The 144,179-nt window shown below is 43.0% G+C and overlaps 1 protein-coding gene across 6 annotated transcripts; it reads right to left on the bottom strand.

Moving 5' to 3' along the window:
• Window positions 1-61,191: 61,191 nt before the first annotated feature.
• Window positions 61,192-141,081, bottom strand: TRABD2A (TraB domain containing 2A). Of its 6 annotated transcripts, XR_010069185.1 has the most exons (8): window positions 140,824-141,081; window positions 132,988-133,548; window positions 87,008-87,154; window positions 84,637-84,811; window positions 71,188-71,278; window positions 67,830-68,087; window positions 63,621-64,221; window positions 61,192-63,079 (listed from the first exon to the last, which is right to left on the bottom strand). XR_010069185.1 is itself a non-coding variant. In XM_063321162.1 (7 exons), the coding sequence occupies exons 1-7, from the start codon at window positions 140,923-140,925 to the stop codon at window positions 64,041-64,043; spliced, it is 1,515 nt and encodes a 504-aa protein (XP_063177232.1). In that variant the 5' UTR covers window positions 140,926-141,081; the 3' UTR covers window positions 63,522-64,040. The 6 variants fall into 6 exon arrangements, 5 of the variants coding, with proteins under 5 accessions (XP_063177232.1, XP_063177233.1, XP_063177234.1 ...); XM_063321162.1 differs by lacking the exon at window positions 61,192-63,079 and having other exon boundaries at window positions 63,522-64,221; XM_063321163.1 differs by lacking the exon at window positions 61,192-63,079 and having other exon boundaries at window positions 63,522-64,221; window positions 67,830-68,084.
• Window positions 141,082-144,179: the final 3,098 nt, after the last annotated feature.

Raw genomic sequence — 144,179 nt, 5'->3', positions numbered from 1 at the left:
CTGCTTTCATCCCCTTCTCCCTTCAAATCTAGTTTAAAGCTCTTTCCATGAGCCCTGCCAACTCCTGAGCCAAGAACCATTCCACCTTTTGAGACAGGTGTACCCCATTGGTCACCAGGAGGCTTGGTGTTGTGTAGATTTACCCATGATCAAAAAAACCAAAGTCCTGCTGCTGCCACCAGGCTCGGAGAAAGGTGTTGATCTGCTGGCTCCTCCTGTTTCTTGCCTTGTCATCCCCTGTAACTGGAGGGACAGAGGAGAATACTCCTTTTGCTCCTGGTCCCTTAACCAGTCGTCCTGAGGCCTGTGAGTCTCTTTCGATTGACCTTGGGCTTCTTGTTGACACTTCATAGCTGCCTGCCTGAACAATCAGTAATAGATAGTAATCTGAGGACTGTACCAGGGAAGGAAGCTTTCCCTTTATATCTTTAACCCGGGCTCCGGGGAGGCAGCAGACTTCCCTAAGAAGTTCTGCATATTGGGCCTTCTGCTCCCTTCAGAAGGGAGTCACCTACAACAAAGACTCATCTTTTTTTCTTTACTGAAGAGGTTTTGCTGCAGTGTGTAATTCAGCTTAACCTCAGTGACACCTCTGCGTTAATTGAGTCATCTTCCTTGTCACGGTTTGGTTCTGCATGTGGTGCATTGGACTTATTTTTCAAGAGTACCTGGGAAAGTGTGAGTTTCTGGGGAGACATACCTGCTGTGCCAGGCAGGAACTTGTTCCCATTGACCCTTATCCTCTAAGTTACCGCATTTGGCCAGGCAGAGATAGGACAGATAATCCCGTGTTTCATGTGCCCTGTCTGCCTGGTGGGCCTGTCTCGGGCAAGGTAGGGTGTGACTCCAGCAGCCTCTCTCTCTCTCTTGCACTCCCTGGTAGTTCTCAATTTGCTTACCTCTTCCCAGAGCTCCATCACTAAATGGAGGAGTTCCTCTGCCTGGGCACACCTCCCACAGGTGTCTTCACTGCTGCCATCTGATACTGTGTAGGAACAGGGCACAGCCTGCAGCCTGACACCTGGGTGGCAGCATGTTCCCGTGAGAGACCTCCATCTGGGAAGCTGCATCAGTCCTTGCTGGGTGCATTCTTTGAAGATGTGTCCACTGCATACTATCCCTCTAGCAAATCTCTCTGCAAAATTCCTGCTGCTGCTGAATTTAAAATGAATGTGCTCTAGGATTAAGTGACCTGGCATAGAGCAGCACAGACAGATGTAACATCGTCAGAAAAGACTGCCAGAGTTTCAGGTTCTCAGCAAAGGATGTTTCAAAGGCGAGTAGTGTTTCTGGTAATGAGGAGGACAGCTAGTGACTTAGGTCGTTCTAATTATCTTAAAGTGTCATCAGTGTAAATTGGAATGCTGATGCCAAAAACTGCTAGACCACACATTTGGGAAAGCGCCATTAAGCACATTATATTCAAAGAGGAAATGGAAACAGTGGCTCCAGACAGATCAGACAGATGAAAGACCTGATCTCAGAGACTGGTGCAGCACAATGACCTAGAAGGGTGAAACTGTGGAGGTGCTGACTACCACGTGTGCCACAGGACCATGCTTCAGCACGTTCTTCCCCCTGGCTAGAAGTCTTTGCCATGAAGAAAAGCAGCAGATTGCAACCAAGTCTCCAGAAACAGACTTGACTAATGTAATGGTAATAACAAATAGCAGAGTTTTCAGTGGGTACACTGTGTGAATTTTAGATTTTAATTCCAAATTCCTTTTGGAAAAAGGACTACACAGCAAATCTGTGCCGGTATCTTCTTTCATATCTCTAAGTAGCTCCCATAAGATGAGAGAGATCAAGTTCGGCATGAAATTCCTGTACCATCTAGAAAAGCTATCCTGAGGACAAGATCTTGTACCCAACTTCAGATGATATGCTGCATTGGCTCACAGAGCAGAAACCTGACTGTTTAGAAAACTACTGTAGACGTTCTCATCTCTTCTGACGTAATCACAAAACCAGCAATAGCTTTTCTGAGGGTTTCCAAAGAGCTTTAAAAATGAGATTTAAAAGTGCTGCAACAGAATCAGAAGTGGACCACTTATCCCTTAGTTGTAGCTATGCTTTTGTAGCGGTTGTCATTATAGGATAAGAATAACATGCTTTTTATTCAAAAAGCAGTTTAATCTTTTGTTCTTTAGGTCTTTGTGAGAGGATGTTAATGGAAAGAAGCATCCAGATTTACACCATGGAGAACTAAGATTGCCAGGTGAAAACCTGGACTTTTGGAAAACTCAGGGTTGGTGACAAGCATCTGCAAAGTACTGACAATTCCTGTGAACATGGCACAGAATTAGGTAGTGAGAGACAAGAAGACCTATTTGTAAGGTGAAATGTTTTTTCCACAGTTCCTGGGGCATGTTAGGGTCTGTAGTTCATCTGCACATAAAGAAAGACTAACTGATCTTCCAAGACTGGATGAGACAAAATATCAACCATGCATCTGTCTATGCTTTTCTTCCACTGCTGTTAAAAGATGGAAGCTGTTGGAACTGTGGATGATTAGAAAGCAACAACTTTTTTTGGTCATTTTAGACATGTTTTGATGTAAAAATACTGTACAGTAGCTTTTGTCATTACTTTTATTATTAATTCTAAATGTGAGCTCCCTTGCCATGGACACATCAAAAGACTCTGGCTTTCATCTCATTGGCCAACAGTCACAAAATAGTTCTAGCTTTTTGTAGGTCAGTGTACATATGTTTTCTGACACATATTAGTAGAGTCTTCTGCTATTCCTAGATGACTAGGGATTTTCTCTCAGACAGACTGTATAGTTCCTCTAAGTTGAGATAAGTTTTTCCAGATGGCACAACTGAAGTCTGTCTGATAGATGTGAAAAGTGAAATGGGGGATTTGGCCACTCGTTGAACCAGCTGTTCAGGGTTCAGTGTTCATCATGGGGATCATCTTGTCATAGTATTTACCACTTTTAAAGGACAGAGGGCAAATAAGTAATTACTCCTTCCTGGAAGTACAACATATTACCTCTCTCATAGTAAGAACTCCCTAGCATGCTCCTAAACTTCTCTTCAGCATCAGAAGGAAATCTCACTCAGAGCTCTCTATTATCTTGAGTTCAGAGCTAAGGTTATGGCAGGTACCTTTACTTGGGAGTACTACTCTGTTGCACGTTGAGCATCTTAAGAACAGGGATAATCTACTCAATATTTAGCAGTGATTCATTTTGCTCACACAACACTGCAACCATCAAGGCAACGACAAACTCCCGGGTTGTCATAGGAGATTATTCATAACCAAACTGAACACCAATATCACTGATTATCTGTAAATCTTCTAAGGAGTAAGGGTGAAAGTCTTCTGATAGAAAGATCTGTTTAGAAATTAATCATCTCTAGACCTTTTCTGAGTTTATGGAGTAGTCTCAGAAGTAAGGCTAACGAATTCTAGTGGTGGCTATGATTGTTTTTTTTTTAATTATTATTACCTGGGCAGGGAATACTTCTCCTCACAACATGCACTGAAGTAGAATACATTATTTATTCTCCAGATGCAGTGTAGGATTTGGTGCTGGCTTGTGTGCCGCTCTGTTTGTACTTTGCATGGAGAAGGTAACTGGCCCATGGTGAAGTTCTAATGGGGATGGCCTCCCCTTGCCCCTTGATGGATGAGCAAGAGCTGCCTTATACGGACTGACTGACAAAAAAAAAAAAAAAAAAAAAAGAAAAAAGAAAAAAGCTTTCTATACTATGATAGACTTTACTAGTGAACTCCAGCTGAGAAACATGTACAGAGACACAGGTGCTGATTCCCTCTGTACTCGTGGGGAGTGTAATTTCCAGGTAAAGAAAGACCGAAATGGGGCACTGTGCTGTCTATACTCAAGGCAGGATTAGACCTTACTGCAATGAAAACCCTACAAGTGGCAAGTTACTTTTGTTTACTGACTGAAGGAACAATAAAGCAGTGGGTGATCTGCACAGTGAGAAACACTTAAGCTGTCAATACCAGCCTGTTTATTCTTGTACTTTTCTAAGAAATATTAACAGCACATCTTCTCTACGATTCTTAGCAATTGCATGGCTGTAATGAAATCCTGCTGATTTTGCTGCTTACAAGCAGCATTGCTAAAATATGTTTGAGATCAAGGAGGACTAGCTACCAAAGTACAACCATATCTTGAGTGAAAACTTGGTCTTTACTTTCCCTTCTCAAGGGCAACAGAAGGTTGATTTCAAATAGGGAGCTTCCTGTCAGGTGTCTACAATTGCACCTCAGTATCAAAATACAGGTTGTTTTTGTTTTGAATGATCTTCAGAACCTTTGCTTTCCACAGATCTAAACTAATGGTTCAAGTACTTGGACATCCAAAAAATGTGTTACGTCTAATGTACAGTTTTGTCTAGAAAGACTCATATTGCGTTTGCAACAATTTATGGACCCCATGCATGTGCACGTTAGTAAAATTAACTTGGAACATTTGGTGAGTCTTTGCAAATCACAATTGAAAAGATTAGTGTAATACGCAAGCAGTAGACTGAAATCTTCCTGTACTTGCTATGGAGACTGGATGAAAGAGCTTTGGGTGTATACTGGACGTTGAAGTTGCTAAGACACTAAGTTTGAATGACTACCATCAGCAGAAAGCTTTGTGTAATAGCAGAGTCACGTGTAAGCATCTTCCCCTTTCAATTTTGGTTTTCTTCTGTTTCAGAGTCATAGTTAAGGAGACATGACTTAAAGAAAACACCATAAACTTGAGGGAAATTCAGATTTTCACTATAGTGTAGTAAATTTTTCAAAAAATAAGGATTTAATTACAATTATAAACACTGTGATGAAGGGCAGCTGGAAATCATCAAATCTAAACAGATTTGATCAGATCTAAACAGATCAAATAAACAATCGAAACCAGATTTGAAGTTCCAAACCAGAGTTTACAGACTTATCTCCAGAATGTGATACCTATATCAGCTGCCAGCCAGTGCAAAACGAGCTACCTGAGCGCCATATTTTCATGAGTTCATGCAGATTGTTAATATATCCACTTCCAGCCCAACCACGGTGACTAGTAGCTAGCAGAATCCTCCTTTCCAACACAGAAGGAGAACCAAGATGGAATACCAAGTTATCTTTTTTCTTTTTTTGTGTGTGTGTGTGTGTATGGTTGGACTCGATGATCTCAAAGGTCCTTTACAACCATGATGATTCTATGATTCTATGATTCTGTGACCTTCCTCCGAGCTTCATTCTGCCTCTAGATGCCTGCTCAGTATCTGTGTGCAGAATGCCTGCATGCAGCAGTGACTTGCTTCACTTATGGTTGTCAAAAGCTATGTTGCTGCAGGAAGGAACAATCTCTGCTGATATAGCTCTGTATCTCTCATTTATATCTCATACAATAACACAAAAAATAATCTCTACTGCTCAAATAAATTTTCAGTATGAGGTATCATAGCAACAATATACATCTTCTGTTCCATTAGGGAAGATATTGTTCTTTTTTGGCAAACGGCTTTTACTACACATTGCTCTAGCACTTATTTTAATTTATTTTCCAAAGGAAAAATTTATCACTCAGCTCACCTAAAATTGCATAAATCTCACAGCGAAATGTTTTACCTGCTTTGATTTACAATGATGTATTGAACAGGCCTGATGTTTTCCAGCATCCAGTCTCACTGAATTCGGTGGTAATTGTTCCACTGACTTGCCTGAATCCAGCACTGAGACTTTTACCATCGTACCATAAAATGCACAGTGCCTGCTCTGGCCCGAAGGGTCCGTACGCTCTTCCTGTGCACTTGCTGGATCCACCAAAGAGTAGTTTCTGGAAAACAGAAGAGATGGAAAGAGCGCAGCTAGAGAAGTGGGTTAAACCTAAGTTACTCACGTTTTTCATGCACTTCCCTTTTGTAAGAACAATTTTCTCAAATGCAATGAGGCTTTTCTGACCAAGGAAATTGATGAAATCTTGAAAGCAGGTGCTTAACAAATTGAATTTACCATGTATTGAAAGTCTGTCTTGATGCTTTTCTAAGTTGTGATCTGTTGCTTACTACACATTCCCCATTGTGCCTGCAAGAGCAGCAGGTCAACAAGAAATCAATCCACCGGTTTATCCCGCCCACCTATTTTCACAGTTCTGTCTGGCCAGGTACGCTGTTTACAGCACTGGCCAGCGGGGGGCCCTTTGAAAGGGATGGTCAACAGTATAATTTGTCACAGTAGTGCGCTTGTAATGATCGTTCTTAATGCCAATTACTGCTTAGAGGTCTTACTTCTTAAAGTATTTGAATTCTTAGTCCCAAATGTTTATGCTGTGTTGAAGTTGTTTATATTTAGGAAAAGAACACTTTTCTTAAAAAAAAAAAACCAAACAACACCTATTTTGATTAATGGTGTATTTGCAAGTCAAAACACCTTTCTGAACACGCTCAAAAGTGAAAATGAGAATTTGGTGCTCTGTGGTGTTTTATTGAACACTTCCATGTGATAACCATGAATTGTGATCAGGGTTTGGGTTTTGTTTATTTTTCCTTTTTAGCATCTGAAGTACAGAAAATTTTCATGCGTATTAGGAGCTTTTGCTTTTTATTTGTTATATATATATTTTTATTATTTTATTAGGTAAGACTGGCATCACCACAAGTATAATTTTGTTAGAAGTGAGTTTACGAAGAGTGAAAAAATTTTCTCTCTTTTCAACCAACTATCTTACCATTTTCACAAACGGAGTGATACGTGTTTTATTGCCTGATGGATTTAGAACAGAAATTTAAAGAATTAGAAATCTTGTAGAAACTGGCAAATAAATGATAAAAATATGATTTACAGGTCAGGTTATTCAGAATGATACAGGGATTATTAACATATATGTATTTCTAAACTCATGGGTTGTCATGACTGAAGACACAGAAGCACTCAGAAAAAGACAGTCAAAATTAGTCTCTTATGCGCTTGGGCTGTCTACAGTCAATCTGAAGAGCTTTCAAATTAAATAGAACTGTTACAGCAAGAATGTATATGTCATCATTGATTCCCATATGTGGAAGCAAAGATAAAAAGAGATCAAATGATTTACCCAGGGGATCTGTGGCACAATCAAGAATTGTACAAAATCACTGCAGTTCTACCCGAAAACCTTAAGCATAAACTAACATTTTTTCCCTCGTTTATTCATCCATTAGTTTTTAATGAAAGGCTTAAACTTCCTTATCCTCAGTATTTCTAAGCATATAATATTATTTTAGTTCAGCTGCTATAAATGTCCTTCTTAAGCAGATTTTAGAGGATTACTGGGGTTCCCCCTGGGAAAAATACGTAAGACTGAATAAATATAATACTGAGAACTTGGATAGAATAGCTTCTTAGTATGCCTTTAAAGTGTTCCTTTGTGAAATCAGAAAGTATAAACCATTAGCTCAGTAAAATTCATTGATTTGGACAAAACCATGGAGAACATACATGTTAGTATATAACATCCAGTGTATGAATAATAAGTACTTCATTAAAACATGTCTTGATAGGAAATGGGTTGAAGAGAACATCCAAGAATACGGTGTTACGTGTGAGAGACCAGATTTAATGAGTAGTACAGCCATTCCTCCTTATTATTTCTGCTTAACAAACTGTGATTGTTAAATCAAATTTATCCTTTAAGCTACAAAGTATAATTCATTTAACATAATTAGTTTAAAAATTGATTTAAGAGAAGCATACAAACCTGAAACATTAAACTGGCATTCCCATGCATTCTGAGGATTTCTGGATCAACAGTCAGAGGGAGGTTTCGATGTATTCTTTGAAATACTGGAAAGAGCCAGCTACCTGAGCAAAACACAGGCCTGTTGCAGAAATAGATATATACATAGCACATACATATTAAAATACTTTCTTGTAACTAAAATAGGTAAAAATCAAGTATCAAGATATACATATAACACACTATCAATATAACCCAAGGGTTGCCTTTAAAATAGCTGAAGATATACATAGTTCACCATAAGAAAACGGCTGTACGAAGACACTTGCACATGTATGGCAAACATTTTCATAGGCATTGACAGATCCATATCAGCTTTTGACAGCCTTAAATTAACATAAGCAGTGTTTAAAATTTTCACATCAGGTTCACTCTGATCTGGAATGTTGCTCTATAAAACCATCAATGAAATATCGTACCTGCTGCATACTCTTTTGAGTTTTCTATAGCAGGTAGTCTCAGAATGCAGCCTGAAATGAAGGGTTTTGTTCCCATTTACCACCACAGCTGTCATTCTGGAATACTCTGCCTTGAATATGGAGAACAATATGAAGTTTGCCACTTTGTCATACATACCAGCTGTTCTGAAGACAGTATAGAGGTACCATAAAAGATTTAGAAATGTCAGTATCCGTTTCAAGTTTTAATACTAAAAATTAAATCCCATAGTGCAACTGAGCCAAATGAACCACCTGCTGTCACTGAAAGGGAGGGGACTTATTTAGTCCTTTCTGATCTCTGACATGAAGAAAGAATAAAGTAAAGAAACTAGGTCAGTTCAGCTATTTGCAGATAATACTTTATAAAGAATCAAAGAATCTACAAGCGGGATTTATGATAGAAGTTTACTAAATAATGCCAAACTTGAGAAAAGAGAGCTTCCTTGCAACTCTGCCTGCTTATCAGAAAGCTTCGCATGTGAGAATGGAGGGACACCACCAATATCATTCACCAGAGAAAATAACAGTTTTCTCCATAAATATCTACAAAGAATTGAACTGAAATTTGGCATATTGCTTAGATGCATGGAGTGAGCTTGATCCTAGCTGAATACTTTTGTTTCTATATATCACATAAAACAGACATGAAAATGCACAATCTTTCACATTCATTGAGAACAAATATAATACCTGAGACTAAATGAATTCTTCTAGTCAGATTTTTCAGTCAAGTGAAAAATTCTCATCCTTTCTTTGAATTATATTTGCCTGATTCTGTATATTGGTCATCATCTTTCAATATGTCTGCAAAAAAAAAAAATCTCTTTAAGACTGTACAAAGACATAGCCGATCCCAGCTATCAGTACCTTGTCCTCCTGATGCAATTTCAACTACAGTATTGACAAATTTCTGCTAAACATTAAAACACCGAAGAAATAATATTATATATTTCCAAATCTCCTGTTTTCTAGAATCTAGGACAGATTGGAGTTTCTTGTCAGGTACATAGATGTGGAAGTGCTTTCATATCATAACCAGTTCCTTTCAGTTGTTAAAGTGTAAACCAGTACTCATAGTACTAGAAAAATTCCATGTCAAGCAGTAAAAATTATGTAAATATTGAATTTTCAATGTCACACATAAGCAGCAGCATAGCTGGTTTGACTATGGTTATTACTGCAGGTGCATATGTATACTGTATACCTTTTCTTTGCCCATGTGGATGAACAACTAATTTTGACCATCTACTTGCACAAAAGCACAGTTACCCATGTAAACAAAATCAATGCATGTGCAATACAAACAATTATTCTCACATTTTTCACTTGCAACCTCAAACTCTGGTCGTTAGTATGATCATCAACATTCTTGACCTATTCTTATCTTAATTTCCAGTGATGACTTTTTTTAAAAAGGGGTTCAAATTCTATAGAGAAATACTAGTTTCTTAGCGAAAGATAAATACAATTTAGTAGACATACAAACCTTCTAAAACTAATGTTACATCATCAATATTTGATTACATACATGTACGTGAACACACTCTATCAAAGATATCAAAAAGGATATTCACTTAGCTTGCCAAATTAAAAGCAGAAATATTTTCAAGGGAACAAGAAACATGAAAAATGTGCTCTGAATGTGACATGGTAAACAGATAATAAAGAAGTTAATCTGAAAAATTTAATGAAGTTAATAAAGCAGTCAACAATGTTAATAAAGAAGTGAATATGCGAAGGCTAAAAGAATGTTATATCCCCTAAATTTGATAGAACTGATCTGTTTTCAAAACCAATGCTAGAAGCAGAATGAAAACCAAGCCAAGAAAATTTTATATGGTTTGTAGTGAATGAATATAGATATGCTTTGCAGTTTGTCATTAAGGGCTTCCCAGAAGTTAATTCTGTGTTACCTCGTGGTTTTGCTTGTTCAGCCTTATTTTTCTGGCATTAGTAGCTTTTCCATTTTTCAGGATCTGGAAATTAACAAAAGAAACCCCAGATAACAGAGTTGACAGTCTCAAGGATGTAGGATCTCGTGGAAATCCTTGGATAATGCCTAGGAACAAAAGCTGTCCTTTTTCTCTAAAATAGTTTAGAAGTCAGGACTACAAAAACCCAAAGTAACACGGTTGTCTAGTTGTATTTCGAAAGGGACAGATTAAAAGGAAACAAACAAACAAACAAACAAGCTAATTTTTAAGATTTGAACCGAGAAGACAATTCATTCTGCACAAATAATATCATTAGAAGAATCAAATATTCATGCGTACAGATTCCCTAATGTAGTAAAAACATTGTCAAAGACATCATAATGTTGATATCAGAATAAAATCAGTCATCTGTAAACAAGCATTTACTATTTGATGGTGAATGAACAAATCTTTTGCAACTCATATTGGGCTACAGTTTGCAAATCAAAAAGGACTTTTCTTAGGAAGGATACTTGAAAGTACTTGCTTTCATTTCAGCAAATACATAGGAATCTTAATCTTCAGCCTTGCAAAAGAATTCAGAACAACATGCCCAGTTTTGCTTTGTATTTCTCAGTGTATTGGGAAGGCAGCTAATATAAAATATATAAGACGGGATAGTAATAGAAATTTAAGTGTCATACTCAGGTATCTATCCAATAAAGTATTTACTTTATGGAAAAAAAACAATTTCAGTATAATGGAAACACAGAAAAATTGCAAGTCTTTTGATAAATACAAGATTATATAAAAGGTATAAAACCCAACAAAGTGGATTTGGAGAAAGCATTTTCATATTTCAACAGAAATCCATAAAACCTATTTGAATAAAAGGTCAATCTTACCAGATAAATATCTGCATTGCTCTAAATATTTGCAACGATTTCTGTTATAGCAAATTCCTTTATGTCACATCCCATCCTTCTATTATTATCACAAGTTGACAAGTTTGTTTCCTGTGTTTGACACAATTCAAAGTAAAATCTATTAATCATAGCTAGTCAAGATTTTTTCACAAGTAAAAAATAATTAATTAAAATTATAGTTAATTATAATTAAAAGTATAATTAATCTACAACATACAAAAATTGAGGGGAGTATCCAGAACAGTGATACTTCACTTTTGTGCCATAAGACTATGAGTTCAACATAGTGACTCATGGGAGATTCAGGGCTCTTCGAATTTCAGAAAAATTTCCACAACTAGAGAGAATGCAGATGCAGAGAGGATTCAGTACTATATTTGGTATTTTAAAAGTTGTTATTATATATTATGCAAGTTTTATTATATATTATGCAAAAAGTTATATAAGACATATATTTGTTAACTTGTCATTTTGAAAGGATTATTTCCTTCCTTGTTAAAGAAGAGCTTGCAAATCTTTATTTCAGTATGCTAACCTTTATCTCAGTACACAACAAAGTATAAAACTGTGTCAAAGAAAATACAGCAGTACCTAAAAATGTAGTCTGCAGTGAATTTTATACTTGACGAAGGGGAAAATATCCTTTCACGCATTCATCAAGGCAACATAGTGAATAAAAAAAAAGAAAGCATAAAACATTATTTGTTTTAGGAAAAATGCCACATTCTGCAAACTAATCATGAACTGATTAATACCACCTGGAGGGATAATTTTGAAATATGTTAAATGAGAGGTGATTGATAGAGAAATTAGGAACAAGAGTATGCTAAAAAGAGGTATGCAGAAAGAAGAATTTTCAGGAATACTTATAAACAGAAAGACATAACAGCCTTTGGCCATGTAAGATGTTACGAGATGAATGGAAGATTAGAGAAAGAAAGGTTGTCAGGTATCCTATGAATACTACAACATTTTTCAGAATGGAAAAATGAAGAATGAATGGGGTGAAGGCTTTGCAATGTCTGTTTTTAAACACATAGCAAGTGTCACTCAGGGAAGGAACCATCTTGGATTCTTCAGAAATTATTAAAAATGTTCTCAGTGGAATTGCTGAAATCTCATATGGAAAAAGAATTTCATCCTGGGCGATCAGCAACTTACATGTACTATGCACTCCAGTTGACAAAACTCAATGAGCATCAATGTTAGCAGGTACGAAGACTATGAAAACTGAGATGAGTAATACACCACCAATTCTAAAGCAGAATGTAGGTGAGGTATTAGTAAGACTGAAAAACTGTAATAAGCTTGCACAAATGAGTGCAAACTTCAGTGACTTTTTTGGTACCAGAAATAAATTTTGCAGATCTGTTCATTGACTCCTACAATACATGGAGCAGATGCCTGGTTAGCCTTGGGGTAAAAAACTTCAGGGACACAAATAAGCAGAGGGCATCTCATTGCAAATGCAATGAAGGTATGAAGTCAGGTATTTGTGGGTTGATGCTGTTGCAAAGGTTGAGGGTCATGTTTTGCAAAGACATGAGGATTCTGCTATATGGTGGCTCTTTCAGTGAAAGCAAGGAGCTAATCAGCTGGGTGATGGCTATCACACTCAGTGTACAAGGTAATAGCAGACATCAAAGAGGACAACAGTATGGACTATGACTGAAAACTGAGCTATGAAAGCTCCTTTCTATAAGAAGGAAAAGACATTGCATTTTGTGTTAGAAGATAAAAAGTGGCAATTTGCTTTTCATCTTGGAGAAGGGATGGACAGATTATAATCTGAAGAAATACTGTCTCTTAATGTGAGAAATTTTGCATTTTAATACACTTATTTTTGGATAGGAGACTTCGAGAAGGGCACCTATAAGGCAGCAAAGAGTCTTGAACAGTTCTGTGTATGAGGATTATATGTCTACATTGACTGGAGCCTTTAGGTAAGAAAGCCCTTAATTTTCCTGAGGATGAAGATGTTTAAAAAGATCAAAAACTTTGAGTGATATTAGGAGTGTTTTAAAGCCACCCAATCTTTGCTCATTAATTACCACTTTGAGATCAGTAGTGATTGCAGCCCCCAAACTTCACTTACTATGTCCTTCATATCACTGGGTGCTTCACTTTAAAGAGTAGGTGGAATTCAGCTCACCCAATTTTAGCCTTCAGAGTAAGGTGCCTTCTGTTAGCCTGCTATCTTGAATCCTTTCCACTTGATAGAGAGAGAAGGGCAACTCACCAAGGTCATCATATGATAATAAAACAGGAAGAATATCTAAACCAGATGCAATCAACATGTAAAACAGATGGAATAACTTTGTGTCTACAAAGTACCTGTCTTTCCCCTTCCCCTCCGTCTCTCTCCTCTTAGGATGGATGCTAGAGACAGAGCTCAGAGACTAGACCACTAACTTTATGCCACAGTTAAGTGAAATAATCCTGCCTATCAGTAACTAACACTCGTTCTAGCCTTAGTTTGCCATGACAAATCATGTTTATAAGACAAAAAAGTCTTTGGCTTATGCAAAGGCGTTTCAGCTTCAGCTGGCAGCTAGTTGGCATGCAGATTCTCAGTCACGTTGTGTAACATGCAGCCTGCAGAATCCTTCTGTTCTGAGAAATTGCAGAAGAGACAGCCATGGACACCACAACGCAAGTGCTGTACCTGCTAAGTGAAGGCATTCCATGGCATCTCTCCAACTTGACAAGAAAGGTTTCAGTAAACTGTCACTGCCATTAAAATGACACCACATGTTCCAAACAAGAGATGCAAAATTCCTCTCCTTCTACATTTAACGTAAAATGTAGTAAATTCCATGAGTTTGTTTTCATGCAGTTCTAAAAAACATATAATGACCAAAGCATGTATCATACCTTGTCCTTTAAGGCAGAAGGAGGTGTATCTGATGATGTCTTGATGCGCTTTGGCTGAAAACACTAACATTCAGAAAAATTCCTCGGAATTGCAATTACGTTTTGTCTTGAAAAAGCTGAAGCTGAGTTCAGCTCTAGCAAAATTGCTTAAATGGGCCATTGAACTCTGGGACCCCTCCATCTGTACCTGAGTGCTGGTCACTTGTTTGTCACCTGGGTTCTGAGACAATTTTTCATGATTCTCAATTATCTATATAATCTATGTAACACATTTTTCAAAATGGACTTTTCAAGATTTTTTTCTTAGGTGGAGTGAATGCAAATGATCATGTAAGCATTCATTAAATCTGACAACAGCAACTGTCTCAAGAAAGCATTAAAAATAATGTAGAAAGAAAACAAATTTTTGCTTCCAGCTTCTAAAGCCTTCAGTGCACAGTGAGATAAGCAATGGGAAACGGTTTGAAAAAAGGATTTAAGCTGAAACCAAGAGTTTTTTGTATCTGTTTTCTCTCTTAAAACACATATTTTACTTTGGCAAGCTCTCAGTACATCATCGAACAAATATATTTTTGCAGCAATGAAAATTAATAAGAGGGAAATACCTGCCAGTTTGGGATGAAGCTTAGTAGAATAACATTTCTTTTACAAGAAAACTCCTGCTGGCTTTAGTAGAAATTGGTATAAATAGTGACATTGCAAAATCAGTGAAGGAATATTAATGGTATGCTTTCAACAATCAGATTGAAAATAGATTAATTATGCAACCATATATATCCATGTGTCCACTCACAATCTGTGAGCTTAAACTTTGAATATGTAGTTATTCACAGAGATGACTTTATCCTAACATGTTTCTTTCCTTTGTACTGTGTATTTAAAAGTTAGTTTCAAGTCGTAACAAGTTTTGTGTGGACCTCCTTAAAGAACTCCTTTAGGAAACATCCTAAATATGTAAGGCAGGCAGAACACCTGTTTTTTATAACTCTCTTTTCCTATGTGCTCCAATAGCATCAGACATACATGAATAACTGCATGAAAAAAAAAACAAATGCCAAAATTATTTTTCTCTATTTTTTTGCCAAGGATATTTTCTTCAAAAAATGTAGCTGTCTTTTCTGCGAATGCTCACCCAATGGCTACATTTTGCAGGTTCATTGCCTAGCTGAAATAAAAGAAAAAACTCTGACTATATATTAAAATTTTAAAATTTCTGCTTTTTTACTGAAGTGCTGTGAAGTTAACAGACGAGATCTAGCAATGTTCCTGAATGGAGTAGATTTATCTTCAATAGGTTTTAGTGTTTAGTCAGATTAAACTGCTAATTCTGAGGAAAAAGAGCTGTACCGTAGTAGCAAATCCACTGCTTCCTGTACAATGCCTGACAAAATCAGATGCGTCCTATTTTTTCATCATGATAGAACTAATAAAGATTCAAGAATAAAAAGAAAAATCAGTCATATACTGCACTAATCTGAAATGTTGTCATATCTAGAAACAACCTGTCTCAGTGTATCCACCAGGAGAAGAAAGTGCTCTTTGCAAGCTAGTAATTCTATTCTAGTAATATCTTTACACTATAAAGGCTTCAAGAACTTGAGGTCAGATTCTAGAAGCTGGAACTGTTCCTTAACACAGGGTTGAGTTACAAAAGATCAGTCTTTCCAAGCAGTTTCACTTACACAGTTCCCACTGCATTCACAAGACAAGAGTGTAAATGGCACTGGTGGTGTGCAAAAAGCCCAATTTTTCCTCTGTGCAGGAAGTGCAGGCAGGAACCATTACGCAGATCTGTGTTCCTCCTTAACAGCTATGAATCTATGAGCTAGTCTGGCTCTACCTTTCACCCAGCTTGAATTGACTCATAGAGAGCCCATGTCCTCACTGTTTAAGAACTCCTATTTCATTATTTCTGTCACAGAAAATTTTTGGAGTTTTGGAGTAGGTAGAATTCAAGAGGAGCCATAGCTCTGCAACAAGGAACTTTACCACAATTAATTTATGAAACATGGTCAGTCTTAAGTCTCAGGAAGCTTTTGTTACATTTTCCAATTTTTCTTCCTCACATTGCTGCATATGAAATCACTCCAAATCATAGTGTCCCCAAGTTTCTGGATGAACATGAATTTCAAAGTACATATGAAAGTACCATTTTTAGTGCCATGAATTTGTAATCCATGCCATGTCAATAATCCAGCATGTCTAGGTCATATTTATGACACAAATATAAGAAACATATTTTTTTGGCTTTTAAGCTAAAATCCCTTTGAAATTTCTCAGAGTGAACACACACATTTTATTACATTAATTTGGGATCATGCTAAGATAGATTAAGGGACAAAACAATATTTAGAAGACACTTACTGCATAAAAATCTGTATATAAGTGTCTGACCCTGCTCTGAGCAGGGAGGCTGGACTCGTTAATCTTTATGGGTCACTTTCAACGTTGGTGATTCTATGATAAGAAATAGATCTCTCTCCCTGGAATTACAAAGGACTCCTTGAAAGAGTGAGCTGAATATAGATGCTTCAAATAATATTACTGGAAGGGATAACCTGATCCATCAATTTAAGGAAGACAGGAATTATACTGTCATCTGATTGACACCCAAAACCAGCTTACTGCCAGAGAAAGTTTTGTGTGTGTGGAGAGTATACTAGAGCATACCTCATCAAACAAGGGCAAAATCACTTTTATAGACTGAGTTTGGGAGGACAGGAAAGTCTGGGAGGAAGGGAAGAGGGGAGAAGTGCTTCCCAGACTCTTCCATATTGCTTGTGTGGAAGCAGAGGAGGGGTGTCAGGCCGTTCTATCAAAGCATGAGAGAAGAGCCTTTCACCCAGGTAGAGGAAACACAGAGAAACGGCCTTTAGGAAACCATCTACAGACAGAGCTGAGTCTTTGAAACTGTTCATTCAATGAAATGAGGCTGCGTCAGTGTAAAAAAATTAATCTTCCTTAAAACAATGGATTGGCAATCACAAAAAGATCTTTCCATCTAACTTCTAGTTTCTTTTGTTACTTAATTTAATGAATATAGGTCTACAAATCCTGTTCTTTTGAATTTTAGTCTTTGCCTCAGTCATAGCATATAAATCACATGGTGTCTTCAAGCTGTGGCCCATCCGGTTTAACAGGTGTTACCCTCGAGTAAAGAGAATAATCAGTGAAAATAAAATTAAGAGAAAACAAATAAAAATTCAGGAAAGTGTATGACTTTCAATAGGCAAAATAAAAGAGCTATAAAACAAGCTGCGTTATAAATAACATCCCAGTTCAAAAAGGCATTCAAATATATTCTTTAATTAACTGCTAAAATAAAGATATCATTTAAATATAGCTATAAACACATTCTTAAGTTCCACTCACACGTGATAATATAAGCATACTTTCCTGGACTCAAGGAAGATAATGGCCAATAGCTTAAAGACCTGTACAACTTAGAGAGTACCATATCTTGGAAAAATAATAACTGTGGTCCTACATATCAATATTTTTACTCTAAACTCTAGGGAACCTTTTTCCCCTATTCAGAAATGCCACTGTGAACCTCAAATACCAAATCTCCGACAGTTGTCCTTGATCTGAGCCTGTTGCAGTGTACCTTAACCCAAGCCAGTAGGCCCCTGGAGGCAGAACTCCATTATGCGCTTCCAACTTTCTGCCGCAGCATTTCAAGGCAGAGCATTAAGCTGGACAGGAGTTGGCGTTACACAGAAAGGCCTCAATAAACATCGCATAGAGAGTCTGACCGAGAAATAATACCAAATGCTGTTCCACATTAACATTGTTTTCAAAAGTTTTACTAAACTGTTGGAAGAAGAACAGGTTAGTTTTAGATGAGCTCATTAAATTAATATTAATTATAGAAGAATCCTGGAGTCATTCACTAGACTGTCTGGAATCATTATTCTTACTTGATTTCATATGTTAAATCACCGTTTAAACTAAACATCTCACAGATCCTCACAACTTCACACTAATGACTTGCTCACTTTTTCTCTAGAAGAGCAGTATATTAGACGCCAAATTCATGTAATATGATCTCTAGGGAGGCAAGACGACAAGAAAATTAACTTATTTTAATATGGGGACAGCTCCAAGTTTACATATACTTGTTTTGTTTCGATGGGAATAAATCACTACCCCACCAGAGAGAAACAAAGGGAACTATTGGGGAAAACAGGAGCAGAAAAACCCGGTCCCTTGTAGAGAGTTCTTGTGTGACCTCAGGGAAGGTTAATTTTGCCAAATGTTCCTTGATATTGGCTTAAATTCATCCATCTCAGAGTAAAAATGACCTGATTTTAAAGGTGATGAATATTAATCATCACGGCTATAGATGGTGTGAGGAATTTGCAGAATTTCTGTCAGTAGAGATTGCCAATAACAGCTTAAGGAGATGGCTGTAGGGAGAGATCTAGGCATCTCCAGCTTTACTTGGAACAGATGTGCACTCAAAGTCCAAGAACATTCTCTAAGATTTATTTAAGTATCTTGACCGTAAAAAGTAAGTTACATGTATATATATGTGCTTTGGAAATGAGGGCAATTTTATCTCTCACCTAAAGTAACGCTCAATGCAGAATTCGCACTTGGAGTAAAGCATGAACGTTTTTATAACTTTAATGATTTTTATTAATTTCTGATGATATATTTACAAACAGAATGAACGCTTTCATGAGGTATAGAACAAAGAAGTTTGATCTACATTTCAGGGTAAATTCAAAAGAACCATACTAATCACAGCTTTTGAGAAACACTTTTACCTTTTTTCTAAAATATTCTGCTTTGTAAGTGTGGAATTTTTAGTTCAATTTAATAAGATACTATTTTAGGGCGTTTTAAGTATGGTTAATACAAAATGCTATTTTGTTAAAATACATATTAAACTAACCTGCTTAAAATACTTCAAAGACAACTGATACATGGGATCTGCCTCTGTCAGACTTGCAATTACAAAGCAGACGAGATCCTTGAGCAGCAGCTGCGCGTTTCTCATGAGCAGCACTTATTTCCTGTTAAATTGCTTCTGCCTCTTGGAGCCTGATGTAACCTGAAAGAAGCACATTTTTCACAGCATTTTTGAGGTGCTTCTTCAACTAGGAACTGAACGGGCACAACGGAGAAAACTTTCTTCTCTCAAGGCTCCAGTGGCTACAGGGACAGCTCTTCTGGGTGTATCTCTCTGGTTACATGTAAATGTTATCTCACATTGAAGGAGATCTGACTCCACGTCAAATGCTGTCTAGATCTTCTGTTTCCCGCAGGCAGAAGCTCAAGACCAATGGATATTCCAGTCTTGGATACTGTGCACTTCTTCTTTGCAAACTAACAATATAAACTGAAAAACAAGAGGACTCTGTAGCATTTTATGAAGTTAATCCCAAGAAAAAGGAGTAGTTGGCATTTATTCTACAGGTTCTATCCCAGCAGACCATGAAAACTGAGTTTGACTTTCTGATCAAAAATTCTGACTATAATACCAGGAAATACATAATATGATCAGAATTTTAAAAGTAATCACTCGATGACTGCTACTCAAGGAAAGCAACTTCGCAGCTCTGTTTTCTGAGCGGTGCGAAGATCTCAAATTTCTTTTTAACTGCTGAGGGGCAGCATAAATTCTCAAAATGTCAATTAAATTATGCCAGATTATACCAATTGAGGAATACCTTCTAGGGAGAATTCTACGCAAAACTCTCTGCATATATGAGTCAGTTTGAGAGACGGAAATGTACTTAGCTCCTTGGCATTCCCTTCGTTATGCGAAGGTCACACACAAGCTGTCTACCTTTCTTGTTTGAAATGACTTAATAGTGGAGACCTGAGTCTGTTGTAAGAGTTCAATAGCAAACAGGAAGCTGTATATCATAAATACCACAAAAATGTCGTGTTTGATCTTATTTTAACAAAAGTCCCTTTTGACCAATAAGGTAAAGCTAATGATGAATAAGCATGGCAAGAATAAAACTTGGCCTAGTAAAGCCACATTGCCATTAATACAAATAACCAAATAATGTGAAACTGCAATTCAGATATACTCAAACCGGCTCTATGGCAAGTTTTTGTTTTTGAACAGGCTTTAGAAATTTAACAGTTTTTCTCTGTTCTGAGGGGGAACTGTGTTACTCCATATCATAAGCTACTGTAGCCACTGATAAACAATGGTTTTAATAACAAATTGATCAGCATAATATTTAAAACCTTAAAGTGAAGATTTGAAAACTTTAATAAAATATCCTGTAAGGAAGCATGGTGAATTCATGTCAATTTTCAAAAAGAGTTTTATTTTAATTATTGGTATTAACAGGTCACATTTTCAAAAGCTGGATGATACTTCCTCTGTAGAATTAATTCTATCCAGGAGAACCACGAAACTAAAAACCATCACATCAGTCATTTACTCTGATTTCTGACCAGGAACTGCAAGCATGTCTCCTGCATTTGATTCCTGCAGTGGGGTGATGATTTCTTCACTGTCCAGAGTGTTTCCCTGAGAAACAGAAAAAGTAGTAATAGAATTTTTAAAAGAAATAATGTGTTTTCTGAATTTTTTAAAACCACCTTCTCCTACTAACAAAATTTCCTGTGCTTATTCCCTATCCATATGAAATTTCATATGGAATATAATTCCTAAAGGGAAAACAGAACAAACCAGATATTTTCGAGTCATGGGTTTGTCTAAATTTTTCTCACATAAAATATTTGCTGTGCTTTTTAAACTTCAAAGGTTTTTGCCTGCTTTTTTGAAACAGCTTCCTTTAATTGTGCCTTTTGTTTCAGTCTGGTACATCTGAAAAGAATAATACAGCTAAGATGAACAAAAATTTCTGTAGGCCTTGTGGAATTACGTGTAAGAGAAACTCTCATCTGCAACATATTATTAAAAATTGAAATACAAGAGCAATATTATAAATTTATGGACAAAAAATCTCATGGAGACAGGAAAAAAACTCAGGAGAACAGGTAAACACAAATGAATCAAATGCACAGAAAGCTGGAATTACTAAGATTAATTATGTTTAAGCCATTTTTAGATTCTTTGGGTTTTATCCAACAGTTTGCCTTCACAGAAAATGTAAGAATCATCACTAAAGTCAGGGAACCTAGAATATTGCCACAATACTCAAAATTACAATTATTAAAATTAATGGTTTTTAGCAGAAGAGTACATGAATTGCATCACTGCTCTGTTAAACCTCCTTAGATGGTAATGTCTTTTTCTGCCTCCATAAAATCTACAGTTTTTGTCGTACATTTTGGGATCTTCAGCCTTCTTTATATTGCCAACACTTTCGAATTTGCAGACTCAGGTCATCCAAATCACGTAACAGATCCAATCTGAAAAGAGAACTGATTTCAGAGGAGTTCCACCGGACTATGGTTTCCAAAGCTAACACGCTGTGCTAGCGGACACGCTAAATGATGCTGTTCATTCTTCATAGGGACATAAAAGAAATGGGAATCTGAACACTCCTTTTGGAATTATTTGTGCTTATGAACATGTTAGCCTAAGACAAATTTTGTGCTCTTCTGCACATCTGCAGAACTCCTAACATAACGTATTTTTCCATTAATTTAAGAAACTATCTAGATGGAACCTGGTAGAAAGGGGGAAGATAGTGCTTCAGAGCTCTTCGGTTGAAAATAGAGAAGGCTTCTGTCTGAGACTGTATTATTAAGACCTGATAGCAGGCTGAGGAACATGAGGTAGCTGGGTAGGACTGCTTAGTGGTGTACTGGCTCTGGCTGGGATGGAGTTCATTTTCTTTATAGCAGCCTATACGGTGCTGTTTTGGATTTGTGACTAAATCAGTGTCGATAATACACCAGAGTTTTGTCTACGGTTGTGAAATGATTGTACAGTGTCAATGTTGTTTTCGTGTGGTTTTGGTGGGTTTTTTCTTGTTTTGTTTTGTTTTTTTGTGTTCTTTGTTTTGTGTTGTGTTGGTTTGATTGGGTTTTTTTTCCCTACTCTGCCCCCACAGTGAGCAGCCTGTGGGCACTGGGAATGGACACAGCCAGCACAGCTGACCCCATCTGACCAAAGGGACATCCCATGCCATATGACCTCATGCTCAGAAATGAAAGCTGGGGGGGAGAATAAGAACAGGGAGGAATGTTTGTGGTTATGGTGTTTGTCTTCCCAAGTAACCAACGGACCTTCTGAGGCCCTTCTTTCTAGGAAGTGCCTAAATATCTGCCTGCCAGTGGGAAGTAGTGAATTCCTTGTTTTGCTTTGGGTGTGTGCACAGCTTTGCTTCTCCCATTAGACAGTTTTTATCTCAACACACAAGTTTTCAGCTTTTGCTTTTTCAGTTCGCTCCCCCATCCTACTGAAAGGTGGGAAGTGAGTGAGCGGCTGTGTGGGGCTTACTTACTGGCTGGGGTCAGCCTACAACTGTGGATATAATACTTCATTTTAAATGGATGCTAACGTTTTTAAAGAAGTAAATCATGTGTAAGATAAATTGAGTAGATGTGCAAGATTAAATTTTTGTCTCCTTTGTTCAACTTCTCTGACCATCTGACAGAAAAAAATCCATAGCTGTCATCCATATAGACATGGACCTGCATGCATTTGAAACCCTTTCTACCTTTTTCAGGTGCAAAATCTGGGTTATTGATGATGTATCTCTGCAGCTTTTGACAACATTTGAGGCTTTACATTTTCTTTATCATATTCCAAAAGCTTTCCAAGAAAATCGGCATATCCAAAAAGATGGATAAGACAATTAAGAGATGAAATTAAAAAAACAGTGGTATAAAATTAGAAAACAATGTTTTAACTAACACAAAATGAGTTATCGTTTAAAGGAATTTAGCTGAAAAGTCTAACATAACAGAAAACACACAAATTAAACACAAAACTATAGTAAATAAATTTAAGCATTAACTTAAGAATTATATTAGTTGAATTCAGGAATTTAACTGCAAGGTGCCTGCATTTATTCTTCTATTTCATAGCCAGATATCTACATATGAAAGAGACTGTGTTGCAGAGACGAAATTAAAGTCAGCGTCAAGAGAGAAAGAGCCTTGGAATAGGGCACGTGAGTACTTTTCACTCCATCTTCTCTGAGATTAAAAGCTGTCTATCACCTGAAATTCTAGGCAAAGCAGATAGGTGTAAGAGCAGCCCCAGGACAAGGCAAATACATGGTGAGGTCTGCACTGACCCAATGGAGAGATACAGGTCAATTCCTTAGCCTTCTTCCTTATATCCAAAACTCTATCACTCTGTTTCCTAACACAGAATCTCATTGGCTGAAAGATGTAAAAAATCAGACAGAAAAGAAGAAATGTGGACAGAAGGTCTGAAATAAAAATAGATGTGAAGCATGAAGGGAAACAGAGACAATTTAATTATACTGTAATATGACATAGTACTTTCAAGATTATATTCTCCCCCTCATGGTAAAATGTAAGTTGCTACTGACGTGAAAAAATTGGTTCAGGTTATGCTCTGAAGGTGTTGGAAGGCACAGCATAACAAGGCATTGTAATAAAACATGAAGTTACAGGATTATGTCAAAACATATGGCAAACATGGCTTCTCCAAGTGTAAATTATCCCTTATTAATCTAGTGGCCTTCTATGATGGAGTGACTGCATCAGTGGGCAAGGGAAGAGCTACAAATGACATATACCTGGACTTCTGTAGAATATTTGACATGGTTCCACACGACATTCTTGCCACTAAATTGGCAAGGCATGGGTTTGGTGTGTGGATTGTTAGGTGGGTAAGGAATTGGCTGGATTGCCATGTCCAAAGAGTTAACAGTCAATGGCTCGATGTCCATATGGAAAACATTAAAAAGTGGTGTCCCTTAAGGGTCCATAACGGGACCAACACTATTTAATTTATTGATCAATGACATGGACAGTGGGTTTGAGTGCACCCTCAGCAAGTTTGTGGATGACACCAAGATGAGTGGTGCACTTCTTGGGCTTGATGGAAGGGATACTGTTCAGAGGGACCTTGAAAGGCTTGAGGAATACGCGCATGTGAACATCACGAAGTTGAACAAGGCCAAGTGTGAGGACCTGCACATGGGTCAGGGCAATCCCCACTATGAATAGAGACTAGGGAGTTAATGGATTGAGAGTGCCCTGCGGACAAGGACTTGGGGGTACTGGTGGATGAAAAACTGTACATGGGCTGACGACGTGCACTTGCAGCCCAGAAAGCCAATCATATCCTGGGCTCCCTAAAAATAAGCATGGCCAGCAGGTCAAGGGAGGTAATTCTCTCCCTCTACTCCACTCTCATGAGGCTCCACCTGGAGTTTTGCATCCAGCTCTGGGATCACCAGCACAAGAAAGACAAGGACTTGTTTAAGCAGGTGCAGAGGAGGGCCACAAAAATGATCAAAGGGCTGGAAGACCTCTCCTGTGAGAAAGGCTGAGAGAGGTGGGGTTGAGAGCCTGAAGAAGACTCCAGAGAGACCTTATTGTGCCCTTTCAGTGCTTAAAGAGGGCTTATAAGGAAGTCAAAGAAAGAGGTTTTTACCAGGACCTGTAGGGACAGGACAAACAACAATGGTTCTTAACTGAAAGAGGGTAGATTTAGATTAGATATAAGGAATATTATTTTTATTATCAGGGCTGTCAGAAAATAGGCAATGCAAACTGCTACCGCCACCCTAAGAACGATTCCAGTGAAGGCTGGTGGGACTTATGTATCACAGGCAAATTGATAAAAAATCAGTGTGGTTGAGTGTACTTGTATGTTTTTATTCAAAGACAGTTAAAATTGCATAGGGATTCTCCTGATTTTTCATAACTAGATTGTTATGCTAAAATCATAACTTACTGAATTAATGCCCACAATGAATGGCTGCACAAGCAGAAAGGGAATTTTCCACCAATTTGCATGAAGAACAAGAAAGAAAAGAGAGGGAAAACACCTTGCTAATTATCCACTTCAGCTCTCAGTTTGGAAATAACAAGGTTACCCTATCTTAAAAATTAATTTCAAGCTTTCCTCCACATCATAATGAAATGGAGCTCTCTTTCTAAAGGAGGATTCTGAAAAGGAGGCCTCCTATAATTTAGCTTCAGCCTTCTTTATTCACACTCTGCACAGCTCCATCTTTCTGTCCTTGAAATGTTTGCAGTGTTATTTTATCAGCCTCCACAGTCATGTTCTACATCCAGCTTATTCATTTTAGTTATATGTATGGAATAAAGTTTGAGAATCCACAGAGAAAATATACAATATGACACATAGTACACTACCAGAATTATAGATTTAAGAGCTTTATAAGGAAGGCCTCAAAGATTAGATGAGGTTGTCTATGAAATTTTACCTCTCCTGCATTGTATCTGTACAGATTACTGACCACCTGGTTTTGTCATTATGAATACAGGTTTGAAAATACAATGAAACAAGGAAGTCAGCACAAGGAGACCATTCTTGCCAGCTAAATTGCCCCTGAAATACGTGAAAATCACTGAAGACTGAAACAGTTGTAGTTTACACACATCCGTTTATATCATGTTCTCATAATCTACATTACAGCCCATTTGTGCTACAGAATCACTGCTGACAGGCCATGGAACTGCCTTGGCAGGGAAGAACTTACCGTGCTTCAGAGAGATTCTGGATGGGTCAGATCCACCCCAGGGAGATCTGTGTCATAAATTATAGAGCTCCCAGTGGGGACTTCTTCAGCTAATTGCAGGAAAGTGTCAGTTTTAAAACACACCACCCTTTGCCCTCTTCTTCCCTGTAATCAAACAATTGCAAATTCTTTAGGGGTTTTGTCCCCCCAGCAATCATTCCTGCCATCTTCACTATACAACAGATGACAAAAGAAAAGGACTGGAACTTGATTTCATAAAATTGGTTCATAGCACAGGCAGAGAAGCAGACGCTAAATAAGAAGCTAGGAAAAACAAATAATTGCTGGATAATAATATTAGCCGTTTGAAGAGAAAGACTAAGTTTAGAAACTGACATTAAATTTAGAAACATGTTAATGTATACCATTAAGCGCTCGTGAAAGGCAATCCTGGCTGCCTCAGTCCCTGGGCTGGCAGAGGTCAGAAGGTTAAAATTCATACTCACGCTGTTCCAATGAGAATTCTTCAGGGAGCAGGGATAGCTGGTATCAGAAAGAAATGTGTCTTCCTCAAACAGAAGTGATATGCAATGCCATTATGAAAAGTGCAAGTCACAGAGTACCTGGGATCACACCCTTACATACACTCAAACAAGGAAGAAAATATCTGAATTTTGGAGAAAAAATGCAAAGAATAGTAAAACCAAAATTCATGTTATGTTTAGAAACAGTAAAAAATAATAACCCCAGAACTGGATGGACGTGCGGAATCCAAATAACCTTACCAGATTCACCATGTGAATAACTTAGGAACTGAGGTTATTTTTATTTCTTCCCAAAAAAGTTTATCCCTGTGATAGACAGCTCTAAAGTCTGTCAAAGCAGGTAATGACCCAATTTATGCATGTTTATATCATCCACAGAAATAGCAACTCTTTTGTTTTCTGTTGCACCTAGGAAATAAGCAAAAAAGGAATGAATCAATAGAGAGACAAATAATTGCTTATCGTTTCCATTTATGAAATTGAAATTACATATTTGGATTAACACTTTAAATTTTCTGTCTCAAAACTGTTTGTTTACAACAAAAACCAAAATCTTTATTATTGTTGTTGCTTAAATTTGTAGGACATTTGAAGTTTCCACTATGCAACAGGGTGTCGTTTTAGATCAAAGAAATACCAACCTACAGATCTTGTCGTGATGCAGATATCTAGGGAACGGTTTTATTCACACCCTCATGCTATGAAACTCAAGAGCAAAACCTACCAGGTCAGTAGAAAAAAATAAGGAAAAAACTGGCATGAAAGCTGGGTTTTTCTGAAAAGAAGAGTGAATTAAGGACAGATAGAAGAAAAAAAATCAGGGTTTTGTGGCATTTTGTCTAAAAACTGAAAGTGCTGGTAAGTACTTAAGTCAGGCAAGTAATTTAGATCCATCACTTTTAATCATAGATAACCTCAAGATTAACACAATTTTTCTCCGTATTTCTTACATTGTTTAGTTTGAAGTCCTAGTAAAACATAGCAAAACATTTTACTGTCCCAGACATTTTATAATTTTTCTATAATCTATCAATGCCAAACAAACCACACTTCAAAAAGAGTTTCGGCTTTCAGAGAAGTCCACAATGACTGATTTCTGTAAGGAAAGATTAAAATCATTCAAATAAATATGTAGTGTTTCTTCATTGCTATGATTCAGTATTCTGCCGTCCGGGTTGCCAGAGGAGGAAGAATATATGGGGCAAGAGGATTTGCCAAATTTTGGAGAGCAGAGCTGACCAGTGAAAGATTTTGAGTAGTTCTATAAAAGAAGTAAACTGCTGTATACTTCTACTTCTTTCTAGCTATGCTCCTTGAGGTCCCCAGAAACTATTGTTTATATCATACCAACATTTTTTTTTTTGGTAGGTATTTGCTGTTTGGATTATGGAGTGAATATACTTTGTGAAGAAAGGGATTTCAGACAAAAGCATTGATATTAAAAGCCAGTTTACAGCTCAGTAGGAGAGTCTGTAGTTGTTCAGTTGTATTGGCAGGGGCCAAGCCTAGATGTGAACGAAATATGGATAGTGTCTATCTCTATCACTGTTAGTAAGTTGGCTGACAGGCAATATACTACAAGTATAATCCTAAAATAAGTTTTTAATGTCAGACCATATGGATATAATTGAACACTGCATTATAAATCATACTGGTAATAATTTTTATAACTTTTTGATAGAACAGGCTCTGTGTCAAAATAAATTTGAATTATGAGATATCTCGATTCTGTGCTCACCTGTAAAAATAAAAGAATTAAATCTGATTTATTATAGAGCTGAGTTTCATTTGCTGTGTTACAGTTTACTAGTCACTTGACCTTGAAGCTAATTTTCAAAGTCACCATGCTCCATAAGTTATAAGAATCACCGAACCACGGAATCATAAAATAATTTATGCCAGAAGGGTCCCCCCGGAGATCTTCTATTTCAACCTTCTGCTCAAAGCAGGACTAATCAAATTATGTTTCTTGTCCAGTAGAGCACTTGTCCAGTAGAGTGTCAAGCACCTCCAAGGATGGAGACTTAACAGTCTCTGTGAGCAAACTATTCCACCATTTGCTCACTTACACAGTTAAAAAAGAAAAAAAAAATGATATCCCCTGAGTCTTCGCTTCCCTAGGCTAAACAAACCCTCTTCCCTCAGTACTTGTTAATATGCCAAGTGTTTCAGCCCCCTGGCTATCTTGGTGGCCTTCCACTGGACCTAACTCTAGTATGTGAAAATCTGCAGCAGAAAGTATTTCAAAATGTGGCCATTCAAACAAAGAAATAATTGTGGAAATAATTACCTCAATTTTTTTTTTTCTTCTCCAATTTGGATTCAATAATCTCTTGTGTTCTTCATGATGTCTGAGCAGAGTTTAGACAAATTTGCACATAGCCTGTTTATCTTGAATTTGTTTTACAGTCCCTTTGCAACTACAGACATGAAAAAGAACTGTAAAATTATTAGTGACAACTATAGCATGTTTCTAGCTATGTGTAGTTACACGCTTTGACTTTATGCTTCATTATGCAATCATGTAAACAGTTCTATGAAATCATTCAAAGGAACGAAAGTGAAACAGGTGTTAACGCTTCCTTCCTTCTGCTTTCCAGTTTACATAGCAACAAGCTGTTACGCTACTCCTCTCCTCTTCCAGAGAGACACAGCAACACGAACCAATGTACCCAGGACATTCAACATTGCACCTGCAATGGCTGTTGCTTAGGAACAATGAATTGCCATGTAAACCCAGCAACCTTTTTCTAACAAAACCATATATTCCAGAAGAAATAAAGCTGAGAAAGATCTATAGAATAACCTGCTCCAGGTGTATTTTCTTCTTAAAACTAAATTGAGTTTGGTTGCTATTTCTACTTTACCATTTTTTCTTCTTGATGTATCCTAAAATCATGTTTAGCCACATGATATGCATGTCTGTATCTTGAACAGTCAGACTGACATAGAGTAAGATGCATGAATAGAGCACTGCTTTGCTTGTGCCAGCATTGGATTTCCTCTGCCATGATGTTACGCTTTCCTAGGTCTTGTGAACAGTTGTAAACTCCTGATTACAACTCTTCGACATGCTTTTCTTCTAAAACTTCTTCTTTCTAAAACTCCTTCTTTCTAAAACTCCCTAGTTTTACTATCCAGAAACCCAGACAACTATATTCTCTCCAACTTTTAAGATTGCTAATTAATGTTTCCAGATCAATGCCTGATAATTTTGACGGACTCTGCTGTTAAATAAATACTCTTTGCTATACATTTTAGTCTCACAGACAGTTTCCATCAAACACAGATGTATCCATATATCACTTAACGTATAAACAGCCCTGGAATCAACATGATGGAATTCACTGTGCCAAGAAGAAATCTGGCCACTAGAAACCAGCCTGCTGGACGAAAGGGAGTGCAGAAGGTTTACTGTTATGCATGTATTCCTAAGAAGTCTCAGACAGCATAAGGAATGCACAGCTGGCACCCGGCTCCCCTGAGTATCAAGTCACTTTCCTTCGGCAGAATAAAGATTTCTGTGCAGGGTTCACTGGTGGCTCTTAAAGGTGTCCGCAAAAGCTGCAGCATCTGCATGACTTGTTTATTCACCTATCTCCCTGTTATCGTCATTGCTGAGGCTAGTACTGTCGGGCTCTGCCTCTAAGAAAGGTGAGGTGAAGATTAGGCTGCGACTCCTGAAGGCAAGTGTGGAACAGAAGGTGAACACTTCTATAGTGTTAGGACTTGGGCAGCAGCTGTGTCAGCGCTCAAAAATGCCAACACACATCAGCAGACCTTCCTACAGCTATGAGATAATGTGAGCAGGGCTTTGAAACAGAAGAAAGCAATATGTCCTGGGGAAGAGGTACATCGCATGGGGGCATAACGATCCAGAAAAACTGTAACATATAATGTATTTTACTCATGGGTGGAACTGTTATTTTCACATTATGGCAGCTATTTAGCAATATAAGGTTATGCAAGTATAGAATAAATTAAGGATAATTATAAAGTGATTGCACGGCAGGTGAATGTTCTCAAAAAGAAAAAAAAAACACACGATGGGCACAACAGTATCCTGATATGCTACTGCTCTGCATTTTGATTAATCACTCAACACACGAAATGTGAAGTTACAAATGTCAACATAAACTATGCCTTTATAAATTTATAGCTGTATAGGTGAACATGAATATACAATGTACAGCCAATAATGAACCAGGCTGTGAGGCTTAAAAATTAATATAGGAACTCTAAAGGCTATGGGTATGTGAGACATAATATTTCAGGAAGAAAATAATACTCTTCTTGTTATTTCTGCATTCAGAATCATTACTTTGATGTCCCAGAGTTCTGCTTCACTTAGTCATTGGGTTCCTTTAAGTTTTGCATCAGGGTTTTCTTCAAACAGTTGTCTCACATAGTTATCAAAATCATCCCAGTAGTATTTAGTTTAATTCCCACCCACTGATCATTAAAAGCAGAAAGCAAAAGTCAGGCAGATAATAGCATGTAATTTTGAGTGTCCCAGTGAGGAATAAATATTGGTTATTTTGCACAGTATTTCTCTACAGAGTACCATTTGAAAAATGTCCAGCTGTCATGAATGAAGTGAACTACTTCCTATTAACTACAGTGCAAGTACATTAAGTAAATCGTCAAAGCCCAGAGCTGATGAAGGTAAAAGAAAAAATAAACCACTTCAGAGTTCCTCTGAATATTTTCAGTAAAATTGCCCAAGTTGGCATACAGATTTACTCGGCAAGGTAGACTTGGTTTCCCTGATGCCTTGGAGGGGATTACACAGGACCAAGAACCTGCCTGGAGTGATGTTTTAGTAGCTAAACAAAACAAGAGTTTGAAATTGAAATATCCTTACTTGAGCTATAATCCTCCTTCTTGTGACTGAAGGATAATAATTAGAGTTATAGCATACCCTCAGATGGTAATATATCTCTGAAAAAAAAAGAAAAAAAATCTCTGAAAAGAAAACATAAACACAGCAGGCAAGGAAAACAGCTTTTCCACTCTAGGTTTCAAAGAAATGGAAGCTTCTGTTGGCTCCTCTTCCTCAACATACTGAGACGGTTTTGCCTCCGCCGACATGAAAGGACACCAAGAAACCACCACCAGGTAGTGCAATCATTCCTGTATAACAATTTCCTTTGCAGGAGCATTTAGGGAGCTGCAAGAACTAAAGTTTCAAGGCCCTTTGACTACTTTATTCTGGCACTAAAAGAGTGGATCGTGCTATTTAAGTCAGTTGTTTCCAACCCTGAGTGCACTTACTGTGGAGGGAGGCCTGGTGAGAGCAAAATCTGAAATCAGATCTGACCTAAGGAGACACAACTTATACCTCTCCATGTGATGTTTTTCGACATTTTTGATGTGTCTGAAACTAAGCTCACAATATATAAAGTTAGGTCCTCAGAAAATGAGAAATTATTGATAGTTCTGTTAAACGTGATTTGGCCACCACTTTTAAGAAGGAAATTGGCAAGCTAGCAACAGAATCGTAACCTCCACAGGCACAGACAAGAAGTTTAATCGTGTTTCTGCATCAGTGTTTTTTATACCTACATGCCTTTCAAGTACTAAACTGAATTAGGTGTAATCCTCCCAAGCAACCGTGTGGCTTACAAAATAAACCTGATGCTTTTATGAACACTGCAGAAACTTCAAATCAGATTAAGTCAATGAAAGATTTTGTGAAGTGGTGCGTAAGCATGATTCCACAAAAAACTGATGAAATGCACAAAAAAATGTGGTCAACATTAAGTAACAAAACTAATTCAGTCATTTGTTTTCAGAGTTTAAGTTACTCCTCTCAATCTCATTTACATGTTTTTGTACTGCAAGAGGGTTTTTTTTGGTGTGTGTGTTTGAAATAAAATGCCAAAAAATCAGGCGCAATTGTGAAATTCCTGTCACTTTGGACACCGCGCTGATGGATTGCAGACAGCAGTAAATGCTTAGTCTTGTGAGGCAGCCAACACGTGCATGACTATGAAGGTCCAAACTGCTTATATATTAATTCAACTTTGTGGACAATTCTGTCAAGCACACAGATGCAGTGAATTCATTATGATGCTGAGACTCAAAGCAGATATACATCAGAATGAATTCTCCTTACTATCATGTTAGAAAAGACATAAGCCTTCAATCATTTCCTGAATGAGGCTGAGAGAGGGTGAAGGACAGGTATTTCTTCCCTTAATAACCCAGGGATGCCACAAACAGTAACAGTAAGAGCTGCAAATGGCATAGAATTATTAACATCCAATCAATAGAAAAGATAAAATGTCATCTTGCCCCCTACTGCACTTTCTTCTAAATAAAAAGATATTGTGTTCCAAAAAAAGGAGTGGGAGCTGACTCAAATACATAAGCAATTTCTAGAAAATTGCGATGTGAACAATTTGAACCGTATTTCTTTTAATAGGCAGCAAAATGACACTTCCCTGACACAGACCTATTGCTGAATTTCAAAATTCTGATCAGAAGTAATAAACCTGGTGTTGAAAAAATGTGGGAAAATATCCAACCTTCCGAAAAGTACTTATTTTTGACAAAAATAACTTTTTATTTGAAGTTGCTAAAATAATCAGAAAGATATCAAAATCAAAACTTGAAAAAATAAAGACCAAAAGAGCTGGATGGATTTTCTCAAAGTTACCACGAGCAGAAAACAGTACCAGACAGGGTGATGTGAGACAAAAATGTAACTCTCTTCCTATCAAACAAGTTCCTATCAAGCTATTCCTATCAAACATCATAGCTAAACTATGATGCAGGTTAAACTGAATTTAGGGTAACAGTGTAGAGGTGTTTTACTATGGTATCATTTATAGCGTGATTATGCAATAAGAAAGAAAGTATTACACTAAAAATATGCCTGAACAACAGTGCATCATCTGCAAGAAAGTTTTTTAAGTTACAGTCTCTTAAAGCCTCTACTAAAATGTCCAGTCAGATCTGAGTTTTCTCTCTTTAGTGACCTAGAGAAATAGAACAAAGAAGACCAATTTTTACTTAATTGTTAAGACTTACATAAATTTTTATTTATAAATATTTAATGGATTACTTACATGTGCATTTATTTGGTTTTGACTTGATTTGATCTGATCTGATTCTATTCACATCCTCACATAATAATGCTGTAAACAGCAAGAAAACCAGTTATTTTTTTACAAATTCACATTTTTGACTGGCTGGTGTTTATCTGTTATTTATTTTGTAATAGTACTGAACAAGGAAACAAAGTTAGCTAACCATGTCACCGAAACAAATCAGTGCCACCTAACAGAGTTCTGAGAGATCCATTACGGTAAATACTATTCATCTTTCCCTTGGCATCTAAATGGCCTCTTCTTTTGGATTATGGAAAATTGTAGCTTTAAAAAAGTGGCTGAATTGAAACATTTCAGAGATTTTCATAAGGTTATGATAACCTGCAGTGTACGGAGAAACTCACTTGGCCATTGTTAACACAGACTTAGCTGCTGTCATTCCAAAGTCATAGTGATCTTGCTGAGAGAACAGTTCATTGCAGAGTTTGTAGATTTGTGTCATTTTCCTTGGGGTTTCTGGATTCAAGTTCTTCAGAATACAATATCATCTGGGGAGAGGGGGAAGGAAGGCTTATATAATCCTGTTTACATCTGAAAGATTTTGTAGATATAGACTTTGTGGTTTTCACAGAATTTACCCTAAAGGGAACAAAATCTCACATGAGAAGGAAGTATATTCCAATAGTAGACATTTCGTAGTTATTCATTCTGCTGGCACTTTTAATCATTATATATTCTCACGTGTATAACTACTAGGGTCAAAAAAGAAAATGTATTTAATATTTTCTGCAAAAAAGCTGATTAATAGTTAAACTTGGAAGTCAGGATAAGAATTTACATGCACATTTCAGGTTAAAATTCCTGAGTGTCTGAATTGTCAATAATAGAAGTAAATGTTTCAAAGCATAGCTGTAGAAGACAGTCTAGTAAAAGTACAATTAAAAGTTAACATAGAAAAAAGATACAGACTTCTGGATTTCTGTATCTAAATGATATTTAGTACATTTTTTGTCCACAGCAAAATACATTATCTGAAGAATTAAAAGAGTTTATTTTAATAAATAGTTTCAGCTTTCAAGAAAATAGTTTTAAAAAGATATCTAGGCATATTTGTAAATTCATTGACAGCAATAGTAAATGTATAAAATTATACGTGGAGAACTGGGGACTAGTTTCAAAATTTCATGTAATTTACTAATACCAAACAACAGTATTAACCAATCTTGTTGCCTTTCTTTTTCCTGTTGAGTGGCACCCTAATACTCTTGCATGGAACATGTGGGATGAAGAGAGATTACAGCAAAGTATCTGGTGATCTTTGAAATGCGAAGCTGCATCCACTAAGCCTGGCCTTTGTCTAAGCCAGAGCAAATGAACAGCTTGTAGAGAGGGAACCGATGGGTAACAGTATCCTGAACCAGATGCAAGCTGTCTGGCAGCCACAATGACACTCTCATGTATTGGTGGCCAAAGTCACGCACACTGGGGCGTGAGCACACACATAAGCACTCTGTGTGTTCATGGTCTGTATGCAAACACTCCCCATGACAATTTGCACTGCACAATATGGTGTTATGTAGACAAGATGTAGCTTAATATCACGGGGATGTTTAGAGGTACAAGTAAGGTTAGGGAATAATTTCTCAGACTCTCCGGAAAATGAATTTTAAAGTAGGAAAATGTAAGACTGAATAATCTACAAACAAAGCAAACATTAACTAAAACTGATGACAGAAAGTTACTCCACTTGCCATAAAACCTGACTGATTTTGATTCAGCGCCAAGAAGGATGCTATGACAGTGCCGTTCTGGAAACAGCAACAACTCTCTCTATCTTTTTTTTCCAGTCCAGGCGTTCTTGACTGCAGTAGGTACATAAGTAATAACATGACTCCTACTTCCAAATGATATGTCAAAATAAGGAAAAAGATTACTCTTATTCCATGAGGGAATGACTGTTCAAGGACTAAATGCTGCTAAGACAACCGAATACTTCTTTCTTGAACAGGCTGCTTCCTGTCACAATAATAATCTCCAGATGAGAAAAGGGTGTGAACTTGAACTCATGCCTTGCCTCACTTGTGTACAAGTGAGTAGCACTTGTAACTTAGTGCTAGATTTTTCAACTGCTTTACAGTAGAATTTCATTCAGTTTCAGAAAAAAAGAAGAAAGCAGAAGAAATCTGGCAGATATGACAGTTCTCTTTCCTCTCTCAGGAAGACAAAAGTTTGTTTTCTACAAACAATCTAGAAGCCGTGCATGGCCAGGATGGATATCTTGTGGCAAAAGATAGCATATGGCTATGCAATTAAAGTCTGAGATTTAAAATTGGAGAGCCAGCCATAGAGTTTGCTCTTGAGAACTTGTCCTGGTTCCGGTGGGGATAGGGTTAATTTTCCCTGGTATTCCATGCCATGTGAGCCACGCCCACCCTGAGCTGCCGGGGGAGGGGCAGGAAGTTGCTGCTTAAAAGCGGGCTGGGGCGTCCCGGGTCCGGCCGGTGAGGAGCGGCGGGGAGCGGCGGTTCCGTAATCGCGTTTGTATATTCCCCTATCCGTGTTGTTATTGTTGTTGTTTGCCTGTTCCCTTTGCTGTTCTGTTAAACTGCCTTTGTCCCAACCCAAGAGTCTTGCCTTTTCTTACGATCCTTCCTGTATTAGGAAGGCACGTGCGAGCGGCACGTGGTTCTTTGTTGCCATCTGAGGCTAAACCACGACAGAACTACTACCGTACATGGGGTAGCAGGGAGGAAAGCTCTACAGGTTTTATTGTCACTGGTAATATATCAAACTGCTTATATGCAGGACCAGGCTATTCCACTATTTCCAATGTTACAGAATCCTACTATTAAAGAATAGACTAACTTTCCCAAAGACTGGCACACTTGTTAAACCTATGGACAGGTGTGTGTATTTGAAATCTACACAGTACTGCCATTTTCTGGAAAAGACCAGAACAAAAAACTCCATGACAGGCAAGTCGGTCCTAATCTGTCAATTAGGGGATGCCTAACAAGTTGAGTTTGTAATCCCTATTTTATTCAATCTGTGCTGTTTAAGAATGGCAGTGATATGGTCATCACTGTGAATTTCTTCAGCAAAAAGGGAACTAAAGTGTTGATCTGGTTCAACAGTTACATATGTCAAACCATAGGAATGGCACGCACAGGGATTCACACAGATACAGAGCATATGTATATCTGAGAATAGTTCTATACTCAAAAACATATTCAGCCCATGAATTTAAATACCCTTATGTACAAGCATGACCTTTTTTACTATACATGAGGCTAGTTTTCACAAATGCAGGTTTGACTAGTTTAGTCTGAACAAAATTGTAAACTTAAGCTGAAGGTATTTTTAAATTGCTCATCCAATATGATAATGATGCAGGTATTAAAGACTGGATGGATTACAAACCTCTATGTAAAATTAAGACGTTTTAAATTATTTAGTTAAAGGTAGAGCTAGCAAAAATTAGCAGCTGCAAGCTCACAATCTTTGATCACCCTACACAGTTAATCCCACTTTGTTCATGCTGCAAGTCAATGGCAAGTCAATGTCATATTAATTGGAGAAAACTATCAAACGAAATGTGTACATGAGCTTACAAACTAGAAATACAAACTATCTACAGCTGCATCTAGTAAAAATCCAAAAGTGCATTAACTGAAGAATAACAAAAATTATAACTAAATCCATACAGTACCTGGGGTTATAATCAAACTTGGACATGTCCCCAGGTAATGATAACCATATGTATACTGGGATAAACCCATTACAATTCTAATAACATTTGCCAGTTCCCTTAGCACTCATGGGTGCCATGGGCAGGGACACCTCCCACTAGACCAGGTTGCTCAAAGCCCCATCCAGCCTGGCCTTGAACACTTCCAGGGGTGGAGCATCCACAGCTTCTCCGGGCAACCTGTTCCACTGCTTCACCACACTCACAGTAAAGAATTTCTTCCTGATATCCAATCTAAATCTACCCTCTTTCAGTTTGACGCTGTTACCTCATGTCCTATCATTACACTCCCTGACAAAGAGTCCCTCCCCATCCTTCCGGTAGGCCCCCTTTAGGGACTGGCAGGCTGCTATAAGGTCTCCCCGGAGTCTTCTCTTCTCGAGGCTGAACAACCCCAACTCTTTCAGCCCGTATTCACGGGAGAGGTGCTCCAGCCCTCTGATCATCTTCATGGCCCTCCTCTGGACCCATTCCAACAGGTCCATGTCCTTCTTGTGCTGAGGAGTCCAGAGCTGGACGCAGTACTCCAGGTGGGGTCTCACCAGAGCGGAGTAGAGGGGCAGAATCACCTCCCTCAACCTGCTGGCCACAGTTCTTTTGATGCAGCCCAGGATGTGGTTGGCTTTCTGGGCTGCAGGTACGTATAGCCTGCTCATGTTGAGCTTCTTGTCCACCAGCACCCCCAAGTCCTTCTCCTCAGGGCTGCTCTCAATCCATTCTCTGCCCAGCCTGCATTTGTGCCTGGGATTGCCCATGACCCAGGTTGCAGGACCTTGCACTTGACCAGGTTGAACTTCAGGAGGTTTGCACAGGCCCACCTCTCAAGCCTGTCCAGGTCCCTCTGGATGGCATCCCTTCCCTCCAGTGTGTCAACCGTGCCACACAGCTTGGTGTTGTCATCAAACTTGCTGAGGGTGCACTCAATCCCACTGTCCATGTCACCGATAAAGATGTTAAACAGCACTGGTTCCAATACTGACTCTGAAGAATGCCACTTGTCACTGGTTTCCACTTGGACATTGAGCCATTGACTGCAACCCTTTGAGTGTGGCCATCTGGCCAGTTCCTTATCCACCGAGTGGTCCATCCATCAAATTCATGCTTTTCCAACTTAGAGACCAGGACGTCATGCAGGACAGTGTACTCTCAGAAGACAGAGTACTCTCTTTTCAGCCATTGCAATTCAGTTGATTTTATGAACTAAGATGAAGACAACAGCACAAACCATTTTATTTTTCTTTTCTTCGTAATTTGCTACTCACCAGTAATTGAAAAACAAGAAGAGTTATTTTTACCATTCATCTACATATTCTTTAAGAGGACTCATATAATTTGAGGAGGCTATAGTTGCTATTTTAATAGTGCTGTCATCAAGAGTAATCCTAAGGAACCAGTAAAAGGTTCTCAATTTCATTTTAAGATCTTCAGCCTTTACCAGGAATCAAAAAGAAAGAGAAACAGCAGATTGACTTCCAAGCCTTTGAATGATTCTGCCCAGATGGAAGGAAGTGCCTACAGGTGGCCTGTGTCAGGGTCAGTCTGCAGAGGACCAAACTCATCTTTCTCAGGCAGGGCTCTGAGCCAGTGAACTGCTGCTTCTTTCTCTTAGTGCAAATGTTACACGATAGTCACTGTGTTTTTGTTCAACTGAGAAAAATTTCATATTGTGATAAGCACCATAACTGTTAATGTAACACTGGGACAACTATGAAAATACGTTTTGCCTTCAGAAAATGTTTTGTCATCATATGAGGAACACCATGCATTTAAATTTTGTATGTGACATTTTTCATGTAAGAAAAATTTTGCTAACGTGTTATTACTGGATTTTGTTACCTTGTTATAATTACTGCTGTTACTTTCACCTGTCCTAGTCTGAATTAAATTTTTAACAAAAAGCACTCACATACTTGAATATTGTCTGTGGCACCAAAGATAAATACATCTCCACAATGGTGGTGAAAATGAACAATTAATTTTGTTCTTTTTGAAGAGAATCTTCCACCTGGTTGAGAAAATTATGGGATCTCTAAATGTAGTCATAATCTTGAAATGTTTAGGTTTTAGAAATTACATAAAAGAAAAAAAATCTTTTGATGACTGGAACACTCCCTTTTAGTTTATACTGGTACTAAAAAAATTTCTATTCTTTCCATTTTATTTTGTCAGAACACACAATGGAAAATTACAGCTACTTTTGTTCTCTTTAACTAAAGACTACATTGTTTTGCAAAGCAAAGAAATATATGCGTCTTGGTTTTGTGCACTTGATAATGACTATTCATGTAGGAACTTCACAGTCCAAACACAACTGTGACTTAGAGGTATTAATAGGTGTTCTGTTGCTCTAGCAACTGCAGAAAGCAAAAAAAATGCTCTAATTAGTAACTGCTAATTAGAGTAACACTTTGCAACTACATATTAAATCTGGACTGTAATAACGGTCTGTAAATTTCCCTCATAACAGCTTCGGGTACAATAACAGAAAGTGGTTTTTTGCTTTATATCTGTTCAGCTACAATAGTCACAATATCAATGTAGTATTAATATTTGATGATCCAGAATGGTGAAAAACACAAAGTCAAAAACAAAGATTTGTCTGCTAAAGGTACCTTTTTGAGAACTGACTCCAGAGAAGCTTTGCCAGACACTTCCCCAGAAACATCCTGAATATTCTAAGCAAATTTGAAAGCATTGAGCTCGACAAGTCAAGCTAAGGATAGTGAATGTTTTCACATCAGTCAAAGCAGCATAACTATTAGTCCAAAACTACACAGTGTCTTGGTTTCCGAAAAGTGCTTTCTCATGTCTGTAATAACTGGCAACTGAAAAAGTAAAACAACAGACACAATACAGCTTTGCTTACAGCATCGACCACCTAGAAAACATAGCTCTTTTAAAAGGTATTGAGAATGGAGAGTAGTTCTGATTTTAAAAGATTGTGGGTTTTGGGGAAACTGAGCAAGGTGTGTGTTGTTGGAGGTCTTTTTGTGCTTTGCTTGATAACCCATTCAATGATGAAATTTTTCCAATCTAAACCTCTCCTGGGGCAACTTGAGGCCTTTTGCTCTTGTCCTGTCACTCATTACTTGGGAAAAGACACTGGCACCCACTTTGCTACACCCTCCTTTGAGTTACTTGTATAGAGCAACAAGGTCTCCCCTCAGCCTCCTCTTCTCCAGGCTAAACAACCCCAGCTCCCTCAGCTGCTCTAGACCCCTCACCAGCTTCACTGTTCTTCTCTGGACACAATCCAGCAGCTCAATGGCTTTCTTGTAGGGAGAGGCCTTAAACCAAACAATCCCCACCAACTCCCCAGTGATGGTATTATGTGAGTTATTCTAATGCTCTGCCATTGCTTTCCAGCCAGGTGTGCTCACCAGGGGAACATACCTGAGCTGAGCTCCAGTGAGCATTACTTCTTCTTCCCCTTCAACAGGGTAAAGAGGATAACTGCCCCAGCAGGCCTCTGTGTCCTTCTCAAACTCTGATAACAGGGAAGAACAGCAGATCATGGGATCTGTTAAGATGACATACCTCAAGGAAGCACATCTACCACATTTTAAGTAATAGCTCTTCAACAGTGCTTATGTGGATTCCTCTGCTGCTGACTAGGAAGCAGTTGTCCACAGGCACCGAAGTGGGAAGCAAAAGTTCCACTTGAAAAATGGCTGTAAGATCCAAAAAGGGAAGATATTGAACGATAAATATTTAGTTTATCCTCTATGAAAAATCAGTTTGTGTATACAGTTTTGGGCATGTTTTTAAAGTGTAAACAAAGGAATAAAAGCCTAGTGCAAGCTAAATGCTGATGGTACAATCCCACAGAAGTCAGCAGCAAAACTTCCACTTGTTTCTAACTTTGTTTCTGTGGACAAACTTTAGGAGATGTGCATCGGATGTCATTTAAAGAGGCCAAAAGAATTACATAAGTTTACTAGTGTGTTAAATCAGCTCAAAATCAGCTTCAGGAGATACCTCCAATGACACAGCAGCAATTTTCCTATGCTTTGCTGCCATCCAGAGACTTGTTTCTCACAAGTGAATAAAAGTGACTTTTTTGTCCTTGGTACCATACCAAGGGTTGTCCAGAAAAGACTGTGACAGACAGGGCACAAACCAAGAGATTTAGAAGAGAAATTTCTTGGAAAAAATGACATTTCAATACAGGAACATGGTAAATGTTCCAGTTCTAGGAGCTTCAGCGCACCTTTTTCAACAAATCTCTATTTGGCACATATTGCCTTCAGATGTAGCAGCAAGATGGGGAGAGAAAGTAAGATTTCAAATATGAATTAATTAAGTCTCAAGACTTGTACACAGGCTAACCAATCCTGTTCATTTGCTTTAATGTCAGCACTAGAGTAAATACTCATGCAAATGAACAATAGCTCTTAACAGTAATATTTCAGCAACCACAGTAGCAAAATTTTTCTCTAGAAGAACCTTAATCAATACAGCATACTTCTTAGCAAGTTTCTGTGTTGCAAATTTTCTTACCAAAGGTTTACTTTCATATTAATTTTTGAAACTGGCAGTGTGGAGAGATGAACGTGTCCTACCTTGTCTAGACTAGACTAGGTTTGGTGATATGTACACTTTGGGAAAGATTCAGCACTTCTGAAAGTCACATTCTCTTCAAGGTGCCTAATTAGAGAACTGAGTGACTAAATTTAAATGCTCATATTTCAAAACTTTGACCTTCAATTCCACAGAAATTAAATTACCTCTTCACCCCCTAAACAACTATATTTTCTTCAGTGTTTCACGCTACAATGTCAGCAGCTGGTAGAAAGCGATATATTATATTTCTAATGGGATGAATCTTGAAATACTCATTCAAATCTTGCTACAGCAAACTATTGTTCTATAGTAAAGGGATTTTAGCTTCAGTAGGGACATAGTAAGAATCTAGAATCTAAGGATTCCAGAATTGTTGATATCCATAAAGTCCATTATCCACATTCAGTTACCTGTCTTGCAAATTTCTTTCACATATATGCCCATTCTTTCCATTCAAAAAGGCTCTATAACCCAAAAAATTGTCCTTTGAGCAACAAACTCTTCACATCTTTTCATTCAGCTTTGGAACACTCCAGTTGCTATGTCTTACTATAAAAAGAGCCAAATACACTGTTTAGTTGAGGCTAAATTAATGTCTACTATGAATTTCTATTTTAGCCTTTGTAATTGATCACAATAGCAGTAAAATAATTTTTACCCATCCATGCCTCTGGCCTGGTCTATTTGGTGCCACAGGTCTGTAAGGGGAGCAATGGGACACAACAGTTATAAGCAGGGCACGCCCTCATTTAGGCCCCAAACTGGACTTACAAGCTACTTGTGAAACCGCATTGAAGAGCCGTGTCCTATTTTGATTAACAGATTCTCATCCCTGCAGGTCCCCAGCGCTCAGAGGAAAATCCTCTAACTATTCCACTGAGCTGAATCCTCTTGTCTCTTTCCCATTATTGGGTGCTTGAACCCCTCCAAATGAAGAAGAAATTGAATCTGAAATGGACCTTCACTGTGATGCAATGATGTTTTCAAGAGTTCTTCATACACTGGAAGATTTAAATCTACAGTAAAAATGGGACAGATCGTTTTATTTCCCTCTACCCCCTTCCTGGAGAGAGACAATCTCTCAGGCGCTCTCTGAATCATCCAAATGGGTACTGGTGACAAAAACAGACAAAAAAATATGTAGCCTCTGAAGCCCAGCAGGGACAAGATGAGAGCTAAGTCATTCACAGCACTATTTGGGATCATACAGTGCTGAGCATCTCCAAAATTAGATCAGTTAATTTCATTCCCAAAAGTAGATGATGACAGCTTTAATACATAACATGTGCATAAAGAACGTCCAGAGCTGGACTGCTAAATGTGCTTTTGAAGAAAAAGTATAGGTAGGCAAAGGTCTTCCAAATCTCCCGGAGTCTGAATTTTCCACTAGGGCATAGAAAGTTCCCTGGTTCTCCCATTAATCATTATGCAGATGTAAATGGTATGCATATAAGCAATCCAGTACTTTGCTAAGATCCACAGTAAAGTTTAACCCATACCATAAATGTCTCTATCTCTTAGAGAAGCTCAGAACCAGAGGAAGAGGACCTGAAAGTCCTTGTTAGCCCAGACCATTACAGTAAACTTTGTCAGTGAAGAACAGGATCTCACGGCAGTTTTTACAAGACCACTTAGAAATATGTTTTTTAAAGAAACCTAGTACAGTCTTCAGTATAGTTATGCACAGACATATAACCACACCAATATTTAGTTTCCTCTCCCAGCTCTAATTAAAGCAGATAACTCTAAAACATACAGTTTTGATAACTCTAAAACATGCAGACACTCTGATGTATTGAATATTCAGTCCTTTCACAGACTAAATTGGTGCGTGGTTGGACCTACTATACAGGTTTTATTTACATAATTAGTTATCTCAGAATTTAGAGAATTAATCAGCTCAACCGTTACTATTACACAATTTATAAAGAACATTATGAATGTTATGACGTTAATGAAATAATAGAGGAGAAAGTGGAAAAATCTCTTTTTCTAAGAAGAGCAGCAGGCATTAACCAGGCTAACCTCCTGCAACAAGATCTATTGATGGCATGCTCCACGTAGACAATTTTTACAGCTGATTCCTTGCAATGATTTTTTATACAATTGAGAGCATGGACATTCAGTCTAGATGATACACCATATAAGAATGTTGATGCCTGTTCAAAAAAAGTCTATTAATAAAAATACTGCACACATTAAAATGCACAACTGCACCAGCACCACTCAAACATTTCCATGTTGAATTAGAAACAAACTGCCAATTTTTACGATTTATAAAAACCCACAATATCACAGGACCTTGAAGCACCCACAGGGAATTGCATGGATGTTCCCATTACATCGTTCCTAGATTTTTATGACTTCTCCACAGAGCAGCAAGCCTTACTGCTTAGGCTCTCTGACGGATGTCAGGTGACCCTGCAGAGACTACACAGAGTCACAATTTATTTTGGAGAGGACTTCTTCTGCCTTTCCCAGATGGTATATTTACACAGAAGTTTAAAATAGGAGACAATTCAAAACCAGAAAACCATGTACAGGCACAGAATTTGCCTGTGGCGTTTTCCACTTTTCTTAAATATGCTTTTCCTGAGGCACCACCACCTTGGCAGAGGGGCTCAGCTGTGTCCTGTGGTACATCCATTGCAGCCAGCTGGAACTAGTAGTGTCTGGCACGGGGAAGCCCTGGTCTCTCCTCAAGGAGGTGCTCCTGCACCATACTCTTGCTACCAAAACCCTGAAGACACATAAACCCAATACAATACCACTCATTAAAGTACATGCAGTAGAAGTTACATAAGCCATATATGAAAATTATATACATACTATTCATATGAAAAATATCAAATAAGTCTAATATATATTTCAAGGTTTCCAACAGGCTTTCCAATCCACTAGGCCACCACAAAAATTGCAAATCTCCTAGGGACAACATGAGAGGGGAACTTAGGATGCAGGCTCTGTGGATATCATTGGAATAAGCCCGGACATGCCAGATGTGGCAATCTGTGTGACAGGATAGCAATAATATTCTCGTATGTTTGTAAACAGTCTACAGAGTTGAGCCTCTGTCTGTATACGAGTGATGGTGACTTTAGTTCTGCTAGTAAAAATAAAAATGAATATTTGTTTACAAAACATAAAACCAAGGAGACATGATAAATGGAGGAAATGTAAGCAACTGGAATGGATACTGTTTAACAATTCCATTACAAACTTTTGTCTTCAGTTAACATGTAACTCTACTATTACCTGTGTTTGACAAAAACTTTCCCTCGGACATATCTAAGCTGTGGTAGCACTGTATGAGTGCTGCTGTGACGGTGACTTAAAAGTCAGACACTAGCAGCAGCACAGATCCAAGTTTAGAATGAAAAATACTGTAGTTGAATTTCTTGTGCCGCTCCATTAGACTGTACTAACAAGTGCAGTAACGTTTCCAAAGCTAATACAGTATGCTGCTGTCAGAGCATATCCTACATTGTCTCTTTGTCCAAGGTGAAATTACTTGTGGAAATTTTCATTTGAAAACAGTTCAGCTATTTCCAAGGACATGTGAAGCTAACAAGAGCGTGGTTAAAAATGAATGAGAGGGTATGGTTCTTCACATAGGAAGTAGTAGGTCTGTGCAAACATTTGCCAAAACATATTGCAAATGCAAAGTTTACATCCAAGTGATTTAAAGGGAGGTTGAACAAGTTTATGGAAGAGAAAATTATAAGAGGTTACTAAGTACAGAGAAATGACATCTGGTTTAGAAAAAAAGTGCTGAAACCAAGAACTGTTGGTAGCTAGGAGAGTATAAAAACCCAGGTCTTCCCTATGCTTCTATGTATTCAATGTCCTTAACATAAAAGCAGCTTTTGAGACTAGTTGCAGAAGTCTTACAGGTTTCTGCACCACATAGGGCTACCAAGAGCAGAACAGCCTGTTCACTGTCCTTTTTACTTCTTACACAGCCCTTTGATGACATTTTCCCTCCATTGCCCTATACGCAGCCAGGTGCTGCAAATTCCTGAGGAGGCTGCTCTAGCCACTTCTCAACCTATCAACAGCTTAACATGTCAGTAACAAGAAACAGACCCTAGTCTATAATATTGCAGACTTGAGACACATTGAATTAGTCATAATAATGTTCAGAATAAAAATAACACGCTAGATTATTGTGCAAATCTGATCTTCCAAACCTCCAGAGAGTACTGATCCAGACAGCAGACCAGAACTGCCCAAAGGGATATCCCATACCATACGACGTGATGCTCAGCAATAAAAGCTGGGGGAAAGAAGGAAGAAGATGGGACATTTGGAGTTACGGTGTTTGTCTTCCCAAGTAACCGTCACATGTGATTAAAGCCCTGATTTCCTGTTCCTGGCTGAACCCTTGCCTGCTGATGGGAAGTAAAGAATGAATTCCTTATTTTGATTTGCTTGTATGCACAGCTTTTGCTTTCCTTATTAAACTGTCTTTATTTCTACCCACAAGTTTTCTCAGTTTTACCCTTCTGACTCTCTCCCCCATCCCACTGCGGGGGACTGAGCAAGTGGCTGTGTGCTGTTTAATTTTGCAGCAGTTAAATGTCAAATCTTCTTTCTTCTCTTTTCAAGCAGATGAAGTCTAGGATTGTAGATTTTCCAATTCCATCTCTTCTAACTACAGAGAAGCCCCTCACAGCCCTGTCCAGAGGAAGCTGTTCAAGGTTGGGTACATCCCTTGACGCCTCAGCCGTGTCCCAGCCGAAACTTCCCGATAAACTTTTAGCTTTGTTCTTTGGGGTCACCCCGGCCGCTTTGCTCCCGCACTGCGGGGACCGGTGCCCCGGGCCCAGCCGCGTCCGGCCGTTGCCAGGCAACGGCTCCCGGCGCTTCCCGACAGCCTTCGCGGGGGACCCGCTATCCTACGACAACGGTAAGCCACGTCCCCGCTCCGTCATCACGCACCTGCCGCCTTCAACCAATCAGAGGCGCGCGTCTCGGGCTGCTTGGCAACGAGCCGCGTCTGGCGGGCACCGCGCCCCCTGGCGGCGCAAGGCGTGCTGTCGCCCGGAAAAGCGGATGGCGGCCGAGGGCGGCCTGCGCTGGCCGAAGCACCGGGCGAGCGCAGGGGAGCTGGCCTGAGCCCGCCGCCGCGGACGTCTGAAGCGTGGGGCTGCGTGTGAGGTCTGGAAAAGATGTGTTGGGTACCGCCAGAGGGAGCAGAGCTGAATCTGCCCGCGCCGGATGAGGACTGGGACTCTGGAGAGCAGAGGGGCCCAGCTCCTCGCTCCCTCGGTTGCAGGCAGGGCCTGCCTTCCCTTGGCAGGTGAGGCACCGCATAGCTTTGAGGACCTAGGACTAAGCACGGATCTAGGAACCTGCTTGTGGAGACCACTTGCCTGTGACAAAATACCAGTGTTTACCACAAGGATTAAATTAACGCATTAATCCGACAAAAACCTACTCCATAAAATTACTTGTGGAGGATATTTTTCAAGAACAGACATATTTTCAGGTTTCTGAAAACTGAAAAAAGCTTTATCTCTTTTCTTTCATCTTGAGGGGCTTCAGTAGCTAATGTGGGCCTATTAGAAGTGTGCTGAAGATGGCATTTGTGTGGCCAAATGCTGCAGCTTTGCCTTTTGCTTTGAGATGGAGGGAAATGTTTAACCTCACATCTGTAAGGCAGAACTCCTCCAGGGCCCGGAGCTCTGAAATTCAAATGACCTGGAGAAGGCACGCTAATCAAAAAGACAGCATTGGACATGAGGACGTGCACCGTGTAGATATGTTTTGCCTGTTAATTGCCAGCTGTTCAGGCCTTGAACATTTCTGACAGCATGCATAGATTTATCTCCCAGACACAGTGTGTTTGAAATGCTGCATGACATACAGAATCAAGATGCAGCATACGATTCCACTGGGTGAATAACTGATATAAAACTCAAGACTGATATAAAACCCAAGAAGAAGAGCAGTAAAATCAAAGAAACACAGCTGACATTTTGTCAGCACATCAGGAAGAACGTGATCTATCTTCAAGAAAGGCAGTAGGGCTGAGAGTGGAAGTGGCTTTCTCTCACAGGGGGAGAGGCAGGAATAGCCTGGGGTCTCCTAAAGTAGGGTGATGAGTGTACAGCCTGATGTCTCCTGATGGTCAGGATGGAATTCAGAGCACGTGTGTTTTGACTTTCTCTGAGAGAGTAATGATAAAAGCACTTTGAAGGATTTGCAGATGGATAAGACTTCACTTCAAGGAATCCCTCAGAAGAAGAAGAGCAGTGGTCTAGCCAGGAATCGGGGGAATTGGCTGCCAAGACTGTACACTGGCCATTAATTCCCCCAAATACATGATACCCTGGAGAGCTGAATATTCTGATGCAGATGACGCAGACTTCTCATCATTAATACAGATGATGCCTCTAATGGTTTTAATCTCTAAGTGTACTTTTCTCCCACATCATTTTATCACTCCCATCCAAGCCCCTATATATTTTTTTAAGAACGTAACACCACGTCCATGTAGAAAGGAAGCACCTCTAGGTCCCTTCTTAATAAAAGCGTCAGCAAGGCACAAATGGAGCAATATTACTTATCCTAGACAGTTAAAAGACCTGCACCCAAGCAAGGATCTGAACAAAGTACTCCAACTTCCCATTTCAGTGCTTTAACCATATACTTTCTCTTGTCCCAGAGAGAACAACATGACAAACAAACAACAGACAGAGCACAAAGATGCTCTGTATGGTACAGAAAATGGTGAAGATAATCTGGAGGCTTAGTAACAATTTTGGCATATTCACCCAAAGCGTGTGTATTTCCACTCTGGGTAGCACTGCTTCCTACAGAGGTAACAAAAAACAGAGTGGATATTTTAAAAAGACAGTTAAGAATTTCCTTCGAAATCACCATTCAGATGGGACTAGCCAGGCCTGAGGAATGGAGAGAAAAATAAGAAGAAATAACAGCCAGGTAAGGTGAGGCATAGATATGTTTGTCCTGCTGACTGAAATAATTCTGGAACGAGATGCCCATAGCTTATACCCTGGTTAGCTGTACTAAAGCCCTCAAGCAAGCTTTGTTCCCTTTTGCATGATGAATATCAGCTTCTAAAGCACATGAGGCAACACCTAGTGTTAGCTGAAGGATACTGCATATTCCAGCATCTTTGTGAATGGCTAAACATCTGAGTCACTCATAATTGATGACTATAAAAGAGTTTGTATGAAAACCAGGTCTTCTTACCTCTGGTAAAGATGACGTATCCCAGAGATCAGGCAGGCATTACCACAAAAGGCACACATCATGTATTCGCCTGCTTTTCCTCAATGCCTGGATGCTGTTAGTGGTCAGTTGTGTTGGTATCCTGTTTAGACTTCGTAATAAATAGTCAGGAGCCTTGGGAAAGCAGTTTCAAGGAACAGTATCGACTCAGAAGTGATGTGTTTTAGATGAACAAGTTACTTTATCCACATGAGTAATGCTATGTTGGACTAGCTAAAATGAATAGCAAATGTCCCACCACCATTTAACCTGCAAATCCTAGAAGGTCAATGTGGAAGCATGCAGAGTTTCTTTCTCCAATATCAGTCTATGGTGATGACCACAGTCCAAAAAGCCAGAAATATGCTGGTCCTGCCAGAGAGGAGGAGAATTACAGCCCTGCAGGACAGGCTGTTACTGAAAGGCATCGATGTATGGCTTGATTAAGTAGGAGGAACATAAGAAAGCAGGCCTTGCATAGAATGTGCTCAGAGCTTCAAGCAGGGAATGGAGAGATCATAGGGAATGGTGTGCGCATTCCAGACATGCTCTTTAGGATGATGTTGCTGTGTTGCAGCGGAAATCATGCCAAAGTCACCTGATGCTGGCACGCAGAGGTCAGCACAACTCAGACCCTCCTGCTACTGCAGGAGATTTTACCCCATTTGGTGAGGTACCAGTGAATCCATTTTCTTCCCCTTTCCTCTATCATCATCTGTGACCCAGCTTCTCTAATGACCATCTTTCCGCCACAGTATGACAGCAAAGCCCTAGGACCAACAAATGTCTACAGATTTTCTGAAGACGGTTAGCACTGGCCGGATCACAATCAAGGTGTGGCTGAAAGGGATTTTTATTTCTTTTACTGTGTGGGTCCAGCCTTCCACTGGTGCTCCAGAACAATCAGTTGTTGAAGCTGGTGAGAATCTTTCCCTTCATCTCTCTGGGGACCAAGTACTAAGATTTGGGGAAATATTCGGGACCCCAAAGCTTTTATCCAGGCTTCACTACTAGACTAGAATCCAATTTCTCAGCAGCGCATTATAGCGGCACTGCTTTTCTGATGAACCACAACAGTCTGTTCAGGACAAATACCATATCACAGCTCTGTACACAGTTAGGAGAAGAACATGATCCTTACCTTGCCATTTGTTTCCAAGAGAAAAATTAGTGGGGAGGGAGGGAGCAGGATATGCTCAGCTAGTGTTATTTCCTAGTCAACAAAATTTGTTGTTATGGCCTGAGACTAACCAGTCCCAAAGTCCAAGGTATACAGATACTTGCCTCCAGCAGGCACATCCCATATCCTGCTCATGTGGTGCCTTCAGACCAAAACAGCAATTTCTTGCATGGTAAAACATTGCTGTATGAGGTGCTGGGGAAAATCCCTCAGCTGTTTCGGCAGGATCAGAACTCACTCCTTGTCCCTGCAGAGACTTATCCCTGTATCTGCTCTGGGAGCCAGCTAGCAGTCACACTCCCAGCAAGCCACAGATGGTTCGCAAGCTACAAGTAAGCTACAAATACAGATCCTGAGATGCTGTCATCAGCTTCCTGTTTCACACCACCTTGATGCAGCCCATTTGGCTCATTGCAAGGTGCTGGTGGTTACAGCTGCATCAGGAGGTCAGTCAAGCTAATAGCTTCAAGTGTCATGCTAGCCATCTTTACAGCATCACTTGCAGTTTGTCCTTCCATGCTGGATTTCCAAAGACAGGCTTCTTGGTTTTAGTACCATGGGCTCAGTTTCAGCAAAGGAAGCTTTAAGGTGTGAGTTTCATATATTTTATATCCCTGTGTATTTTATATCCATATATTTTATATAACTGTCCTCTTGCTGTGACACAAATCCAAGTTGCCAACAAAAAAAATCAGTTGTCTTTGCTTAGAGAATGTCCTATGCAGTAGGTATTGTAAGGGTATGTGGAAGGTAGGAGCATCTTCCTCATTAAGGTTATCTGATCAAGGAACTTTTCAGTGGAAAGGGGATAATAAATAAAAGGGGAAGTGATAAGCAAGAACACATAAAGGCACGAACCTGGTAGAAAACAGATAAAAGAAACAATACTAAGTCTGTAGTTATTAATTGATGGACAATTGAAAGAAACTCCCAGGCACTCCCAGGTGGAGATGGCCACCTGGACTTCATAACTGATAAGAGAGGGGAAAAAAGAGGAATGTGACGATTTGAGATATTTGAGGGTAGTCTGAGCAACTATGCAAAATTTACAGTGGAATGTTTAGTGAAAGGGGACTGGGGAGGAACAAAGCGGGAGAATAGCCAGAAAGCGGTATAAAAGGCCGGTTTTATGTAAAACATTGCTGGTCAGTATGCTTGTCTGACCACACCCTGTGCCTGATTACCAAAGTTGATCCTAACTTCCTATAAAACCTTCTCTTAACCACAGTTGGTGAGGATCTTGGTCACCAGCCATGGGTATGGGAACAGTGTTTGTCCCACAGCTGTGAGGAATTGGGGCGAACAAAGCAGGTAAGGGGCTCAGCTCCAGCGGCTAGAGTGGGACCTCGAGTCACAGGCACATGTGCCCGACACCAGTTGCTGTGGAGTGGAAGAGGGTCTGTATCCTTCTGCAAACATGCTGTATGTGCAGGGGTGGGGTGTGCTTCACTGGCAAACCTCATGCTGTACCAGCTAGTGAGTAGAAGGTGCTGGGCCTGGGCAGAGGTACCACGTAGACAGAGGGTTTGTGCTGGTAACTGAGGTTACCAGTGAGTGTTAGGTACCTCTGAGATAGCTGTGTGAGTTCTGGATCTGTTAGCTGGATGAGACGGTGAGTAGGAGGCCCATGAAGTGTGGAAAAGGGTTTAGGATCTGAGTGGGGGTGGTGGATGGAGAGAGTGGGGGGGCCATGCCAGCAGAAGCCACAACTGGGTGTGAGCTTATGAACTGGGGGGGGGGGTGCATGCGCTTTCAGTCATGAACTTCCATCTTTACCATCTGAAGAGGAGGAGGGGGCTTGGCTGTCTGTGCTTATCTTTTATGTGAGTCCTGTATGTGGGCACTGTTGAAGGCAGTGCCTCATCCCTGGCAGTGCATGTGATCAGCCGAGTCAATGTCCTCTGTGAGTGTGTGCCTGTCCGTCTGTCCCTGGGATACATGCTTAGCTTTGCTACTGGTTGAACCTGCAAATGGGAAAGCAGCAGCTTCTTCTGTCACTCTGGGACAGAGACCTCTGGGTCCCTGGACCAGGCTCCAGTTGCCAGGCAGGAGGAATCCCCAGGATCCGGAGCTGCTAGACGGGGTGGCCGTTTACAATACTGCTTAACATGAGTCTGTGCATTTCAAGCCTAAATTCTAACTCACTTCTTGGTCTCCCAGTTTGAAGGCTGGGATCATCGTATCAGAGGATATAATATTCACTAAAACTTCCTTCATCCTTAATTTGTTGGTCCACCAGTCAGTCTGGATTGAACCCTAATTCTTTTGGATATGAGGGGTCATGAAGTAACAGATTCCCCAGAGAGGTTTGGCAGAGGTGTGCAGCAAGACAGAGGTGCTACTGAGACCTCTAATACATTATGTTTTCCCACATAAATAACAGACTGGCTTTAAACACCTCTGGTTCTGCAGCATACTTACTCTGAAATAATAATAATAATAAAAAAACCCCAAACAGAACTAATGCATCAAGAATTGCAGTCCCCAAATTGCAAACATGAAGAAATTTCAAAACAAAATTGAGTTTTAATAAAATTTAAGTGTAGAAAATTCGAAGTCAGATCTTGAACCCTAACAGAGGAAGTCACTGAAACTAAACAGATAACAAACTTAGGAAAGAATTGGGTATTTGAAGAATATTCATTTTGTTATTAGCAGCCACCACTGAAATTTTGGAAAGGGTATTTTTGTCATATTTTAGGTTGTAAACCAATCTCTGTACTGTAGTTCATGATTGACACCTGGCTTCCTCAGCAAATTATTGTTTATTTGTTCATGGTGGTATACCTAAATGTTTCCTGGATTATGTTTTCTTTCTTGTGATCTAGATGCTGAACTCTTGAGACAGACAGTTGACTGTTGTCAGCTCTTCTGTAAACTACTTAATTTGCCTAATTTTCTTTCCAGCTATTGAGTTCTTGGGCAAACCACAAGTGACGTTTGCAGAATTCTCAACACAACTGATTTTCCTCAAATCTGAGTCTTAACACATAAAACAACTCCACCATTATGGTTTTACCTCCCAAGCAGATAATGGAAAACTGCACCCACAATAATAAATAAATAAACAATGCTGTGAATACACCTGAGTGGAGTACTTTTACTCTATTTAAACTCTCACACCTCCAGGCAATTCAAGCATCAAGCTTGAAAAAGCTGGAGCAAGCTTGAAAAGGCTCTCCTGCTGTCCCATGACCCTTCAGCAAAATGTGAATGGATCCTAGGCCACATTTAGTGATTTCTCATGGCAATGACTTCATATTTTCTTGTATCACTGCGAATATGAAGAAACTTCACCAAAGTGACACTGGTCCTAAGTCACCTCCTAAAGACCAAGTTCCTTTGCTAAATTCCTTTCATTACTATATTCTAATGCCATAGGCAGCATAAATTTACTGGTGTAAAGTTACAGAGGAAATACACAACAGTGCAGAAAAGAAATTGTGATACATGGCATTTAAGAAGCAAACATTTCAGTGTAAGTCTAATGTGGGGAAAACAGCCTGTGTACGTGCAATTCTCACAGGAGCCTGGATATAGGTTGCCTACTTAGTAATGGAAATGCCTAAATTCTTTGGAATGTGTGTGGTGTTTGCACAGTAGCACAGAGCTTGGAAACATTAGAGCTCCAAGACAGATGACTGGTTTATGTGGCCTGTACTTAACGTAACTGCTGTACGTATGTTACACATCTTTTTACCTTTCGTGACAGGGTAGGAGCCTGATATTCAAGATTTTTGTTGCTTGTAGAATTTCTACTCCAATTCTTTTAATAGCCTTTGTCCGTTCGATCCACTTAGGTGCAAGAGGAGTTTGTATCCTTGAAGGTGTATTGGTAAGTAATGACCCAGTATGTTACAGAAGTCCAGCACAAAACTCCATGTGCCTTCCACATGGAACTGAGGCCTGGCACCCACCATCGAAAGGTCTCAGAAAATTGTTTTGCCGCTAGCGAACTCTGGGGCAGGCCAGTGAGTTCATACTTATTTATAACATTCCACTATGTTCAAATCAGACAGACAAAATGCATTTTCTGGGTTGTTTTCAAAAGCCACATACCAGATGGACAATCACAATAACATAAGGAGTGCTGTAGCTTAGCTCCAGCCGGCAACAAAGAACCTCATGGACACTCACTTGCTCACCACCATCCCTACCCACCCCACCCCCCACCCCCGTGCCACAGGATAGGGGGAAAATTGGAAGAAAAAGGAAAAATTCACGGGTTGAGATAAAGACAGTTTAACAGTAAAGAAAAGAGGAAAACTGCAACAACAATACTGATAAAGGAATATACAAAGCATGATTAATGTACCATTGCTCATCGACCAAACCTGGGAAGCACCCAGCCTGCTCTGGCAGCAGTTCCTGCCCTCTCCCTCTGCCAGCTCCCCCTGCTATATACTGGACACAGCATCACATGGTATTGAATACCCATTTGGCTCGTTTGGGTCAGCCGACCTGGCTGTTTTCCATCCCAGCTCCTTGGTATGTGTGTGTGTGTATATATATATGTACATACATATAGATATCATTTTATATACATGGGCCATCCCTCTAAAAATATCTGTTGAGTTCATTTAATCCATGACTTTGGGCTGCCTCTGTTACAACAGTCTTGCAGGGCAGGAGAGATGGTGTGTGGTGCTGCACTTCTTCATGCTGTATTTGGAGCTTGCGGCTGGCGTATCCAGTGCAGCTCATGCCCACGGTCTGCGGGTTGAAGATATCAGTCTTGAGGAAGTTGCTGGGTGCCAGTTGCTGAAGTCAGTTCTGATCCCATCACTGCTGCAGTTCACTCGGTTTCATCAAAGTCCATCTGCTCTTAGTTTGGGTGATTCTTACTGTAGTACTATTGATATGGCATATAGCAGTTATAATAATGATGACATACAGTGGCAGAGGCATTTAGCAATTTAGCATACAGCTTGATTCATTGGCTATTCTCACCCAAAATCAGATCCCCATGAGGTCCACATTGGCCCTCCCCATCCTTTCGCATCACCCACCAAGTGCATCCAGGGCTTCAGCGAAAGCAGTCCTGTGGCTGGGTTTGCCCTTGCCTGAGTCAGGACTAACCCAGACTGTCTTCCCGAACATATTGTTCATGTGCACTATGGGGACTTTATCCCCTTTTACAGTACATGGAAGTTTTGATTGTGCAGAGCCAGCTCGACTGGTAGATCCCCTAGTGTTAACTAGCCAGGCAGCTTCTGCTAAATGTATATCCCAGTGTTTTAAGGTCCCACCACTCATTGCTCTCAGTGTAGTTTTTAACAGCCCATTGTATTGTTTGATCTTCTGGAGGCTGGTGCACGTTAGGGAATGTGATATACCCACTCAATGTCATGCTTTTTGGCCCAGGTGTTTATGATGTTGTTCCAGAAATGAGTCGCATTGTCTTACTCAATTCTCCCTGGGGTGCCATGTCACCATAAGACTTGCTTTCCTGGGTCAGAGTTGCGGGCTGCAGCGTGAGGCACAGGGTATATTTCCAGCCCATCTGTGGGTAACTGTGCACTGTCCAGGTCATACTAAATGATCTCCCACACAGCTAATTCCCTCAAGTGCCTCCATCCATGATGGTCCACTTGCTTGGATGACACATCTTCACTGGAGGGTTACCCTTCCCTCATGCCTGCCAGCAGTTGCCTCCAGAGGCTGAGGGCTTATCTTTTTCCAAATCGCCTTGTCAACGCCCCCTTCCCTAGACAGGCATCCCAGATGCTTGGTTTCCCTACCCGCTAATTCCAAGCTACTGGCCTGGTTATTCCAGCATTGAAGCAGCCAGGTGAGAATGTGCTCACCCAGATGTTGGCTGAAATTTTTTTGCATACCCCACAACTACCTCAGGCATAGGGATCGGGTGATCATTTCTAGTTCTGACTCTTCCTCCTGATCTCATGATGGCCCTGGTTCATTGTTATCCCTTACTAAGTGAACTGATGTTTTCGTGTACTTCTTCTTCTGTACAGGGGCGACTGATACCAGCATTGGTTGCTTTTCTGGTTCAGCTGCAGTGCCTGACATCGGGGTTTAAGTAGCCACCGTGCCTGTCGAAGGGGTTGGAGTAGCTGCAGTGCCTGTCAGTCTGGTTTCCCTCTTTCCCCTGAGGGTGCTGCATAATATCGAGCAGTGTTTGGTAGATACTGGCCAGGCCCCAGCACAGTGCGGTGAGTTGTACCTCTCTGTAATAGCCACAGCATTTTCCTTTCAAATATTCTACCACTTTATCAGGGTCCTGTAGTTTTCAAGGGTGAAGTCCCGAATCATTGGAGGTGAGAAGTTCTCTAGATACCTGCCCACATTCTCCCACATGCCATTCCACCCATGACTATACCAGCTCTGGCTGGTAGTCTTAAATAGTTGTTTAACCCTAAACAGGATCTGAAACACATTCAGGAGACATAACAGGAACATGCTGGTTTGAACATCCCAAGGATATTCAAAATTCTCAAAAACTGTTTTATGTGGCCCAAAGGAGAAAAGGGAGGCAAATGAGCTGGGAAAAGTATCCCTCCCTGTTTCTGCCATACATTGGGTACGATTATTAATAAATTCTGAAAGATAGTGCCCAAGGTACAGGCAGGACAGCAATGCCACATAAGCATACTAACATAACCATGTGAACAATGATAGTATCATATCATAAGCTGATATGACACAGGAGAGCAAAATGGTAATCTCTGGGAGACAAGATAAACAGCATTGCAGGGAGTATATAAAACATGTAAGAGTTTACAAAACACCGCCATGAGAACAAACAGAGCAACATTGTGATCAATGACTATTTAATTAATATAATAAATGCGTAAAAAAGATTTGTTTGAACATGCTCTGGTCAGGTTTGTTGTTACTGCAACCCTTTGTGCCCCACGTTGGGCACCAAAAAGGACTGTCATGGTTTAGTCCCAGCCGGCAAGAACGAACCCCTCGATTGTCACTTACCCCTCCTCCCCTCTGCTTCCCCCCGCCCCCTCAGCCCACAGCTGGGATGGAAGGAGAACTGAAAGAAAAAGGCAAAACTCGTGGGTTGAAATGAAGACAGTTTAAAAGAACATTAAAGAAAAGAAGGAAACAACAACAATACTACTGATAAAGGAATATACAAAACACGATTAATGTACCATCACTCACTGACCGAAGCTGGGAAGCCCCCAGCCCGCTCCAAGCAGCGACTCCTGCCACCTCCTGCCACAGCTGTGAGCTAAGCATGGCGTCACACGGACTCGAATACCCGTCCCAGCTCCTTGTGAATAATAACCCTACCCCCGCCAGAACCAGGACAGGTATGACTGTGTGCAGCAGCACATCTACTGCAATGCAACTTGAAAAGACAGGGGCTTACTTCCTTCCATTGCTAATTTGAACATAATCAAAATATCTGATTTCTACCATTTCTTTAGAAAAGGCCACATCCTTCCACTGAACTCTATACAAATGTTTGTAAGATTATAGTGAATACTCACTAAATTAGTTAAGAGGGGGTTTAAAACATTCAAAGCTTTGGTTTCTAGAAGGGAGGAGAAGGAGATGAACAGCCTATAGATTTTTTTATTTGAAGTGTTAAGTGCAGCTTTGTTAAGAGCTCTATTTCCCTATTAATCACAGGGTCAGAGCTGCTTTGTCTCTCTGAGACAAAGATGCACTGTACGACCTGGTGCAACTCCACCAAAGAGAGCACCAGCTCTCAGTCCTTAAGGACACTGGCTCCACCAGCAGCTAATCAGACCAGCCTCAACCTGGCTCACTATGCCGTACTGAGAAGACACACAATAGGGAAAACCACCTTGGACAGGGTTGATATTCCCAGTGTAGATTGTGCACTAACCCTGAATGATAAGTACTGCAAGTGTGCGAGGTTTGATTCATTTGGAGGGCTGATCATCCATGTTGTGTGCATCTTTTGTGATGCTGTGACACCACTTGATAACCTCAAACATGTCCCAGGCATGTTCACGTGTTGAACCCAACGGCTATCAAATACACAGTACAGAAACGTCTGTAGGAAGGTGGCCTTCCAGTGGCTGATCACAGCTATCCCTGGCAGATGCTGGTACTCACCTCTTAAGCTCTTAAGTCCAGCTCATCCATTGCTTAAGAAACATTTGTATATTCCACGCACCCTAGACAGAGAGGAACTATCTTTCCCCAGTTAACTTCTCAGTGGGTGCTTGTCTGCACCTTGAGGAGTTGTGGCTTCAAATCCCCTCCAGCGGAGAGTAAGCTGAAAACAGGTCTTACCCAATATTTTAACCTCAGAGCTAGCTGACAGCAGAAAGGTCTGCTCCTTGTTTTGTGGGTAGCCCAGAGGCAGCTCCCACACCTGCTGTCTACATGTAGAGAGCAGGTCCCCTTCTGCTGCTGCTGCATAAAATTGCACGAAGTAATTCAGAGCCAGGGTAGGGGTGTGGAGAGGAGGAGTAGGGAGAACCAAGACAATGCACAAATAGTAACCTTTGTCAGGAAACAAAGGCAAAATACTGTTTGCTGTCTTCAGCTGCATAAACTTACAGTGACTTGAAGGGAGGGTGTTAAAATAAACAAAATAAAGGAGATAAGGCACAAAGGACCCGTAGTCTTTTGTCACAGGCACCAGAGAGAGAGAGCTGTGACAGCAAAGTATTTGTCATCCTGACTATTCAATTATTTATGCATCTACAGACAAATTATATCAAGGCACATACAAATGACATTTTAAAATACAAAGCTTTCACTTTTTGCAGTGTAGGAGGGAATACACTCTCCATGGGTTTTGTGACCTGAAGGATTACGTGACTTGAGATACAAGTTGTATAATCAGAGGTAATTTAGCCATGGTCAGAGTGTTTGTGGGGTGCAGGTTTTCTGAACTGTTTGATGCCCAGTTCCCTAGACACCAACATGAAACAGCTGGTTGCTTGAGCACTGGTAAATCTAGCTCTTGGATAAGGTATAGATGAACATCAACGGAAATATCCATATAGAAAGACACACACCTCAGAAAGATTCAGGGCACCAATGGCAGGAGCCTCAATTCTCTGCCTAGACCATAGGTATTTTCAGAGCAGACTTCAGAGTATAAACGCCAGATGGCTGTTGTTATCCTGAAGCCAGGAAATACACAGCAACACCATGTGCTTCTAATTTTATTCTGCTTAACCCACTCAGTCTAGCTGTGGCCTGCTCGCAGGCAGGAGTGTTAATATATTGTCACAGAGATTTTCTTCCAGCCTTTACTGACCCATACAGTCTTCTCAATAAGGACAAACCTGCACCATAACAGGACTGTGGTCTTGAAAGGTAAATTAATTTCAGCATGAGGCCTGACCTGAATAAACCTCATGTGCATTCATTGGTGGTTACAGGATAGCAGTCTGGATGAAGCAGAGGAGAAGGGTAAAAAATGGTAATCAGTTACAAGACAGATGTAAAAAGATCACCTTTTCTCTTATTATTTTTCATGGCTTAGATTTTATATTTAGTGGTAAAGGTTAAATGACACGTTTTGTCCACATTTTCTAGACAGCAAGCCACTGGAGAAATACATCTTCTAAAGCACATTCCTCGGTTATCTAAGCAAGAGATTTCAGCCTTATTTCTACACACTGACTATCACACTGTTTTAAATAGCTGATCAAAAGGGGCCATAACAACCCACTGAACTATACCAGCTTGTTATCTTACTTAAGGAGTCATTGCAGCTTCAACTCTACCAGAAATAGAACAGACCAGCCACAAGAGTACCGTGCTGTTTGAAAAGAGGGCTTTGCTCTTTCAGAGCTTGGCTCCATTTTCCCAAGTTGAAGTTCTCCTCTTAAGCCTCGTTGCAGGTAGTACAAAAAGAGCAGAGAGAAAAAAGTAACAAAATGCTCAGACTTCTTCATTTCTATTTATTTACCAGCCTTCTTTCACTCCTCCACTTTTTCCCTCTAATCTAACAGTGTAATGTTGCTGTATGAATGGTTAAAAACAAAAAAAACCCAAACCTATTTCCAAAGTTTCGAAGTGAAAAGAAAGAAATGTAAATCACTGAGCAAGGCTTTTTTTGCATTACTCTGTATTCTTTTATGCTATCACGTCTTTAAAATAACAAAACCATGTGTCCTGGTTCTGGCGGGGATAGGGTAATTCTCCCCAGGCTCTGGCAGGGACACAGGTATTCCACCCCATGGAGCCATGCCCAGGCAGGAGGCTGCTGGGGAAGGGGGCAGGAAGTCGCCGCCGGGAGCGGGCTGGGGCATCCCAGGTCCGGTGGGTGAGCGGTGGTTCTGTAACTGTGTTTGTATATTCCTCTGTCAGTGTTATTATTGGTGTTTTCCTTTGCTGTTTTGTTAAACTGCCTTTGCATCAGCCCACGGGGTTTGCCTTTTTATTCTGATTCCCCTCCACGGCTGTGGCGGGGCGAGAGAGCGGCCGGTTCTTAGTTGCCAGCTGAGACTGAACCAGGACATCATGCAAGGTCCTTAAAGCATGTCAGAAGTTAGACTGAGGCTATCTGTCTGCACAGTTTACGCATCCCCTCTCACATTGTTGTAATTATGGCTTAGGAGGGATATGTATGTTTTTAGATCCTATATTTTATTTTTTTTCTTTCAGTAGTTTTATTTTTCACATCCTAATCTGAAAGGGCTTGAAAGTAAGCCAGCACTGGATTGCCAGCTTGCTAATGGGCATTCACAGTTCACAGAAAAGCTGTGTCAGATAAGGGCACATTACTGCGTATGAAAGCATGTTGAGTGAAGTCATGCTTCCTGCAACGCTTTGCAAGAAATCCCAGTTGCTAACCAAATATCATATCAGAAAATAAAGCGTCAACATGTTAAAAGCAACCGGCAGCAGAAAGGAGAAGCTGTGAAATTGCAGGAGGTAGCTGTTGGAAGGTCAACGAAGTTCAAAATAAATGGTGTCTTAACACCTGGTCCATTTCATCAGCAAGTAAAAATAAAGTGCAAGTGCTGACTATCTCAGGAATCAGAAGCAAACCCTGTTTCCCAAGGAGATGTTTGTCTGCTTTTTTTTCCTAGCTATGTACATAAATGTGAAGTTTTATAATAATTCAAAGGCATATATGTCATAACACAGTAGTCCACTAGTCAAGCGTAGTCAAGCAACAAATATTCACAAGAGTTCACAATATGCTGCTGAATATCAGTGATGGTTATACCCTATATTCTCCAACATCACAATATAATCCACAATGTGTGGGGGATTATATTATCAAACCAGTATATTTTGAAGTGGGTAGGTTTTTAATTTCTGCTAATAACATCACAAATGTCAGCTTCCTGACAGAGTAATCTTGACCACAAGGAACCCATGGCAAGAGTCCCAATCATCTCAAAACAGATTTGTTCACAGACAACATTGGAGAGACGATTTATTAAAACAATTTAAGCAAGGAGAGGAACAACAAAGTGCACAGGCTAGTTAGTAAATACAAAGGAAAGAGAACGGAAAAGGATGTTCAGATATAACAAAGAATGCTTTGTTATAGCACTTAGATGATGTGGAGGCACCTAGCTCAGGAGACAACAGGAGATTTCAGCCCCTGCACTGAAGAAAGAAGTACCTGCACTTTCACAGTGATTTCTGAATCAAGTCTGCTACTCATCACAAGCCTGACTGAATCTCAATTGCAAAGCAACAAAAGCTACGTCAGCTGCTTGGGAGGGACACATACAGGGACAGTGATTGAAGTCTTCCAGGCACATGATGTGAATGCTTGCCTTCCTGATGCTCTGTGCCCAGAGAAAGCTCTGAGCAGACTTTGGCCATTAGGATGGCTCCTTGGGCTGTTCCAATTCTGTTAGACTTTTCTTGTTCTGAAACTAGGGAGAAACAACAGGACCCAAACCTAGCACTCCCCAGTGGTCACTGTAAACAGCTGACTAGGATGCACAGCTGGAGTAAGGCTATCAGTCAGAATTTCAAGACTTTGGTGTCCCATGGCCAGTCAGCAATGACTGGTCTGGAAGAAAAAGTGAGGGGTAGGAACCACTAGATTAGTTCACAGGTATCAAGCCATGAGACTCTCAAAAATACCACACAATCCACAGTTTCAAGACATCTCTATTTCCCTGACACAGACACGCACTTGGAAACAGGCTACAAAATGAGTTAAACCACCAGAACTGAATCATCCATAGTGCTACTTCAGGTCTCTGAGTGTTCTGAGTTATTCCTGAGTGTTTTGTAATTACTCTTCCCTCATTGCCAACCTAAGAAAAATGATGGTGGCTGCTCCACTGACTCAACACCCCTCACAGAGGCAAAGCTCAGGAGCAACCATGGAGGAGGGAACAAAACAGAAAGTCAGCCCTGGGGCTATTTTACACAGCAGCCTTTGTCTTGTAATGGAGAAAAGAAATGGAAGCTCTGGCTCAGTCCCTTCTCCCAGTGCTTCCAGTGCCTTTTGGACCTGTGCCACACCTCATCATGCTTTTCTGAGGGACAGAGGACAGGGGGAGGACAAGCAATACCAACACATAGGCTAGCAAGTGGCAGAACACGTCTCCTCAGCTGCGCTGGTAGACACACAAGTATGTGCTCAGTTTGTCAGGCCTGCAGTGTCTCTTTGTAATTAAGCTATCCCCCGTCTGATCTGCTCCCCTGAGGTCACATTCAGGCCAAGGAAAATAGTTCTGGACCCACCAGGTCAGCAGTTTACACTAGTGAAAGATCAACCACATAGGGAGACAGGGCAGAGCACATCACCAACCTGGCTGCTGTGTGAAGCCAAGGAAGCCAGAATGCATCTGGGACCCTGAGGTCTTTTAGAATTCCCCGTGAGAAAGAATATACAATGAGATGGTACCATCTTCTACCCCAGCTCAGATACATTTAATTCCCCACAGTCCTGCTGCAAACTGCAATATTTAGTCTCTCCTTTTTCTGTTTTCCTCAGCAAACTAAGGCTTTATTCAGGTTTAGTCCTTCTGAAGGAGGACTAAAATTTGAGATCACGACATGAAAAGCCTGTTAGGAAAGCTGGAACTGTTTGCTCCTCTCCTCTTCCAATGTGCAGTAGAAGGATGAGGATCAAAAAAAGAGGTATTTTCTGTTGGCAATGAAAAAAGTGGTGAAGCACGCGTACATGCATAGGAAGGGAAACCTGAGGATTTGTTGTCTTTCGGGGTGAGACAGCATGGGTGTCTGCTGTGTTTCCAGGGTACCAGGCTCAGCACATTGGGTCCAAGCCCTCCCATGGATGAATCTTGTGAGACCTTCCCAGGCAGTGAAACCCTCCTAAGAGGAGAGAGGAATATGTTGCTCACACAATGAGTCAGTGTGATCACAAGAGGATGTCCTGTACAAACACAGAAAACCATACATCACCACTTCAAGACTCCTACATCCAACAGTAAACAGCATGTCCGTTTTAAGTAGACGGCGAAAGACTTCAAACAATTTGGAAAGTCTAAGAGTTTCCATTGAAATTGGTAGAAAACATGCAAGGATTTCCTAGAATGAAGTTTAACTGTGCAGAAAAGGAAAAGAAAGCCCTTCCTCCCTGGAAGTGAATCCAGCTATAAAATAACAATATATTCATGATTTACCTCTTACTTCTTATTTCAGAAACATCCAACACTATGACTGTGAAGCTCCCCAGGCATTTTTTTTTTCCCTTAAATGTACATTAATTTGTGCTTACGAGACTTGTCTGGCTGTTGGAGGTTCAGATGTACTCATCTTACAATAGCACCAAACAGACATCAGAAACATTCTGTTCACAAGTTTTTACAGCTTTATTCTATTGTAGAAGGTGTTGTCATGAACCTTTATACGTAATCTGGAGCCCTAACAAGCAAGAATTAAAAGCATCACCAGTAGAGACATAAAATACCCACCTCTCTTTCCCAGCTGTGCTCATATGACCAAAATATTCCGTTGTAATAAACAAGTTAGTGGTGTGTAAATCTTCTTACAAGGCACTGAAGGTGAAAAAAATGTAATTTAGTTGGGCTCATAAAGCTAAACAACAGCTATGTTATAGCAATATTATAATCTCCCCAAATCATTATGGGATAACATGAAATCATTCTTCTGCAAGAGAAGGATAAATAACACTTTCATTAAAATATCTTCTCCTGTATTGGGCAGGTCAAACCAGTTAATAGTGTTAATGATCCAGATTCAGGAAAAGGAGGCAATTTAAGAACACCCCAAAGAACAGGTGTGCCGCTCAGAGTCTTCTGTTTATGTTTTTTCACGTAAGTTTCTTTCTTGCTTTTTAAGGCAAGAGCCCTGCACCTTGGCTCCCCTGTGTTTCAATGCAGCCTCGTTGTCTGCAAAGTCAAAGTCAGTAGCAGGAGGAAGAGAGAATGGGAAAGCTGGTGAGCGCTGCCGGTGTCTGTGTGAGCATGACTAGACCGTCTGTGGCCCCGGGGCTGGGGTTCGACCGTGATGTAGCCGTTAATGATGCGGATCCGGGGAGGAGGGTCAGTAGCACTGCAAGGCAAGAGAAGAACATCAGTCCAGACCCAGCCCAGAACTGCCTGATACCTACAGAGCAGGAGGTGGTCAGCCTCTGTGCCTCACTCTCAGTCTTCTGGGCTTCTGGGAATGGTCTCTCATACTGGTTGAAAGCTCACCAATTTGTACTGTGTCTTCTAATGGCAGAGCACTGCCTTGTGCCTTCCTTACAGGTGTGGGCAGCTCCCACGCCAGCCCACATGGACATGGGCACTGCCCAGCAGAACTGCAAAGCAGTCTTTAGGGGTAACAGGGAAGAGACTGAGGAGGGTGGAGACAGCACCGAAACACCTGCCCTGTACTCAGGTCTACCCAGCCAATTGGGTAAGACAACCATATTCCTAGCACCTTTCAGCTAAGCAGAAAATACGTAAGAAGAACAAAACAAGGTTTGTTGCAGAGGAGTGTCACTGTAGCAACACTTGCTGAGCACAGCAAGGAGTGAGGCACCTGTTTTCAGCTGAATCTGTCTTCCTCTGCCATGCTTCTTTCTGTACGTGCATCTTAGCATGGACCAAACTTGTTCCTATACTGCATCTTCCCTTCCACAGGTCAGGAATTACAAAGGATTTACATGACATGCGTTAAGAAGAGGAAGAGCCACTTCCAGAAATGCATCCTAGAGTCACTGAGAAAAGATCACCACATCCCAGAGCATCTCCCGAGTGGTAGTGAGGACTCAGCTGGTGATGGACAAGAACTGAGTCAGAGCCTACATGATTCTGAACTCCCATTACGGCAACATGTGATGGAGGAAAGAAATTTGTATGCTCTAGGCTGCTAACACCAATTGTCTTGATTTCAGGGAGCTCCCACACCACTGCAGGTTGAGAGTCAGAAAGGTCAGATACTACACAGGTGTAGTGGATTGAAAGCCATGCTTGACCCCACAGCTGTAAGGCTGACATACACTCCAGGGCCTCATGGTGCTGTGTGGAACCAGAAGACAAACGGGACAAAATTAAAAGCAAGTCTACCTGCCAGATACAAAAGCAGACTAATTGCTCCTGCACCCACCCCCCAGCTGCTGTGCGCGACTCTGGCCTTATTTTGGCCAGCTGCATTAAGCAAAAACGCTTTGGGAAACTGAAGGCAATTAGTATCCCTTTTAAAGACACTTAACCTTCCATACTCAAAAGCTCCCACAGAAGGTTTGAACTGCAACTGGAGAGAAGTCAGCTGGCACTACATCGAAGAAATACATCTGACAGCTGATGCATACAGGAGCAAGAACCAAACCAGTTCTGCCAAGCTCACTACAAGACTCTATTAAAATAATCACTGGAGCTGCACCTTCCACATTTCCAGGCTCACGGGAGGAAAGCTGTGAATGGCCCAGGCCTAAGAAACCTGACAGCTTTACTTGTGCCTGGGCACCCCGGGGAATGCAAGGGCCAGGGCCGAGACTGCCAGTGAGGCGTGCCCTGCACAGGGGTGAGCTTGAGCCCAGAGGGGCTGAATTTCCGCGGGGACACATCGCGGCTGTGCCGCCAGGTGGGGCTGTCAGCTCAGGCTACGCCTGCCCTGGCAGCCCGCAGAGGCGCGGAGCGCTCGCCCACGCGTGCGCCGGGGCAGAGGCGGTGATGCCCCCTGCTTTACAAAGACGAAACACGGAGTACGGGCTGTGGGTGAATGGCAGCTGCCACTCTGACACTCGCGGCTTTCCCTTCTGCACCAAGGGCACAGCAATCTCCCAGGCAGCAATAGGCATCACTCGTCTTTCCCAGTACTGTCATGCAACAGCTCCATCTCCAGACATTCAAGCTTTCTGCTAATAAGGACCCATCGCTAAAAAGAATTTGTCACCTAGTATCTGGGTGAGTTTCTAGCTCAAAGGATAACTTAATTAGTAGGGGAAGAAAGGAAACATTACAGAAGAAGAAAAGGAAAGGAGGCATTTGCTGCTTCCATATTTATGCAGTAGTTTCCTAAACTGTGATCATTAGCTTTGCTTTTACCTCACTATTGTCTTGCAGTACTTGCAATCCAGTATGTAGCCCTAATGTACCTCCAATTTAGTCACAGTAGCACATCCTCCCATCTTCCCTTTTCTGAAGGCATTGATGCTGCAAGTGCATGCGTTTTGTCACACCAGGGCACCCAGTGACTTCCCTGAGCTTCATGGGAACTACTGCATGTGAAAAACTGAGCATGTCAGCGTGCAGGCAGGGTGGGAGCTTGAGATCATAAGGATTCCAAAACGTTCCTTAGCATTTCAACTAAACAGACTGTCAACAGAAGCTCCATTCACAAACAGCTGGTATCAACTATGCTAATAGAAAGTAAATGATACACTAAAAGACAAAATCAAATGTGATCAATACACGGATTTGTTTTACTAGTGAATTTTGTACTGTGTATAGGTGTCATGTCAGTGGGCATGCAAACCTCCATGTGCATTTCTCTCCCTTTCTCTCCAAACTACTCACACTTAGGTTGGAAGAAGGAACAGAGAGAGGGCACAAAACTACTCAGAGAGAAAAAGGGAGTCTGGTCTAAAAAGTCTAGCAGAGGCTGAATGCCTGGAACAGAACAATAGCTGCTGCACCCGCGTGCAGACACCCTGAGCAAAGCTGTGCCACTGAAAACAGTGGTACAGCTGGCACCCAAGGACGTGATAGGAGATGCATAGAGAACCCTGATATACTCACTATCTTGAGAAGAAGGAAAAAATATTCTTCAGAGGAAAGAAAAGAATGTAGAGGCTTTGCTTCAAGAACTGCAGGTTTTTCTCCATCATCCTGACCTGTCTGGTTATTACAGCACCACAAAAATAAAATGCTTTCCACTCAAGTATGGCAGAGATACGAACAGAGACACAAATAACAGAAGAGGGCAGATTCAGGTCTGTGCGTTAGCTGACGGAAGGGAAATATTAAGGTATACATTCAGCCACAGGCCTAAATATAGCCAGTGAGGGAGAAGCTGGGGGTTTTTTTGCAGGCTGCTGTAGTTCTTGTAGGTGAGTAAGCTCTGCTGGATGAAAACTTAGGGAGTATCCGTGAACCTTCGCCCCACAACACACTCCATTTTCTGTATTAACTCCATTAACTATATTAAGAAGAGATTGTCATCTCTTCCAGATGTTCAGTAATGTCATGGGGCTCACAGGCTTTTTAAGACTGCGAAGAATACAGAGACTGGAAATGCTGCATAAATATTGTCCCAATGCAACGAGCACATATGCCAGATACGACAGTTTCCAAATATGCAGCAGCTCTTGGATAAAGGTCCAAGGCTTTGACCTGTACCATCTACCAGTGGACCCAGTCTTCTGTGATAAAGAGAACTACCATGTGCTCACAGTCCCTCAAGCCCAAATGCAAAATGGTCTAGACAAGGCTTCCACTTGTATTATGCCTAATTTTCCACAAACCTAACCACATAGAAGAAGCTATTTTGTCAATAAAAGCACAAACTGCCTTGAGTAAATGTTTCATGAAGAATTACAGTGAGGGAGAAGGTCAGATCCTACCCTCAGCATGTGCCTAGACCCTGCAGAAGTTTGGCATACTGGATTAATCAGCCTAAATTAAAGTCCAGTTTGCATGACAAACCCTCCTCCCGCCCCAGCCATTAGCTACCTTTCTTCAAGGCGAACCCAGAGGTCATTAAACTGTCGCAGTCTTTGTTTCTTCTGCTGCTGCTTCTTCTTCTTTTTGTACTTCCTGTCTACCTTCTCCAGGATGTCAATGCTGTCAGGGAGCAGCAGGTGTGGCAGGAGTTCTTCCTCCTCCTCCTTCCGGGGGTGCAACGGCAGTGGGAGCTCTTGGGACATGATATAAGGGCTGTGTGGCACTGATGATGATGAAAAGGCTAACACGGTTTTGGGGTGTTTTCTGCTGGAAGAAGGAGGGAACACATAATATTTGAAAAGGCTTTGAGGCAGAATCCTGGTAGAGACATGATCAAAACAGATATAAAACAGGCGTTTCTCCCTGACGTATTGGCTGACTGCTTATTTCTCTGCCTTGTATTCCTGCCCCCTCTTCCTTAAGTCAATATTCTGATCAAAATAGTTCTCTTTAATGAAAAAAGCTTTGGAAAAGAGGTAATCTGTAACTCAGGAAAGAATGCAGTTTGGCTCTTGGGAATAACATTGTGTATCTAGAAAAAGATTAAAAAGGAATCACTCTCAGAGGAGGTCAAACCACACTCCTCTAGTCTGACGTACTACACAACACAGACCAGATTATTCAGCAATTTCTGCCCAGATCCAATTAACTTGGGGGGCAGGGAGAAAGGGCAGGGACAAGACGACTAAGCCACACTAGCTGAAGGAGCCAGTCCTAGATCAACAGCTCTCACTGGAGAGATGGAGCTCAGCATCGCTACAGACACAGCCAGGATGACCTCCATCCTGTACGGCCAGCCATTTATTTTTATACCTGCAGGCTCAGAACAGACACTCATATACACAACCTCCTTTGCAACACTTCCTGCAGGTAATTCTTCCAGGGACTGACTGATCAACCACAAGAAAGGGCACCACAAATGCAAAAGCACGTCCTTCTTCCCCAAGGCCAGTTCCCTCTCACAGCACAGCAGCTAAGGGAGGAGTCAGGAAGCACCTTAATTACAGCTGTGATTATGTGATGAATATTTTACAATATACATATGCATTCTAAAATCAGGAACAACAGTTAAATCCCCAAACAAGACAGTAGGAGCTTGATTGAACTTGTGGCACTATTTATAAGTTGTCCTTTGTGCTACTGCGTGGTTGGAGAACGCTTTTGCCTTCCTTGCTTTGGTGACACCAAGAAGTAGTCCTCTTGCCTCCTGGCTAGAAGCTAACAGGTACTGACTGGACTGTGTGCAGCACTGCTGTCTAGGACAGTAGCTGGATATGGTTCCACATTTACGTGGGCTGGACTGGGTTTATTGAGACAGAATGCCCTAGTATTTGCTTTCAGGACAAGCCCAGGATAGCAATCAAGTGAAACCCTCCATCCAGCCCCCAGGACTCTCACATACTCATGCCACAGATCTTTCCCTCACCTCAAATGTTCTTCTCCTTCAGAACTCACATTTTTCTTAAAACTCATTTCATATTTTTAAATCTGTTTCCAAGTCATCCAGAAATGTTAACACCTTTTCTCTAAGAAAACGCTAGAGTGCCATCTTCTTTAGCTTCTTCAACTTAGCTTTAAAATCAAGACTCCAGGAAAGATGTTCTGTCCAGCAGTCCTAATGAAAGGTCTGAAATGCCACCAATGCCAAACTTAGGGCTTTCAAAGGCATAAGAGTCACTGGTTGGACAATGAGCTCCCATGATGTGAGCAGAGAACTGTGTGCCCAGCTACCCTGAGTATCATTGATACCTGCCTTCTTGATGGGTGAAGATCTAGCCCTTCTTTGCACAGTTGTCTGTCCTTGATTTCCTTACAGCTACATCTTTACAGGGTGGTATCAAGTTTTGTTTATTCTCAACTACATATTAACCTCTCTTTCTTTAACCTTTAAGAAGCTGCTTTGTCTGGTTTTAGGAATACCTAAGCTAAGAATGTTTGGGGAGGTAGGGGGGTGAACTCCACAAAAATATCAGGCAGGTTGATTATCCCTGTAAACACTGATACACTGGATTGTCTAGCATGACTTAAATCTTACAGGATCATTATGTCTTGGCCTTAAGCACAGTGGGATTCTCCATGTCAGACTATCAGGCTATTGGTGGCAACAGCGATTGCATTCACGTACTCATAGGGATGAGTCTTGGCTCAGTTGGCTTCAGTGTATGTAGAGTTAATGATGTATATCCATGTCAAGAATCATAACAAAACCATGACTGCCAGAGTTTGAATCTCATGGTCTGAAAAAGGCAGCAAAAGCAGTGCTAAGAGAAAGGTGAAGCAACCAGAGTATGAGAAAAACATCTATTATTATTTTGCACTCCACCTGTGGAGCCCCTAGCACAGACCAAGACTCTGCACTGTGCCCCTTGCAGAAAAGGTGGTTGTCCTGCTTGACAGCTTCCTATCAGAAACGTGGGGGAGAAAGAACAGAGATGTAAGCAGTGAGGGACAGCATGCCTGGCATAGAGGATAAAAGGGAAACAGTACCGTCACTGTGATCAAACCTTTTTCCACTGTGGTCTTTTAGCAGTGTCTAAAAGGAAGAGTGGAGATATCTGACAGACACAAGAGCACATGTTTGGCAAGAGTCTGAAGAACAGGGAGACAAGGATTGCAGACCCTAAACTGGTGGCAAGAAGTCCAGGAAGAGGTGAGTCAAGAGCACATGTAATTCTCGGCAGAGTGTGGAGGAGGAGGTTATTTGGCATTCTGTAGTTACTGAAACCATGGAGATGGATAAAGGCACCCAGTGAGAGAGAAAAAGAGGCAGTAAGGGTATATCCCAAAGGACAGCTGCAAGATCAACCAGAACACCAAGTACCTTGGCTTAAAAATGCAGAAGCAAGCAAGCAGTCATGGGGACAGCTTGCAAAAAGACTGAGTGGACTCTGGGCAGTCAGATTCCAGTCTGAGAGAGAGTAATCGGAAAGAATCAAGAATCAAAAATAGCAGGGTAAGAGACGGAGAGTGTTAAAAGGCAGGGCAGTCAATCACTTAAAAGGGAGGAAGGAGAAGCCTAGAAGCCGATGTGATATGAGACAGCATCCAGATCCGATGAATGAAGCATGAATACTCTATGTCTGTTAGTTCAAGAGTTTACACGGGGGGAAATATTTTTATTAAAAAATCCCCAAAAAAGCCACAAAACCAAAAACCAACCAACAACAAAAAAATCCCCCAACCCAAACAACAAAAACCCAAATAAAATCCTCTTTCCAAACTGGCTCATGGAAGAGAAAAGTAAACTGCTGGGGAGGAGAGAGGGAGCCCAGCTCACTGTTATAGTTCCAGCTGCCACTAACTCTTCATCATTGTTTACAAACCCACCCTCCCAGTGGCTGGTCAGCTAGATGAAAGCGTGCATTACTTGTTGATGGCTTGTCCAGCTGGAGTGTGTTCTACCTCGTACCCTTCTCTCCTCAAAACATCAATCACTGTGTTGTTGCCCATGAAGTGACCTGCAGTTAAGAGAAAAATGACATCAGAACTCAATGAGCACAGGGAAAGAGAAAGAGGAACAACAAAGTTCTTCCTCATCACAGGAGGCACGCCACACTCAGGGCAGGCAGTGCTTTATCACTCCCCACCAACACGCACCAGAAACACAGGATCTCTAACAAATGATTGCTGAACTTTCCCAAGGTCACTTCAGTTGCCACATTCTGCATTTCTAAAATGCCGATGTGATTGAAATTACTCTGGTCCCACAGGCTGTTGTAGATTTCTTGGGGCACCAAGAGATGAAGTTGAGAGACATCTGTTCAGGAGCAGCACCGGGTCTACAACTGGTGTGGTGCAAACGAGGTCAGAATCTGTCTGCAGCACGTACATAATTTTAAAAGCCTCTGGCATCATAAAGGCATTATCTGAGATGTTGGTCAACATCATTAACAATTTTTAAATGATTAAGAATCATCCAACTGCAGAGAACAGAAAATAGTTCTGAAAGCCAGTGACTTAGATCAACCCCTTTCATCCCTTCAGTATATGCCACCAGGGACAGAAAATCCATTTTCAGTCATGTTGACAAAAGTTTCGGAAGGACTTAGCTAGGTCTACGCTAATTCTGTGATTTATATCTCCAAGCCATTTTCAGACAGATGTGGTGGCTGGTCATCCCATCATTTGGCATCATGGTGAATAAATGACTACTCAAAGGGTGAAGGAGTTACTCCTGAAAGACTGTATGTTCTGCACGCTGACTGACTGACTTCCACAACACTCCTAGCACCTCATCAGACAAGGCTGCTGAGAAGCAGGTGGACAGCAGAGGCCTTGCACAGTCCCTCATAGATCTAGCTTTCTTGAAAACATTTGTTCATTTAACAGCCTACATAATTAAAATTAGGCTCGAGCAAATGACCTATTAGAATCCTCCCTTGCCTCAGCAGACATAAGCAGTGCTAAAACTGGTTAAGTAACTTCAGAAAAACTGTTTTCTGCTACTATTCTTCATAAATACATGGCGATAAAGCCACCAGAATGATTCTATTAGCCAGGAAAAGCAAGGAGATAGAAAGCGAAGTCCAATGGCGATGAGATTAAGAGGGAACCAAACCCAAGAGAGTTATGATTTTTCACTCCAAAATGGATTCAATGAATTGGAGCACAAAATTCTACTTTCTCATACCACAACAGCAAAGGGCTCAGGAACTACCAGCTTAAGGCATGACAGTTGCTTGCATGGTATCATTTCAGCATACACATTTATCAAGATGAAGTTTCCCCAAGAGCTGAAGAACACAGATGTAGCTCAAATGAAATTTTTTAGCCAAACACTGCAATGTAGACCCATTGGGTACCATATTTTCTTACCTAGTACCTGGATTTTCCCCCAGCTCCTCGGCCTAACTTTTGCCTTCAGAAAGAGTAAAGCTGGACCATTATGTGGATCTAACCTAATACTGTTGGTATCCGTTGCTTGCCAATGGTTCAGGCCCAGATGCATTTAACTGAGAATTTCTTCATGTCAGCAAAAAGACCAGAAGCAGCAGGAAACAGGAATGACTGTAACTAAACACTGTAATTGAGTAAAATTAGCCACTGGAAGGCCAACATTAGGTACACAAGGTGCCAGACCTAGTTGCTATCTCTTGCCTTTAGCACAGAGGAGAGGTATGCGCAAAGGGAAGGGGAGAGGGGATTCACTCCTCCTCCCCTGTCTCTAGACAGCAGAGAAAGGGGTGCTTCCACCCCTTGTAAGTGAGAGTGAGGTAGGACAACTTAAGACTTTTAGAGAAACGCCTCTCTGTTGATGAGGATGTGACGTGTATATAGCAAGTTCAGGCTAGGTATCCATCTCACATGGCCAATGTTGAATGAGCTAAGCCCATCCTCACCAGTGAAAAGCAGTGCCAAGGCTCTGAACTCCAATTTTCCTAACCCAAGTCCTTCAAGAGCAAAGGGACAAAACATAAAGATAAGCAATCTATAGGGCAATTTATAGTGTTAAAATAATTTTCCTCATCCCAGTTTAAGAGCTTCAAGAGTGAGCTACTGAATAGCTCCTCACATCACACCATCAAATGTACTACCTCTTGTTGATCTTCAGTCACCCTTGCTCAGAGCAGTCATTTAGACTAGTATGTAGGAAATTACTGTAGCACATGGATGAATCCCATTTCAATCACTCAACCTGCTTGAGTGAGTCCCTGAAGCTGGGCCTTAATCTTCTTTTTAATTTGATGGAGTGATAAGAATATCTTTTATATCACAGTCACGTCTACAGGCCTTCACAGAGAGCCTTTGCTGATTATTGCTGATGCAATGAGTTATGTCTGTGTGTGAAAGAAAAATGATATGCTAATATTGTGCTAAAGAGAATAGATCAAATGAATAGGTATGTGTAGAACAGATGCATACAAATTCAAACAGGCATGTGATATTAGATCGTTCACAAGACATGATCAATCAGGAGCCACTCAGGCTAGGTACATAAAAGGATTAGGAGATGGCAGTGTTTGCTATCTGAAAGGCAGGTCATGCGTGCTTCAAGAGACAGAGCTGGTCTGGGTCCCAAAGGATGTACAGGCTCAACCTGAGCTAGGTGCAAAATCAAAAAAAGACAGAAGGGTAAATGTTTGAGGTACAGGATGCCACCAGGAGCCTCTCTAGAGTCAGCACTTTTGCCTCTTTTCTGGGAACTGTCACAGAAAGACCTCGGTGGGGTGCGAGGGACCTGACACCAAAAGCAGCTGTAAGAAACATGAGAAAGATTCACTCTCCAAGGTTTAAGATCAAGCAGCTATGCTGCAAGGGAGACTTAGCCCAAAGTCACATGACAGGGAGTAGGCTTCTTTCACCTGATTTCTATTTTAGCCTAACACACTTGAATGCCCCCCAAAAGAAAAGCCCCGGGCCCTGTCCCATCAGAAAGCCTGCTCTTTTCTTTCTGTACACAGCCCTGCATTATCCTCACACCACTAGGTGAAGAGATGCCTCTGAGAGGTCAATTTACACTGGCAGGGGGTGGGGGCCATTCTTCTGTGTTCAAGCTCAAAGAGAAACTAAGAAGCTGTTGTGTGCACCAGCTCAGCCATGCACTCTACTGGAGGGTAAATAAGACCCCAGCCTTTAATCTGCACTGAAAGGAGATGGCATGCAGGGACCACAACAGGCAATGTGCTCAAACAATGCTGTTTGACTAACGTGCACTTGCAGACTAGTCTGACTCTCTCTTACTCTTTCAGTAATCAAAGTATCCTCCAATATCAGTCTGTGTGTCAGTAAACCAATGAAGAAGGGTTCAGAACTGCCACTGCTCCCTCAAAGGATGCAAACAGAAGCAAAGGAGAATTCCTGATGGCCTGGAGAGCAGGGACATGCATGACCCAAGTCAGTCCCACAGTTATCTGCAGTGCAGAGCTCAAAGTTCAGTGTGTGGCCAACGACCTAGAGAACGCAGAGTACTGTCTTGTATCATTTAATTGGATGGAAGCCAAACCACACAACAGACATCCTACTCCTCCTAAAGGTTCAGATTGCTTTAGCATTCACCAGCCAATGAGGCGGACAAAGGTACCTTACTGACATCAGGCATCTGACGAAGCTAAAATGAGTTCCTAGAAGACATGGCTCTTAGGACGCAATGACTAAGAATGGAGACACAGAAAATACTCATGTGGTACCCCCACACACAGTGTCCCCACAGGCAAGAACCTTTACAGAGGAATTTTCTTCATCCCACTCCATGGTCTATTATTCCCCGAAAGGAGCTGAAACAGAAGCAAACCTGTGGAAAGAAAAGGGTGCTCCTCCCTATCTCTAAATCTCTACTTAGTTTAACCTTTGGCTCTGTGAGTGACAGGCCAAGTCCATTTTCCACAAATATCACAAAACGACCTTGCTGTGCTCCCCTATAGTACTAAGTGAGCAGAGAAAGATAACCCTGGCAGAGGGTCACCTTACTGGCAGTGCTCGGCAAGCCATATTGGAGGCAGTCACACCATAGCAAGCCAGACAGAGCCCTCAGATTTGTGTAACCAGGTTACTACCAAACTTTGTTTGCAAAAGATCCTGTGCAATACTGCACAGGACTTCCTATATGGGCTGACAACCCAAGCAGTGGCAAATATTCCCAGTTAAGCACCCCTGAAGAAACCTCTACTTGGTGCTCACAAATCCAGGGGCAAATTTCATGACTTTGCCTCCTGCATACACATGGTTATACTTTTTAAGTACATGTTGGGATGCAGAACATGGAGTCATTTTAACCCAGTTAGCAAAATTATGGAAGAAAAAAAGCTAGACAAAATATTTAATATGATCCAAAGCAAAAGAAGGAAAGTGGGTGATGTGATCAACTAAGTTACAGATTAAACTAATCTTTAGATGCATGCTTTCTGTACACACTGTTCAACAGCAAGACATTGCTTTCAAGCATGCGCACTGTGCACCCAGGTGAGCTGAGCTCCCACTTCACTTCTCCCAGAATCAGAGTCCTGCACTGTTATACTAGATAATACAAACAATATATGGAAAATACGGATCATTGATAAAATAGGTAGGATTCCCGATTTGCCCCCTAAAATAAAACAGTTTCTCAGCCAGAAAACATGTAACACTAAATCTAATACAATCTTCTTGCTTCTAACAGTATTTCCCAGTCAGGAAAAGCTCAGGTACACAAACTAAAGGACCCAAGAGCATGGTACTTTCACAAATTTAATGCTGCCAAAAGAAGGAAAAGACAAAAATTGAAGGGGATGGGGGCACCCCTAAGGGTATTTTAAGTCAGCTTATAGATTCTCTGAATTCATATTAAGTACAGGAACATAAGGATGATGCATTGCAATACTTCTGCATGCATGTAGGTCAAATCCCCTGCAAGCAGCCTTCCCATGCCCTCCAGTGTTTTTGAGACTGCAGACTTCCAAACATACTCCTTCCTGTGATTAACTGTAAGATGAAATATTAATGATATTACTCCATAAACCTCAAACGTGAGGTTTTACTCCACTGAGTCCAGGACAAGCGTTTGTTTTCAAAAAACATTATTTCCTTCAAATATCTTTTTTAGTATAAAATCTTAGTGGATTATACTTCACCACTCTCAAACCAAAGAGGAAAATCTCATGGGCAGGCGTGTGGAACAGTGGCATTCTCCATGCCCAAGAAAATATTTTCAGTAGACATGGAGGGAATTGGTGAAAGTGCCTCAAACCTGCATTCACTCAGGAGGAAACAAAAAAATTACCTTCTATTTCTTTAAAAGTTATGTGCTTTGCTAACTCACCTATATGGAATTGCTAGGATTCATTTTTCACATTAGTTTATAATAGAATCATGTAAATATGAAATCCTTCTCAACACGATGATAAAGGCCTTGTACAACATGGGAAAAATTAAAAAATTGCTTAATACCACGGAAAAGAACCCTATCAAGTTACAATTTGCTTGAGCCAAAATGAAGGCATTTTTCTTGTGAAAGACAAGAAGACACTTTTATTTCCCAGGATCTGTCAAAAACTAGGTGTCTTAAATGTATGATGAGTATTTTTGGTCCCGAGGATTCCCATTTTTACCTTTGGGCAAAGTCAAAGCTCCTGAAAACTACACAAATTGAAGCTAGAAAAAGGTTTTCCACAGATTATAAGGCCAAGTTTATAGCAAAGTTAACATAAGGAAAAAGTTTACAACCCCATATCACTTATCTTGTAAAAACTGAATTAAAATAAACAGTTTATGTTGAGGCAGCCTTAGCCACTGGGGCTCCATCTCTACTGGCATCTACTGGCAGTTTTCCAGTGTTGAAGCCCTAAACTGATCAGGCAAGGAAACCATCACGTAGGTGACTATGCTAGCAGCCTGTGTTACGTTACCAGTAAGGGAAGGAAATAACAGTGCTATGTCTGAGCTGCAGTATTCACAGCCACCTCTGCTGCTGGACCTGGTCCCATTCCAAATCACTGCTTCCTTTCCAGAAAAAAAGGTATTAAGGACTTGAAATCCCACTAGCTTAAAACATACATCACAAGATGAAAGTTTTCCTACTGTAGCTGCCCAATAAAGGTAGAAATGAGTAAACCCCAGCACTGATTAGAAACTGATGGACACCTGACTGTCAGTACCTGAGCAGAAACAGCACACAGTTGTTTGACCTAGCTGATTTTGATAGTTGCGCTAGTATGTTGTAACAGAGGTTTCTGCCTCTAATGCAGAAATGCAAAGCTTTCCTCATCTCATGTGTCAGAGATGTCAGGAAAAGTGCCCTTCATGTGAACCCTGGGGCTTTGGATGTGGGTCCTGCCTCCGTACAACCTGCCTCCACATAACATTGTCTATCCCCTTCAGGGGTTGTTGTAATAAACCCCGTCATTAGCATTCTGCAGACTCAAAGAGGCTACTGAGGAAAACAGTCTCAAAGCTGATGGGTTGTCTCTGGCATTCTCAGATTACAGAGGTACAGGCACACCTTCAGGGACTCAGCCTTTCCTCCCACCCAAAGAAGCTAAAATGATGCTGCATTCCAGAGACAGAAGAAACAAGCAGGCAATCAGCAAGCCCTTTATGCCCAGGGAGAACTGAGGTGGCCCCACAAGACTCATTTAATCTGTTTTATCATTATGTTATCTTCCTGCCCCTCCCCCTCATTTTTCTCCTCTTCCAGGATCTGCCAAGATTCAGTTTCTGGTGGATTTTTCATTAACTTCCTAATTACACATTTTAAATCCTTTATATAAAGCATAGATAAATTTACATTCCCTGTGCACACCCACATCTCCAGTCCCAAATGCACTGTTGGCAGGTTCAAAGTTTCCATGCTGGGTTCTGAGTTCCCGCTGAATTTCAAGGGCAAATTGATACCCTATTTACCTGGGCAACTTTCATATTGCCATGGAAGGTTTTTGTTTGGTTTTGTTTTACAGGTCTAAACACCTACACAGATGGACAGAGACATCCTGGGTTTAACACTGTTGATTATTTTCACAAACACCGGTGACAGGTTCTTTCTCCAATCTTTTCTCTTCCAGAGACAATAAATCTTGTTTCTCTTGCATAATTTCCCACCCAAAAATACCAGACGGAAGAGCAAATTTCAAGAAGGGCGAACAGCTCTACAAGAAAACACCATTCAGGACAGAGACTCAGCACAATTCCAGTTTCCCCTGGAAATCTGTTCTGGTTTTTCCCACTTTTTATGATGTAAGGGACAAGGGAAAAAGGCATCAAACATGTCCGTGAATCCAATGCGCTTGGCACCTAAGGCTGACACATAACTGACCAGTCCCCCACATCCCAAGGACTGCCTCAAAACCTAGAGAAGTTGGAGGAAGCCATTTAGCAGACTATGGCAGACTCTGGGGTGAGCATAGGTGGTAGCACGTTCTCTCTTTTCCTTGTCCAGGTGGCTAAGACAACAGGTTATACACCCATTTTTATCTCAGACAGGTTCAATTACGCTTCTACAGTGACGTCCGAATCCTTCTTCTGTACGTTGCTGGATCACACTTCAACCATCCAAGAGTTAATTTTAGTTTAGTGAGTATCAGTTCACTCAGCTGATGGGAGGAAAACAACTAAGATCTGGAGCTCTTAGCTGGATTGCTAATTCGGATATTGGTGCATCAGTCTGCTTATAAGAGAGCCATTCCCTGGAGGTTTGCATCCATACAGTCTGAGTAATGCTAAACAAGAACGTTCATTATTTCCTTTAGTAATTAGAAGAAATGGTAGCTGAAGAAGTTTTCACCATCATCCTTCTTTTCTTAGTGTTAACGGTGGCTTGCCAACATCCACTATACTTTTAAGTCTCAGAATGATGTTTTTTTCAGCAGCAAAGAAAAAAGAACTCTGAGAGAAAAATGAATTTGCCAGTGTTTACAAGATTAAGAGGACAAACTTCTGAAGTTGCCACATTAGCCAGCGTCTCTCAGTGAAGTCAATCATTTAATCCACAGGGATATAAAGCATTTTAGATCCCTGTGTACTTCTTATTCATAAGCTGGCATTTCTGGAGTTTCTCAGCTGTTCAAAGAGGCAGGAGAGACTGGGAGGAATTTAAATTTGGGTCCTAGAAACCCTAGCTTCACCTGAGGGCTTGCCTGTCATAACAAAGTCAGGATCTCATGCCACTAAGTATGCTTCCTCCTGCATAAAAAAATAACCCCCGCTCTTTTTTTTTTTTTAATTCTCTCTTATTCTTTAGCCCCTTCAACAGAAAGTGTAAATAAGCTGAAGCAAAAAAGCCATGCCCATCCTGGAATAAAAGTTACCACGCAGAACGAAAGCCCATCTAGAGTTGAATCTGGTGAGAAACAACAAGGGAAACAAGGAATGCTTCTACTGATACCTCAGCAGTAAAATGTAGACTAGTGCTGAAGGGTGCAGGACACCTGATGACAAAGAATATGGAAAAGGCCAAGGTACTCAGTGTCATTGTCACTTTCTTTACTGGTAAAACCAGCCCTTGGGAATTTCAGGTTCCTATGACTAGAGGGAAAGTCCAGGGCAAAGAAGGTTCACCCTGGGTGGAGAAGGATCAGCTTAAGGAACATTCAAACAGACCACACGTACAAATTCCAACAGAATACACCCAGAAGAACTGTAGGAGCTTGCCAATGTCACTGGGAGGCCACTTTTGATTATCTTCAAAAGGTTATGGCAATTGGGGAAGGTCTCTGAGGACTGGCAGAAAGCATCACTCCTACGTTCAAAAAGGGCAAGAAGAAGGATCTGGGGAACTACAAACTGGTCAGCCACACCTCTATTCCCAGGGAAGATGATGAAGAAAATTATCCTGCAAACCATTTTCAAATGTGTTAGGAATAAGCAGACGATTGGAAGTGGGCAGTATAGATTTATGATGAGGGAATCTTGGCTCATGAAGTTCAGCAAACCAAGTCCTGCACCTGAGCAGGAATAGGTCCAGGCAGCAGTATAAGCTGTGCACCAACTGGCTGAACAGCAGCTTGGCAGAAAAGGATGTGGGGTCCTGGTGGTCATCAAGTTGACCTTGATCCAGCAATGTGCCCTTGTGGCTAAGAAGGCCAACAGCCTCCTGGGCTCCATTAGGTGCTGCATTGCCAGCAGACCGAGGGAGGTGATCCTTACCTGCTCCTCAGCCCTGGTGACATACATCTGGGTTCAGTGTCTAGCTCTGGGCTCCCCGGTTCAAAAGAGATGTGGACATACTGGAGAGGGTCCAGCAAAGGGCCACAAAGATGATGAACAATTAGAGCATCTGCCATGTAAGGAGAGGCTGAGAGAGCTGGGACTGTTCATCCTGAGGAAGAGAAGGCTCAGGGGGGTACAATCGATGTATAAATAGCTGGTAGGAGGTTGTAAAATAGATGGACCAGATCTTTTCTCAGTGGTTCCCCATGAAAGGACAAGAGGCAATGAACACAACTGATATAAAGGAAATGCCACTTAAAGATAAGAAAAAGCTTCTTTTCTGTGAGAGTGGTTAAACACTAGAATAGGTTGATCAGAGAGGTTTTGGAGTCTCCATCTTTGCAGATAATCAGAACCTGACCAGATTAAGTCCTAGGAAAACTGCTCTATATGATCCTGCTCTAAGCAGGGGGTTGGACCAGATAATCTCCAGAGGTGCCTGTCAGCCTCAATTATCCTGTGATTCAGTGAAGCTTTAGCCATCAGGCAGCACCCTTGTAAGACCTGTAAAAGTGGTAAAAATCTCCACAGCACAGTAGGACAATGCAGCCCTCTCTATGTCAATGTGTACCTCTTAGACAAACAAGAAACCTATGGCGTTATCTACCTGGTGGTCTATGGAATCACATGCGCCATCACTTCCTTTGGCTTAACATTCAGATCCTGACACTCAACTTACAATTCAGAGAAGTAAAAAATGCATATAGAAGGAAGACTGCTTGTGAAAGATTATAGCTGGCCTTGCTTTCCAAGTTCTTCCACTGGCAACAGGAAGTAGGTCTGGCTTGTAACTCTAGTGCCGCCATACAAAAAGGCCTGTCCAGAATTTAGATAAAATCCTTACTGAACAAAGTGGAATGCTGCTGGCATTACCATCTCTCTCTTCCCATACTTTCCTCTAATTCTCTCAAACAGACTCATTTTGGCTTGAAACTTTACATGTTTGCACTTTGGCCAGAAGCAAAGCTTTTTGGATAGTTTCAGCAAAATCTGTTATTTTTTAGCTCTCCACTTTTGTGCAAGCTTAAATTACTTCCAAACAAAAATAGTTCCAGAAATGAGGTCTGACTGTGAAACATTTTCAACAGAATATACAGGGAATTTATCTGATGTGTTAAAATGCAGCAAAAGCATAAAATATGGTGGACCTAATGATCAAATCTATTGCAGTCCAAATTACCACATGTAATTCCATGTAAGAAATCAACATCTATAGCCATGCAGCTGTATTAAGACCTGGAAAGAGATGGTAGCTTTTTTTGCACAATGTATTACACATCTCTAAACCACATCAATCCACTTGAAACATAAAATAAATCATCAGTCTTTTCTGATTTTCCCCATTTCAAATTAAATATACAAAGAGTAGTTTAAATAACAAGAGGGGGTATTTGTAATGCCACAGTCACTCACAAACCATGAGCTTGTTTGGACTTAATTGATGATAAAGGTGCTTTTTCAATGGCGTTTGGTTAATAGGAAAAAAATTGAACTTTCCTTTCAAAAAGCCTAGCCCTTTTAAAAATAAAAATCACAGGGTGAAAAAATCTGGAAAGAAACAACTAAAAGGCTTCTTCCCCTTCTAACCTGGAGACCCTTCGATACCCTACTACCATTTTAACACAACCTTGTCCTGCAGTTTATCAGCCACTGCTGGGAAATACTTTTTCCACTGGTGGCCAGAAGAGGGAAAACCACAATGCAGTGGTGATTTAATTCCATTCCTATAGCCTTTCTTTTTCTCCTCTTCTACAGCTCATTCTAACCTGCCTGTGCAAGCACTTTCTGGAACCCTTCTCCAGTAAATAACAACAGTACAATACTCAGGCAGTGTTAAAAACTGAACATAAGACATTTGTTCATCCTCACTGCTTGCCAGCATAAAAATAAATCTTCCATATAATTATCACATACAGCAATCTGGATAAGCAAAAGGCTAAATTAGCTTGCTGGAAAACAATAAAAGCCTGCACTCATATTTCTAATGTGCACTCAGAAAACCTCATAACTGGGTAGAGGTGGATCTCTTTTATACGTTACATCCTGTGATGTTACTTCTTATTTAAACAATTAATATGAAACAAATAAAAAAAAAACCTAAAACTACTATGCAGTCAAACAAGAGGATAATGAGGAATTGTGCTGCTAAAAGTGGGAGGCTGGCACTGTCCTTTGAGCACAGCTATTTGGAAGTCCAGATGGAAACAGAAGCCAGACTGGTATCAGAGCCAGAGTGTAATTTGAGGCAATTTCAAAATCAATCAGGAGTCCCCAGAGAAGACAGGGAACCTGTCTGGATTCAAAAGTATGGTGGAAAGGCATGAGAAGAGCACGCCTGGTCGTGGAGATCAAGCCACGTGCACATAAGCCACTGATCGAGGGTGTTCATATAGCCCAAGGCTCCAGGCAGTGCTGCAGTATAGCAGTGTTGAATCCTAACTTTGCTCTACAGGAAAAGGCAACCAGGGGCACAAAGAAGGGGGCAACTGGGAAAAGCAAAATAAAAGGAAGGAGAAAAGCAAGAATCCAGAAAGCCTGGAAAGGGTTTTATGACTGTCAGAAAGGTCAGATTGGGAAGGACAGGGATCTGTCCTGCTCCTGCAGTGTTTCTGGGCTCTGGGGCAGAGCTATGCACAGTAATGACAATGAAGACAGGGCTGGTGTAGAGGAGTGGAAAGAAAATGAAATTGATGAGAGGAGAGAAAAATCACAGAAAAGCAACTTAAAGACATGTGATTTGTCCAGTGCAGCTACTTGGATGCAGGGTATGTATGCAAGGAGGGGAAGAAGCTCTTTTCTCTCAAAGGACACTTGCGTCCACATCTGACAGAAGACTAGCTACCTGCAACCAACGCAACTGGTATTCAAGGCTGACATATGCACTGGTCAGGAACATCGGTCCAGCAGGGACAAGGGCAATCAGTACATCAGCAATGGAGTACAGCAGAGTCCCGGTCTTAGCTTACAGACAGACACGAGCAAAATCTACATAACCTGTGCCTGCTGCACTGTCATTCGTGACAAGGAGTTGCACAGAGCAGCGATACTGCAAGAAGATAGCACCTTACAATCTTCATGCATGCCTGAACAGACATTATCAGCCACTTTTCATTACCTCCCTGCCCTCATACACAGGACCCTTGTTATAACTTTGTAACACAACTCCGTGCTGCAAGTGAGGAGTTTCTCACAGACTTGAATACCAATGCTTTTAGAGTGTTTAAGTAAATATTTTCCTTGCCTTGTCTAGATCTTTCATCCTCACTAAAGCAGTAGCCACTGAGACTGGAAAACATCACATGGATCCTGACACTAGTTCAAGTTCTCTCCCTTTCCCAAGGCCCATATTGTTCATGGTGAAGAGAATGTGATACTTCTCTGTGAATTAGCACCTGTCTTTTCAAACACCGATCCTCACCTCTTCCTTTTCCTGAGATAGAACAAAGGACGGGAGTCACAGCAAACCAACCCTGTTTTACACACTCCACCCAGCCCTAGTCTGAAGTGTGGGTGTTAACCTCACTGAGTTGGATGTGCTGCTGGATGTGCCTTTAGATTCCTGATGGCTGCTAAAAGGTAGAAAATGGAGTAGGTTTTCCCCAGCTGGGATCAATGGTCTGTTCCAAAATAGTGGCAGACACAATTTCCTTGTAGTTGTGGAAGTGCAGAGAAAGATATGAGGAGCTGCAGAGGGAAGAGAAAGGTGAAAGTGCACCATGCCTCTTCCCATGCATTTACTGAGCCCCTTACATTCACACAATTTCGCATGTCATTCTTTTGGATGTGTTCTTGAAAGGTTTATTCAAGCACTAGTGCAGCTTCTGACTTGCTACCTTTCACCTCAACTCCCCATTTCTCCTGCCCTTCTGCCTTGGTTGGCCAGGGCGTAAACATGTATGTCTAAGAGCTGTTCCTTTTCTGTATGCACTGTAGTTGGTTTGGTATCTTTGGTTACGCATACAACAAATAAGTCTGTAACTAATCAAATAAATATTACAATCAATGCATACACTGCATACTGAAGAAAAACAGTCCCCTACACTGAAAAAGTGTAGGGTACAACTATCAAGGCAAAGCTGTGTTCTGTGTCCACCATGACGAAGGCACTGACCCTTCTTTAAACTGAGGCAAGCATTTGTAAAAAGCTTCTAATGGAAGTGGGAAGAATGAGTTCATGTTGAAGGGCATCTCAATCACATACCAGCTCCAAATGCAAAGAAGAAACTCTTGTCTGGGTACTCCTCCAGCAGGTCCTTCACCCTTCTGCCCATTCGCTGATTTCGCTTGTAGATGAGCTCCTGACGGAAGTATCTGTCTATCTCTTGGGCAGTCATACGTTCATGCGCTGGAAGTGTAGCATTAATGAAATTTGGGACCTAAGATAGAAAAGAAAATAAGTCTTCATGAAAGATGCATTTATTTCACCGGCAGCCATCATGCACACGCATTTTGCTCCACCATTGAATGTATCAATTGCCTTGTCCTCAAGGCACATCAAGGCATAGTAGGATATAACCCAAAGAAAGCTGAAAAATTACTCAGCAAACTTCTAATAATGCACAGTGCTTCATTTCTCTCAACGTATCATTTCATAAGCCAGCCAGCTGATTTTTTTTTGATGCAAAGTCAGTAAGTACTCTCAGTTTGCCACACTGTAGATCCCAAATCCTGATTGCTTGGCTGAAGAAAGTAAATATTTGCCCCTGGCTATCTTTAGCTACATACCTCTTCCTTAAATTGCCATAGGTATGACATAAATGTAATGATAATTGCACTCTTCTAAGAGAGTTTGACTTCTATCAGAGCCCTCAGGCTGTGAAAGAATAACTGTGCAATTTGAACTAGTTAACAAAAACATCCCCAAACTTTCCAAAAGAAAGAGGGCCAGATTTTGTCAGGAAAGAAAGTATTACCACCTTAAGTTCCCCTGTCCTCAAGGTATCTTTGAAAATACTGGCTTCCCCCCCTGGGGCCCTCAGGACAGCTGTGGCTGCACACTACCCTGACCTCTTGCTAGTAGAGAGAAATGTGGGTCTGGACTTGCAGCCATCCCAGCTTCTTTACAAGTAGCTTTGGGCACTGCGGTTATGGTGACTGCTAAGAAAAGGGCCTGCAAGTGGTGGTTTCTGGGGAGCAGAGCCACTAAGCCAGGTGCCTTCCCTTGCGAGGCTGCAGCAGCTGAACAGGCTCTGCAGCCACTCAGAGACTATTACCGACTGTTTCCAAAGGGTTCTTAGCGCACAGGGGGTCACCTATTGGGCAAGCATGGGGTAAAATACAATTTACAGAGAAGTTCTGCTTAAAAGCGTAAGTGTTGCAGACTATTACTACTCAGCTCTGCTGTAAGGGAGAGTGCCCTGCGGTGGAATCCCTCATCTAAGTAAAGGGCAGTTGCTGCCTCGAAGACATACATGTCTCGGCAAAAGCTGTTCTCTCCAAGGACCTCAAGGCAATGCCAGCTGCCTGCAGTCTGTAACACCTCATCAGAATGGTGATGCAGCATCCGTATGCTCTTACAGTGCTGGCCTCCTTTGAGAAGCCCTTTGAAATCTATGAAGGAAGCGTGCTGTGTTGCTAAGTAGCGTTAACGACCAGGTTGCCTGCACCTGACGGCTGAAGGGTGTGCAGGACAGGAAGGTAACAACATGCCTGCAAAGCTCGGTGCCACAGAAGCAAGGGTTAGTATGACAGTATTTCCAGCTTTGCAGCACTGCATCATTTATACCAAAAGGCCACAGGAAAATGGTTATTCAGCAGGGAAAGCCCAGGTACTAACACCCACTTGTTCAGCACTGTGAGGCTAGTTTTCACTGATGTGCACGAATTGCCAGGCAATACCTCATGGACAAAAATAGAGAGGCCTGATGTCTCAGTCTGAGGTTAGCTAACCTAACAGCCCAAACAGGCCAAATTGGTCCCTGCTGCGCATTTTCTTGTGGTTTAAAGATCAGAGCATTGCATTCCAGTGTGCTGCTTAGGAAACCACCTCCATAAACCAAGTCTGTGAGGCCTCAGAAGGTTTTCTTTTCCTTAACATTCAGTCTAAATCTCTCTTTTCTTTGTTTCACTCCATTCCTGTTCTTTGGGCCTTGCACGTAGTACACAATCATACTGATAGGGGACATTAAAAAGCTTGCAACTTGCCCAGCCTTCCACAAGCATCCAAGTCACGAGTACATTTCTGTTGCTATTTGCACAAAAGAGCCTGCTGCTGCTTAGAGCCCGTTGGCACTAAGTTTGCTCATACCTAAGCTGGCGTAATTCCACAGGATCCTTAAGAAAATAAAGGATTAACTCATAGAGCTTTGACGCTAAAGCAAACACGGCACTTGTCCAAAGGGGAAAGCCAGGGGCGCCTTCGCTGCTTGCGTGCAGCAAGACAGGGGTGAGGTCGTGCAGGCTCCTGGGACAGGAGATGCAGGAACGCGGACGCGCCAGGGAGCCAGCGACATGCCCTTGGCCCTCGCCTGCAAAGGGCCTGCCTGAGGAGAGACAAGCGTGAGCGAGACGGGTTAGCGCTACGGGGGCATGTGCGTAGTACGAGGGCTGCGCTTGAGAAGTGCGAGACTCACTTGAGAAGTGTCATGGCTGAAGACGATGGAGCTGAGGTCCCCACAGTTGTAATGCTTGATAAGGTCTTCTGTCGTATAGGGGATCTGGAAACTGCCTGCTCGGAGGCTCTCCTGCTGCAAGAGAGTCTGATTCAAAGCAAAGACCACCTGAGGGAGGGGGAGAGGGAGGAAAAGACAGAGTTCCTGGTGAGTTCTCGTCTTGGCCCTTGAGAACAGACATACAGCCGCCTGCCAAGGGCTCTCTGAAGCTGCTCCCGCTCCAAGCGCTCCAGTCCACACCTCGCCTCCTCCACGTCTGTAGATAGCACACCCCAGGTCCCAGAGGCATGCTCATGGGGAACTGACTCACCACACTTAACTCCAGGAGGTTTTGCCCACAACATGATTAATACAGAAGATACAAAGGAACAGACTGAAATGGGGGCAATCTTGCTCCCCTCGGTTTGCCTGACCACCCTGCAGGAGCCTGACAGGCTCCCATCCCCACAACTCCTCAGACACCGACCTAAACTAAGCATCACTTCTCCTTGTTTGCCCTTTCTTCCTCATCCGCAAGGAACATTAACACTGGCGTTTCCTGCTTTGTGTGTAATTCTCTCACACACCCCATTTATTTCAGGCAGGAATGGCTCTCTGGAGCAGGCCAGGGAAGGCTAGTGGCTGTGGGGGACATGGGTGGCCACCCTCCCCGCAGGCGAAGTCTGAGGGCAGCGGCCCCATAGCGGCCAGGCACTCTCCCCGGGCTGACTGCCTCCGCAGGCATGGGGGCTGCCACTGCCCGCACTCCCTTCTCCTCCTCCTTGGTGTTCACCTGGGAATGCAAACACTCCCATTCCCTTTGCCTCAAGCTGAACCAGTGTGGCTGCCACAGCTCCTACCCCCTGGGAGCCTCTCGCTTGACTGCAAAGGGTCAAGAACAGCAGAGGTCCCCTCCAGGTATTGCTGCTCCCCAAGCTCCAGCACAGCATGGCTCTCCCAGCATGGTGGCCTCAGGGACTGACCCAGAGAGAGCTGCCGCTCCACCTGCCTCCCTCCTGAGGCAGCTCACACCCCATGAGGATGACCACCACTTATAAAGCACAGGAGAGTGGTGGGAGTGACACTTGACAGGGGCCTCTGGAGCCAAACAGATGATGCAGCACCTCTGTACCTCTCCTTCACTGCTCTAGCCACTGCAGCAAGCAGCCACCGAGCCTTGGAACGGAAGGACTTGGGGCAGAAACTCCCCAGGCTGAGCATGAGATGCCAACAGACACACTGGTGGGGCATGGAGATGGCTATTTGCCCCACCAGCCAGCAGCTCTCCATCAGCATGTGGCAAGTAAAACACTGCCATCTCTCCTGAACACAGCGCTTACTCAAGCTAGTCTTGGTTTGCACACCAAGACTAGACAACTGTAATAAGCTTTCCTACTACTTACTGGCTTGGTTTTTTAATTTCAAAAGGAAGTAAGCTGAAAGACATTGCTGAGGTCTTGAAACACATCTCAAAAGTTACTCTGGGGAGGGTTATTTTCCAAGCTCTGGTGACTCTTTGCAGACTGATGAGGGCTCTGTGTAATTAACTCCTCCTGGATATTTGCCTCGCACACCATGAAGAGCACTCTGGAACTGGAGGTATTCGCCAACACCGTACAACTCACACATGAGTAAGAATACTCTTAATGTACTGAGATTATATGAACTAAATCTCAGGAATACAGGACACGGCAGATGTGGGAACAAACAGGTGTAATTTGCCCTTCCCTAGCACAACAATCCATCTTCTACAGAAAGGTGCAGATCCCACCAAACTTGAAATCACACTGTCCCCAATATAGATAGATCTGCCCGTCAGGATCCAAACCACTGTGTGTTTAACCAAATATGAAAGCACATAACTTAGCATTAGTTCTGGAAGGGTGTTCACAAACAGCAACATGTACTCCCAACTCAGGTTTTTAAAAAGGTCAAGAATTGACTTTGCTGGTACAAACATCGCGTCTTTAAAAGAATACCTGCAGGTAGACACTCAGGACAGTTACATCAAAGTAGCCAGTGGCCACCTTGCAAAGAACCTCTGAGAACCTCTGTTTAATTTGGAAGTAAATTAAACAAAACCAAATTGAAACCCCCTTATGTCTTAACAAAAGTTTGCATGCAGGCTGGGGTTTATTGCACTCCAAAGCCATTGTTTTCCATTTGTTTGGCTTCACTTCCCACACAGAAAAGCCCTAATGGATGTTAATGACCAGACGAGATTCACTGAGAGACAAGCCAAATCTATGCTGAAAATGCGGGGTTTCTACAGCCAGGACTGCTAGGTCATGCCAGGAAAATCTCATATGTACAATCAGTCCAGCCAAAAGCACTTCCATAGGAATGGCTTATTTTGTAAGCTATTTGACTACCATAGCAGCATCCACTTGGATAATTTACCGTAAAAGCAATATGGCCCTTTCTAGACTCTACAGCCTCTGAAATAATCACCAGACAGTCTCTGTCCATAGAGCAGGAATAAGATCTGTGACAGTCTCCGGAGCTGGTCAGGTAGCTCTGCCTCTATGTAGAGTAAGCATATCAAAGAAGCTTTGCAATCGTTACCGTTTGATCTTCATCCAAACACAAACCAGCGGAGGGTAACTGGCTTCTGTGTAGAAAACACTAGCCTGCTGTGTGAGATGTGAGAACAAAGCAAATCTTCCTCTCTCTGCCGTGCTCCTACAGCCTGTGCTCCTGCTGTCGCTTGCTCTGCATGCTACTCTCTGCTCCACACATATCCCTTCCCTCCTCCCTTGCAGTGTGCTTCAGGTGAAATGGATTCAGTCTCTTCTCAAAACAGACCTGGCCTGGACTGTAGTAGCCAGGTTGAGCCACACAGGCATCCTCCTTCCTCGTGCCCACCCACTGGCCATAAGAAACTAGCACACAGTAAACAGCAAACAGTTAAGTAAATCTGTCTCAAGAGCACAGTTTAAAACCATAATGACTACCTGCAGTTATGGACAATTACCACACATGTTTACAAAGGAATAGAGGCACTCACCCTTCTTCCCCTCCTGTCTCTAATCTTACTGCTGGCATGGCACAAAGCTGTCCTGGAGAAGCAGCTTTGGCAGCTCTCTGGTCTTTCCCAAGACTACATCTTTCTGGTGTGGTGGTGGGAGAGTTGATACTGGACATGTGAAGAAATCTCAGGATGGCAGCAGTTGAAGGGCCAGCCTGCCCAGCTGGGGAAGCACAAAAGACCTTTCACAATGAGTTGGCTCATGTTTCACCTCAAAGATAGAACAAAGCGTCCAAGCCCACCGCACAAGACTCTACAACCCATCCCAACCATTACTGCCTGTGGACGGAGCATCCAGGAGGCTGCCATGGACCCCATTGCCCCGTCAGTGGGTTTGTGTGGCACTGCGTGGGCTGTTGTATTTTGGCATGGAGCTCTACAGAGGGCTGTTCCCTGCCAGGTCAGACTTCCTTCCCCATAAGCAACGTCTTTCCTCATTTAGATCTAGATCTGCATCCTATCACTGTACATAGCACCTGAGAGAGAAGTCACACAGGAACCACCTGAAGCCCACCCAGAAAGGGGATGTTCACCTTGGCGTTGTGAGGGACAGAGGTGGTCTCAGGTCCTTTGATGACTGCAGCAGCAGTTCAAGTCCTTCTGCACCATTCTCAATCACAGCCCAAGCGCTCTGAGCACGAAAAGTCAAGATACAACAAACAGGCAGAAATCAAAATAGCATCAATGTCCTTGACAATCAGCCCTCCCTAATGAGTTATGGTAACTCATGTCATCAGGCTTTTAACAGCTGGAGGGCAGGAGATGCTATTGCCAAAAATACTCTTCCCATCAGCTGGCCTGAACAGAATGCAGAACATCTGCTGGAGGAGGATCACAGCACACCTACTGAACAGCTACACAGGATTACAATTTGGTTTTAGTATGCATGTAGAGCTTCTTAAAGGAATGTGATAGCTTCTCTCCATTTCTTCATCACTCTTACCTTCTTGGGGGAATTGCAACTCCCCGTCAGAAAGAGACGGAGTGTGTGGGTAAAAAGAGAGGAGCTGTTTGCAGTACCAGGTGTTGCTTAAAGCTGTGCCCTGGTGAGAAGGTTATCTTCAGTAAATAGTAATGCATAAACACTGTCAGGACCTCAAGGGAAGGAAGATTCCTGAACCTACTGTTCTTAAAGAATTTAATTTACTGAGGCGGGGCTTGCTCAGAGGTTGATCACTCTTATCTGTCATTATTTCTCAAAGAAAACATTAGATTAGGTGCAAAGTGATACTTGAGGAAGACCACCGCCATCAACCTCTGCAGATTGGATCCCAGCCTTGTTTACCAGATGTGAAAAGTTGAAGAAAGTCAAGAGAGCATAAGCAGGGACCAGATCAGCAGACCTGCAACTGCTATATTTGCTTGGCTGCAGTCCTTTAATTTCTAATAAATCCAAGGAGTTAAGGAGGCAACAGAAAAGAAGTAAACATTGAAGAGAAATTTTCAATTTTGCTTAGAAATCAAACCCAAGAATTTCTGCTGACATGAGTTCCTCCAACAGGTCGTACAGAAAGTATGCATCTGTCTTCCAGGTATCTCTTGCATTGCACTGTTTTACTAATTCCACAATCTTTCCTGTGTTGGAATCCACAGAAATCACTCCACATTCATTCTCCTGGCAAAACTTTCTTCCTTGTTTCACACCTCCCCCCTGGCAGCAACTCTACCCTACTCTGCTCCATTAAATGTATTCATACTATCATCAAAGCATCTCCTGAAAAGATGTATTCGGAGAACAAAAGTAACAAGTTTATTAGAAAGGGATTTTCTTCGTCCCACCTCCCATTTCCACTGTGATCTCTCTGTCTTCCCCCGACCCTCTCCCTTTTTGTACTGTGGAAAAAATCGATTAAACTCTCTGGTATACATATTGCTGCAAGCCTCATTCTCCTCCTGGAGATTTCTTCAGCTGTCAGGAGACACTTGTCCCCTTTGCTAGCATTGTTGGAGTGGCCTGCTAGGCTAAGGGGGTGGGGAAAGGGGGGTTAGAGCCCGGCAGATGCCTTTTTTGTCAAAGACAAAAGACCCCCTGCCATCCTCTCCACTTTTCAGCACTTTCATCCACATTGGATCAAAGTGCTATTCTGCATATGAAAGGAACCTGGCATTATGCGCCTCAAATTAGCCTATCGCCATCCCGCTAGCCTCCAAGTCTTCCCAACAAAAGCGCTCACATCTGTTCCATCATTTGCCTCATCTTCTGTGTTTTTTTCTCTCCGCTCTCAGTTTTTGAGGGCCATTCAGCCCCTTGAATTATAGTCTGGGGGAGCATCTTCCTTGCTCTGGGATCGCTCATCCGGACAATTTGCTTTTAATTGTCTTAAGGAATCATGGGCTGCTTTTGGGTCCTTCCCAGTGACTAACAGCATCCATTATGACTTCCATTCACCCTCTTCAGCCAATTCTTTCCCTCTTCCTCCTCCTTCTCAAAGCGTGTTTCTCTCCTAGCTCTTCACCTGGAGGAGACCACTCTTCTCTGGGCCAGCAAACAGTACTGCCCCAAATCAAAGCGAGTCTCAAATCAAAGGCATCGTGACTACGAACGTCAATAATCCTCTTTTGTCGTGGTAATGGTCCAGGAGGCCAAGTGCTGAGAAGCAAGCGGGATTCCTTGCTCCAATGTGATGCAGCTCCTTAGATGTCTGGTGCCCGCGCCTCAGCTGCCTTCAAGGAAGGAAGTTGGCACTGGCATTATCAGAGCCTGGAAACCTGAACCCACCTGCCATGAGCAGCCCTGCAAACACCAGCCTGCATGCACAGGCAGAGGTCTGATTTTGGCAGGGGATGAGAACACCAATAGGAGATTAAACCCACCATTTGCAGCTTTCAGAGGAACCTAAGTCACTTTCAGGGCTGTTGCACCAGATGACATGTTCCCTGTGGCCACTGCAACAAGATTTTTTAAAGGAGAGAGAAAAAGAAAGCAACTTTCCAAACTTGGAGCACTTCCATGAGAAAAACTGGATTCAGGTGACTAGAAGAGACAGGTTATCTGAGGGACTTACCCAGAGGATAAGAGATGAACAGTACAACAAATCACTGAAGCAAAAGGAAATGAAACTATTCTAGGTTACCTACGAGCTGCAAGTTTCCCATGGGCTTGGTTTTATTTATGGCTTTTGCTCTCAAAAGCCAGCATGGCAAGCAGAGGGAGCACCTCTTCTCTAGCACAATAATCCAAGGCACTTAGATCACAGTCTGTTTGCGTCAAATCACACACACAGATGCCGACAGAAGTAATGACAGTGAAGAATTCGATCTTTGTCTACTGACAACAAACTCACACTGGCATATCTGATGCCAGATTCCTGCAGTGTATGTTTCCAGAACCAAACAAAAAGACACTCTGAATTTTTGGTTGTTATCTGAGATTTATATGGGAATAAAAAGGCCAAGCCTTCTCCAACATAGGAACTATAAAAACAAGGGACTTCCAATAATTTATCAGGCATTTTTGAAGCAATGAATGAATTTATCATCTTCCTCCTGATGCTGGAAGATGGTAGATAATGCTGAATCAGAGGAACACTGCTTACGGCACTGCTGGAAGAAGTGCAGCACATTCACTTGTAACAGACTGCATTAATACATAGCATTTTGTCTATGTAATTTAGACGGATTTACAGGCTTTTATGTTTCAACTGACAGCAGGAGAAATAAACACTCCACTATGTGCTGAATGTGGAATAAGACCAGCAGTGGAATAGACTGTTCCCATTTCACAGGTCAGCGTGCAGTTCACAGCTGGACACCTTCACGACCTTGCTGGGACTTGCTCCCATCTTTATATAAGGCTAATAGTGTGGCTATGAACCTGCTGCTGCACCTCGTCCCTGAGAGCACTTCACCTAAGCGCTCACTGGGGTTTCTCCTTGTGCTGCAGGAATGCCTCAAGCTTTCATGAAGTTCATCCTTGTGCAGCAAATCATCCCTCTGTGCTGGAAATGAGTGGCTGATGCATGTTTGCATGTTACTAGAGAAAGATTAAACTTATTTTTTTAATTCCATCTTCCAATTTTGTAAACATTAGCACAGTTTTTTAAAACCTTCACAAATCAAACCTTCACCAGATGCATTTTTATCTCACCAAACAGAACTAGGGACTAGCCCTTTGCATAATTTTCAGATTTCTACAGTCCTGAAATGAAGTTCAAAGCAAAAAAACCCTAGACTTTCAACACGTTACGCTTAGAACTCCTGCCCGTCCACTGCTCGGTATTTCCTCAGTTAGCAATGTCCAGCTTGTTTTGGATTAGCATTGCCCCTTAGCTCCTAAACTCTGTGCAAGGTCAGACTTGGCAACAATTAACCAAATGAAAAAGAATTACTGGCAATCCAGATTTCTCTCAGGGTATGCCCACTTCCCAACTTACAAGACTGTCTAACCAGTATGCTAGTAGTAGAAGTTTCTTTCTTTTGAATAATGATTTATTTTACAAGACACTTAACACAGCCTTCTCAAAACTATATTAAAAGAATAACAGAGTTGCAAAGTGAAAATTCTGAAACTAGGGTTCTTTGGGCTGAGACTGGCTATGCTTTTAAAATTCAACACCTGCAATTAATGTTTTGTTTGTTTGTGTGGTTTTTTTTTTCCAAAAAAACCCACCAACTACTACTAAAATAGGAGTTGCTTTAGTCCACCCCCTCTTCCTTCTTTTTCACTGCATCCTCTTAAATTTAGTGGAAACAAAACTAAAATACTGAGGTTAACAAAGCAAACTTATTGGGTTTTTTAAACTTTTAAACAACTTTACAGGAAAATTCCCTTAGAAAGGCAACAATTTTGCTTCCTGAATAGTAGAAATGATGTAAAAAAATGTAGAAATAATGAAGACATCACAGTGTCTGCCACTGTAAGGAGTAAGCTAGTAACACAGCCAAAGCCCAAGCATCTCCACAGCTTCAAGGACAACTTTTAGCAATACTTTTTATCTTCCTAAACTGCAATCACTGAAACTAAATAAACTTGGTATTGATGACCTGGCGTTTAGCCTCCAGTTTTCTTTCACTTAATCACAGATGCTCTTTGGAGTGCTGCTAGATGAAAAAGAAAGTCATACATGTCCCCTCTTGCCTGCATTGATTATTGTTTCATTTGTCGTCTCTACCACAGGCCATGTATAGCTTAGGACTAAACTTGACAGCAGTTTGGAAGATTGCTAGAAGAAGCATGTCTAAGAAATGCAGGATATTGAAGTTTGAAACAACTCTCAACAGTTCTTGTGCACTTCTTTTGGTGGAATGGAGTAATTCTGAAAATAAACTTTTCATTGGCTTGAGTACTTCCCCTCTTTCTGTAAAATTGATGTACATTAATTGCATAATTCATGTAAGCATGAAAAAATCAAGACTATAAAGTTAGTAAATAATCTAGCCTTGCAATGTGATGAACAAGCTCAGACAGTTATCGTATATCTTCTGGTAACCACGCAACGAGATACTTTGGATTTTCTTGAAGTTCTGCCAGCTGGGAAAGCATGTTCCATATAAAACACTCAGCACTGATAAAACATTTTTCCACTCAACGGAACAATTAAGGCAGGACCCTGGCTGCTGTTCCAAACAGAACAACAACTTTGAACTAGTGTTTATGTCAAAAGCAACTCAGAGCATCTTTAAGAGACACTTCTGGCTTCCAAATGGCACACAGAAGAGCAAGATGACCTTTTCAAGATACAAGGGTGAAAGGAAGAGTTTATACTAGTGGTAGACTTGCCAAGAAAAACCTCAAACAAGAACTGCTGAAATGGTCCCAAGCTGGTTTCAGTCAGATCAGAGGCTGAAGTTGCAAAAATTTTCCAAGAGGAACAGCTGACAAAATTTTCATATAGTGAAACACAGGCCTAAAGCTGTGATTTTCTTAGTAACCATGAGCTTAGCCATGTAGAAAAATTAGCGTATCCCAAGGCAGGGTGGGCATTTACAAGTCACCAGCTGTGCTGTGTGAACTCCTGAGAGGAGGTTCTTGGAATAAGCCAGCTGGCTCCACTGTCAGACAGCACCTCCCCTCACCTACATGGCTGTCCACATTAGGACATGACCAGTGGTCCCACTTTAGCCAACACACCAAACTGCCTTTGTGGAAAAATCTAAAATACTCTGATTTTCAGACCCCTGAAAACCCGCTTGCTAGCAATGCAATCAGGAAACTGCTGGGTGTTTGGCACTCCAAAAGATAGGCTGTTTATTATTAAAAACTATCTGTTTTTTTTGTTTTGTTTTTCTCTTTCAGTTTTGTTCTTGAAAGAGATTGCTGCATGCCAACAAGGACACCTTAGGAAGTTTAAGTGACTGTCTTACGTTCAACTGATTTGCAAGAAATCTCACAGATCAGGTAAGCTATTGCTCTCAAAGTACGGACCTGTGGACTTCTGTCCCAGTTTCAATGCATTCAAAGTCACAAGAAAGGATTCTTATTTCCCCTGCTAACCCCAAAACTGTATCTGCTGTACAACAGGCCTTTATTATTTTCCAAACACTGAAAAAAAAAAGATGCTGCATCACAAAAAAGTAACTACAGTACATCCAAATATAAAATTAGAACAATGACAGTTCAGATTGAATCACAGTAGCATTACCAACACTGACACTTGGAATGGATCGGAAAAAAAAGTGCCACAGAAAAATTATGTGAAAATTTTGTCAGGCAAGAAATCCATGGTGTGTTTCTGAACTCATACCATTCAGACCAACTGAACAGAGATTTCTTAATCACCTCAGTGAACAGGATCGACAGCAGTCCCAACAATGAGCTAACTCGATCTTCTTTTGACGCCTAGATAGTCAAATCATGTTGTCAAAGGCCAGGGCAGGTCACCTTCCCCACAGCAGTTCCCACAGACGGTCACACACACTTACTGTCAGGGTAAGTGTCCTGGATAAACATTTGCTCAAGGACCCCTGAGAAAAGCGGAGGTATCTGCCAAGAGCTCATCATTTTCACAAAAATCACCAGGATTACAGAAGTCTGACTGTTAAGATTAAAGTGGCCTAAGATAAGCAGGAAGGCTCTTGGCTGTGATGAAATGTGATGGTAAAACAAGAACAAAGCATGGCAAGATTTCTCTCATGGGCATGTTATACTTTGGCCTTGGAAGAGAACACCTGGGTAGTTTTCTTGTGCTAGGGAGGACAATGATTTTCCAGAAGTTATGTGGAAAAGCTGCAATGCAACTGGTAGCAACTGAACCAGCAACTTCATGCGTGGAAAAATGCAAGAATATATTGGTTTAAGGTCTGTAAATTTCAGTACTAAAGCAAAAAGGTCTGGTGCACTCAGAATTGTGCAAAAGATTTTAAAGGCATAATGGGATGTGAATCATCATTCTCCAAATCCAGTTTTGGAAATAACTGACAAGCAACATTGCACAACAGCAGTTGCTTGGTGAGTATCTGCTAAAACTGTGACAGAAACAAAACAATAAGCAGGTAATCAGGGCAACAAAATTCAAGTGGCTGAACTGTTCATACTCCTTAAGCTAGGTAAATTCTGACAAGCTGTACTTTTAGACTAACAGGATCTTTCCCAGGAACTCCCAAGTGATTTAATTCCATTTTTTGGACAACAAACCCTCAAGAAGGCCTGTACAGCACAGACAGGAGGCTTGCACTCCAAGAAGTCTAGTCTGAAAATTTAAGTACATATGAGAACACACCGTATACAAAGTCTTGCGTTAAGCTTCATTATTACTATCCACCCCAAATACCTGCAGAAGGATGCCTCCCTCCTGCATCTTACGCATTTACACGTTGTTAGTAATGTGCATTTTCTCTATGTCAGGCCACATCTGTTGGAACTCCTTATGATCGTAGCTCTTCAGTTAAAATCTGAGATGCAGATCCATAAACCATGTGTCTATACAATGTTGTGACACTGGATTAAGGATAAAAGAATTCAGAGATTACCTCACTCTGGATTGTGACAGAGACTAGATAACAAAAAGAAGCTATCCATCCCTTCAAATACACTATATATCCCTGCCATAAAGCTCCTGTAGGGTTTTTAAAAATATTCATACAATACATTAAAGGATTAAAATGCTGCCCCCAAACTCATGTACAAGGAAAATAAAGTTGGTATTGAGAAACTTTTGTCAAAATCCAACAGACAGAAGAAACAATCTTATATTCATGGACTCCTACAAATTCCTCATTTTATCATCTTGGGAAAAATGCTGCCCTGTTTGTGCTTCTGATCAGTCTTCATCTTTAACCTTTCTAACTAGAAACAATTCTGTAGACAAAATTGCTTCCTTAGAACCGCCTCTGGTATTTGCTACCCTGTAATGTGTGATCCCCAAATATGGAAGCAACACTCTTCTATCACAGGCATTAAGAGTGAGGGGACCCCACTCAATGGCAGCTCAACCCAGCCCTTCCCAAAGACTACACACACCAGTATGCCACAATACACAGTGCATTCTTATGTTGGTGCGTTTTTCCACCACACCCTATCAGGGTTCTCTTTCCAACTGGGTTCTTATTCACCCTTCAAAGAAGCCCTAGTTCTAAGCCTCCCCTTCCTGTCTAGTAGCTACTCTTTTCCTAGGGCCATTAGCTTGCTTTTTCACTTGAGCTCATCTTTGGGGTTTTTTGCCTCCTTACAGATGAGCAGGACGAGGAACTCACTGAAGACAGAGAAATATCAACATTACCTCTTCCCTAATTTTTCCAGACACGGCAATATTGCAGCTTGGAAGAAAAGCTCTCGAGAGCCCTGCTGGTGAAGGAATCTTCGTAGACATTGCCCTAAGAACACTCATCCAAAAAACACTCATCAGCTAACACCAGACATGAGTTGCTCTCAATGATGCTAGTTTTCCAGGCTCTGCGCTGTTCATAATTAAAGACAAACCTACCAGGACAACAGAGACTTCTTGTTCAGAACATGTCATACTTATTATGTTGTTAAACACACTTGGTGCTGAAAAGTAAATGCACATCAAACAAACATTTCATATTACATGAAAGAACATCTGTTTGTGACAGATAAAACAAGGCATGAAATCACCATCCCTCAGAACAGCATTTCAAACTCTTATATAAATACAAAAAGGCTGAAATGGGGTCAAACCTCCAGAAAATGCTGAGCAATTTGGAACTCATGCAAAATGGAAATTTAAGCTTCCCAAGAGGGTTCAGAAGGCCCTGGAAGTTTTGCACATCAACTCCACCACAACCTCTGTGAACACAGTGGAGCTAGGGGTACCACGTGAATAAACTACTGTGGGTACACATGTGAATTCCAGGCATAGAGGACATTAAAGCCTGTTGTCATGTCCATGTACACTACTGTCCAAAAAAGTCAGTCCTAACCAGTTAGCGTCTTCCAGCTGAGCAGTGGTGCAAATTAAGTGTAACCCTCTTGCTAGCATCCAACTTCATCGTTTCTACTCTCTTCTTGCACTCAGAAATAGTATTTCACACTATAGGAGCACATTGAGCTGGTTCTGATATATCGGCTGAAGGCCCTCTTCCTACTCCATAAACCTAAACTCTATATAAACTCCCTTCCTCTACCATTCCACCCTCTTCCAGACTTAGTCTTCCCCTTCTTCTTGTTTGTGTGTGACCTGCTGGCATTCAGCTTGATTGTGTGACTATCCATATAAGACCCAGAGTCAGCGAAGGTGCCCTTGGTGGCCTGAAGACCTGACAAGCTCAGCCAGAACTCACTCAATTCAACAGTCCTAGTTTTTTGCTGCTCCGAAGGTGGTAGAAGAAGGGTAGGGCTTATTCCTGATGGTCACATACTCAGTGCTCGACTTCATATGCCAACTGCCATCACATTTGCTTTTTATAATCAGGCTGTCCATACTTCCCAGACTCAACAGCAATAAGTGCCAATGTTTCAGTATCAAACTTGAGTTGCAATGGTGATGTATCAGATTCTTCTAATATGACAGTATTGTTGCTCTGCCAGGTGACAAGAAGCATTAAGGAAGGAAGTGCTTCCACACCCATCCTTAAACGGTTAGAGTGAGATCCAAGGGAGACAACTCACTCCCTCGGTATGTCCTCTGGTCAGCATCAAAGCTTAGTACCAAACCCAGAACGCTAATGCTTTGCAGCCACTAATGCAACCCCCTTGGAAAATCCCTTCCAGGAGACCTTCCAGATGAAGTGGACAGCACTGCTATCTGACAAGTGTCCTGCTTGTCTAATGTGCCCACCAGGAAAGTGTGAGTTTACAAACATAACAATAGCAGCACAACTGGTTAAGAGGTGCAAACCTGAGTCATAGACCAGGGTTGCAGTTAGTATGTCCATTTGCACATACGTTCCTAAACATTTCAAAACAAGTAAAACAAAACTTGAAAGCTGTACACCCTGGCAAATAACTCCCTCATCCCCTATCATTGGCTATGGAAACTGACAAGCCATCCCACCTCTGGGACATGGGACTTCTCCTGAGTTCTCTTTTTGCAAGAAAGATAATCAAATAAATGTCAATCCAAATCATAATTCCCTTCTGACTCTGTCTGCTACAGATACCCAGCCTCTGCTGGGACTATATCGTCCCTCTGCCAAGGCCCTTAAAAAATATTATTAGGACCTTTATTTTGCATCCAGGAAGGAACACACAGACAATTTTACTTATAGTCTGGTTAATCCAGCCCCACGTTTTCAGTTTACTCAGCGATCACATCATTGTGCTCCAGAGGCTGTCAAAATTTTGTCGGCACAATCTCTTATCTTGAATGACCTCATGATACTCAAAAGCCACTAGGCCAACCCTCAGTACATTGTGCCAAGGATGGATTTGGTGCAGCTCAGTGTTTATTTAAATTGTGGTCAGACAGACCAGTCATCCTAGGACATCAGATGATGGTCCGTGAAATGACTGCACATTTTAAAAGCCATGATCGAAAAACAGACCCAAGCAATCCTGAAATAAAAATAATTAACACTTTAAGCCTGGAATAATTTTTCTCTGCTGATGGAATCATTGCAACAGCACTGCACAAGATGGCCTGCAATGCTCCACCACCACAAAGGGCTAATTCGATTTCAATTTAAAATAGCTGAAAAACCCTGTTTGATATAAGTGTTGCTATGTTTGACCTTTTCTTACATTTCAAAATGGTTTTAATTCAAACTTTCTGCTTAACAATTTCCAGGGGACATGGGTTTATCTTGTTAAAGGCTGTTACTACATCTGCGTAGTCCAGCTTTCTTGGATCTCGCTTGTTCTCCATGAATGTTCAAAAAGGCTGGGTAGCAGTTCATGGTATCCTGTGCTAGCTCCTTTAGAAGCCTTGTGTGTGTGTTATCTGGTCCTGCTGGTTTTGAAATGGTTAGTTTTACCTGGTGTCCTCTCACCCTCCCCTCATCAATAACTTGCTGGCTAAACCAACACCAGTTCTATCCTTTTAATGACGGTCCATAACAGCACTGGTTTTTAACTAAAATATTTGTTTGCTTCAGTCTTTCCGTCATCCGCAGATAATCCAAAGCTGTTCTTTCAAGAACTTCTCTCTTTTTATTTTTCTCTTGTCCCTCCATAGCTTTTGCTCCTCTGCTGCAAAATGGTGCCATGAATCTTTCTGCATCATATAGGACTTTGCACTAGTTCAGACCTGCTGGAGGAGAGCTTCTGCCCACTCCATTTTCTTATCACTCTCATTACACTGCATGGCTTTATCTACCCTAGATGCAAATTCTTCATTTAACAAGTAAAAAGTGCTGCATTTAAACAAGCACAAATCTGTACAGTCAAATTCCTTCATTTGGAAGGGAACACAAGCAATAAAGCATCAGCTGTAGCAATAACTGTTTTGGTTAAACCCAGGAAGTCCTCTGAAATTTTTGCATGGTTTTGAGTGGCAGCTAGACATTTACAGGCTACTCAAGGTGGGTGGGAGGGGGCAACAGAAGGGAAGTCCCACATCGGCTTCTGTAAAGTTTTTTTCCAGTCTTTTAAATTCCTAATTGCTGACACAAGAAAGTACCTCTGCTTTTGTCATGAGGGCCTTCCTCCTCAGTCCTGTTCTCTTTCAAAAACCCATAATGGGAAATGGGGTGTCTTTCAAAGGTGTTGGCAAGCACTATAACTAATACACAAAAGAAGCCTTTGCAGAAAGCACACACTCTAGATGAGAAAAAACCCAAACAGCCCAAATGCTACTGTAGGGTTCCCTTTTCACAAAGAGTGACCAGACGGATGTACCAAGACTGCTGAAACAGCTCACCAGGAACTACCAGAAACTTGGACTATGGGCTGGCTGCTGGCACTAACACTTCTAACTGCGAAGGTCCTCCTCCTCCTCCTCTGCAGACGTGAAATATCATGATCTCACACACACTGCTCCAGCTGTTTAGGATGGAGCTCTGTCATGGTTTGGGCTGGATAAGCCACTGAACCAAACAACAGATGCTCTCTGACCTTTCTCCCTTCAGGAAGAGCATCTTCCTTCAGGGAGAGGAGTAAGACAGAGAAAGGGACTTATGAGTTTAAAAGAAACTAAACTACTTTAGTGCAATATTAATAATAAAATAATAAAAAGAAAAGAATTAAATACATACAATACATACAAGAGCATATCAAGCTCCCAGCATGACGATCTCGTCACCCCCAGGCACTGGGAAAGTCCCAGACTGGACTCAGTGGCACACAGGAACTGGATTCCAGATCTGGAATCAGGAACGCCTGGATCGGGATCAAAGGTCAACGAACAGACAAGAGTCCTTGTTGGATGCTGGCCATTGAAGGAAGAAGCGCTGACCCTTTGACCCCTCAGCTTTTATACTGAACATGATGCATTGGGATGGAATACCCTGTTGGTCACTTTTGGGTCACCTGTCCTGTACGCTCCTCCCTGCAGGTGGGAACCCTCTACGCTTTTCCAATTCCGACCCTCCAGTGGGGCAAATAACAAACTTAGCTGACCTTGGTTGTTATAGCAGTTAAGTATAAGCAAGAGCCTCTTTGCATACCATTCCTTGGCATAAACTGTAAACATAGGACTTATTACTCTGGGAGCGGACTGCTGTCTTAAAAATACACCGTTAATTTCAGAGAGTTCAGTTAGTTAGAAGAGGCTTAACGGAAAAGTAAAATGACTGAACAGAAAATTGGTTCTGTTTTACCTCAAACCAGGACAAGGTCCCAAAGCTCCTCTTTCTATATAGCAATGCATGCCAAACACAGACATTAGCTAAAGCACATGTACCACTCTGTGCTACTAGCCACAGCTGTGCCATGGCTTGGGGAGTCCATAGTCATGCATGGCTTGTGACCTGTGCAGCACTGCAAAAAGCTGGATACCGCAATCCAAGCACTCTGTCCATGATCACTGCATAAACTAGTACAGATAAGTGCACTAAAACTTCATAACCCTTCCACATTTTGTTTTATACTTGATTCATTCTAACACTATTTAATAATTATTTCCTTTCCAGCAAAAGCTTATGGGATTTACTACATTAACGGAATGAATGCATAATCACAATTAATTTGCAACATTTCTGACAAATTTGCGTCTCAAGTCTGTCACATCTCTTGAGCTTAGAAACCAAAAGGGCGTTGAAATCAATGGACTTTTCACACTTACAAACAGGCAATGTGTTTAAGCAAGTTAATTCATGAAGTTTTCCCAGGATGGAGGCTCTCACTGCAAACTGAATATTCCTTTCTGTAATAGGTTAAGGAGCTCAAAATAACAAAATTGATTGCAAACTCCTGGCTGTCTATGTCAGCACATGGAGATTTATTACGACAAACGCATTTTTTGGGTTATGTTGTTGTTGTTTTTAATTCCAAGGTCAAAAAGGTCCTCAGAACTCCTTTGGAAACAGAACAATATTTCACAACAATTATGAAAAAAATGAAAGGATAATCTGAGCCAGATCAAAAGAAAATATGGGAATAAAAAAATCAAAATTGATATACAAATAGACATAAGGAATTATTGGGAAGGCAGCCATACCATCATGCAGGATCTGTGGGTGGCAGGGCACCAGAAAATTTATGATTCAAAAACATGACGTTTTTGCAAAAGGCAGTTTTCAAGAGTGTAATACACAAACATTGAGAAGTAATTAACCTGTCCTATCCAGCACTGTCGAAGCCTCTGCCAGACGCTACCATCCAGTTTTGGACACTGTTGAGACAGAAACAAATTCAGAGTCCAGAGGCAAAAAAGAAGACTGTTCAGACATTTGGAAACATAAGCTACAGGAAAGGATGTAGCAACTGGCTTAATCCATTCAGAAAAGTGAAGCCCATGGAAGGCGATGGGCATCAACACAGTTCACCCTGCCTACAAAATGTGATTAACAAAGGAAAAGGCCATGAAGTTGTGGTCCACAGCTTAGGGACAACAAGAAGACATGAGTTCAGCTTGCAACAATAAATGTTTTAGGTACGTGGGGAAGCTATGATGGGAAGGAATGAAACTGGGATGGATTCTCCAGGGTCACTGTCCACTCTCCACCACTGGATTTAAGATACCATTAGCCTTATTTCCCAGGCATCATTTTGGCATAATTCTCTTACTTTTGGACAAGAAGATGAATTAGGTTTCTGCAGCTCCATCAAGTCTTTTCAGCTATCATAACCTAATGCTTACACGCTACAAGTAACTGGTTCTTCAGCTAAAAAGACAAAAACTGGAGACAGAGAGACACACTACTGTTAGGAAAGGCTGAGGGTGCTCAGCAGAGCCTGGATGCAGATCCTACCACTGAACTCCCACCACACCTTGTAACTCCCTGTGCGCTACTAGAACGGTTTCCCTGATAGCCACGAGGTTAAGGCTCCTGGATGTCCCCTGTCTTTACAACCCAGTACAGCGGGGATGTCTTGACGTGGCTGGCTAATTTTTTCTACTGCACATTTCTGTGTTGCAACACATGTGTGATGGTTTTTCCGCCTTTGACACATAAACCATCATCTGCTTACTGTCCTCCTCTGGCTATATTCTTAAGGAAAGGACACTAAAAAAATGGCTCATTTCAGACAGTAAAGTAGGTAAAATACTAGGTACTACCTGTGTCCAGCCAATCAAAGGCAAAAAGGAAGCAAGCTCTGATTTTATAATTGTATTAGAAAGCACAGGCAAACACAAGCAGAGTGCCTCAAACTGGCATTTCCTACTATAGTAGTATAAATTGAATTGTTCAGGCCCACCTCCATTTTGAACTGACATAATACTTCAGGATTTTCTCTTTTTAAAAAGTTTGTTGCCTTATTTTCCCAGTTATCTCTGCAACATTCTCCACCTTCTAAGCCTAGCTACTTTGCTGAGAACTTTGTTGTGTCCAGTGATACCAGAATATTGCATCTTTCCAGCACTGGAAAACTGAGCACTGAAATGAAGCCAACACTTGTATTGTCTCACAGGTTGCTCCAATCTCTAGTCATTTTTGTATATTTGTGTCTTCCTTTTAAAAAGTTCCAGATGCTCCCATAATACAAAACTGAAATTGGTTAAAGAACAGAATATTGTATGTGCAATAATTAGTTAAGAGCCACCTAGTATGGGGGAATAGATGTATGCAGAGAAAAAGTCAGTGTCCAAAATAATAAGATAATCTTCCCAAAGATTACTTTCTGAGAAGACAGTCTATGGAAGAGCATACTTTCCCTGGTAAATTTGTTAAACTCAGTATACCCACAAGATCTGAAACGTTTATTTGTTACATGACAGAATAATTTCATCTTGGAGATTGTCTACATGGCTGTGGTTAGTGTTTTCTCTGGGTCATGACATGTAATGACAATAAAATCATCCACATCATATGAGCTCAGTACCCACAGAAGTGGTCTGCAAACAAGCTCAGTCAAGAATTTTAATAACTGCCAACTGCAGGCAGTTAATTGGTCCTTCAATTTCAATTTTATTAAATTAATTAAATAAATCAGTTTATTTATAAACCTACTTAACGTACCAAGTGTTCTTGTTAAATTAGCTGTTAATTTAGTTACTGAACAGAAACCATTCTTGCATACCCACAGAGCTCACAGGCCACTCAACTTGTTCCTATAGCACAGACAGATTCACAACATATTTCTAGCAACCAATAAAAGTTGCTGAAAGTGTGACTGCAGGCAAGGGGCTGCATCGGTCTCTGCCACACCTGGGTCCCATCCACAAGTCTTTATGGTAGAAGGAAAAAAAGGCAAGAAAAGCAAGCCTTACAAGAGAAGTTATGATTTCTCCGTACTCTGATTCTTCCTGATAAACCACCTCTCTGCCAAACGTTGCCCCTCGACTCTGTGTCTTTCTCAGATCCTCTTCACACATCTGACCTCCCATCGTACTGCTGCTTCACCTTGGCATGCTCACATGCACACACGTGCTCCACTTGAACACAAATATGTACCACCAAGGGAAGCCTGAATGCCATTTCAGGGCAGTATTACGCAGCAGTTGAGGCTGCTCCCCAGCACAGTATGGCTCCAACAGAGATGGATATAGTGCATTCACCTTCCCCCTGAGACTCAGGCATGGTGGACAACGCACCCAGCACTGATGGACGGTCCTAATGCTGCTGAGGCAGAAGAGCAGCTGCCAAGACTTCACCCATGCTAGCAAGCTTACGCTTACATGCAACACACAAAAAGCCATAACTGCAGCAGCATCAGCAGCCCCTGAAGCTGCATCTCTATCACAGGCTTCCTGTTGTTTTTACTTAGAGACAACTAAAAAGCAGGATGAGAATGTGTGCACCACGCAAGCACCTGGATGCCAGTATTGCCACGTGGCATGGAACCTGGGCAGCAGGTTGAAAAGCAGAAGGAACAATGGTAACCAGCAGTTTGCCCACATTTTGCCATGCCATTCCACAAAGCCAGCTCCCACACACAAGAAGCTTGGTGGCCAGAAGTTTGACGCCGTCATCACCAATCAGCAGGCTGCAGGAGGAAAGGCTCCTGCTGGAGAGGACTGGCAGAAGAGGCTGCAAAGCAGAAGCAAAAGCCAAGTTTAAATCTTGGTAGCAGATGGGATTTGCTGCCAAGGTGTTGAAGTATGCCTAGTCTTACCACGTGTGCATATTTCCCTTGACTAGAATGTCACCAGCTGCTCTTACCTTCCCCTGAATCATAAAAGTTCACATAATTACAGAAGAGAAAAGCAGATGGAAAAGCATTCTGTGCCATAGCATTTACACAGACCTCAAATTCTCCACAAAATTGCTTGCAACTTCCAAATACATCCAGAAGTCTTCTTTCACTGTAGGTGACAAAATTCATATTGCCTTCCTCTGTACTGACTTTCAGAGCAATTCACAGGTAGACACCTCTAGTCTTTCCCTACTGCCTTACATAACCAATGACTTGAAAGACCAGAAGAAATTTGTATGCAACAGCTGGATGTTGTAGTGACCACCAAGACAGCAAGCAAACACGTGCTCTGGGAAATGCTGGGGAAAAAGGAAAGCAAAGCTATCAGAGTGACAGAACATGCCCAGGAAGTCAGCACAAGCCATATCCAGCCAGCTTTCTGAAAGTCATAGTGAGGTTTTTCAAAATTGGTTCTCCCAGTTCAACCTACGATTAAGTTTCTGTATATGAAGAGACTGCATTTCAAAAGTCCTGTGCTGCTTTGAGACCAATTCAAATCATTGGGAGTCAGTACCTGTAAAACAAAATTTAACTTTTACAAACAAATATAATGGGTTAACAATTTAAAAATAAGCCATTTTGGAGCTACCGGAAGGATTTTCAGCTATGTCAAAGCCCTCATAGGTCTCCAGTTCTCATAACATTGAGATTACAGCCATACACTGCAATTCAAAACAGAGAGATCTTTCCATAGCCTGGAAAGTTCTAATGGAAAAAGAAACCCTTCCCACACACTTGTAACATTAAAAGCCACTCCTGAGAAAATATGATTCTTTGGCCTGGGGCTATGAACAATCCAGTGGGGAGAGAAAAAAAGCAAAAAAGCATCAGCTACCAGGACTGTGATGAAGGACCATTTAAGCTGAAGAACTCAAGGACATGGGTTGTCTTCTCCAATTCAGGCTCCCTCTTGTTTAGTTCCCTGTAAGGACAAAGCTACATCATAACAAAAAGCATGAACTGTATGTGCAAAAGGTTCAAATTGCCCATGATCTGAGTTACACCAAGTCCACGTTCTCAGAAAGCCCCAAAAACCCCACCAACTGGGACCACTGGAAGATGTTTGTTTGCACCTGTCTTTGCCTATCCTGCCCTATTCTGTCTCTGCTGTAAGCATAATCCATGGAAAAGACACTCAGCAGAGTGCTTGGAAAGCAAGCCATGACCTTCAGCTCTGCTCTAGGCCAAAAAGCATGCTGATGCTTTTCCTTTGCATCCTTGTTACCTAGCAACACAGCTAAGAGCAAGGGCAAACCAACACGAAGCAAAGAATCTTCTCACCCCCAGAAACCTCAGCAGATACACTGCACTTTCCTAACAGCTGGAAAATCACTTGTTCACAGCTCCTTCTGCAGTGACACTGATGATGGGGCTGTCACAACACAGGCAAAGTAACTGTGAGGAGATTCGTGCCTAACATCCTTTTACAAGCTGTGTCACTGAAAAGAATAAGGGTGCTTTAAATAGCTCCTTCAAAATCCAGTACTATACAGATTTTTGTCTGTCCCAGACAGCTCTAATGAGCAAAGATTTTCAGAAGCAGACAGAGGACATAGGAGTCCAAATCCCATTGAGACTAATAGCACTTGTTCTTCTAAACCACTTAGCACTTTCCAAAATCTGCTTCAGCCAACACATATTTACTTATCTGGCAAACATCACATCCAGGAGCAAAGGGTGTCTTCTGCCTCCAAACTGCAAGAAGCCTATAGGAAAATATACAGGAATTTCAGAAGCACTTTCAAGTTACTTGTCAGGTGACTTCTGCACTGGTGACTGCCAGCTGGTGTTCAGCACACGTTGTCAAATGCTCCTCTCTTCAGCTTTGCACCTGCTACACCACCAGCAGTCACTGGACATCACTCCCTGCACTAAACACAAACCCACCAACATGACGCATAGGCTTGAACTAAAAGTTACCATGATCCTGTGTCACTCAACTACGGGAGACAAAGCACTTGGAACATTAGGGCCAGGCCATATAGAAGCATCTGCCAGAACGTCCCCTCATCTGAAGGGACTTACCCTCCTGCTATTTTTCAACATGATCACTGGTGACAGAAGTGTGAAACATTTTTCCAGTCTCCAAAATAATTCAATTTACACCAAGGCTGATCAGAGCCCTGAAAATAGAGAAATCCTGAGACATCACCTACCTTCCCCTGCAGGAGTATGTAGAGAGTCACTCTGGTGCAGCACTATGCTCTAAAGTAATTATGTTTTAGAAGATAATCTTCTCAAACATGACAATCTAATTCCTGCTAGAGGAACAGAGATCTATTAAGAGGCAAAACACAATAAATACACGCTACAGCTGGATCTCTGCAATGCTGGGCCGTTGTCAATCCTAATAAAATTTGTGCTGAAATTAAACCAACATAAATTAACAAAACCCACCTTCACAAAATCATTTAATGGGAAAACATTTTTAAAATAGAAAACATCACAAACAAGAGCAGCATCACCTGAGGTTAACAGACACATTAACAGAATTGTGGAGAGAGTAAGCAAAACAAACCTATTCCAGTATTTCCTTTCTCCTAGGCAATTATTTGGTTGTTGCTTACAGAACAGGTTTTGCACCCATCCACAAAAGCACACCTGTTGTAATCCTGATGCATGTTTTCTACTTTTTGCAATTCCAAAAAGACATTCTTAGCTCCTGAAAGAAAATATTTCACATCTATTTTATTAACATAGCTTCACTGCATGTGAAAAATCTAGACTTGTTGTGAGGCTAAATTCACCTTCGTTCAAAGCAGTCAGACTACCTCACACATCCCCGCAGAGTGCTTTGCAGTAACAACCCCACTTCCATCTCACTAAAAGGCTACTGAAATGGCTTGTTACTACTCAGAAAACCACATTCTCAAGCTAGGAAAGGATCATCTTCTCAGGATTCCTTAAAAAACTGAAGATAGTGTGACTAAAGCATGTCCAAAACAGGCTATACCTGTTTTGGAAAGCAAAGGGCAGCAGCAGCGTGCTACCACCTCCTTCCTGTGAACTCTTTTGCTACTGCTACTTCCAAGTACTCGAATGGTGTATTCATTCCAACATTTTCATAACAGCTCTGCACAGCACTGTTAATCCTGATGTTATACAAGGAACAGAAGGCACAGAAGAGGCAGGAAAGCAGTGGCAGGGCTGAGAATTAAAGCCAGATCTTCTGATCATAAGGTTGCAGCCTGGAGGCATCAGGCTTTTTTTCTGTCACGTACAATGCCATGGCATCCTTCAAAGGAAAAGAATGCTTTTGCCAAAAATACCCAAATAAAAGTCCTAGAAATTTTCTCTTTCATTCCCTCATCATCAAGACTACATTTGACGGGTCTTTTTTCAAACTGAGGACCCCCTGACCTTTTGACAGAACCTTTGGCAGGAAGGAGTCCACCTCAAATCCTCAGAGCGAACCAAGTCAAAGGCCTGTACAGAGCTGGCCCAGAAAACAGGCATGGGTGAGACTTGGAGGGCATTACACCACATTGTCATCCTGAATAAGATATACGGAAGTCAGCAGCATCTGCTTCCCCTGTAGCCCACAGGACCTGTTTGCAGAAACTTGCCTCTAGCCACCACTTGCAAGTAAGGCTCTCTGTCTCCTTCCCCTGGTTACCAAAGCCTGCCTCTACTCTAGACCTTGTCTTCCAAGCTCTGCTTGGCATCCTTGTACACATCTTCTGGGCTCTGCCTCCCTTCATATTTATCTGGTGGCAACTCTCTGGTATGTGTCAGAGCTATGCACTCTGAGGAGACAAAGACAGAGAGAAGTAAGGGAGAAGAGACCAGCCACCAGGTGTCCTGACACCTAGAGTATGTGTTTGGAGCACCTGATCCCTCCTCTTCCACTTCATATACCCCAGTCTACAACGGCATAGGTGCTCTATGCTCTTCTCTTCTCAAGGGAAGATGCATTTTGCATACATGGGATACTTGCAAAACATGGTACACTGCATTGTGGGGCCCAGGTCAGCCCAGATTATATGTGAACAGTTAAGCTGGATGTGTCAGCGTGCTGTTCCTCTGAACCTATTACAGTCAGATAATTACCCGATAGCATTTGTTACACTCCAATTCACTCCTTCGTGGGACTGCATCTTGTTCAACTTTCCCTCCTGTCTAAACCAAGACAAGATGCTTAGCAGTGGGCTACCACCCTGCCAGCTGCTGGGAGTTCAAAGCCTGCTTGCGGCTTTTGTGCAAGCACATTGCGTCCCAGCTGCTTAGTGAAATGCTACCCTGCTTGCCTGTAGCAAACAAAGTAAAAGCTTGAAAAAAGCAACCTTAGAGGATACTAAACATAGAAGACATTTAAGGAGAGGTCAACACTTATTTAATACAGCTGACCTGATTCACATGCTTTGATCTGTTTGAATAGGTAGTACTGTTTATCAGCAGGTCCAGATCACCAGCCACAGAAATCACATTACAAGGAAGATGGTTAAATGGAAACTCTTCTCTTGTAGATGCAGTCCCAAATCAGCCCCTTTTCCTGAGCTGTTTTTTCATGTCTAGTGAAGTTTTCCACTTCCCGTTTGAAAGATTAATGGAGACAACAGATGAAGGGCTCAGTCTGTTACACACCTTGTTCTCCCTTAGAAGATATGATGATCAGTTTTAACAGTACACCACTGGTAAGAGTATATCTGGCTCTTCCACTAATCCCTTCTTCTTTCCTTGCTCCTGACTGCGTTTTCCTGCACGCATTTTCCAGCATGCTGTCTCTGTCACCACTGGACCCTTCTCTGGTTTGTAAGCCACTGAAGTGTGGCTTTTTACAAAAGCAGCAACATGGCTGGATGGCTGCAAGGTTTTCTGAGTAATCCAGTCACTAGATTTGGGAATGACAAGCCAGCAATGACTTCAAGGCCATAACTGCTAGACTACCCTGCACCCCAGTGGTACGCTGTATCCCACAGTTGTCTGCTGTGCCCACGTACTGTCTTCTGCCTATGACCTCTTCTCAGGAGTTCTCCTCCAGCTAAAAAATCCAGTACATGATTTTTTACCTCCAAACTCAGAGTGCTTTTGATATGTAGCTCCGGAAAGGTTATCTGTTCCTACCTCGCTAATGTAGGCTAGGTTCCTCTTAATTCTTATTACAAGACAGTGAAACTCTCTGTGCCTGCCTGGTCGGTATCTTCTCTGTGCTAGCCAAGTTCAGCAGAATAGCTCTAATGCATTCACCATCCCTCTGAAATAATGTACCTCTAGCTCAGGAAGTCCCTATGCCTCTGATAACCAGAAACCGGGAGATCATGCAAGGGGAGGTAAATTTATGTATGTTGTGTTTCTTATACTTATTCCCTAAGTACCACATGGGTGAAATCTAGCTGGAACCACAACTCCTAATTTTTGTACTGAAGTAGTGAATGCAAAACTGTCATTAGAGCATAAGGCTGAGCTGGGACAGTGGGAACTGCTATGTTCACTCTCTGTCCAGGAATGTCATGTTTCACTGCTCACTGGAAAGAACTAAGTGAATAAAATTTGTCCTGTTGCACAATTTGCAGTTGTAAACACTCCTAGCCCAGAAGAGGGAAACTGATTTGCAAAGCAGAATAGGAGCATCCTTTGCCACGTCTGATTAGATGCAGCGCAGAACTACACGTTAAGTTCAGCAGAGTCCACAGAGTAGCAGGCTGCAAATCAGGGACAGACAGACAAGTTGTTTCAGCACAACGCAAAAGAATGAAAAGGTGAGATGTTGCCACCAGCTACACAGTAAGAGAACTCTCTGCTGTCATAATAATTATTGATGCAACGCTAGGCAATCTTTGGCATACTTCTCCAGCCAGCTTGCTGTACAGCATTATAAGCACTCAAATACTTACCATAATGGGCTACCCCTGTGTCTGTTTTTGCTGTATGCCCCATCCCTGCCTCTCAACACCACAACCGGACTGCTTTTTCCCAACACACCCCTCTCCTGATGCACTGAATCTACAAAGCCCTGCCTAGCTACAAATTAGCACAGGGAGGCACCGGCTAGCAAAGCCACCCGGTGTCCTCACTCCTTCACTAAAACAAGTTGTGAGGCTTTCCACGGAGGTCCTGAAAAGACCTGGACACCTGAAACCTTAAGTGATATACAAAGAGTGATGGAGAACATCATGCACCTATCTCATAAGCCATACTCTGTGTCTTTAATTCTGCAGCTGAGCATTGCTTTTTCTAGTTGCCACTCCATTTGCCAGATAAAGCACAGCACAAGTGACCCACCTCTCCAACATTTCAGTGGCAGAGCCTTGTGTAAGCCAAGAGCAGCCATGTTGAAAAGCCTTGGAGCCAAATTCTGCAAGGTTACACATTGCTTGAAAATCAGATAAAAGCAATATGAGCAGATATGCACAAAGCATAAACACCTAAGAGCAATCAGACCTCTACAATGCTAAGTGACACTGACACTGGCATAGTCTGGAGAGCTAGAGCGGAAAGCAGTGATGACACAACTAGGAGATGGTCTCTTGTGCTGTTTTCTCTGCACGCTCACTCTCTCTCACTTACTCAACGGCTCTGTAATACTTCTAAGGCTTAATAGTCTCTGTCCTTGGGAAATTTGACGTCGGCCTTCTCCACTCCTGCATCAACCCATCTTCCCATGGCTGCTCATGCTGTGCAGTTCTGAAGCCTAAGCCAGTAATCCCTTTTCTGTTTGACTCATGCTGGGACTGAGCTGTTTCCTACCACAGTTCTGCTGCTCCTCAATAAATAAGATGGCATCTGACTGAAAATAGGATCATCTTCCTGGTAGGAGCTAAGACTGAGAAATGGATTGGCTTCAGGCACCGCTATCTGAGACCTAGAGACTTTACCCAATTTTCCTTCCCGTGACTCTTAGCAACAAGATAGTACCTTAATTTTCCCCTGCCATTCTTATTAAAAATCATAGCAGAGATAAGGGGAAACTGCTTCTACTCAAATCAGTCTGAGGCAAGTCTGAGTTTCTGCCCTCAGTAAAAGTAAATGCAGCACAGCATTCAGAAAGATGCTTTCCCAACAGCATTAAGTCTCAGCTATGAAAGCCCATTAATAAAATCCTCTGCTGGAACCTTTTGTGGGCAAGATAAAGTTCTCGTTATTGGCTAACTCATCTGCAGTTACTTTCCTCTAAGGACTGAACTGGATGAAGGAAAAGATCTTGGCCAGGGCAAATGCAATTGGAAACAAGTTATCTACAGAATGTTTGAAAGCTCTGCATAATACTTAAAATACCTAAGGTGAAGACTCATACATTGGTGGGTCTCCAGGTTTCCATTACATGACCTGTGGCTAGACCCTGGATCATAAATTGATTCGTTTCTGGGGAAGCCAGGCTGGATTAAGAAGCAGTAGGAACAGAAAACAAGTTCAAGCAGACCAGCAACAATGCCAAAGCACACACTCATGCTCTGGCAGTGCAGAGGCAGGCACTTGCAAGCACAGATGCTGAGGCTGAAGAGGATCTTGCTCAATCATGTGTGAGATCCCGGCTTCAAAGCACATGTTTCTCTAATTCAGCAGTGCTCACCTTGCCTGGCATGGGTGACATGAGAAAGAAGGAAACTGCTCTTTATCAAAAGCGTACAGACAGGGTCTGAACAGAAGCATTTTGTTGTCCCTTGGGGACAAAAAGGCAACGTGGACAACCTCTGGCTCGTTGTGGAAGACCTTGAGAAATGTGGGTGAGCACAGGAACCAGGAACTGGGAGGAAAAGCAGGGGAAATGCAGCAGCACCAGAGCAACTGCCTTGTTCCCAGCCTTGCAATAAGTTACATTTTTTTCTCCCTCTACCAGGTAGAAGTTGATAGGTGTTTGTACAACTCCCACCACTACAGGCCCTGGAAAACTCTTTACACATCTGTAGGATGGCATTGTGTATGTACAGCACATGCCCTGACGAACCTGTCTCACCTGCTCATGATCTGTTCCACAGCTGGAGGAAAGAGCATTCCTTTTTACATCACAAGGGGCCGTCAGTGAGAGGAAACCTAAGCCTTAGCCCACCCCTCTCCGCATCCTCTTGACACCTCCCTGCAGCTCTGGATGTGCAACCTGCAGAGCATGCAGATGTATGAATCCAGCCAGGAATGCAGTCCTGCCAGGAGCACATTTTCCATGTAGTATGTAACAAGGTCGTGGGAGACAGGCAGTCAGACTGTCAGGAATCTGGGCTTCCTTCTTGGTCATCTCCTCACAGTTAGGACCACCACCTGATGCACACGTGCCGAGGGCAGGAGACCAGCGGGGAAACCTGCTTCTCCCAGCTCTGCACCCATCTGCCGGGACGCCACATGCGTTTGCACCCGATGCTGAAGGAAGAAACCCACAACAGACACCAGCTCCCAGGAGGACTGTGGAGCTCCAGCATGGAGCTGAAGCGTATTGACACAAGCAGCGATGCTCTTGCAGAGCTGATACCTGTCACCCACCAGCCCAGGAAAGTTTGCGTAATGGTTACCTTTGTTTTTAAACATGAACCCCGGTGGAGGCCAAAATGCTGGCTGCTTAGAGTCAGTCCTCAGGCACTCCACTGGTTTGCATTAGACCTGCCTAACTGTCTTAGGAATAAATGTGTCTGTGTATTCCAGCAAAAAAGAAATAAAAGGAAAAAAAAATCCCAAATTCTGGCCAAGTGTTGATATTAAACTGGAAAAAGGAGCCAGTCAAGAATGCAGTTAAAACTCCGTTCTAGCTCTGCCCCTTTGTCTTTACTCCAAAAAAACACATGAGGCCAGTATTTGGGGGAAGGGGAAGGGGGAACAGGACTGAATTTCCCAATGCCTGTGGAGTTCAGAGGCAGCGGGGAAGGTGACAGCAGCAGCATTGTACATAGTGCCACAGTACCAGGCAAGCCAGACCCACATGAGAGTTTCTAGAAAACCGAGCCCTGGATGCGGGACAAAGTGCAGAATAAAAGCCTGAGGCAGAGCCTGGGAGTAAATAAAATCCCCACCGCTTCGCCTCTCCCCTTCTCCTGCTGCACACACACCTTGGGGGCTGGTGCTGTGCGTACAACCATGTGAGTGTGAAGTAACGTTTCATTTACCTTCTGCATCAGCAGCAAAGTCTGCCCTAGACGGCATTTATGTTAAGATGGGGAGAGAGGAAGGAGAAGAAAACACAAGCCAAGGGAATACAGATCTGAGCATAGAGCGTTTTTCTTAATGTTATGTCTAAGGCTCTTGACCACATAATCCGAAGGAGCGAAGTTTTAGGCACAGCAGGTAAAAGCTGCTTGTCCTGAAACAGCAGGAAGACAGGTGGGTCACTTGCAAGTTTCCTAACGAGCTGAGATCATTTGGGATGGTTCTAGCCCCATATAACACAGTCTTTCAGTCCCCATTCAAAACTCAGGCACTGTATGCATGGGTACCCATATAAAGAATAAAAAGAGAGAGCCAAGAGGGAAAAACTTGTATAGTTCTAATAAAATCAATGAATCAATGCTGATTTGCAAGCCCTGAGCATTTGAATGAGTGGGCACTTTTCAGGATGTAGGCCAGTGTGACTAAGGCATGTGACTACAGAACTAGTACCCTTCAATGTTACCTGTGTGTAACATGCTTGACTTAGGGGATTGGTGCTTTCCCTGGCTGGGACACATCTCAGGAAACCAGTGTGCAGGATAAAAAGTGAAGGTGAACCCCACCACCTGCACAGATGAGCAACTGTAAACTCAGTGTACACCAGCTGAGTCTTTCAGAGAGAAGTCCATGAGGCCAATGGGTCCCATGTTTGTATAAGGAGATCTAACATCAGAATTTATTCCTACGACTTCTCCCATTTTTCCTAGAGGGACTGAAGCAGAAATCCACTGATGTCTGCAGGAGATTCTTTCCTGACTTACACAAGCTTTGTATCGAGGAACAGCAGCTGACTTTTCACAAAATCCATTAAAACAAGACTATTGGTACCTTTCCAGTTTCCACAGTCTACCTGCTTCACCCTTGTCCCACTTGGTCTGCATGCAGAGGGAGCTCTTTGCCAGGCTCTGAGCTTCACAAAGGCTAGTCACAGAGGAGGAAAAGGAAAATGGCACCACAGGCTAGGGCAGCTTACCTGCAAAATTTATAATAGATCTGAAGCAGCTCACCTTCTGTCTGGCTACACAGGACCCTCCAAAGACAGCCCAAGATTCCTGCAGGATTCCTTTTTCACCATCTTTCCTAAGACAAGCTTATTCTGACTGGGGGGACACATGCTGGATCCACCACTCTGGTTCTTCATCATATGTCAAACCCCCTTATTTGGGCAGATCTAGAACCAAGCAGCCGCTCTGCAGCCACTTGATCATTTTCTACAGATGTAGACAAACAGCCTCTCTAGAGGTCTCCAGCACCTATCTTAAGATTAAGAACAGGAAAGCATGTGGGACATAGGATCACAACTGTGTAGCTTAGGCAGATACCACAAGTCACGACCATCACTCCACTGCATTGCCTGGGAGCCTGCGTTATGCCAGCATACAGTCCTGCACATCCCCTTCCATGCCACCAGCACTGAGCTCAGCAAAGAGCCTGCAGGGTGGCTCCCTCCAGAGAGATATCTCTAACAGCAGGGTATAGAGAAGCAACAGTTATGGACCAGCACACATCTTTGTCCTGGGTCTGTCGGGGATAGGGTTGATTCTTCCCAGGCTCCGGCAGGGACACAGGTATTCCATCCCATGGACCCATGCCCAGGCCCGGAGCTGCTGGGGAAGGGGGCGGGAAGTCTCCGCTGGGAGCGGGCTGGGGTGTCCTGGGTCCGGTGGGTGAGCGGTGGTTCTGTAATCGTGTTTGTATATTCCTCTGTCAGTGTTATTGTTGGTGTTTTCCTGTTCCCTTTGCTGTTCTGTTAAACCGCCTTTGTCTCAACCCATGACTTTTGCCTTTGTCTTCCAATTCCCCTCCACAGGTGCCGGAGGACGAGAGAGCGGACGGTGGTTCTTTGCTGCACGCTGAGGCGGAACCAGGACAATCTCTTAAAAGACAACGGTGCCTGGCAACACTTCTTTTTCTCCTGTTTCAGTCACACAGCCTCTGATTCACTTAGGTTCCTGAGCTGCCAAAGGATTCAGTTCCTCTACATTTTAGATGTCTGCTTAGCTACCGCATGTGCATAGTCACACGTGATGGCACTGGAATAAGAAAACAGTGCCTTCTCTCAAGGACCTTCTCCAGCGAGACCGTGACTTCTGAAAGTTATGAAAACATTATGCTCCAGCAGCCACAGACAGTGGGCTGCTTACACAGGCGACCCAGCTTCCCTAATCCACCACAACAGGGAACGGATACATTCAAGACAGGTCTTCAGAACACCTTAATGGCCTTGAAAGCTACCAGCCTGAAAATTGCCTGAGCAAGGAAATGCATTTGGCCAGGTTTGCAATCCTCGCTGAACATGAGGAGGACAGAAGAGACATCCCCAGGATGCTATCTATAACAGTGGCACTATGATGACATTTTGGAAACAGTTTTGCAATAGCGCTCATGAGCTCCAACTCTTGCTTTGGCCAGCTGGCCAGGATTGAGCGCAGACTGAAGAATCCAGCCTGGAAATTTTAGTTCTTAATGTCAAACTGGACTAGGTTAAAATAACAACCAAATTTTAAGCAAAGGGAACTGGATTATTCCCAGAGGATTCATTACAATGCCACTGTGCATACAAGCTGTAGCTTTCCCAGACAGTATGAACAAGAGGAGCAACTTCTGCTATTTACCAGCATCACTGATGCCTCAGTTTCCTACCTGTATGCATCACAGGTTCCCTGCCACTGTTGTTGTTCCAGTAACTACCACAAAACACTGCTCTGGGGACCAACTCAAGTCATCTTCACCGGAGCACCCAGAAAAGTGTCTTGCGTTCCACGATAACCTCAGACTAAAGGGACCTGGCAACACAAGTGCTTTTTAAATCACTGTTCATCTTCCTGGTGCTCCTTGTGAGCTATCCCTGCCCTTTCTAGTCTCCTGAAACAGATATAAAACACAGAGGTTAAGGAAGAGGCATAATGAGATGAAGGAGGCATTGAACTCTAACGACCAGACTGAGCAGAAATGTGGCTTCCAGGCAGCATTATAGCTTTATGGTCGCACTTCTTTCCTTGTTAAGCAGGTAAAGAGGCTGGAAGAGCTGGTGCTTGCTCTGTAGGGACCTTCCTCTGCACTGAATGCAGCCCTACAAGTCTTTTGGTCCCTCTGACACACACACACACACATTTGGCTGATGCCTAAGAGCATTTGGAACTGCCTAGGCAAAGGCCTCCAGTACCTCAAGCACACAATAGAGCCCCTCTGCTTGGTGGCGGTGTTTCACTGCTCCTAAAAGCTCAGCCCATTTGCAGAGGATGTGCGGCAGGGAGCACACAGCTTTGGTCTGCAGCAGCCCCCCAAATCCTGCCTGCCCCAGTGCTAAAGTCACAGTAGTTCTGTTTTACAGTAACTTCTTGTCCTATGTCTCATTGTAAAAAAACAAAAGAGTCTGGTTTCAGATCACCATAAAGTCATATTGGCACTGGCAACAAACTTGCGGAGCTTCAACCTGATCTACAGAAAAGATCTACAAAAAAAAAAAAAAGAGAATCTGGAAGCTCCTTGAAACCTCTTGTCTAGCCTTAATTGCAGATGTCTAAATGCCCCAAACTGGTATTTTATAAGACAGAACAAAACACATATTGATTCCATGCATGAATCAGCAGCCTTTGGACACTACCTAGCAATCTTTTCTGTTTCAGACAGCTATTTGGTGGCAATTTAAAGCCTGAATGATGGCAATTCCACCAGGTCCCAAGGAAATTTGTTCAACTGGCTAATTGCCTTCACTAGAAACCAATTATATCGATCCTGATAGTGTGCATCCTCAGCAGCTAGGCCACTGGACTTGAGGCTTTCACTGCATTGTCCCTCTTCCTCAGACAGATACCCCAGCATGCTCATGAAATGACTTGTCAGTTTCTCTACAAATAATTTTGTAGATCAAGTTTCCTTACTCTCGTGTTATGCAGGCATGGTCTTCAGGTCCCAGATTAATTCTGTAGCTCTTTTCTGACATTGCTTCAGTTCTTCAATGCATTCTGAAGTGCTGACACCAGGACTAAGCAGCGTTCCTGCACTCGGCTCCCCAGCACATTTCTCTCCTGCTCCTACCACTCACCTGAGGACTGCAATCTCCCCCCTCAGCTGCAGTGCTGGGCTTGACAGTCATGTTAGCCAGTTATCTTCCAAACCCTTTGCATCATCAGTGTGTTCCAGGTAAGGTCTCCAGCCTTTTTAGCTTGACCTCCATGCTTTGCTCCTAGATGTACGACCTTGCACTTAACAGCACTGGATAAGCCCAGCTTTCCAGACGACTCAGCTCTGCTCCCACAACTGATCTGTTGTTCACCTTCCCTCCATCTGCAGGATCTCCATGTCTGTGCAAACAATTATTTGCTATTTACATCTCCAACAAAGCCACTGGGTAACGCAGGGCCAGGAACAGATACCTTCAGTACTTCTTTACAAGTATCTTCTAGCTTCCCTCCTCCCTGGTGGAGGATGACTCTCTCTCCATCTACAGCCATTTTATGAGAATGATCACTTCCCCTGGGCTGCCTACAATAAGCCATGTTGATTTAGTCTAGTGTGTACTCCTATATCAGAGCATCACCAGGAACAAGGTCAGAAGCCTTCAAATCTATGTATGATTATGTCAACACAATGACTCTTATCACCAAATATCATACTCTTATCAAGGAGTGGGATCACATTTGTCTGACAAGGCCAGTTTTCCATTCAAGGGAAATTGGCTAGCATCATCCTGCCTTCTCTCAGCTCTTTACCAGCTGCAGAGCCTATCAGCCTTTTTATGCCTTGAGCAAACTGAAGTTTGAGTAGCCTGACAAACTACCCACTTATTTTCACAGAATAATGCTGATACAGCAGGTTCTTTCCACTCCCCTTAAGTTTTTGAAGTGCCTATATGAATGATTCAAAGAGCTCCTTCGCTTAGTCTCTAAATATTCTGGACTGTAAGTTAACAATTGCTAAATGTTTTGTACATTTAAAAATACTGACATTTAACATTTTATCTAATTACTGGAAGTAATTTCTTACTGCAGCAGAAAATATTTCCTTATGACCAAGCTATGAATACAGAGTCTTATCCTTTCCAAACACCAAGAAATAGTTAACTGGTTATTTCTGCCTTTTGTATTTCATAAGGAACAATTTTGCAACCCTGTTCAGTATGGAGCCTGTACCATTGGTAGGATTTAATGAATCCTTCATACATTTAAAGAACCCCTTCTTATCATTCCAAATACAATGCCCAAAGGCTCTTCATTGGTACCCTTCAGTTCTCTCATCAATTGTCTGCATTTCCTTGCAGATTACTTGTCCACGTTGCTTCCTCTATTTTTCCATTCATTGCATTTTGGGTTTCTTATTGCTGCTTTCATCTTCTCTGTTAACCAAACCAGCTTATTTTAACTAAAGAATTCATCTTTGTAAATGCAGAATTGTGGTTTCTCGGGGACCTCATATAGGATTCTTGAACAACTCCCAATTATCATTCACATTTTTTTGCTTAAGTTCTTCCTCCCATTTTATTTGGCCTATAATTATTTTCAGTTTGGGGAAACTGGGTCCCCTTAAAGCACCAAACATACATATTATTGGTTGGGACTTTTCACACAGCAAATTGAGTTCAGTCACGATTACTTGTACCTAAGCAAACACCCTTTTCAGTTCCATGATTAATTCATTTTTATTAACCTGGATGAGGTCTGAAATTGCATTATTCCAAGCATAGCCATGATACCTGCTAGATTGAATGTTATTCACCTCTGGTTTTTAGGTGAATAGTTTCTTTCAGTACTGCAAAAACATATCTGGAATACCTAAATGGAAGCATATTTTTTCTCTTTCTTCTCCCCTGGCAGAGTTTCAAGGAGGTGCTCACCCAGGCACTGGGCAACTGATAACAAGTACGTCTATCCCCTGTGTTGTTGTTGATCAGCTACAACCTTGAGCTTTCCGTGTCTTCTTCTTTTGACTTACCAAGAGCTTCACAGCAAAAAAAAAAGATGCATGGTGTCACCTCGTTTCTCCATTTCATCCTTCCCAGAAAGCATGGCTGTGGCTACTTTATTATTAACATTCCAGACATGCAACTCATCCCACTGGACTCCAGCTGTAGCAAATGCCCATTTATCTTAACAATCAGGCCTTATAAAATCCCACAGGGATGAAACTTGTGATCAAACTACCCTTGCCTAACAAGTTATTGTACGCTGGCTGAGGAGCAGAGACTGTCCAGGAGTCCAGCCTCAAGGCCATACTGTTTGAATTGTTTCATCAGTAATGCCTACATCAGCAGCTCCCAACTACTCCTTGCATGCTTGCATTTTGCAGGGTCAAGCCTTTGTGCAGGCATTTGGGAAACTGGAAATGCAGTGCCCAGTGTAATCTCTCCCAGGTGAGAGGCTGGGAGCAAGCAGCCAGATTGTGAGGAATGGGTCTGCTTAGTCACCTCTCACCAATGCAAGACTGAAAGTTACACTATCTGTCTACCAGGTACCCACCATGCTCTCAAGGACAGTATAGATATACCTCACCCCGGGACGTCTGCAACTGCTTGAATACAGAAATCTCAGCCCTAAAAATCACCAGAGACCATTTTACCAGACATACCAACAGTGACAGGACTTCAGTTCCTCACTCTAAGAGCTACAGAGGAATTTGGTATGCTTGCACTTTGGGGGATACCATGAAACTCCACAGACAGGAATTTCCCCAGGCATACATGGAAGTCAGGAGGAGTTCTTGTATGATTATAGACTGCACATTCCCAGCAGAATGCATTGCTTTGGCCAGAAAAAGGTAAGAGCTTCAAAACTGAGCTCAGAACATCAGCAGCAAACCTCTGTCTGCCTAGCGCTGGCTAAGGGCCTGTCTTCCCTGCTAGGACAGCCCTGGTCAAACAAACAGTGTCAAGCCTTCCCAAAGCTGCACAGCCCAGAGATGTCTAGCGAAAGACCCGGGAGAGTTAGTTTTGTGCTGATTCTGCGCAACTGTGGAAAGCTAAGCTGCATTAGCCTTCTCTACCATAGGATTGTGACATAATGTACCTGTCCTTCTGGGTGCACAGCAGAGGAGTAAAACTGTGTGAAAAGACCAGTGGATTTTGAGCACTTGAGTGATTTAGCCAGCTCTCCCCTACAAAACAAGCAGAAGAGAAGCCCCAAGCAATAAGAAAATCTGCTTTTCATCCTTGTCCTAGCTTAAGGACAGGTACACCTGGTTTCTTCAGGTGTACCAGGGAGCCAGGAATAAATGGTTTGATGAAACATTTGCAGTTGGAGAGATGGGAAAATTAGGCTTAGGACAATGTCCAGATGAAAGGTCAAATTTTCTCAGCAGTTAAAATCTTTAAGCAGTTAATCCAGGACACCTAGCAACGGTAAAGCTTTGTCCTGGTTCCGTCGGGGTTAGGGTTAATTCTCCCCAGGCTCCGGCAGGGACACAGGTATTCCATCCCATGGAGCCATGCCCAGGCAGGAGCCAGGAGCTGCTGGGGGAGGGGGTGGGAAGTCGCTGCTGGGAGCGGGCTGGGGTGTCCTGGGTCCGGTGGGTGAGCGGTGGTTCTGTAATCGTGTTTGTATATTCCTCTGTCAATGTTATTGTTGGTGTTTTCCTGTTCTCTTTGCTGTTCTGTTAAACTGCCTTTGTCTCAACCCATGACTTTCGCCTTTTTCTTTTGATTCCCCTCCACAGGTGTGGGGGGATGAGAGAATGGCCTCATGGTTCTTCGTTGTCGGCTGAGGCTGAACCAGGACAGGTTTTACTTGAAACAACTGAAAATTTGGCCTTCACTGAACCAAAGGAATCCAGGGCTGTAGCATCAGTAGCAGGGTCCTCAACAACACTTTGCGCTGGAATACATCCAGCAGCACATCACTGCAGGGCTACAGCTCTCTGTCTAGTTCAGAGCTTCTGGTGTTATTTATGTAATCGGTTCCCATAAGAAGTCCAAACACTTCCTCTGAGCTCACAGGAATATCTTCAAAATGCCCCAAGGTGCCAGAAAAGCAAAGCTGGGAGCTGTAGTGATGCAGTCCCCTCCCGCCTTGCCTCAAGCCTGAGTGAAAAATAGGCTTGAGCCATGCTTGGAGTGGGCTCCTTGCTCAGCCAAGCGGAGCACACCATGAAACCCACCTCCTTGGTGAGGGTAGGATGGCTTGCCCTGTGTGGCATCCCAGTAAGCCAACAAATGCCACTTCTGAAAGGTGGAGGGGGCTGACCATACTTGGGGCACTGTCAAGACAGCGACAAGGCATGATGTGCTGCCCCTGAGCCACATGTCTCAGTGGGGTCTCTCACTACAGCTATCGCCAAGTGGCCAGCATGAGGATAACTTGCCACCGGACATACCCAACAAAGGCAGACAGCACCTCAGCTTTTACCTTTGGGAGAGAGGAACATCCATGGGATGATGCTTGCTGTCTGGATCAAGTAGCATCGATTTATTTGCAGCAAAATCAGACAGATTTCACATACAGCTGCAAACCCAGCTGATTTGAGCTTTGACGGCCTGATAGTGCATAAAGATGTATAAATATTTTTCTCCCATGGTACTGTTTGGGGGACACAAGATGAGTAGGACACACTGACAAATTACAAGTAATTGTCGTGGTTTGGACAGTAATCCACACAGAAATTAAGGGTTTGAGTAAATAAGATGAAAATCACACTCTAGCACTGAGTCCACTGATGATGCAGCCTCTGTGCAAAAAGAACCATGCTTGGAAAGCAAAACAGGTCAACACAAGAACGCATAAAAGCTGACATTAAAAAAAAAATAATTTGCTAGAATGTTCCTGTAATGCATTTATTGTATGATCTTCACGTAAGTCAAGTCAGAAACAATGTATCTTTTTTTGTCAAAGATTAATTTGAGTTCTGGTAATCCTGCTAATCTTGTTAGACCAAAGAGACTGAGAAATGCACGTGGCCAGCTACCTAATCTTCCCCTACACAGTTATATGACAGGATTGTGATCACAGTAAATTGCAGACTAAACACTGTTACGCATTTGGTTTTAATTGACAGGACTGTTCTTAAATTGCATAGATGGATCTCTTCATAAACCTCTCCCTGGTTTCAGACTGCACAGCAACTACTACTCCCCATGTGCTTGTCTGTTCACATTTGACCTCTCCGTGCTCAAAAAAGGTAAGCTTCATGAAAAGGAAGGAAATGTGAATGTTTGAGTGCTCCAGCAGGGGCACTGCCAAGCTTAGATTGGCTGACCTGTTCCTTATCAACTTCCAAGCCCACCTCCTCCCTTCAGCAACCCGATGGAGTCTAAAAGATGTTGTGTCTGCCACCAACTTTTACTGCCACTTGTCTCAGTCTGAGTCTCTGAGCATCCGCCTGCACGCTCCAGGAGACAGGACAGATGCACCATCACGTGATGCTCAGACTGCAGGTGCTGCGTGCAGGACCGTCATGTGAGCCAGGGTCAGGCTTTGGAAGGAAAATGGCTGGGAGCACCATCTCACTTGGCAACCTGGCAAGAAGAGCTGTTGCTTTCCAAGAGCACAGCACATGCAGGGGTGACGGCAACACTAACCCAGAAGCCCAGTCTGCCCTGGTATCTCTCTTCCCAAAGCAAGTGGGACATCCAGGAGGAAGGAGAGCTGGCAGCCAGCTACCAGCACTCTCAGCAGAGCCTGGCACCAGGTGAGTCCCAGACCGGACACTTAGCCAGGACACACTCTGTCCCCATCAGCACTGCCAGCATAGCTCAGCATCTCCAGAGAGAGGTCATGCCCTTTGTTTCAGCTGTTCACTTTCAACACCCCTCTGGGAAATGCAGTCTCAGTTACATTTTGGGAATGCTCTTCTCGCATCTGCCCCAGCAGGACAGAAGCCCAGCACCCTATCTCAAACAACAGCAGAGAACCTACAGAGCAGCTCTTTCTCTAGCACCTGCCTTCAATTCAAGCTGTCAGGGGCTGAGGGATGTCTCAAGCCAGAGAAGGCACCTAGAACATGTATGAGACTCCCTGGTCTGACTATTCTTCATCCATGCCTTTGAAACTGTTCACACGTCTTGGTGTCCGAGCATTCTTCATCCATTGCATGCCAGAAATGAACGATGTCTTGCATGGGCATGCATCTACCTGCTAAGCCTGCTGCCTGATAGTGGTTTTATTGAGGGATCCAATCTACCCTCTGTTATGAAAAGCAACGAAGAATTGTTCCTGCTGCTCTCTTTCTGCATTAGGCCAGATAAAGCAATAGATACCTTAAAACTGTTTTTCAGCCTCCTCATCCTAGCTGTAATCAACATTTCTAACTATATAATAAAAGCCTTCATGAAGGTTATAGGAAATAATTATACGATTATAGAAAATTGCAAGTCAATAAGGATAACGGAAACCCTATCTTTTCCAAAAATCCTGACAGCTTTTTGCAAGCTTTCAAGTTTACTTAGTAACGGCAATAGCATCAGCGAACAGATTTCTGAATAGAGTGTATGGCAGTAGGACTTTAGAGAAATACAAAACCAACACATCACATACTGAAGACATGGGAAACAGAAGTTGTAGCTAGTAGACCTGAAAATGTAAGTGCAGGTGAGAAACAACTGTGTAAACTACTGAAGACCTCTGCAGGGGAAGTTCTTTGCCATACAGCATTCAACTACTCAACTCAGAGAGCAAAAAAACCCACAACAATCCCAAGTCTATGATTAATGGATTCTGCAGATAAAACAAAGGTCAGGGGAGCAAAATAATTCAGGGAAGAGAGCAGAGGTGCTATGTAATCTGGATTTCTTGTTAAAACAAATATTGTCTGCTGGCTTGCAGTTTGTCTTGGCCAAAGAGCAGACAGGGACTGGACCACAACAATACGGGTAATGCCCTCTCTTCCCTGGGAAGATGCGAGAGTAAAAATGACCTTGCGTCCCCCAAGCATGAGCTCTCAGAAAACCATTGTGCCTGAACAGCCACAGACAAACTCAGAAGCATAAACAAGGGAAGACAAGGATAGTGACAACACCACTGCGCTGACTACATGCGTGACTGCCGCGACGCAAGACAGATGCTGCTAGTCCTGGGAAGAGCTGAAGGAATTAGTTAACACGTAGAAAACATGCCCTGCTGGGAAAGGCTCAATGGTTTCCCTTTGCTTCATTGAACAAAAAGAACATCAAAGGACAAACTGATTACAGTTGCAGTACCGGCACAAGGCAGGGAAAGTTGATAGCAGGGGCTCTTTGGTGGAATACAAACCCTCACAAAATCAAACACTTGAAAGCTGACGCTGAGCTGTATTCTTGGTCTGAATGTGTCCATGTTTGTTGAAGAAAACTAAAAATTAGTCTTCAGAACCACTGCCATGGGACAGAAACTCTGTCACTGGGATGCAGGAGCCAGGTGGGATCCCCATGGACCTGGCAATCCAGTCTGGGCCAAAATGGAACTGTCGTACAGCTGCTGCATGGGAGGGTGACAGCAATGCAGTCTAGTTCTTAGATCGGAAATGAAATTGTCTTCTACAAGTCTGCAGGCATGTGCCTTTAGGTTGTCCACGCCGGCTGCAACCTTGCTATCCAAGGGAAAAGCTGGCAGCTATAGTCCCACACTTTGGGTTTAGTAATGGGCAGTTAGCAGTGAGACCTCAGGATCAGGTGTCAAATGGAGACACAGCTTCAGGCCACCAAGACCTGAGAACGTGCAGACCAAAGGTTAGCATGGAGGCACCCGACTGCCTGACCAGCTGAACAAGCCAAGCCTGCAATCCCCCCTCCCTTCTCCACACTCCTCACTATTGGTTGAGTTGCCCCAAAAAGCATTCAGCCCAGAGCTTCTCCGTGCTCCCTTGAGTGGCCTCCAATGCCCAGGACCCCTCTGAGCCCACTGACAGCGCTATGCTCCTCTGCAGCAACAATACTCTCACCCAGAGCTAGAGGGTCTCAAGTGTTACGCAGTGTGTCTGCCAACCACCCCACCCGCCTAGTGCTGACTTGTCAGAGGAAAGCGGGATAACCCAGTGACCAGCACTCCCAGAGTGGTGCGCACAACTCATTGCCCAGCCCTCGCTAACTGGGAGTAGAGGAAAGTGTATTGGCATGCTCACACGTAACACTGGGAGCCAGCCACAGGCAAGGGGCTGTCTGTGGGAGCTGCGAGGAGAGACAAAGCCGTGTTTACCGCCTGACGTCTTCCGTTTATGCGGGTTAATGCTGAGCAAAGGGCATTTTTAATGGGAAAACCCAGCTAGTTGATACGCGCGCAGTGTGCAAATGCAAGGAGCTTATAATGGCACGTTATGACCGGTGCAAACCATTATGACCACAGCAAAACCCGCAGTTTGGGATTTTGAAGCCCTACCGCAGACTCCAGGCTGTTCGAAACAAAGTCTCCACCCTTCTGAATGCAGACACAGTAGACCAGCAGCTGAATTCCCCTTTTACTCTCACCCCCTGAGCTCCCCAGGTAGTTAATAAGATCTTAATTAAACTCTCATTATGACAATAAAAATGCGAAGCCTTAACTATTTTGGTTCCCACCAGCCAGCCCTTTCCCCATCCCTGATGTCTAGACGTGGAGGCTGCAGGTGTGTCTACACACAAACTGAAAACAAAAACAAATCTAGGTCACAGACTCCAGCAGCCAAAGATGCAAATAGGATCAATTCAGTTCTTTCAGCTCCAGTTCAAGTGCAGAAAACCCTGATGTTCCCATCACCTAGGGAGGGAGGGAGGGCTGCTCCTGACGCATACATCTTGAAGTTACACCCTCGGGGCAGAAGATGCAATCAGGTTACCGCAAGTAGTGTCCCGTCCAACTTGTTCAGCAGTGAGTGCTCCACTCCTCTGTCAGCTCTTTCATCAAGCAACTGCTCTTTGCTTTGCTCCAAGTTTGGATCTGAACTGCTCCTTGCAGAGCTCCCATCGTGTGCTGTTTTTCTCTCCTTGTTCGCTCCTTCTCTGAGTTTCTCTGTTGTCAAAGGTGAACCTTAACCAGGATCTCGTGAATGGAAACACTGCCAGATCTGACCTCGTCACCCCGGAAATTAAAGACAAACATCATAACTGATCAACCCAACGTAGCAAAAAAGCCCTTTGTTTGAAATGAGGAGACTAACACAATTTTCCCCAATTTCATATCATATCTTTCGGGCAAAACTGCAATCCATCACTCCTGTTTCTCTAACTTCCTTAGAAGGTGAAAAAACACAATCCAACCAACTCCCCCCTCCACATGTAACAAGGCAGTGGTGTCTTGGCTTCCCCACAGATATGGACTGCTTCTAAATAATAGTTTTATACCAGGGGCTATTAAGGGTGACCCTTTCACCCAAGTGAGTCCATCGATAAAGCAAGAAAAATGATGTTGCTGTTATGTCAGAAGAGTTGTATTTGCTAAGCAGCAGTCTACAGCTCTCAAAGTCATGTTAGCGGTCCAGAACGTGGAACAGCTGGTAACCCTCCAGAGAAAAGCAGGAATCTCTCAGTGCTTTGTTGCTTGCAGAGGTTGTTCTGTGTTGAAATGTGAACAATTAATGTCCTAGTTAACAGAAAATGATCAATCCTAGAAGCCTTGGCTTTATTTTCTACCTGCAACTAACTGCATGCTGAAATATGCAAAAGAAAGTGCTCAGCCCCAGAGCTAGAGCCAGGGTTTCAGGAGCAGTCAGTCCTTAGTGGCTCCCTGCTTCCTACTGCTACCCAAGTCAGCAGGGGCAAATTATGTACAGCAACAAAGCTTTTTATCTTCTATAGGCCCAGATGCTGCTAGAAATGAAACCTGCATCTTTATAGGGTATTGCAACGAGAGAGGCACTACCCATGAAAGAAGGAGGGGTGGGAGAAAAAAGTCTTTTAAGACAAGCTAGGATGGAAACAGCACGAAGCAGGAAAATAAACACCATGGCCCTGGCATGCAGACAGACTAAATGTTTCCGTACTCCCTAAAGTTGCATAGATCTTGGAAGAAGAGATGGGGATTGCGGAGGCAGTGAAGTATTTCACAGATTGTGTACATGGCATTGCGCACCACATAGAAATTATACTTTTATGACCTGGCTATGTGGCCAGCCAGCCTGAGTTGAGCAAGAACAGAGAGGTAAAATGCCACAGTCATAAAACAAAAGATAAAGAGGAAACTGGAACAAATACGGCCAAAGAAAAAGAGACCCATGACAGGCAGCATTGGCTGTTGTATGTGTGGGGGTTTTGTTTATTTCATTTTTTTCCTCTCTCTCCTCACAAGGACAAAAAGGAAGTGTCTAGCTTGGGTTTGCCTGCGCTTTGCAGTAGACTTGGCATTGTGCAACCTGATGGAGGGAATCAATGATAAACTGTTCCAGACCTTCACCTGCAATAACATACCCACACCAACCAGGCCTTGTCTGATAGTATGCATCAAAAGAGGGACCTAGCTAATAAAAATGTATTGCTTGTAAGTGGCCTGGGAGTCCTCCTCACCAGGTAGTACAACCGTGTTGTAAGTGAAAGGAAGAGCAAACCCTATGCAGAAACAAAGTGAGAGCCCTAAACTTGCTTCTCTGCCAAGTAAATAATCTCTCTGCAACTCTGCTGCAACAAAAAAAAGGCATTTCTTGCACAGGATTAGACCATTCCTTATGGTTTTGTGTCCCCATTTTCCCCAGCAGAAGTTTCTAAGTCATCCCTGTGTGTTCGCTCATGAGAAAGGCAGACGCAGAAGTGGGTCTCATACTGGGGGTTCCCAGACAGCAGCACAATACTAAAGGAAATAATTTTCAAAGAGCCTATTTCAAAGTCTTTGTTTGGTTTACATTAAACACATAATTAACTCTAATACCTGATCAAGAGAAGAAAGCTCTGAAATCAAAGATTTACAGAATTGCCAACCACAAGAGTTCACAAGTCAGGTTCTGAAACAACCACGAAATTGGCTTAGAAACATAAAAATCACCTGCCTCTGGTTCTCCTTTACCTTGAGCTGCCTGTATTGGAAATCTAGTAGTGGGCAGAAGTGGGGGTGTGACTTTGTGGTGCTGTAGCTTCTGCATACCTGCTGCCTCAAGGGACAGCATCCTCCTTCCTCCTGGAAGTGAGCAGGCGTGGAAGCAGCCACAGCTTGCATGATGCTCATACACTTCTCCACCCACCATGGGGTAACCGTGTGGCTGTGATTTTCCCAACTAGAGCTAAGTTTCTCCTGCAGTTCTGGTTACCCTGAACCTCTCAGCTGGGCTCTCACAACAAATATCACCTGGATGTTGCAGCTCTGTGTCCCCAGCCCACGCAGCTTCCCAGATCACATGGTATTATTGCACCTACAAAATAGGAGAGCAACAGCTGCTCTTTGAGGAAAGGTGTGTGAAGGCCTAAATTAAGTGTCAACTGTTGCATGATCTTAACAGGGACATGATTTGCAACCTATATTTCCCAGCCTCCCTACCACTTTCTTAGAAGGCAATGGAGAAAGCACATCCCAGTCCCCCGCCATGCTAAACCAGAGGGCCAGGTCTTTTTCTGACCAGTGTCAGAAAAAGAAAAACATGGGCCATAATGTTACTAAAGCCTCAACTGGATAAGAAGTGGAGGAGACGGGCCTTCCCAAACCATTCCTAGGGTAGCTGTGAGCAAACAGTGACAGCACGAGGATTCAAAGCACAGTTAAGCAAAAAACTGGAGATGTGAACGAGGCTGCCCAGCTCCAAATAAGCTAAGAGAGGAGTGCGGATGCCCTGCCTGCAGTTAAGGACTGCTCAAGTGATGCAGTCTGGGCTGCCATGCTATTCCCTGCACTGTGGTCCCCCCCCAAGACTGGCCAGGGTAGCAGCACTTCTGACATCTGCCCTGAACTGCTGTCCCTCCCCTTGCTGGGCTCCATCTCCCCTTCTGCTCATTCCCTTCCAGCATGGGAAACTCCGAGCAGCAATGGGATAGGCCTGTAGGGTGCAAGGGGAAGGGTCAGGCATCAGTCAAAACTCTCCAGCCCCATGACCAAAGGTTGTCCTACCCTGGACTACCAGGACAAGCTGCAACAGCAGGTCTTACCTATTGCTAAGCAAACACCCCTTCCTCTCCCCAACCTAGCACCTCCCTGCAGCAAAGGTATCCCAGGCCAGAGATCAACCTTATATACCTGCTTGTGATCCCACCGAGACAGACACTGCTCCCTGGTGTATTTAGTTCAAAGAGGAGAGGCCAAAACCACCCCATGCAACACATGGACAACGGAGAGGTTGTTCTACGTGCCTGGTGTGACACTGTATGAACAATGTGCTAAGCTCCAGACGGTTTGCCAACACAAAGGCACTTGTATAAGGGCCTGCGCCAGCCTGTGGAGCTCCCTGCAGGAAGCTGTGCTGTCCCTCACCTGGTCTCAAAGGAAGAGAAAGAAACAAAATCAAACACTTTTCCCAATGCAGAGGATGGGCCCCTATTTCTGAGGGCACTGAGAGGTCCACTGGGATACTTTTCCAACCAGTGTTTACTTCTCAGCTTTACTCACAGCACCCCTGCTTCCCCCAGGTGATCACAATTTTCTTCTTAACAAAAACAAGTTTAGTCACTGAGCCGCAGACTGCCCTGGGCTCCTGCAGGGCAGCTCAGCCAGGGTCAGAGGGCAGACATCCAACAGTCCAGTGTCTCTTAGGGTAGAGCCTGCCCCAGGCTGCCCACGGAAGAGGAGAGGGGTCTGCCCAGGCCAGGTCTGAGTTTAGGATGTAGCCTGAACTCCTACAGCTAGCAAACTCTCCTGAGGGCACAGGCAAAGGCATGGGCTGCACAGAGCAAACGTGAGAGTCTCTGGATAGAGAGCACTTACCTCACGTCCCAGCCTGTGCTCTTGCTGCTGGGATAGCCACCCGAGCAGCCAGCCTGGTACCCTGCACACCACTCCGTCTCACCTGGGAGAAGTTCAGCCCATTGAGCGGGTGGCACTGCTCCTCCACTTTCTCCACAGCACCCGTTTGCTTCCTTAGCCGCTCTGCTTCCTGGGCCAGGTACAGATCCAGGACGGGCACACCTCGTGACTTGATGTCTACCTCTGTCAGAGAGTTCACCATCAGCATCACCCACACTGGCCTCTTCCGCTCCCAGTTGCCAGCAATGGCATTGAAGAGGTAGTCTGCGTACAGCCCTTTGCCCCGCTGGTCTGGGGTCATCCAGGATGGCATCATGAGCTTGACGTACTCCAGGTGCCGCTTGAGCCGGCGGTAGATGTCACGGGGCAGTACGTCCTGGAGGTTTTCCCCCTGTGGCAGGAGCTGGCAGCTGGTGAGAGCTGAGATGGTATAGGGGTCGGTGAGGTCCAGCTCGAAGTATACGATGTGGCTTTGCTGGAAGGCCTTCTTGGAGTTCTCTGGGATGAAATCCCAGACACGAGTGTATGGGACATGGATGGTGCCAAAGAAGTAAGACGGGGGATCTCTCTTGATGGTCCACAGGAAGGAGTTCAGCTCGCTTTGCTGGGGGAGAGGGAGACACAGCTGAGTAAGCACAGACATTTACGCTGGGCCACTGCAGCACAGGGCTTAAGGAAAACAAGGTGCCAAGCCAGCAGGTCACCTGGCTCAGCAACATGCCAGCACGGACTTTTCCTAAAGCGGCTTTGCTCACAGAGTCCTCTTTGACCACCCTTTTTCTCAGGTCTTGAGGTCAAAATCTATCTTTCATTAATTAAAACCACAAGAAGATTGGCCTTGGCTTTCTCCTCCTGAAAGGCGACACTGGGTCTTCTTAGCAGTAACACCACCCAGGCTTATACCTCAGATATCTGCCAAAACCGGCAGCAGAGCATAGCCCAGGCAGGCTATGGTCCAGGCAAGGTGCTTATCCAGCTTACACCTTTTATCAAGTCAAAAGCTGGCATCGCTTTGCTGAAGCAGAGCAGGACAATAGGGTTTCAATCACCTTCACCTTGACGCCTCTGACTTCAGCACAGCAAGGCACCTTTCATCAAAGAAACTGCTGTGACACTTAGTCAGAGGGTGCCACAGCACCTTGGGGGAACTTTCCGCTTGGAGTGAGACACCAAACAAATGAGTGACACAAAACAGGTCTGACAGGCAGACTTGCTGGAGCAGGCAGAGATAGTTTCACAGGGATGTAGCACATGGACAGACGGACACACAGTCAAGACCCCTCACAGCCCAGTTCACCTCTTTCTTAAGGAGCACAGAAGCACATGCAATACCTTGGAAAATAAGGGAAGAACTTCTGGAGGCCAAACTCGGACTGTGGTTCCAGGGCATATTCATTTAAACGCGGAGGATGAAAAAGCTGCTTTCTTTAGCTTTTAAAATCTCTCAAAACCCACAGCCATCAGAAAGTCAGTATCAGACTTTTAAGTTTGTTGCACTGCAAAATGTGCCTCACAGCATCCCCAGGAATAACAGAGCACAGGGCTGTGCTCAAGCCCCAAGCAATCCTGACGGACAGGAGAGCAGATGGGGCAAAATGAACCCTGCTTGGATCCTGCCAAGTCACTTCACACCAGCAGCAGGCATGACCTCCATCACCCCACTGGTGTAGCGGTCTTTACTGGAGCGATGGACACAAACAGTTTCTGTCTGTCCACGCAGACAGGAGGAGGTAGCCTTTGCGTGTCTAAGTAGGAGGACAGGCTTCCAGATGCACTCAAACATCTGGTCAGACTTTAGCCAGCAGAAAACTCTAACCTCGGGTCTGAGGCTACATGTGCATGTGTGCTGATCTAAAAAGCCCACCTGACTGCCAAATGCAGAACAGGTTGCTTGGAGGAATTTATCAGAAGCACACTGCCTATAAATTTCTGATACTAAAGGCCCAGGGTCAGAAAGGTTAATCCTAAAGACTGCTCTGGAATGGCTTATCCCAGACAATCTTCTCCAGCAGTTGTCTATGTCAAACCCAGGCCACAGATCAGGCAGCACTTCAGCAAAGCGCTACTACCAGTCCAGCTTACCAGCATGGACCGACGTACCAAGCATACTCCAAAGAGCTCTTCAGCCACTTCTGCAGCACGTTGAGAGTCTGAGGGATACCTCAGACCTTGGTAACACCATGCTACAACTCTGGATCCTGTAGGACGGTCCTGAAATGCACTCCTGAATTACAAACCATAAAAACTCTCCTGAAGACCATGGGAAGATGGGAGAATAAACATGATGCAGCACTGAGAGGTAAAGAAGATACAGGGCAACAGATGAGCGTGAATCTGACACAGACCCAGGAAGAAAAGAGCAAAATGAATACACAAAGTAAAACGGGAGGGAAAATGAGATGGGGTTCCCTCCTGCCATTTGTCAGGAGCGAAAAATGGAAGGACACACCACTGTGGTGAGAAATGAACTGGAAGTAGTTATCAGACAGCAAGGAGGAAGGACCAGAAATACAAGCAAGAGAAAAGACAGAAGAGGCACCTGGAACAGGCATGAGGTCAGGAGGTCAACAGTCCTTCACTTCGCACAAGTCTGATCATGTACATGGCAGTGCACAAGAACAGCCACGACTGCAAAGAATCAAAAGGAACAAGTGGTCACCAGCCTGCTTAAAACTTCAGTTCAGCTCCTGAATAAACCCAGCCAGAAGGCTCAAGCTCAGATGTATGGTACCAGGCTCTAATGCAGATCATCAGCACTGCTCCAGACTACTACACACAGCCCAGCTAGAAAATGGTTTAGCACTGCACTCTCACTTTTTTCGCTCTGCAGACTTTCACAACTGGATACGGAAAGCAGAGTAATACTGCCAGCTATTAGTGGTACCACTGAGGAAATCACACAGGCCATCAGGCACAGAGCAAATAAAGTCTTCCTTTAAAGAGCCTGCAGCACAGGCAGAAGAAAGCAGGCTGAGACCTAGCAAAACTTCTCACACAGTCCTAGAGACTGAGACCTGGCAAAGCAGAGCGGCTGGGCACTCTTGCTGGCACTTTCACACCAACCGGAGCAGGCATGAGTTAGGCAACCTACCACAAGCACCACCCGGGTCTCCCTTCTCAGAATTTTTGGAGACAGCATGAGGGGCTGTGAAACCTCCCCAGACCCTGCAGAGCCCTGCGAACAGCCCGCTACTACTTTGTGTGCGAGGGGATGGGGCAAAGCCCTTGGTGTGCCTGAGCAGGTCTGTGCTTCACCTGCTCTACCTTCTGGCACTCTCTGTGCACCTCCTGGAGCTCACATAGAAAGGGAAAAGCACAGGTATAATCTCTGCCCAAGACCATAAAAGGGGAGCCACTGAACAATGCTGTAGGTGGCTGTGAGATAGCACAGGAACAGTGCCGAGGCTTGTTCAGCATCGCAGCATACGCCACCACTAGCAGTGCCTCTCTCTCACCTCACTTCCCTGAGAGAATGCAACAGATAAAGGTGCTACAACTCAATTTTCCTTTGCAGTAGGATCCTTCTATATAACTGTTACATCAGAAACGGGTGCTTTAAAACCAGCATAAATTACAGTCAAATTGGAGGCTTAAATAAACTGGGTTGTATATCTCTAAGAATTTCACTTTCAGCAGCAAAACAACAAAAAGTCCAGTTTACGTATAGATCAAGATGCATATTTCTGTCTCCGCTCTCCAGTTTATAGGTGGTGCTCAATGCATTACTTGTGATGGGAAAAACTAGGAGCAAGGGGAAGAAATAGAGGGTCAGCCTCAGAAAGGGAGCAGCCGTCCCGCATGAGAGCACTGGTCTCCCAGTTTGCAGCCACACCAAGATCCAAGGCAGTGTCACACTAGCCACACCACACCTCCACTGTGCCTCAAGTTTAACCCCCCACTACATAGTCCCAGATCAACGTATTTCTGAATACTCAGCACTATGGCATGGTGCCTGCTCCCCTGCCTCACCTCCCCAGGTGAGCAACAGCTGGCTGTGAAATGATTAAGGGTATCAGCCCAGCCAAAAAATTCCTTGGAACAAGGAAGAGGAAAGAGAAAGACTTTTCCCCAACCACCAGGGGAATGAGAGAGAAGGAAAAGGAGCTGCTCAAGCTGACACTGTCACAGAGACAACACAGTAGGACCTATGGGATCCGCTCCCTACAACAAGACTGGGAAAGCCTCCCTTCTCAACCAGGGCTGCACAGGGGACAAACACCACTGCCTACCCTGAAGTGCAATGGGGGCATATAAGGCCAGACAATGCTTCCCCAAAATGAGGGGACAACAGTGTCACGCATTGCAGGAATCCTGGAAAAGCAAGGTGCAAATCAAATGTTTTCCTTCGGGAGCTGAGGGAGAGTCTAGGCAAGAACAGAAAAAAACTTGCAGAAAGGAAGAGTAAAGCGACGCATTGCACATCAGTAGCTGAAACCAGAGCATGCTAGTCCCATATCCCAACATCTGCCCTCTAATCACATAGGTGGTTGTCCACAGGTGGCACTGGAAACTCCCATGACCTCCTGCCTTCCTTCTATCTGCTTCAGCAGAACACAGGCTCTGACCGAGAGGTATTTTTATTATCTTTCCAATAGGTTTCTTCTTTAAAGAGTTAAGAAAACCCAAGCCTCAGATCCTGTTAATTTTAACTACCCCCAGCAACTTGCCTTTCCAGCAGTACTTATAGGTCCACCATAGGGTGCAACCTGTAGTCTTCATATAAGCAAATACTACTGTGTTTGTCAGACATCATGCATTATTTCAGGTGAGGCAGCAACGATTCTGTGGGAAGAGTGGTGACAAAGACGATCACAGAAGGTGTCATCTTTCTTCTGAGAAACTAACTCAAATTGGGTCAAATGATGTACTGACTGTCAAGAGTAAAATTATGGTAAACATCCAGGAAATAATGCAGCAAAAAACAGGAGGAACAAAGAATGCTTCTCGTGGCAACACTCTGAATGTCTCAAAGAAGAGCAGGTAGGTGCCCCTCTGTGGTTTCAGTGTCTTTCTGGGCCACTCACCCTCACCCCTACTACTTGGCCCCACAGCCACATCTTCCAAACTTCAGCTCAGGATTGCACTGTTTCTCAACCCACAATACTCTCTTACATTCTTTTTGCTTGCTACAGAAGCCGGAGCATGTGGCACGCAATATTTCACCCAGGCAGGCAGCCCTATAACCCTCCCTGTATGTCTTTCCTCCTCCCTCTTATCTACCCTGGTGCCGTATCTTGTCATGTTCTTTTATACCTAATTGAGGCAAAGATTGTGCCTTTACTCATCATGTAAGGTGCCCCATGCATCTATGGTAATGCACACAGAAATGGTAGGCACATTTTTAATAGTCATTCTCTTCAGCTTTTGCTCAGCTGTATCACATGCATATTACATGAGAGCATATATTATACGGTCTCAAACTCATCACAAGACTGTAAGCAGAACTCACCTGGGCACAAACACTGCACTGGCTACAACTATTAAAAGAACACACATTCAGTCCCCATTTGCCAGAAATGAAAAATAAAAATAAAATTATTAACTAAAAAGTCAAAGGCTGAGAGCAGACAGATTACTTGCTCTGCTGAAGTGTATTTATGGGGAAAGGTAGCCATTTAAATTAATTGGTCCCCTATCAGGAACAACATCATAAAATACTAACCAGCTACAACCACAAGCATTCTGCTGTTAACCCCTGGATTCTGGCTTTAAATTTACCTATAGACTGCAACGTTAAGCAAAAAGAAAGTACCACTGGAAGATAACCCAAAGCATTCCAGCATACTTTATTTTACATTAACTGTTTTCAAAGCTTTTCTTTTTTCCTACTGAAAAAAAAAAAAAATGACGGGGTACATTATTGGTTCCAGCTATAACTACAATTTGGAGTAGTGATGAGAAAGTCCCCTGAAGTACTGTATGTTCATTCCTTGAAATAGCAGCTTCTCTCTTTCTGGCACTGATGCACATATTTCTTTCATGACAGAAGCTCTAGGCAACCTGACAGAAAGAAGAAAGGTGTATCTGTAATCTAGAGGGGCAAGAAAAGAGATCCCATAAAAAAATTAAGATAAAAACAAACAAAAAAACCCTCCCTGATGATGCAGGGACAAGGAGGAATGCTTTTTTCCCAAGGGGTTCGTGTAAATATTTGTAAGGATACACTCAACAGCTTTGCAAATAAGGCAGATGCTGCCATTCCTAGACAGCGTGGTTACCACCACTGTCCCAGTGACCCTAGGGAACAGCCTGCCAATACCAGAACTGCAGGTGGTCTCACATTTTGATGACAGACTGATCAGCAGATAATGAGATACCATTAACACATTTTACCTCCAGTTTTGCCTGTAACTGGCAGAAGTCCAGTCAATGGCTCCTGAGGAAAATTCCCTGTGTCCCACCAAATCAGTGAATTACCCATTTCCAAAAGGGCAGCTTCTGCTGCTCAGGCTGTCAGGGGCTGTCCCCTTCCTTCCTGCTCTCACTAGCTCCTTGCAGTAGATTCACGCCAGCCCACAGCTTTTGCACTTTATGCCCCAAGGGGAAGGGGGCACCAGCTCCAGAGGCTTGACCTGGCTTTATGGCAGTGTCACAGCTGGCCACCTATAAATCCAGTTAACAAACTGGTTCCAGGCACAAGCAAATTGGTGAGCACCCTCCCCCAAGGTAGGGTTAAGCCCTGTCTAACAGAGGAGCTCAGGCAGACAACTCCCATGAGAGACATGTAGCTTGGCATACGGTTGAATCGGCAATGCCTTAAATGCTAAGGAAGAGACATCTCAGCCTCCACGGCTGCAGGGGGGCCAGCTCGCTCAGCTGGAGGCAGCGGGGCCCCTAGACGAAGGGGGCTGTATGTAGATGCATGTGCAGGTGAGAGACAAAAGAAAGATCACACAGCAGACCTTCTTCAGAGTTGCAAAGCCTTCTCGCACCTACCCTGCAGTTTGACCACTGTGGCTTTGGCACCACCCCAGTGCAGCAGGTCTGCACTCAACTTTGAAGGGCGACCAGCTCCCTTAACAGCTGCGCTGGAGAAGGTAACCCTGTCTGGGCCGGGAGATGAACACAAACGGCAAGGCACACGTCCCAGGAGCATCTCAAGTGCACAGCACCTCCAGTCAGGCTGCTTCCAGGTCCAAGCATATACCAACAGACTGCATGGATGGTCTGTTAACACTAACAGAAGCATTAAGACACAGTAACTTCAGGAAGGCTTTTCCTACACGATTTTCTGTACGTTTATCTCAGAAACTTCGGCAAGAACCGTTTTTTCTCAGTGTCTTGGTATTTAATGGAAATGACACCCAGCTCACAAGCTTCACGCCGGCCACTGCACTCAGCTGCACTTACCACCCCACCGGAGCCAGGTCAGCCCACGCTGCTCCTGATTACTACAGTCCGTCTGACGACGTGACAGGATGAGCAAAATCTAACATGAAAAAACTACATTTCCACTTGAGGGGCACGGCCATTTGCTGGTTCCGAACCTGCTCCACCACTCCGGGCGTTCGTATCAGTAAGGCAAGAAAGAGCCTACCCCCACCCGAGGGATGCTAGCAGAAGTCGCCCCAGGGCGAGCCCCTCCTGCTGCGAGCGGCGCGGGCGAAACGTCGGGCTGTGGCGCATCCTGGGATCTTCCACCTCCATCAGCACCCACCGCTGGTCGTCCCAGCCGGCGCACAGCCCCGAGCTCCCACCCTCCCCTCCCCGCCGCTCATCCGCACGGCCGCCGCTTGAGCCCCGCACCCCGCGGTCGCCGCAGTTCGGGATGAGCCGCGGCCGGGCACCCGTCCCCAGGGGACGGGTGCCCGGCCGCGGCTCATCCCGAACTGCGGCGGCCGGTGCGGCAAAGCCCCCCCCGCGCCGCGTCGGTGCTTACCTTTGCGGGGAGCGGGCAGGCGGGGGGGCCGCGGCTCTGCCGCGCCGTGGCCAGCAGGAGGAGGGAGCCCTGCAGCAGGCAGAGCCAACCGGGGTGCGCCATCCCTGCTCGCTCCGGGGTTTGGCACAGTTTGGGGACGGCTTCCCTTTTTTTCTTTTTTTTTTTTCTTTTTTTCCCGCCCCCCCTTCTATTTTTCGCCCCCTCTTCTCCTCCTTCCACACCTCCCTTTTTTTCCTTTTTAATTTCCCCTCTTTTGCTTTTTTTTTTTTCTCCTTCCTTTTTTTTTTTTCCCTTGGTCGGTCGACCCAATCCTAGAGCCCTCTCAGGAGCGACCCCATCCCCTGGCCAAACCCTCCAGCCGCTGCCCCCTCCTCTTAAAGGGTCCCGTGCCGTGCGGGGGGAGGAAGGGGAAGGCGCGGGGCCCGCCGCACCGGGGGCGGGCGATGGGGCGGCAGCGGGGGGGTTGTCCCCTCCGTGCCCCGCCGCCGCCTGGCTGTGGCAGACGACGGCGGGGCCGGCGGGCGCCGCGTATGGCAGCGAGACCCCGACTGAGCCCCGGGGGGGGTGCTGGGGCGGCCGCGCCCTCCCCCCCGCCCCCCAGCCCCGGCAGCCCCCGCCGCGCCCGGGGATGGCAGCGCTCCGGGCTCGCCCGTCCCCGTCCCTGCCCCGCCCGCCCCGCGCCTTGCCGGGCTCCGCTTCCCGGCTCCGGCCTGCCCCCTGCCCTGCCTGCCGGGCTCTGCCCAGCCTCCAGCTCTCCCGAAGCGAATACGAAATGGGATACTGTCCTTCTTCCCAAGTCTCTCTATTGCCCGCCAACTTCAGATTGAGGAACTGTTTCCAATCATTCCTGTGTTCTTGTTGCAGGGTGCCTCTGCCGAAGTTGTGTGTCCGCTGTGCTTTGCGCAAGCAGCGTGATCAAAAATGCACTGAAGAACATGTCACCATCTTTAATTGTAAAATTCAGCCATATTTGCTGAGAAGAGTGGTATTTAAAACCTAACAAGGGTACATATTGCTGTTGATCGCAGTCTTAAAAATATTGAGCAAAGCCAGAAGTATGCCAGTTTTCAGTCCGGTGTAAATTAAATGGATGAACTTTCATAGCTCTCAAAATATTCATAATAGGATCTTCCTGATAATTTTAATATGGCATGTGTAATTCACATAAAGCAAAGCTAGAATACTAACTCTCCATCGGTCAACATGGTGCATGGTGCTGTTATATGGTACATTCCCTCCTGCACCATCCCCAGATGTTTTAATTAAGGACTTCCAAACACAAAAGAAACCAAAATCTTTTTGAAGCCATAAATAAAAAGACAGCAGAAGTCAAACGAAGGGGGAAAACTTATGCCACTCTATGAGCTGGCATCTGCTGGTTTCAGTACCAGAGTAAGATGTTGCTCTTAATGCAGACCTTTCTCCACAATGTATTTCTCCATCTTTTCTCAGTGTTCAGTAACAGTATTTTTACCATTTCTACTTTAGTAGTCACCGTTACCCTCACTGTCCTGTGGCAATGAATGGGAATGCTTCTGCTTTTTTGTAATAGCTAGTGGACCTGACCTACCCCGCTTTGGTACACTGGATACACAGATGATCTTAAAAGACTAGTATAATTTCATTATAATGTTGACCATTCCTTCTGAAGCTGTATGTGTGAAAACACCATGCATAAAGCAACAGACAAGCTGCAGACAAACTGTTTCAGGCTCTTTGCTGACTCAGATATTGTTTCTTTAGCTTTACCCTATTCTTAGTCTTAAACTCATCTTTTTCAATCCCAGAGATCCAAATCTCTGTCATAGAATCATAGAATCATAGAATCATAGGGTTGGAAGGGACCTCTGGAGATCATCTAGTCCAACCCCCCTGCCAGAGCAGGGTCACCTAGAGCAGGTTACACAGGAACATGTCCAGGTGCGTTTTGAATGTCTCCAGAGTTGGAGACTCCACCACCTCTCTGGGCAGCCTGTTCCAGTGCTCTGCCACCCTCAAAGTAAAGAAGTTCCTCCTCATGTTTAGGTGGAACTTCCTATGTTCAAGTTTGTGCCCATTGCCTCTTGTCCTGTCCCCGGGCACCACTGAAAAGAGCCTGGCCCCATCCTCCTGACACCCACCCTTTAAGTATTTATAAGTGTTGATAAGGTCACCCCTCAGGCGTCTTTTTTCCAGACTGAAGAGACCCAAATCCCTCAGCCTTTCCTCATAAGAGAGGTGTTCCAGTCCCCTAATCATCTTGGTAGCCCTCTGCTGCACCCTTTCCAGCAGTTCCCTGTCCCTCTTGAACCGGGGAGCCCAGAACTGGACACAGTACTCCAGGTGCGGCCTCACCAAGGCAGAGTAGAGGGGGAGGATGACCTCCCTTGACCTGCTGGCCACGCTATTCTTGATGCACCCCAGGATGCCATTGGCCTTCTTGGCCACAAGGGCACATTGCTGACTCATGGTCATCCTGTTGTCCACCAGGACTCCCAGGTCTCTTTCCACAGAGCTGCTCTCCAGCAGGTCAGCACCCAACCTGTACTGGTGCATGGGGTTGTTCCTCCCCAGGTGCAGCACCCTACACTTGCCCTTGTTGAACTTCATAAGGTTTCTCTCTGCCCAGATCTCCAACCTGTCCGGGTCTCTCTGTATGGTGGCACAGCCTTCCGGTGTGTCAGCCACCCCACCCAGCTTGGTGTCATCAGCAAACTTGCTGAGGGTGCACTCTATCCCCTCATCCAGGTCATTGATGAATACATTGAAGAGGACTGGACCCAGTACTGACCCCTGGGGAACACCACTTGTCACTGGTCTCCAACTAGACTCTGTGCCCCTAATCACAACCCTCTGAGCTCTATCTTTCAACCAGTTTTCTATCCACCCCACTGTCCATTCATCTAACCCACACTTCCTAAGCTTCCCTATGAGGATGCTGTGGGAGACCGTGTCAAACGCCTTGCTTAAGTCAAGGTAGACCACATCTACCGCCCTCCCCTCATCTATCCATCTAGTCATGCCATCGTAGAAGGCTATCAGATTAGTCAGACATGATTTCCCCTTGGTGAATCCATGCTGAGTACTTCTGATAGCTTTCCTTTCCTCCACGTGCCTTGAGATGACACCCAGAACGAGCTGTTCCATCATCTTTCCAGGGATGGAGGTGAGGCTGACCGGCCTGTAGTTCCCCGGCTCCTCCTTCTTGCCTTTCTTGAAGACTGGAGTGACATTGGCTTTCCTCCAGTCCCCAGGCACCTCGCCTGTTCTCCAGGACCTTTCAAAGATGATGGAGAGCGGCCCAGCAATGACTTCTGCCAGCTCCCTCAGCACTCTCGGGTGCATCCCATCGGGGCCCATGGACTTGTGAATATCTA

The sequence above is a fragment of the Chroicocephalus ridibundus genome, chromosome Z (assembly GCF_963924245.1).
Source record: "Chroicocephalus ridibundus chromosome Z, bChrRid1.1, whole genome shotgun sequence".
Taxonomy (NCBI): domain Eukaryota; kingdom Metazoa; phylum Chordata; class Aves; order Charadriiformes; family Laridae; genus Chroicocephalus; species Chroicocephalus ridibundus.
The sequence above is the reverse complement of the archived record's forward strand: the minus strand, read 5'-3'. Positions and strand labels throughout refer to the sequence as shown.

Excerpts from the sequence above, each read along its gene's own strand:
- TRABD2A (XM_063321162.1), bottom strand. The coding sequence starts at position 140,925 with ATGGCGCACCCCGGTTGGCTCTGCCTGCTGCAGGGCTCCCTCCTCCTG. Across the intron at positions 87,155-132,987 it reads ATGGGCTGAACTTCTCCCAG|GTGGTCTTTGCTTTGAATCA; the intron begins GTGAGACGGAGT and ends CCCCTCCCTCAG. Across the intron at positions 64,222-67,829 it reads TGGGTTCGCCTTGAAGAAAG|TGCTACTGACCCTCCTCCCC; the intron begins GTAGCTAATGGC and ends CTTGCCTTGCAG.